At 45.7% G+C, this 143,018-nt stretch overlaps 4 protein-coding genes across 11 annotated transcripts; 3 read left to right on the forward strand and 1 right to left on the reverse strand.

The window, feature by feature from the left end:
• Window positions 1-4,938: 4,938 nt before the first annotated feature.
• Window positions 4,939-28,554, forward strand: LOC130116892 (vasodilator-stimulated phosphoprotein-like). Of its 3 annotated transcripts, none has more exons than XM_056284985.1 (13): window positions 4,939-5,175; window positions 8,371-8,542; window positions 11,166-11,343; window positions 11,872-11,938; window positions 12,128-12,482; window positions 12,628-12,737; window positions 12,949-12,997; window positions 13,254-13,296; window positions 14,215-14,257; window positions 14,662-14,739; window positions 16,009-16,078; window positions 25,421-25,478; window positions 27,273-28,554. In XM_056284985.1, exons 2-13 carry the CDS (start codon window positions 8,405-8,407, stop codon window positions 27,320-27,322), a joined length of 1,239 nt encoding a protein of 412 aa, XP_056140960.1. In that variant the 5' UTR covers window positions 4,939-5,175; window positions 8,371-8,404; the 3' UTR covers window positions 27,323-28,554. The 3 variants fall into 3 exon arrangements, with proteins under 3 accessions (XP_056140960.1, XP_056140959.1, XP_056140961.1); XM_056284984.1 differs by lacking the exon at window positions 4,939-5,175 and adding an exon at window positions 5,198-5,261; XM_056284986.1 differs by lacking the exon at window positions 4,939-5,175 and adding an exon at window positions 5,338-5,359.
• An 833-nt stretch (window positions 28,555-29,387) lies between these two features.
• On the forward strand, window positions 29,388-58,524 carry LOC130117070 (RAC-beta serine/threonine-protein kinase-like). Of its 6 annotated transcripts, none has more exons than XM_056285216.1 (14): window positions 29,388-29,539; window positions 30,747-30,902; window positions 31,286-31,414; window positions 31,622-31,733; window positions 37,258-37,408; window positions 38,790-38,921; window positions 39,228-39,293; window positions 46,547-46,615; window positions 46,740-46,862; window positions 47,240-47,368; window positions 55,522-55,736; window positions 55,824-55,911; window positions 56,036-56,138; window positions 56,312-58,524. In XM_056285216.1, the coding sequence occupies exons 2-14, from the start codon at window positions 30,857-30,859 to the stop codon at window positions 56,389-56,391; spliced, it is 1,443 nt and encodes a 480-aa protein (XP_056141191.1). In that variant the 5' UTR covers window positions 29,388-29,539; window positions 30,747-30,856; the 3' UTR covers window positions 56,392-58,524. The 6 variants fall into 6 exon arrangements, with proteins under 6 accessions (XP_056141191.1, XP_056141187.1, XP_056141188.1 ...); XM_056285212.1 differs by having other exon boundaries at window positions 29,388-29,528; XM_056285213.1 differs by having other exon boundaries at window positions 29,388-29,528; window positions 30,750-30,902.
• A 40,051-nt stretch (window positions 58,525-98,575) lies between these two features.
• On the forward strand, window positions 98,576-103,792 carry si:ch211-132b12.7 (uncharacterized protein LOC564531 homolog). Its single transcript, XM_056285273.1, has 4 exons — window positions 98,576-98,704; window positions 98,887-99,092; window positions 99,966-100,141; window positions 101,270-103,792. The coding sequence occupies exons 1-4, from the start codon at window positions 98,691-98,693 to the stop codon at window positions 102,653-102,655; spliced, it is 1,782 nt and encodes a 593-aa protein (XP_056141248.1). The 5' UTR covers window positions 98,576-98,690; the 3' UTR covers window positions 102,656-103,792.
• Window positions 103,793-123,513: 19,721 nt separating this feature from the next.
• LOC130116663 (trichohyalin-like) lies at window positions 123,514-128,258 on the reverse strand. Its single transcript, XM_056284647.1, has one exon. It carries the CDS (start codon window positions 128,189-128,191, stop codon window positions 124,388-124,390), a length of 3,804 nt encoding a protein of 1,267 aa, XP_056140622.1. The 5' UTR covers window positions 128,192-128,258; the 3' UTR covers window positions 123,514-124,387.
• Window positions 128,259-143,018: the final 14,760 nt, after the last annotated feature.

Raw genomic sequence — 143,018 nt, forward strand, 5'->3', positions numbered from 1 at the left:
CACTTTGCTCCTGCTATTTTATTACGTACTTCCAGTTTAGTACAAAGAAGTCGGTGACTTCCATTTGTGAATCTTACAGATTTAGCTCAAAATATACATATTAAACCCCTTTTCTTTTTTGCTCATCTGACCTACCGAGGAAGCACTCACGATGCGATGTACATCGTTGACCGTGATTTTAGGGAGGTCCTGCAAACAGCGAGTGTAAAACAAAGCCATCTCGACAAACCAGACCAGAGGTTCTTGTGCAAGTACTCGTACATCTGAAGTCGAACGATGCCATCTTACGCACCTAGGCTATTGTACCTGGCCAATCAACCTGCTTTCCCAGCTGTCCCGGTCGCTGCTCCACCCCCTCTGCCGATCCGGGGAGGGCTCCAGACTATCACATGCCTCCTTTTTATACATGTGGCGTCACCAGCCGCTTCTTTTCACCTGACAGTGACGAGTTTCACCAGGGGGCGTAGCGTGTGGGAGAATTACACTATTCCCCCCACCCCCCCCTCCCCGAACAGGCTGACCAGAGGAGGCGCTAGTGCAGCGACCAGGACACATACCCACATCCGGCTCCCCACCCGCAGACACGGCCAATTGTGTCTCTTGGGGACACCTGACCAAACTGGAGGTAACACGGGGATTCGAACAGGTGATCCCCGTGTTGGTAGGCAGCGGAATAGACCGCTACACTACCCGGACATCCCTGAGCAAATCAATCTAAGCAACAAAAAAATAATAATAATAATAATAAAAGATTAGACATATCACTAGCTTACTTTTATTTAAAATTGAGGTTCTAAATGATTTGCTGTAATGCTGTAGATGGGGTGTTACCACCTCCCTGAGAGGCTGGGCAATGCATTGATCTACTACTACTACTACTACTACTACTTTCGGCTGCTCCCATTAGGGGACGCCACAGTGAATCATCTGTTTCCATCTCTTCCTGTCCTCTGCATCTTCCTCTGTCACGCCATTCACCTGCATATCCTCCCTCACCACAAAGAGGAAGGCCAAACTTCCTCTTTGGCCTTCCTCTTCTCTTCCCTGGCAGCTCCATATTCAGCATCCTTCTCCCAGTATACCCAGCATCTCTCCTCCACACATGTCCAAACCATCTCCATCTTGCCTCTCTTGCTTTGTCTCCAAACCGTACAACCCTGAGCTGTCCCTCTAATATACTCGTTCCTAATCCTGTCCTTCTTCATCACTCCCAGTGAAAATCTTATCATCTTCATCTCTGCCACCTCCAGCTCCACCTCCTGTCTTTTCATCAGTGCCACTGTCTCCAATCCATACAACACAGCTGGTCTCACAACCATCTTGTAAACTTTCCCTTTAACTCTTGCTGGTACCCTTCTGTCGCAAATCACTCCTGACACTCTTCTCCACCCACTCCACCCTGCCTGCACTCTCTTCTTCACCTCTCTCCTGCACTCCCCGTTACTTTGGACAGTTGACCCCAAGTATTTAAACTCATCCACCTTCATCACCTCCACTCCTTGCATCCTCACCATTCTGCTATCCTCCCTCTCGTTCACGCATAGGTATCGCCATTATATTGATATCGTGATATGAGACTAGCTGTCGTCTGGAATTTTGGATATTGTAATATTGTGATATGGCATAAGTGCTGTTTTCCCCTGGTTTTATGTAATTTTCTTAACTTACCACACTGTTCTAGCTTTTCTGTTATTAGCCTTTTTTCATGTCGCCCAGCCCTACTTCTCCTCTTTCCTCTGAAGTCCTAAGCTCTTTTTTTTTTTTGCAAGTGATCACCCAGAATCATTGCATCAGATAATGTGTGTTAGCAAAGAACCAAATGTCTCTTTAGAACTTCTGTTATTTACACTGCAACCACACAGAGCACTGTCAACAGTCTGCATGGTGCTTTGTATAATACTTTAAAAATAAGTTCTGTGTAACCACAGAAGAAAACCCCCTGTCTCCGTTACACACTATGACTTACTTCAGTCTCAGAAATGTCACCTCATATCATTTGCTGTTGCAATGCATTCTGTTTCTCAATTTACATAATGTGCAAAGCGCTTTTCATTTTATTCTATGATAAATCGAGTTTTATTCCCCTACAGGTTGTCCATCATTTAAAAAATAACAACTCCTAGTACTCTCAAAAAACAGCTTTTAGATAACAAAATCACAAATGTATAGTTAGGTTTTTCTATTAATTAAACGTGGAATGGTGAGTTTTGTTGTTCTTTCCAGAAATTATCAAATATTTGATTTGCATTAGATCTCCATGTTGACATGCGTAACGTGCACGGATGGAGGAGCACTTGGAGCTGCAGACTGTGCAGGAGAGGCGGGGACATTAACGCCACATTGCGCTGTGGGCAGGGACCCGTGTGACTCGACGTGCCTTTGAAGAGTCCTTTGCAGGAAGACCAAAAAAAAACTGTCACTGCAACGCTCCGCAGACTCATACAGAAACTCGAATTTACACGCGCTCTGTCTGCCCAGCGGTGTGATAGGCGGCCAGATAGATGCCTGATGACGACTCTTCTCACCGCTCACTGGTGTGGGTGTGAGGGCCCAAAACTGTAAAACATATGTCAAACACTCACTTTCAAGCTCGTGATGGGACCCTTTTTAAGTTGTGTAAATTCTAAAAGTTAAGTTTACCTAAAATAATTAGGAAAAGTAAGTAAATGAACTTAATTGTGTCAAGTTCATTTCACATAAAATCCTTTCACATAAGATGACACAATTAAGTTCATTTACTTACTTTTCCCAAGTGTAATCGGTTTCCTAATTTTAAGCACACTTAACTTTTAAAATGTACAGTGTACTTATTTTGAGTACTTTGAGTTATTTGTTGCACGATTTTTTTTATTCTACTGATGTTTACGTATTATGTTGCTGTGTGTGAATGCTTTCTTAAGTATTTCAAAATGTATTGTTGTCTTGCAGGTGCACGCCAGACAGCAGATAGTTCATACAGGACATCTATGTGGAGCACTACAACAACACAGGTAAGAAACATGACTTATCTCCCCATCAGGTCAACACTGTCTATCTGCCTGAGAGATGGAGACGGCTGAGAGCCTCAGAGTGAAGTGAAAGTGATGTGGCATCAGCTGGTTTTCTAACTGGCAAGTGACGATGTTCTGAAGAGTGGCCAGAACAACGACAGAGATGGGGAGGACAGCCGGTGTGTGCATCGACTACCCATTGTACATACTTTCTATCACTGGTGTATTTACAATAATAGCTAATCCATGAGTAGCGAAATCATGGAAATATCTGGATTTGCTCATTTTTAAGTGTTACTGTTGGGTAGACTAAAAAACATGTGGTGCATAACGTTTTACTCCTTCACCATAGCATCAAAATGCCGAATAATAATGGCAGGTAGCTGCAAGTTTGAAGGAGAAAAGAATCTGATAGAAGGATCTGATGTCAAGAAGGATCTAATGTCAAGAGGATCTGATGTCAAGAAGGATCTAATGTCAAGAAGGATCTGATGTCAAGAAGGATCTGATGTCAAGAGGATCTGATGTCAAGAAGGATCTAATGTCAAGAGGATCTGATGTCAAGAAGGATCTAATGTCAAGAGGATCTGATGTCAAGAAGGATCTAATGTCAAGAGGATCTGATGTCAAGAAGGATCTGATGTCAAGAAGGATCTGATGTCAAGAGGATCTGATGTCAAGAGGATCTGATGTCAAGAGGATCTGATGTCAAGAAGGATCTGATGTCAAGAAGGATCTGATGTCAAGAAGGATCTGATGTAACCATTTTGGGCAATCCCTTGCAAAGCAATTAAGGCAGAACAAACTCACAGAAGGCCTTTTCCAACACCCAACATGACTTGTTGAACTCAAGTTCAACCATGTTTCTTTTTGTGCAAGGTACGAATACGACAGCACTGGCACCCATTTCATTTTTAAGTAAACGGGTCAGTTTGACCCTGAACAGAAGAGGCATCTCATCTCTATTTATCAACATCACCCCATGAAAAAAAAAGTTTAAAAATGTAAAACAAATGTACGAAAATTAATTGTTGTGTAAAACTAATGTATTGTATATCTAGGTTTTTCCAATGTACAGGGGAAAAAAGCATTCTGAACATGTATTTTTTATGAAAAACGAGTAAATCATCCTATTAGAACCATGATCTGTGAGAGCTGAATAACACCATTGCACTCAATATTGATGTAATTGTTAGTAATGGTGTTAGTAATAAGGTGCAAACAATGTTTATTAGGATTTTTTGATCTGACAGCTTTTGGGTGATTAAACATGCACCGGGTCAGATTGACCCAGGAATATTTTTGCTGTTCCTGACAAATGAACATAACAGGAGGGTGAATGGATCCAGGGATCGGGGGTGTGCCAACACCACTGCAACTGCAGCGTATCAGCCACCATAGGTGTCACCAAGTTTCAGTCACCAAAAAAGACCTTCAGGTTTGCAGCTTTAACTAAAGGCAAGATTACAAAACAAGTAAGGTATTTTTGTGTCAGTCTTACCCCATACTTCATCTGGTACTCATTAACCCAGCTGTTTAACAGCCTTATACATTACTAAAATCGTTCAAAACACTAATGTGCAGTGGTCTCTTACATAAGACCCTGGGCTCCAACTGAAACAGCAGCAGGCTGAACGGTTTTGTGTGGGCTCAGTTATTGGAAACCAAGGTATCTGTTCTGTTTTAAGTAGCCTATGATTGTCATATGGAGTTGATATCTAGGCTCAGCCCCCCCCCCCTTACACTGGCACAACACTAGCTAGCTTTATCTTACAAGTCCCATCGTACAACCACAGCAAAACAGGCACTGAAGAACTGTATTGTGGCGAGTCTAAACAATCCTGCAAAGGCTCATGGACAGTGTGCAACCACGCGCACACACACGGTGCAGACTGCACTCTGGCTCCACACACAGACATGTGTCTGCACATGCATGCAAATACACGGTGTGAGTGCAGAACGGGCACCCACTGTGCCGAAAACAATTCCTGCCCCACACAGACACAACTATTACAAAGAATGGAAGCATGAGATGGGAAAACCGAGAAGGACTGAGTAAAAGAAAATGACAACAGCATGGGAGGAAGGGGTGGTAGATGAGGCTGCTGTAGTTTGTCAGAGAAGAGTGGAGAAAGAGAGCTTAGATCGAGGGAGGAGGAACTAACGGAAGAGGAAGCGATTCAAGGTGATGAAAAGCAACAGATGTAGGTTAACTTTGTGTCGAACAAGTGTCAATTAATTTTAGCATTCAGGCTGCAGCTGGAATATGAGGTGAGTAGCTTGCTGATGAAGGTGGACTATGACTGTACATCCTTTTTGGTTTCACTATTGATAGTATAAACTACTGAGAGCATAAAATGGAGCTTCAGGTAAGAAAAACGTGATAAGGAGAAGGAAGATGTTCTCACACCTCGCATAATGCAGATAATGATAATTTAAACTCTTTCCAGTTACAATAGTGTTAATTTACTCATCAGTTATGCTGTTTAATTATAGTACCTGTATTAACATGTGCAGGACTGAATATATCATACTGAACAGAAATATATGTTTCTGTTCGGTGTATGTATGTATTCATAAATTCTATATTTATGAATACATTTCATGTATTGTCTAAAAAGCTTTGGTGTCTCATTTGAGTTTTCACACAGAGTGAGTAAACTGCTAACTGATTTTTAATACTCACGTAGGTCTAAAATAATGGATTATTTGACCCCATTAAATAGCCCGCACTGTACTAACTTTCATCATGCACATACAAGGCTGCCCTCTAATCTGTGAGCCAAAGATGAAGGATCAGTTTTTACCTGTAATCGACACTTGTAATATCAATCCTTCTAGAAAAGCTAATGATGCCATATTACCATTGCATTTGCATGTCTTACCTTCTCATGCAAAAATGCAAAATAATTTACCATTCGCTACATGCAAGCAATTCATTGTACAGTAGATGTGAAATGTCACCTCAGAAATCTAAAATCGTGAATCGTGTTTCTGCAATTGGTATGGCTGCCAGGTGCACCGAATCACCCCCGAGAGTACTTCCATATTAGGCAGTGTTGTGGCCAACATAGGAAGTGTGAAAATTCTGGAGGAGGAAGTAAAGATTTGACATAGATCTCACCTCAAGAAACATGCAACCATCTGAGGCCTTTTTTATCATCTGTGACTGGGTGTCAGGACAACAATAGTTTTCACTGTGTGATGTACAAATCACTGTCTTCCCAATGTGCAAATGTGCAAGATCATTGCATTCATATCATACATGTACAATTGAGGCCATTTTTGAAAACCTGTGGTACTCTTGCATAGATCTGGTTACATGTTAACCAGTTAAACTGCATAACTGTGTAAATGTTAGTCTGGGTGAATACAGGAAGTGGATTTCATACAAAAGGCGCAAAAAAACAACAACAAAGTTCTGTGGGGCTGGGTTCCTATATGTATATAGATGAAACGGAACTGTGTGTATCCTCTAATTTGCTGGATGGTAAATGGTCCATAGACTGCATTGCAACAGCACTTTTCTAGTCTACTGACCACTCGTCGTCGTTTTGGGCACGGTGACACACGACCCTGTTGTGTTTGTGGACATTACATCCCATCACCACTGGGTGGCACTGTGAAAAAATGGATTGCCGAGAAGGACTGCTATAATGGGACAGAAGAAGAACGAGAGCGAGGCGAGGAAGTTGGATGGGAGCTAACGCGTGATTTTTTTCGTACCCGTTTTCCGGGAACTCTGCCTCTGATTGATTAGTACTCGTTGAAAATGGGTACGAATACGGGTACGGAAAAAAATCACGCATGGGAGACACGGGTTCGCGTCCCGGTTGTGGCGACGGTTCCCAGACTGCCCCCCTAATTCGCTACATTGGTGTCAGAAGTGGGATGGTGAGACAGTGAGGTCACTGGAAGCGCGTGCGCCCAGATGCGTGAGGGAGTTGATAGGCTGAAGCTTCCCGAAGGAGGGGGGCAGAGCCCTAGAAAGAGAGAGTTGCGTCAGTGAGGGGTCAGAACGCGAGAGGGTCACGTGGTTCATGTAGCCGCCGAATAGTTCCAAACGAAGCTTGCAGGTCATTTAAATGAACTACTTAGCCGCGATTTCTGGTAACTACTGACCAATATTTTCAGATTGTTACATTTATATATAGATATAGATATATTCCAACGTGACACATATTCTATGCGCATGTGTAGGAACATTGACGAGCTGTCACGCTTTAAATTACATCGTTAATTTGATTCAAACGTGCTTGTAAAATGGTCATCATTAAAATGTCAACTGTAGCTGCTTACCTGTAAATTAACCTTAGATTAATGCGAGAAAAATACCTTCGCCATAGAAATCCTGTTGCCCCGGGTCGCACTGTTTGGAACTATCCGGGGCTCCCACGATCCGCCATTGCTGTTAAATAATTGGCCCATTGACGTCTACGGAGTTGACGTAACTCTCTCTTTCTAGGGCTCTGGATAAGCAGACACGTTGGTCTTTGACTGACGGGTCTGACCCTTTAATCGAGCGGTTAGCGATGTCTCCCGCAGTGGGGGCGATACGGGTTCGCGTCCCGGCTGTGGCGGTTCCCGGACTGCCCCCCGAATTCGCTACAATACTGTAACGTGCACGGATAAGTAGAAACGTTGGTCCTTGACTAACGGGTCGGACCCTTTAGTCGGCTGGTTAACGTTGTTGCTTGCGGCGTGGGAGACATGGGTTCGCGTCCCGACTGTGGCGGCGGTTCCCGGGCTGCCCCCCTAATTCGCTGCAATATAAATAACAAAGAACACATAGCACTGAGCAGGGAGCCGCTGTAGCCGCTGGGTCCAGCGCGCCGCCATGTGCACATGGTGGAACGACCGCGGATGACTGGACTCGCCAGCCCTTGGCTAACGGTTCGGACCGTTTAGTTGAGTGGTTCGCTTCCCGACTGTGACGATGGTTCCCAGCTGCCCCCTGAATTTGCTACAATAGAAATTGCCCTCGGATGTGGGACAAGACAAGTGGGCCGAGATCGCCAAGAAAGGGTGGTCTCGGCTTGCTTCCAAACGAACCCTGGAGCAGATTGTTTGCAATGAGAACGCATTCCGACCCAGTGGACAAAAACAAGTTTATCTGATGTGTTTCCGGAATAGAAATTGTTAGGTGTATGCATTATTTAAAGCACCCCATTCACTGAAGTGTCTCGACTGCGCCTCGTATAATCCGCATTCTCCGGAGTGCACTCTTCTAGTTTTTCCTGTTATTCTGCAGTACCATCTAACTTATCTCAGTCTTTCTTCATATCCTGCATATCACACTTCATCTCTGCCTCAAATATCCTCTTCCTCCTTCTCGTTCTCTTATCTACTTTTCTATTTCTCTTCTCCTGTTCTCCATCAGTGAGTCCAGCATCTGCCAGGTGCGGGCGACCATCATGGTGTATGATGACACAAAAAAACGTTGGGTGCCAGCGGGGTCTGAGAGTCCAGTCTACAGCCGCGTCCAAATCTTTCACAACTCTGTGGCCAACACCTTCCGGATAGTGGGCCGCAAGATGCAGGCGGACCAGCAGGTACACCACCAAGACGGCATTCACAAAAACAAAGATTCACACTTACACCCGATACACCTTTTCTGTCAGCCAGACCTAGACACTTTTCATGGGGCACAAATCATAATAATAATAATAATAGTAATAATAATAATTACATTTGTATACACTGACTTTTGCTGTCATGTGCATACAAGTATGCATACAGTTTTATTCATACACAGATACGGTGCCATTAAAAGCAAGTCTTCCTTCTGTACAAGAACGCTTCTGTCTTAATGACATTATAAGCCTTTATAAGACTTAATGACATTATAAGCCTTTATAAGACTTAATGACATTATAAGACTTTTTCTCAGCACCCAGTCGATTGAATGGGAAATATGCAAAAAAAAAATAAGTTTTTTCATATGCAGCATTCAAGCTACAATCTCTACCCAATACAAACGTGTCGCCTGACAGCCCGTGGATCCGCAGCCTCCTGGGTGGCCTCTTGCAAGAATGTAACAGGTCTAATATGAACGTGCACTTCCCGAAAACAAAAGGTTTGCTATGCGACCCTTTGGTCTGACCCTAACCCTGTCTTTATTTTCATAGTATTGTAGCGAATTCAGGGGACAGCCGGGAAGTGAACCCGGGTCCCGCGCCATTGCGCTAACCAGTCAACTAAAGGGTCCGACCCCACTATCCCCCCTCTTCAGCATATCAGCTCCTCATGCCTGTGGGCGCACGCGCTTCCAATGGCCTCGCCGTCTCACCATCCCACTTCTGACACCAATGTAGCGAATTCAGGGGCAGCCGGGAAGCGAACCCGGGTCTTCCGCACCAGTGGCGTAACCAGGAATATTTTTTTAGGTGGGCCTGAGTGAAAATGTGTGGACCAAAATTTTCCAGCAATAATCCTTCAAACAAGACGCAAATTCATCACATTACAGCAGTAATGTGTTGCGGGGAACACTAATTTAGGCTGCGAGGGTGGCTCATCCACAGCAGACACATCTGGCGGCGGTGGCATGGTCAAGGGAATCGTCTCGCCGTCGTCAGAGGGGGGAGGAGAAGCTGCCTGCAACGGAGAAGCTGTAGCCTCCTCTGTCCTTCTCTCCGGCGGTATCTCACTCTCATTGGGCGGCTCAGTCGGTGCTGGAGCAGGTGTGCTTTCTCCTCCTCCATCCGTGGCTTTTTAAAAAAGCGGAAGATTGAACTTTGTTTCGCCATTCCATAAGTTATGGCTAACTGTTGGCTATTGGCTAGCTAGCAGCAGTGGAAAATACAGGGCGTGATGGTATGCGCGCTCAGATTTTGCGGTTCTACGTATGTAAAAGGGGCCGGCCTACGTGCTTGTAAGCCAGCGTGATTGGGTGGGCCTGGGCTCGAAAAGGGTGGTCCTGTGACAGGCCAGGCCCACCCCTGGTTACGCCCCTGTTCCGCACCACGGGCGACTACGTTAACCAGTCGACGAAAGGGTCCGACTTGTTAGCCAATGGGCTAGCGAGTCTAGTCATTCGTGATCGTCACGCTATACTGATGCTGGGTAAATGCTCGTGCATGCACGACTAAACTCTACGGTTGACTCAGATGGGGCAGCTGCAAGAATATACAATTCCTGTTTTGACTGCAACCTAGATAACTGCATTCTTTTGATTATCAAAATTCTAATAATAATCTCTGATCACGTCGCTGCTTGATCCGAGTCAACCATAGATGTTAGTCGTGCATGCGCACGGTTGACTTAGCTCGGGCAAGCGACAGAGCAGCATTGGTGGAGCGAGCTAGAGAGTGAATGAGTTAGACTTAGGCAGCTTTATTTGTCATTGACTTGTGTGCATGCCTCACACATACAAGAATGAAGAGAGGGAGCGGCGGTAGCGACAGCAAACGTTTTGAATCACCACAAACCAAGAGAGTTTCTTCATCCCACAGTCGTAACTGCACAAAAAATGTTTTAGTTTAGGCTGGGGCGTCCAGGTAGTGTAGCGGGCTATTCCGTTGCCTACATACACGGGGATCACCGGTTTGAATCCCCGTGTTACCGACAGCTTGGTTGGACGTCCCGTGGGAACCCAGATGAGGGTATGTGTCCTGGTCACTGCACTAGCGCCTCCTCTGATCCTCCCACACGCTACGTCCCCCTGGTGAAACTCCTCACTGTCAGGTGAAAAGAAGCGGCTGGTGACTCCACATGTATGGGAGGAGGCATGTGGTAGTCTGCAGCCCTCCCCGGATCAGCAGAGGGGGTGGAGCAGAGACCGGGACGACTCAGAAGAGTGGGGTAATTGGTCAAGTACAGTTGGGGCAGAAATGTTTTTTATGGGCTGTTGATCCCCATGTAAGGGAAATGGGACAGGTATGGAAGATTAGCCATGGACACACACAGACGCGCACACACACGGACCCACGGACACATGTGCGACCAAACGTAATCCAGGTTATCCGCCTCGCGGGGATGATTAAGAGGGTGGAACAAATACCATTGACTATGCTCCTTTTGAGCAATGCAGTGTGGACACCACCTTGTGGACTTTAAGTGTCATTGTCAGCTGAGTCAAAAATAATGACAAGACTGGAAAAGTGAAGTTAATCCACAGCCTTCCTCCACAATCTAAATTCAGCAATTATTCCCTTTCTTCCTGTTTCCCCATATCAGGTGGTGATCAACTCCCCAATTTTCAAAGGGCTGAAGTACAACGAAGCCACACCAACGTTCCACCAGTGGCGGGATGCCAGGCAGGTGTGGGGGCTGAACTTTGGTAGTAAGGAGGATGCTTCCCTCTTCGCCAACACTTTGACGCATGCATTACAGGCGCTCACACAGGCTGACGCAGGTGAGTATGAGGCCTACCGGGTCCAGGTCACACTCTGTAAAGTGCTTTTATTCAGTTGATGGGGTCAGCTTTTTGCAATGATTTGCAACCACAAATAGTTTTCCTTAAGTCAAGTCAAGTCAATTGTATTTGTGTATCCCAGTATCACAAATTACAAATGTGCCTCAGTGGGCTTTACAACAACACAACATCCTGTCCTTAGACCCTCTCATCGGATAAGGAACAACCCCCTGCAAAACCTTTATGAGGGAGAAAACATAGGAAGAAACCTCAGGGAGAGCGGCAGAGGGCTCATGGGCTCATGCCTCGAGTATGCATTACTCTTGGCTGTGATTTTTCAAATTTGGATAGAATCTGTGTTGATTTTTTTTTCATTATTCTGATATCAGTAGATTTTGTGTTTTTCTGTTTTTAATGTGTAATTAATTAGCTGTATTCCTATTAATGTGTTGGAAAATGTTCCGACATTGTTTAAGTAATGTGGCCTGAAGTGAGTTTTATGAAACAGCACCTTTCCTCTCTCCTTAGGTCATCCGTCTCTGCCCAGTCCTGTTCAGAATGGACCCTCCTCAGAAGAGTTGGAACATCAGAGGAGGTACCATTCTCAGTTCTTTGGTATTGGTACTGTTTTCAGATTCCACACAAGTGTCATTGGGCCAGTCAGATGCTGAGATACAAAGAATGTCTCACCACCACCAGTATGCGTGTCTTCATTTGTGTAATTTATGCAACTATTTAACCTCAGCTCGCCCACCAACACACAATTTTCTCCTTATTCCTCCAGACTAGAGCAGCAGAGGCAGGAGCAACAGGAGAGAGAGCATCTGGAGAGAGAGAAACAGGCCAAAGCCGCACCAGCACCTCCTGGTGGTCCCCCACCACCCCCAGGCCCTCCCCCGGCTCCACTGCCGCCTCCAAGTCCAGCACCTTCCCCCTGTAGCTCTGGACCACCGGCTACACCACCGGCTGCACCCCCACCTCCCACTGGAGGCCCGGCTCCGCCTCCTCCTCCTCCACCCCCACCACCTCCTCCACCTAGCGGTGGAGGTGGTGAGGGTGGCGGAGATGGAGGAGGAGGAGGTGGGGCTGCAGGTCTGGCTTCTGCCCTAGCAGGAGCCAAACTGCGTAAAGTGGGCAAGGTAATAGTCTTCAGAGTGCTCAGAAGTCTGCGTTTCACAGGGTTTTAGAGTGATGATGTTTTGAAATGGCTTCTGAAGCATTGTGGCTTAGGGTGACCGCACAGTGTTCCTGTTTGTCTGTCTGTCTGTCTGTCTGTGAGTCCAGGATGAGGGTGGAGCATCAGCCCCAGCACCTAAACCAGCCTCATCATCGGGGGGTGGAGGTGGAGGAGGGGGAGGGTTAATGGGAGAGATGAGTGCTATCCTGGCTAGGCGGTAAGTTAACGGTTGTGGGTGAGGCCGGTCATGAGACCGTGATGATCTGTGGGCATACGAACTTAAAAATCTGTGTTAGCAAAGCAGGATGTGTCGTGTTTAGTCAGTAGGTACAGGATTTTGATCGTCTTTGTTTGTGATCATGGAAGTGGTTGCTGAGGCTAACCACAGGGTCTGAATACTTGCCTTGCAACTCTTCATCATCTTATAGGAGGAAAGCTGCAGACATCCCAGCAGCAAAAAAGCATGAACCTAGCAATGTGAGTATCTGAGTGTCCCATCAACGATCATTGATGGAGCTCAAATCAAATCTGTACAGTCCGATGACACCAGAAATAATACTTTCAATGTGTAAACCTCAGCATAAACGTGTTGTTTGTTCATCTGGTTTGTTTCTGTTCTGAAGCTCTAAATTCTCTCAGCTGTGTGTCTGCCTCATTGAAGTAAGTGTGCTATGTGTTAGTCCAAAGACGGGAGTTGAGACTGAATTGTAAGTGTTATGTCTTTCATTTGCAGGAGAATGCAGAGCTTTCAGGATCGAAGCCTTGTGGACTGGGAGGTGAGCGAGTCTCGTCTTCTGCCCCTTCTGCACGATCGTCATCCAACCCAAGAAATAATAGTGTTCCTCTTGTATAGGTCTAATTATTTATTCTTTGTCCAAGCAGTCATATAAAAATGTGACACTAGAGCGTCCAGGTGGCATAGCGGTCTATTCCGTTGCCTACCACCACGGGGATCGCCAGTTCGAATCCCTATGTTACCTCCGGCTTCGTTGGGAGTCCCCACAAACACACTTGGCCTTGTCTGTGGGTGGGAAGCCGGATGTGTGTATGTGTCCTGGTCGCTGCACTAGCGCCTCCTCTGGTTGGTCAGGGCACCTGTTTGGGGGGACGGGGAACTGGAGGGAATAGCGTGATCCTCCCACGTGCTACGTCCGCCTGGTGAAACTCCTCACTGTCAGGGGAAAAGAAGCGGCTGGTGACTCCACATGTATGGGAGGAGGCATGTGGTAGTCTGCAGCCCTCCCCGGATCAGCAGAGGGGGTGGAGCAGAGACCAGGATGGCTTGGAAGAGTGGGGTAATTGGCCAAGTACAATTGGGGAGAAAAAGGGGGGGAAAATCCAAAAAAGAAAAAGAATGTGGCATGTGTGAATGTGACATCAAAAAGAAACGGACATTTAATAGTGTGTATGATTCATTAATTGTGCAACTGAGTTAATTGGCTATAGAATCCATAGTGTAACGCTGTCATCACTACTGGTTACATTATCTCATTGCTGGAAAATTCCTCGATGTGGTGTATTACTGAGCACACAAGTCCTTACACCACAACATGGCAAGTTTGAATGAATTTTACATGCAGACACACAAACACACACATACAGAAAGAATATATGTACACACGATCCCCACCTTGGTAGAATTTCATTCTGTGACCATGTTCTCATATGGTACATTGTACTGCTTTGATCACCAGCAACCCTTGGAAAACCCACAGAAAAGTCAGCCACCATGCCGAGGTAGGAGCCCAGCACACAAACACAACTGCATCCTCGTGTTGCCAATAGTCATGATCAATAGTCAGGATCAGTAGTCATGATCAGTAGTCAGGATCAATAGTCAGGATCAGTAGTTATGATCAATAGTCATGATCAATATTCATGATCAGTAGTCATGATCAATAGTCATGATCAGTAGTTATGATCAATAGTCAGGATCAATAGTCATGATCAGTAGTCATGATCAATAGTCAGGATCAATAGTCATGATCAGTAGTCATGATCAATAGTCAGGATCAATAGTCATGATCAAGCCATTCTTCAGGCTAGATTTCCACAGTGCATTTGAATACCTAACCCATTAACATACAAACATGTCATAGTTCAAAGTAGCAGTCTCAAAGGATTCGTATGTTTTGAAACAGGCCCAAACCCACATCAAGCAGTCAAAGGCCTGTCAACCTCAGTCCCATAAGCTCTCCCACCTCCAGTCCAGCCTCCAGGTACCTCCGTTTCCACCATCCTCATCCATCCTGCCACAGCACTGCCTCTGTTAACCACACGTGTGCTTTTGTATGTGCTTCACAGTAACATGGAAAAGTCAGTATTTTATTACCGGTTCGAATCCCTGTGTTACCTGCGGCTTGGTCCGGTGTCCCTATAGACAATTGGCCGTGTCTGCGGGTGGGAAGCCGGATGTGGGTATGTGTCCTGGTCGCTGCACTAGCGCCTCCTCTGGTCGGTCGGGGCGCCTGTTCAGTGGGGAGGGGGAACTGGGGGGAATAGCGTGATCCTCCCACGCGGCACGTCCCCCTGGTGAAACTCCTCACTGTCAGGTGAAAAGAAGCGGCTGGTGACTCCACATGCATGGGAGGAGGCATGTGGTAGTCTGCAGCCCTCCCCGGATCAGCAGAGGGGGTGGAGCAGAGACCAGGGCGGCTCGGAAGAGTGGGGTAATTGGCCAGATACAATTGGGGAGAGAAAGTGGGAAAATATTTTGTCATTTTTGTGAGAGCGTAAGCGTAGCGAGGGTGGGGTTCCTTGATACTCAGCAGTTTGGTATACAGTGGTACGTGCCCCTGCTTCTCCCCATTTCCCTCATCTTTAGTCCGCAGGCTCCACGGTTTCTGCTGCTCGGCTCTTAACACTTGGAACAGGTGCAGTCTGAAGTTCGGAAGTTACTCCTACTACACAAAGTCGTTCTTAGATGATGAACGACACACCAAATGATGATTTGTCCTTGCTTCTGCTCTGGCTTCTGCCTGTGGAATGTTTTCTCCCTCTCACGTTCTCTTGTTGTGTAGTAGTTTTTATGAAATGTGTTCACTCTTGTCTCTGTCTTGTCTCATGACGATAATATATATATATATGTGTGTGTGTGTGTGTGTGTGTGTGTGTGTGTGTGTGTGTATCAAGATAGATGCAGGAAAACAACTTTTCTTCTTTGCTGAATCACATTGGAAGCTGATGAGTGTGTCACGACAAAACGAGCTTGTACTGCTATGTAGTAAAAAAAAATTCCCCTACATCTATGTTGATATTCCCCATTAGTTCAGCACTTTTATCAACACCATTGACGGTTTCCGGAAAAAAAACGCTATATATATATATATATATATATATATATATATATATATATATATATATATATATATATATATATATATATGCAGCTGCTGACAGGGCCAACTGTGCCTTCGAAAAGACTTTCATGATCTCAGATGCATTGGCCTAGTTAGTCAAAGGTTAAAGGTGAATCATTCTTTCCCCAGGATAAAGCAACAGAGGACAAACTCAGATGGTGCAACAAGTGAAGGACCAGATATGGAACGAATTAAACAGGTATTAAATGGGTATTAAACGGGTATTACACAGGTATTAAATGGGTATTAAACGGGTATTACACAGGTATTAAATGTGCATTAAAGAGGAATTAAACATGTATTAAAGGGTATTAAACAGGTATTAAACGGGTATTAAACAGCAATTAAACGGGTATTAAACAGAAATTAAACGGTATTAAACAGGTATTAAACAGAAATTAAACGGGTATTAAACAGGAATTAAACAGGTATTAAATGTGCATTAAACAGGAATTAAACAGATATTAAACGGGTAAAAAACTGGTACTAAACGGGTATTAAACAGGTATTAACAGGTACTAAACGGGTATTAAACAGAAATTAAACGGGTATTAAACAGGTATTAAACAGAAATTAAACGGGTATTAAACAGGTATTAAACGGGTATTAAACAGGTACTAAACGGGTATTAAACAGGTATTAAACGGGTATTAAACAGAAATTAAACGGGTATTAAACTGGTGTTAAACAGTTACTAAACGGGTATTAAACAGGTATTAAACGGGTATTAAACAGAAATTAAACAGGTATTAAACAGGTATTAAATGGGTAGTAAACAGGAATTAAACGGGTATTAAACAGGAATTAAACGGGTATTAAACAGGAATGAAACGGGTATTAAACAGAAATTAAACGGGTATTAAACAGAAATTAAACAGAAATTAACCGGGTATTAAACAGAAATTAAACGGTATTAAACAGGTATTAAACAGAAATTAAACGGGTATTAAACAGGAATTAAACATGTATTAAATGGGTAGTAAATAGGAATTAAACGGCTATTAAAAAGGAATTAAACGGGTATTAAACAGGAATTAACCGGGTATTAAACAGGAATTAAACAGGTATTAAACGGGTATTAAACAGAAATTAAACGGGTATTAAACGGGAATTAACCGGATATTAAACGGGAATTAAACAGGAATTAAACAGGTATTAAATATGCATTAAACAGGAATTAAACAGATATTAAACGGGTATTAAACTGGTATTAAACAGGTACTAAACGGGTATTAAACAGGTATTAACAGGTACTAAACCGGTATTAAACAGGTATTAACCGGGTATTAAACGGGCATTAAACAGGAATTAACCGGGTATTAAACGGGCATTAAACAGGAATTAAACAGGTACTAAACGGGTATTAAACAGGTATTAAGCGGATATTAAACAGGTATTAAACGGGCATTAACCAGGTTTTAAACGGGTATTAAACAGGAATTAAACAGGTATTAAACAGAAATTAAACGGGTATTAAACAGGAATTGAACAGGCATTAAACAGGTATTAAACAGGTATTAAACAGGTATTAAATGGGTATTAAACAGGGATTAAACGGGTATTAAACAGGGATTAAATGGGTATTAAACAGGTATTAAACAGGTATTAAACAGAAATTAAACGGATATTAAACAGGAATTAACCGGGTATTAAACAGGTATTAAACAGGAATTAAACAGGTATTAAACAGGTATTAAACAGGTATTAAACGGGTATTAAACAGGTATTAAACCGGTACTAACCAGGTATTAAATGGGTGTTAAACGGGTATTAAACTGGTATTAAACAGGTACTAAACGGGTATTAAACAGGTATTAAACGGGTATTAAACAGGTATTAAACGGGTACTAAATGGGTATTAAACAGGTATTAAACGGGCATTAAACAGGTATTAAACGGGTATTAAACAGGAATTAACCGGGTATTAAACGGGCATTAAACAGGTATTAAACTGGTATTAAATGGGTAGCAAACAGGAATTAAACGGGAATTAAACAGGGATTAAACATGTGTCAAACAGGTATTAAATGGGTATTAAACAGGTATTAACCAGGTATTAAACAGGTATTAAATAGGTATTAAACAGGGATTAAACGGGGATTAAATGGGTATTAAACAGGTATTAAACAGGTATTAAACGGGTATTAAACAGGTATTAAATGGGTATTAAACAGGGATTAAGCATGTGTCAAACAGGTATTAAATGGGTATTAACCAGGGATTAAATGGGTATTAAACGGGTATTAAACAGGTATTAAATGGGTATTAAACGGGTATTAAACAGGTATTAAACGGGTACTAACCAGGTATTAAATGGGTGTTAAACGAGTATTAAACAGGTATTAAACCGGTGTTAAACGGGTACTAACTGTTATGGCTCGCTCACCCCGCGCCGTGGCCCGCCCACCCCGCGCCGTGGCCCGCCCACCCCGCGCCGGCAGCCAATCGGCTCGTCAGGGCCGGGTTTAAGTTTGGTGGCCTCCCACGTGCCCGTTGTCAGTTCGTGTTGTAACCTCCCCGCACCCGCAGTAGCGGCGACTCTCCTCTCACGGTCCTTTTCTCTCCGAACTCATCCCAGCCCTTGGTTCATGTTTTTCCCTTGCAAGGTTTCCCCGTGGAAGTATCCTGCCATGTTCCCGTTTGGATTACCCGCGAGCCTTTTCCCCCTTGGACTTTCCGTTTTTTCCTTGTCGCTCATTGCCTTCCGATGTTTAACTATTTGTACGCGTAAGGAATAAAGTACGCCAGCTTTTGGCTAACCCCATCTCTGTCTGGTGTCGTGCGCTTGGGGTCTTCCACAAACCCTAACAATACGAACTGACCATGACGACCCCAGCCGACACGGAGAGCGTACCGGCCAGCACGCTTCGAGCGGCTCTCATCGAACAGATCCAACTGACTAACTCCCACACCCAGCAGCTAGAGGCGGCCTCCGCCGCGGGGAGAGATCTTCAGACTCGAGTCCCGCCCCTCCAGGCCTGTGTGGGTAACCTAACGAGCCAGCAGGCGGCGTTGGCGAGCCAACAAGCAGAGATCCTGCGGCAGTTGCAAACCATCGGCTCTCACCATCCAGCCGCCGGGCCAGCCTGCCCCTGGAGTCGTGGGTAACCCGCCCCCTTGGCCCGCGGCCCAGGTTAACCCTGTGGGGCTCAACCCAGTTCCCCGGGAGCCCTGCCTCTCCAGCCCACGACCGTTTGATGGCGACTTTGAGACCTGTGCCACGTTCATCATGCAGTGTGAGCTGGTCTTCCTGCACCAACCCAGCATGTTCACGTCTGATGCCGCCCGGGTCGCTTACGTGACCAACCTGCTCACAGGCCGAGCAGCTCAGTGGGCCACTGTTTCCTGGTCCATGAAGGCCGGTTTCTGCCTCACCTACGAGGCCTTTGAGGCGGAACTACGGAAGGTTTTCCACCATCCAGTCGGTGGCCAGGACCCTGGTGCTCGGCTGAGCAGTATCCAGCAGGGCAGTGGCAGTGTCACAGACTACTCGGTGGAGTTCAGGCTGGCCGCAGCTGAGAGCGGCTGGAACGACCGGTCACTTCGGGTCACCTTCCGGAGAGGTCTCAGCGAGGCTGTCAAGGACCAGCTAGCCACCCGGGAGGAGCCCACCTCCCTCGAGGACCTGATCAAGCTCGCCATCCGCATCGACGGATGCCTCCGGGAGAGGAGGCGCGAGCGAGCCCTGCGTGGATCCTCGTCCATTCCCCAGTTGTCCAGCACTCCTAACAGGATCCCTACTCCTGTTCGCCCCACTTTCCCTGTGGCCGTTTTTCCCCCCGCGCTCCAGACCACGACGGGGGAGGAACCTATGCAGCTGGGGCGCACGCGCCTTAGTCCAGCCGAACGGGAGGCCCAGTTCAAAGCGGGTCAATGCCTCTACTGTGGCCAGAAGGGACATCTGATCAGCGGCTGCCCCACTCGGCCAAAAGACTAGGCTCACTGGGGCCCCGGGAGATCCTAGTGAGGCGACTTTCCTGTTCCCGCCGTCCTGCCCCACAGAACCATCTAGTTAGTGTTACCCTGGCCTGGGCTGACCAGCGGCTCACGGTGGGTGCACTCCTCGACTCGGGGGCTGATGAGTGTTTCCTGGACTCGGAGTTTGCTGCCCAGGCTAACATCCCGCTAGAGACGCTGGAGAAGCCCATGGAGGCCTTCGCGCTGGACAAGCGCTGCCTGGCCAGCGTCACCCAACGCACCCACCCTGTCTCTCTCACCATAGCAGGTAACCATGCGGAGAGACTTCGGTTCTACATCATCCAGTCCCCGTTAGTCCCTGTGATCCTAGGGGGCCCCTGGTTCGTGCAGCATGAGCCACACATCGCCTGGGCCTCCGGTACCATCATGGAGTGGAGCTCCTCCTGTCATGCCCAATGTCTCCAGGCTGCTCCGGCCCCATCCCCCCGACGTGCCCCTAGTACCCCGCCTCCCGACCTCTCCTCTGTACCCCCTGAGTACCACGAGTTAGGTGAGGTTTTCAGCAAGACCCGGCCCAATCTCTTCCTCCTCATCGGCCTTATGGCTGTGCTATCGACCTCCACTCTGGGGCACCCCTTCCCAGCCGTCGTCTGTACAGTCTGACCATCCCTGAGAAAGCTGCGATGGACGAGTACATCTCCGAATCCTTGGCAGCGGGGCTAATTCGGCCCTCGTCCTCCCAGGTGGCAGCTGGATTCTTTTTCGTGAAGAAGAAGGACGGGGGCCTCCGACCCTGCATTGACTATCGCCAACTCAATGAGATAACCGTCAAAAACAAGTACCCCCTTCCTCTCGTGAACTCCACCCTTGAGCCCCTCACCCAGGCTACAGTCTTCACTAAGCTGGACCTCCGGTGTGCATATCATCTGGTCCGGATCCGGAAGGGGGACGAGTGGAAGACAGCCTTTAAGACGCCCTGGGGTCATTATGAGTACCTGATCATGCCGTTTGGCCTCACCAACGCCCCGGCGGTATTCCAGGCTCTCATGAATGACATTCTCCGCGACATGCTCGACGAGTTTGTGGTGGTGTACCTCGATGACATCCTCATCTTCTCCAGGACCCTCGAGGAACATGTCCAGCATGTCCGCCGGGTACTCGAACGTCTCCTCCGGAACCGGCTCTACGTCAAGGCAGAGAAGTGCCGGTTCCATTCCTCTTCCGTTGACTACCTGGGCTTCGTCGTTGAGAGGGGACAGACCCGGGCCGACCCCCGCAAGATCCAGGCTGTGGTGGACTGGCCCGATCCCACATCACGGAAGGAATTACAGAGCTTCCTCGGGTTTGCGAACTTCTATCGGAGGTTCATCCGGAACTACAGCCGCGTGGCAGAACCTCTCACCAGGCTGACCTCCCCCTCCCAGCCGTTCATCTGGTCCCCGGCTGCCCGCTCTGTGTTCCAGTCCCTCAAGGAGAGGTTCACCAGCGCCCCAGTCCTGCTCCAGCCCGACCCCAAGAGGCAGTTCATCGTAGAGGTGGACGCTTCGGACACCGGGTTGGGGGCTGTCCTCTCCCAGCGCTCAGCGTCTGACCAGAAGGTCCACCCATGCGCCTTCTTCTCTCGCCGGTTCCTCCCCGCCGAGGAGAACTACGATGTCGGGAACCGGGAGCTGCTGGCAGTGGTGGCTGCTCTGGAGGAGTGGCGCCATTGGCTGGAGGGGGCGGAACAGCCGTTCACCATCTGGACGGATCATAGGAACTTGACGTTCATCCGGGCAACCAAGCGCCTCAATGGTCGGCAGGCACGGTGGGCCAGCTTCCTCAGTCGGTTTGACTTCACGCTGACTTATCGCCCCGGGTCCCGCAAGACGAAGGCAGACTCCCTGTCCCGACAACACCCGAGGAGGGAGCCAGCTACAGAGGAGCGGACTCCCATCCTTCCTGAGGCCAGGGTGGTTGGCGTGGTTACCTGGGGCATCGAGACCGTGGTCAGGCAGGTGTTGCACTCCCATCCCGCCCCGAGCCACGTCCCTCCACGCCGCCTATTCGTCCCGGACGCAGCCCGGCCGCGGGTTCCTCAGTGGGGCCATGCCAGTCAGTTTGCTTGCCACCCGGGTGTCCACCGCACCTTCACCTTTCTGGCTCGGCGTTTCTGGTGGCCCACCATGAGGAACGACGTCAGGGACTTCGTAAGCACCTGCTCCGTCTGTGCTCGCAGCAAGGCCTCTCACCAGGCACCCACGGGTCTGCTGCAGCCCCTCCCAACTCCAAGCCGGCCCTGGTCCCATGTGGCGTTGGATTTTGTCTCGGGACTGCCTCCCTCCCAGGGTAACACTGTGATCCTGACAGTGGTGGACCGCTTCAGTAAGGGAGTGCACCTGGTGGCCCTCCCCAGACTCCCATCGGCTTCTGAGACGGCGGACCTCCTGACGAGCCACGTGTTCCGTCTCCACGGCCTTCCCCTGGACGTCGTCTCGGACCGAGGGCCCCAGTTCGTCTCCCAAGTATGGCGGGCCTTTTGTAAGGGGTTGGGTGCCTCTGTTAGTCTCTCCTCTGGCTATCACCCACAGACTAACGGACAGACAGAGAGGATGAACCAGAGCGTGGAGTCTGCCTTCCGATGCGTGGCCGCCAAGAAGCCCAGCTCCTGGAGCCGGTTCCTCCCCTGGGTCGAGTATGCCATCAACTCCCTGGTCAGCTCTGCCACCGGCCTCTCACCTTTTGAGGTGTCCCTGGGCTACCAGCCGCCTCTCTTTGCTGCGCAGGAGTCGGAAGTGGCGGTTCCCTCCGTGCAGGCCCATCTGAACCGGTGTCGTCGCGTCTGGGAGGTGACCAGAGCTGCTCTGCTCCGGGCAGCTGAGCGCGCCAGTCGGGGAGCCAACAGACGCCGGTCCCCAGCACCTACGTACCAACCAGGCCAAAGGGTGTGGCTGTCCTCGAAGGATCTCCCACTTCAGTCCACCGCGAAGAAGCTGAACCCCCGGTTTGTCGGGCCCTTTGAGATCAGGAAGGTTCTCAGCCCCGCGGCGGTGAGTCTGAAGCTTCCGGCTTCCTTGAAGACCCATCCCGTGTTTCATGTGTCTCGGGTTAAGCCTGTCTCCCACAGTCCTCTGATGCCTCCGGCCCCGGCTCCGCCTCCCCCTGAGATCGTGGATGGGCACCCCCAGTGGAAGGTCCGCCGGCTGCTGGACGTCCGGCGCCGAGGACGGGGATTCCAGTATTTGGTGGACTGGGAGGGCTACGGTCCGGAGGAACGTAGCTGGGTCTCCCGCCAGCTCATCCTGGACCCTGGGCTGCTCACTGAGTTCCATCATTCCCATCCCGACAAGCCGGGCAAGTCGCCTGGTGGCTCCCGTGGAGGGGGGGGTACTGTTATGGCTCGCCCACCCCGCGCCGTGGCCCGCTCACCCCGCGCCGTGGCCCGCCCACCCCGCGCCGGCAGCCAATCGGCTCGTCAGGGCCGGGCTTAGTCATCAGGGCTGGGCTTAAATTTGGTGGCCCCCCACGTGCCCATTGTCAGTTCGTGTTGTAACCTCCCCGCACCCGCAGTAGCGGCTACTCTCCTCTCACGGACCTTTTCTCTCCGAACTCATCCCAGCCCTTGGTTCATGTTTTTCCCTTGCAAGGTTTCCCTGTGGAAGTATCCTGCCGTGTTCCCGTTTGGATTACCCGCGAGTTTTTTTCCCCCTTGGACTTTCCGTTTTTTCCTTGTCGCTCATGGCCTTCCTATGTTTGACTATTTGTACGCGTAAGGAATAAAGTACGCCAGTTTTCGGCTAACCCCATCTCTGTCTGGTGTCGTGCGCTTGGGGTCTTCCACAAACCCTAACAGTAACCAGGTATTAAATGGGTGTTAAACGGTTATTAAACAGGTATTAAATAGGTATTAAACAGGTATTAAACAGGTATTAAACGGGTAGTAAATAGGTATTAAACAGGTATTAAACAGGAATTAACCGGGTATTAAACAGGTATTAAATAGGTATTAAACAGGAATTAAACGGGTATTAAACAGGGATTAAACAGGTATTAAATAGGTATTAAACAGGTATTAAACTGGTAGTAAACAGGTATTAAACAGAAATTAAACAGGAATTAAACGGGTATTAAATAGGTATTAAACAGGTATTAAACAGGAATTAACCGGGTATTAAACAGGTATTAAATAGGTATTAAACAGGAATTAAACGGGTATTAAACAGGGATTAAACAGGTATTAAATAGGTATTAAACAGGTATTAAACGGGTAGTAAACAGGTATTAAACAGGAATTAAACAGGAATTAAACGGGTATTAAATAGGTATTAAACAGGTATTAAACAGGTATTAAACAGGAATTAACCGGGTATTAAACAGGTATTAAATAGGTATTAAACAGGAATTAAACGGGTATTAAACAGGTATTAAACAGGTATTAAATAGGTATTAAACAGGTATTAGACGGGTAGTAAACAGGTATTAAACAGGAATTAAACAGGTATTAAACAGGTATTAAATAGGTATTAAACAGGGATTAACCGGGTATTAAACAGGTATTAAATAGGTATTAAACAGGTATTAAATAGGTATTAAACAGGGATTAACCGGGTATTAAATAGGTATTAAACAGGTATTAAACAGGTATTAAACGGGTATTAACCAGGTATTAAATTGGTGTTAGACAGGTATTAAATAGGTATTAAACGGGTATTAAACAGGTATTAAATAGGTATTAAACGGGTATTAAACAGGTATTAAATAGGTATTAAACGGGTATTAAACAGGTATTAAACAGGTATTAAACAGGTATTAAACGGGTATTAAACGGGTATTAAATGGGTGTTAAACAGGTATTAAATAGGTATTAAGCGGGTATTAAACAGGTACTAACCAGGTATTAAATGGGTGTTAAACAGGTATTAAATAGGTATTAAACAGGGATTAAACAGGTATTAAATAGGTATTAAACAGGTATTAAATAGGTATTAAACGGGTACTAACCAGGTATTAAATGGGTGTTAAACAGGTATTTGTATTTGGTTGAAGTTGAGTGATGCATCTGTATTTGTGTTTGGTTTAAATTCTCAGCTGATTTAGCGGGCATCCGGGTAGCGTGGCGGTCTATTCCGTTGCCTACCAACACAGTGATCACCAGTTAAAATCCCCGTGTTACCTCCGGCTTGGTCAGGCGTCCCTACAGACATAATTGGCCGTGTCTGCGGGTGGGAAGCCGGATGCGGGTATGTGTCCTGGTCGCTGCACTAGCGCCTCCTCTGGTCGGTCGGGTCGCCTGTTCGGGGGGGAGGGGGAACTGGGGGGAATAGCGTGATCCTCACATGCACTACGTCCCCCCTGGTGAAACTCCTCACTGTCAGGTGAAAAGAAGCGGCTGGTGACTCCACATGTATGGGAGGAGGCATGTGGTAGTCTGCAGCCCTCCCCGGATCAGCAGAGGGGCTGGAGCAGAGACCGGGACGGCTCGGAAGAGTGGGGTAATTGGCCGAATAGAATTGGGGAGAAAAAGGGAAAAAGAAAAAAAAACAAAAGAAAAAGAAAAAACAAAAGAAAAAACTTGTCAGCAGGTTTTAGCAGGCCAACAGCTCTCGGTACACCTGCATGTGACCTGGGCTTTGTGTGTTTACAGGACATCCTCGAAGAAGTCAGAAAAGAGCTTCATCAGGTCAAAGATGAGATCATAGCTGGTGAGTCTGAGTCTGTGTACTGTCATATTCTGGCTGAGTCTGAGGATGGACTGCTATCGGCACTATTTGATTGGTGGTGGGTTGCTTTGTTGCCCACACATGCTGAGGCTCAGCATGGCTCTTCAGGCAGAAAGGTTTTTCTGTTCACCTGGGCCACCTGAGAGGTTCACTACAGCAACTCCAGTAGTAGACTCTAGTAGTCTAACCCAGAATGCCATCCCATCTTTTGTTGTTGTATCCTAGATGCAGGCCCGCTGCTTTTTTATTTCCTGCTTTTCCCTTTATTGGATGGGACAGTAGATTTTCGTTGGGCGTGGCGAAGGACAGGGTTAGGAAGGAGCAGAGGGACAGCTCAGGTTGGACGGTTTGGAGACAAAGCAAGAGAGGCAAGATTGAGATGGTGTGGACATGTGTGGAGGAGAGATGCTGGGTATACTGGGAGAAGGATGCTGTATATGGAGCTGCCAGGGAAGAGGAGAAGAGGAAGGCCAAAGAGGAGGTTTATGGAGGTGGTGAGGGAGGATATGCAGGTGGCTGGTGTGACAGAGGAAGATGCAGAGGACAGGAAGAGATGATCCACTGATCCACGATGATCCACTGTGGTGCCCCCTAACGGGAGCAGCCGAAAGAAGAAGAAGACAAGACAGTAGAGGTGGCTGAAAAGAGATGACAAAGACATGCAGCGAAGGTCCCAGGGCCAGATTTGAACCCGGGAAGCTGCAGTCAGGCCTCAGCCTACATGCTTTACCCTTAACATCAGGAAACCCTGGGCCAGCTGCTTGTGTTGATGAAATTATATGAGCTCAGTTTGTACACAACATGCTCACTCAGCCATGCTTCTGCAGTGAGCTGGACAGCGCCACTGCAGGAAGCAGCATGCCAACACATTTCGCTGTCTTTTTTTCCTCTGATACTTGTCTTTGTAATGTAAATACATTTTGAAATATTCACTTTTAGTACTAAGAAATTAGGCCATGCTTATTAAGACTTGTGAAATAGTGATGCCATGATGCTCAAAAATCAACTGGTGTTCAGTACAGTTATAGTATAGCCAAGGCATTTATCTGACCTTCTGACTAGAGTGCCTTAAGATAAGATACTTGAGCTGGTGGAATAAGTTTATAATGCTTGATCAACAACATTCCCAGCAACCAGAGGATGCAAAGGTTCAAGCTACAGCATGCAGATAGAAAATGCAACGAGTATCCCTGTTTTCCAAGGATCTTTCTTTGTAATAGAAAAAGAAAAGAAAACATCTCCACATGACAGGTGTACATAACGGATTAAGGTAGTGGTGACGGATGTGTATTGAATTCATCTCATGCGGTTCACGCCAGTTTTGTTGACTGGCATCTGTGTCGTATCCCTTGAGTGGGTCCAGCGGACAGAGGGGTCCGGGTCAGGTGGGATGATGCGGGGTAGGGGTTGTAAAACGCCTGGCTGTCCCAGAGGACAGGGTAGGACTTGGACTGCACAGCTGATTTACGGCTCGGAGATGTTGCGCTGTAACTCACGGCTCTGGGTTTTGAATTCGGTAGGGATCAACAGGAGGGACTGCAAGAGGGGGATGTAGGCTACAAGAGAAATGTTCTTTTCCAAGTTGAACATAAAGTGTTCTTCATAACCACACCAAGTTGGTTTTACTTTGCAATTAGTTTTAGATGTGTTTATTAATAATTCAAGTTGTTTATTATCATAATGTATAAAATTACCATCATGCATAAAATGTTTACACTATCAATGCTGATTATATGACTTGTGATGCCTAAATTGCGCTCTTCTCTGTGTCCTCAGCTCTGATGGTGGCGTTACAAAGGGAAGATATAAAGACTGAAGATTCCTGAAGCACAAGAATGGATAAAGAGAAAAATGTGAATTTATTATCCTGCAATGGTCAGCCATGAATAATTATGAGCCTCTAGAAGTAGTCTTATTCTCACACACACAGATACACAGATTTTGTGATCTTTGTAAGAGCCCTCTCCTAAACATTTCACGTTTTTGTTTTTGTTTTTGTTTTGTTTCCCAATGTACATAGAACAACTCTGATTATGTTTTACTGTCTTTTTTATGAGACGGTACGCTGCATCAAACTGCAAGCTACAGTTTGCCAACTAAGCATTGCTTTTATAACTGCTTTGCTTTCATTATTCAGAATAAACCATGTCAGAAAGTGAAAATCCATGATAAATGTTGACAATGTATTAAAGCAAGGGGACTGGCTGCAGTATAGTAATCCCAGATTTGAACACAGGCCCTAGTGATTTGAAGAAGGTCCTGTTTCATGACGTACCAGATTTGCAAGACAAACATGTTGGCATGCAATTTGACATGGATTTTCCTTCCACAGAGAAAAAGAACAACGCGTCAGGGCTAATGGAACATTTTACTTCCTCCCTACCATTCTGTTTACATTTTACAGACAAAGGTTGTTTCGCATAACTGGTGCAAAGATTCAGGGAAAACCACCGTCCATATCAAACTGTGGTAGAACAATAGTGTACTCTTGATCCAAAACTCTTCATTAAAGACTGTAGGAACACATTGCAGGAATTTCCCTCATGGTTTATGCTTGTAATCTATTGTGCTTTTGTTTGCTCTGAGTCGATCAAATTAGATATGGAAATTAAGGTGAGGGATTCTGTTGAAATCTTTCCACACCTCACATTATGGCCATTACTTTAGGAACTACCAGAAGTAAAACATGCTCTTGCCAAGACTTTTATACCAGCCCAGCTGCTTCTTGTATTTGTGATTTTATTATGGTACAAATATGTCTGATATGGATGATCTATCATACCTCCAACCAACCACACCCAACCCCCAGGCTATAAAGCCTTTTCCTGTAGGCTGGGGGTTATTCTCTCTCCAGCAAAATAGCATAACCTTTTACTGAGCAACAATATAAGTCATTTTAAAGGTACTTGAATGTGCAGTATTTTCTTGACAGTTCATTAGCTTCAAATGTTTTATCCTGTGGAGGACAGCATTGGAGCGAGTTACATGAAGTCTCAGCACGAAGAAGCATGGGCACTGCTCAGGGTTTTGGGCGCCATGAAAAAATGTTACACTGATAAAATAAAAAGTTGGCCTATTAACCTCATATTCAAATACTGTTTTGGACTCGGCCGAACCCCATCACCACCACCGGGTCACTGTGAAGAGGACCCAATAGTACTGACCTGTGGTTTTGAAGATCCACCCCCCGGAGAGGAGACAAGACAGCTCGATTAAAATCAAAGCTTGGGTTTGAATATTAGCTTCCTGTGGGTACCAGCACATGTGGGTGCAAAATGAGATCAGTTAGCAGACAAGTTTTCAAAAAAGTCAAGTAAGAGGCGTGAATGAAAACTCATGTAGATTTAGATAAAAAATTGGCTAAAAAACAAAATGAAGAAAATCAGAAGTAGGCCACCGGTTATCAAATTCAAAGAGAAGTTGGTCGCATGAGACTTGCAGAGTGAAGCAGAAAGAAGAGACACTAATGAAGTCCTTCATTCTCAGCTGATGTGTGGACACAGGACTGAACATATTATTGCTTAGAACTGGAACACACAAGGAAAAAACATAATTTTTCAACCAGGCGGGTAGGTCATATAATGAGCCACTGCTCAAGATGCAATATTGAAAGACTTTTAATTTCGAGCCTCAATCACATTGAAAATATGAAAGTAATATCGAAGACATTTTTTGCAAAGAATCCGTGTTTTTACTTGTTATTGCATTATCTTCGAAGAACGGATATGATGGACAGAACTGACGTTTATAACAGCACGATTTAATTGTATTTTGAGTTTAGAAAAACACTAAATGCCGATCTACACTCCATACCAGCTGGTGGCGGCTCGTTGTCCACCGACCGATATTAAGCTACAAGAAGAAGAGTCCGCCTGTCTTACGTCACCAGACCTGCAGATGGCAGTGCGCCCTAGAAGCGCAATGGTGCTCAGATTTCAAGAAGAAGAGATTCTATGGTGTTTTCCTTGTCGGGTGGATGGCCTGCTCTGGATTTAGCCTGTCAAAACTGCCCTAAGACAAGAGCGACGTGGGGTAAAGAGAGAGTGCGCTGTGTTCATTTTGTAACGTGTGTTCTTTTCAAGCCCACGAGCCGCTGTGGCGCGAGCGCGTCACGCAGTCTAATCCGGCGAGTCGCGGGGCTGGCGTGAGCCGCTGCTAGCAGGTTACTCGTACAAGGCTTACGGTCGGGATTGCAAGCCAATCATTTTTTGTTTGTTTGTTTTGGGGTTGTGTTTTTTGGATAAACCATTTTTTAAACTTGTTTTAAAACGCCACGTTGGGACAGCAGCGTCCGCATCGTAGGGTATTTTAGTGAAGATGAGGAGGTAACGTTGGGGCGGTGCGAACATAAGCTACTGTTTTCCCTTTAAAAATGTAAATTCCAAGCGCTGCTCCGCTAGCTAGCAGATGCCGTCTTCTAATAACCGCAAGCTGGCCGCCGCGCCACGCAACTCCGTGGGACTGGCCGACTCACTGTGTTTTTAACCGGGTCGTGGCTTGATCGTTTAGCTGCTTTTCTATCCAGCAAACGAGTCGGAGTTTCCCGAAACGCTGTGAACGGGTTGGCGAAGGTAAATTACCTCTGATGGCTAACGTAGCTGTTAGCTAGCTGCTGTTAGCTAGCTGCTGCTGTTAGCTAGCAGCTGCTGTTAGCTAGCTGCTGTCAGTGTTGGGGAAAGGCAGCAGCAAGCCGATAACCGCTAGCATCTCTGCCATGGTGTTGCCAAACTTGGCGGTGGGTACGACGGGTTTTTGTCAATAATCCACTGAGTTGCCGTACTTGTGAGTTGGCTGCGGGTGCAGTTAGCAGTCGTTACCCAGCTAGCCGTAATTGAGCCCGGTGGCAAGCCAACGCGAGCCCTACTGCTTTCAGGTCCGGGCACGACCGCGTTGCTGGCATGAAGGCAGCGCTGCCTCGCTCCGTGCAGCTGGCGTTACAAACTTCAGTAAATAGCCGATTGTGTGTGGATTTTGTCAGCTTGGAAGACAATGCACCATGATTTGGCCTCTCTCAAGTCAAAGTAGCCGATCGGTACCTACTTTATATTACAACCCTGACACAGCACCCCAAATCTTAAAGTTGCATAATTACTACATTTCATTTTTGCAGTATCCAGGGCCTTGTTATTTAGTCCAGCTTTACAGACTCACTGTTTAATTGTTCTACTTGTTCTTTTTGCATCAGTTAAAGTACGTTTTCTTCTTCTTCTGTTTTTTTGTCCTTGTTTTTACATTATTTTGGTTATTCAGCAGGTGTTGTTAAGAATCATTAACCTGAACAGAACTAAGAGAAAGAAAACCAGCGTCCCCTTCCCTGACCTCCTGTTCCTCACCCTCTCTGAAACCTAACATCTTTCACCATGAATGAAATCAGTATAGTCAGAGAGGGCTGGCTCCACAAAAGAGGTAAGAGTGTCTTATCAGAGTTTTTCCTTGTGGTAGCTCATAATTGAAAATGGACAATGTTTTGCTCGTAACAACAGCAAAATACGTTTTTCCTGGGTTGAATAACATCTAGACTGTGGGATAGAGATCATTGTGAATGCAGGTTTTCATGGCAACGGGACACATCAGTTGTTTTCATTAATTAACCTGGCGCCTGTCTGGTTGAAGGTTTGCTAATCAATGAAAACAGCTGGTGTAGTGTTGGGTGGGGGAGAACCTGCTTACACAAACCCCTGCATGGCAGATGGTTGAATACTACTCAAATGTATGTGCAAATATACATAATGGGATTATTTCCCCATTGTACTCAAAGTTGTTTTGTTTTTTGTTTTGTTTTTGCCCAGGTGAGTACATAAAGACATGGAGGCCCAGATACTTCATCTTGAAGAGTGATGGTTCCTTCATCGGGTACAAGGAAAAGCCTGATCTAACTGACCAGAGCTTACCCCCACTCAACAACTTCTCAGTGGCAGGTGAGTCTTCCACATTGGTGGGGGAAAAAAAGTAGAGAAACTTAGCCAAAACCTTTTTCACCTTTGCTTCTGACTCTAGCTATACTGGGTATATTAGTGGAACATTTTGTCTATTGCATTCTGTTATAGCCCCTAAACACTGCTCTTGAATCTGGAATGTTTTTTGTTATGTTTTTTTAACCATTGATAACCTCTTCTGTTTTGCAGAGTGCCAGTTAATGAAGACTGAAAGACCTCGGCCCAACACGTTTGTTATCCGATGCCTACAGTGGACAACTGTTATTGAGCGGACCTTTCATGTGGACAGTAATGAGGAGCGGTAAGGGCTGTGTGATATAAACTTTGAAATTAAGCATGGAAGGTAACATGTTTTTTGCTAGTGTAACCCAGTCACACAATGGGTTATTAGTAATATCTGGTTAGATGTGATCCAGTTATCCCAGCAAAGGGTTAATATTATGTTTTGATTGATTTGTGTAGAGCTATGCTTTCTAGCCAATGAGAAGCGTCGGCCTATCTGGAAGTCCCGCCTGCATGCAGTAAGCTGCTGTGTGCGCGAAATTGTTAGAACGCGCCACAGAAAACACATGCGATCTCTCAAGCTAAAAGTGAGAGGAAAAAAGTGAACGAAAGAATGGAGGACTAGGGTGACTCAGAAGCTGAAAACCTTCACTGATGTCTTTGCCCATCATGACCTAGACTTTGGTCATGCAACGAAAGTAAAGCGTCACATCAAACTTCAAGATGAAACACCGTTCAAACAACGAGCACGCCCGATACACCCGCAAGACTACGAAGCCGTTCGAAAGCATCTCCAAACCCTTGTCGATGCAGGTGTCATCATAGAATCCGAGTCTCCATTTTCATCGCCCATCGTTGTAGTCAAAAAGAAAAATGGTGATGTAAGATTGTGTGTGGACTACAGAAAACTCAATACCCAAATGATCAAGGACAACTACGCACTTCCCAATATAGAGGAGTCATTTTCTGCACTCCATGGATCCCAGTGGTTTTCAGGTATGGATCTCAAGTCTGGTTATTATCAGATAGAAATGGAGGAGAGCGACAAAGCGAAAATGGCCTTCGTCTACCCATTAGGTTTTTGGGAATGGAATCGCATGCCGCAAGGTATCACGAACGCGCCGAGCACTTTTCAGCGCCTAATGGAAAAGTGCATGGGAGACATCAACTTAAAAGAAGTGCTGGTTTTCCTGGATGACCTTATCATGTTTTCCAACACCTTGGAAGAGCATGGGGAAAGGCTTTCACATGTTCTCGCATGTCTCCGAGAGCATGGTCTCAAGTTGTCTCCAGAGAAGTGTAGTTTCTACCAAACTTCAGTTAAGTATCTGGGACACATCATGTCAAGAGAAGGAGTTGAGACAGATCCAGCGAAAGTTCAAGCATTAAAGACCTGACCAAGACCCCAAACCTTGAAAGACCTCAAGTCTTTCCTTGGTTTCTCTGGTTATTATCGTAGGTTTGTGCAGAACTACTGAAGAATCGTGAAGCCTCTCACCGCTGGCTATCCACCATCTCGAAAAGGATTCAGGGCAACATCGAGTGATGGCTACTACAATCTCAAGGAGCCGTTTGCTGAGCGCTGGATGACCGCCTGTCAGCAAGCCTTCGAACTTATCATCGATAAGCTAACTTCACCTCCTGTTCTGGGATTTGCCAACCCAAAGTTACCTTACATTCTTCATACGGATGCCAGTAATACGGGCTTGGGAGCGGCGTTGTACAAAGAACAAGATGGACAAAGTCGCGTCATCGCCTACGCAAGTCGGGGATTGTCCCATAGTGAAGCTCGATACCCCGCTCACAAGTTAGAGTTTTTAGCTTTAAAATGGGCCGTAACAGAAAAATTCCACGACTACTTATACGGAAACACTTTCACAGCCGTGACCGACAACAATCCATTGAGATATGTCTTGACAACCGCAAAACTGGATGCCGCCAGCTATCGGTGGTTAGCTGCCCTTTCTACATTCAGTTTTGACATCAAGTACCGAGCTGGTAAACAAAACCAGGATGCAGACGGTCTTTCAAGACGACCCCATGGTGCCCTAGCAAATGACAGCGTCGCACAGGAGGAAGATGCTAGGATCCATCATTTCGCTTCTCATCACCCCATACCACCAGAAGACAGTCCTTTTACTACAGATGTAGTTAAAGCTACCTGTCAAAAGCACACTGTAAGTCAAGTGTCTGAGAAACTCCCTTCTTTCTGCTATGTTGAGTCTATAGCCATACATCCCGGGGCTATCCCTGCTGTATTTGAGGAAGAGGAGTATCAAGAAGGTCTCATCGCCGTCCCAAAGTATAGTGATGAAGATCTAGTCAACTTCCAGAGAACAGATCCTGTCATCAGTCGAGTCATTAACCTGTTAGAGTCAGGAGAAAAGCCAGATGCCAGTCTCAAGGCCAAGTCATATGAGCTAAGCTTAATGCTCAAGGAGTGGAGCCATCTAGAACTAACCGACCACCTGTTGTACAGGAAACATCAATGTGACAATCGAGCAGTGTGTCAGTTAGTCCTTCCCCAAGAACTGAGACAGCCCATTCCTCAAACTCTTCATAATAACATGGGGCATATGGGGATAGAACGCACCCTTGAGCTGGTCAGATCGAGGTTCTATTGGCCAAAGATGGCCGCAGACGTAGAAAACAAGGTGAAAACCTGTGGAAGATGTGTACGCCGAAAGAAGCAACCAGAGAAAGCAGCTCCTTTGGTTAACATCCAGACCAGCAGACCGAGGGAATTGGTCTGTATGGACTTCTTGTCTCTCGAGCCAGATAGCCATAACACAAAAGATATTCTAGTTATCACAGACCACTTTACAAAGTATGCCGTCGCTATACCAACGAAAGACCAGAAGGCAAAAACAGTAGCTAAATGCCTCTGGGACCTGTTCCTTATCTTTTATGGTTTCCCAGAGCGTCTCCATAGTGATCAGGGTAGGGATTTTGAATCTAAGACGATCAGAGAACTTTGCGCATTAGCTGGTATACATAAAGTCAGAACTAGTCCTATCACCCTAGGGGAAATCCGGTTGAGCGCTTTAATCGTACTTTGTTAGGTATGTTGGGCACTCTAAGCGACAAAGAGAAGTCAAAGTGGCGTGATCATGTCAAACCCCTCACACATGCCTATAACTGTACACGAAATGAAGTTACCAGGTTTTCGCCATATGAGCTTATGTTAGGCCGCCAGCCAAGGTTGCCCATTGATATTGCCTTTGGTTTACCTGTCAGGGGGGACTGTTCATCAACATCACACTCACAGTATGTAAAAAACCTGAGGTCTCACTTAGAAGAGAGCTATCAACTTGCTGTTGAAAATGCCAAGAAAGTCGCAAATAAGAACAAACAGCGGTTTGACAAGCATGTGAGAGAGTCTACTCTAGAAGTAGGTGACCGAGTCTTTGTGCGAAATCTCCGTCCCCGCGGCAAACACAAACTTGCTGATCAGTGGGAGTCTACGATCTATATCGTAAAGAAGAAAGCAGAGACCTACCCGTCTATGTAGTGTGTCCAGAAGGTCAAGAATCACCCACACGGACGCTGCACCGTGATCTCCTACTTCCCTGTGGTTTCTTGTCTGAGACAGAAGAGGAGGAAACAGTCAAACCAGTTCGCAAGCCTAGGACTAGGCAGGAGCCTATTCAAACAGAGGAGGAAACCGACGAGTTGGAAGATGAAGCTGACAACTCTCAGTGGTTCCACACTCCTGTAAATCCTGTGGAGGAGAGAAAATTTACTACAGAGTTCCATATCCCCAAGAGAATGGAAGAGACTACGGACGTAGCCAGTCCTATTGAAGAGATGGAGTACTCACCTATGAGTTCCACTACTGAGGTTGTCCAGTCTACTCAAGTCCTGCCGGAAACAGAACCTACCCGATGTGTCTTCTCAGGAGGCTGGAAAAGAAGAGCAACATGTTGAAAGGCTTTCTGACATATCCATGCCTGAGGAGTCTCCAACTGAGGAGGATGGAAATATTCCGAACTTCCCTGCAGAAGTGCCTACGGAAACTGTTGAAGATGATGATGATGTTCCGATGCTCAACTTGTCCAGTCCAGAAGACGAAGTTCCAATGGAAGGGATCACAACCAATGATATCCCTCCAGCAGAGATCGAAGCAACCAATCTTCAGTCCAGTGAAGGAACTGATGATGATCCTCGGAGAGCCGAGCGTTCTAGAAGAGCACCTGGACGCTTAACGTATCTAAAGCTTGGGAATCCACTTGTTTCCTTTGCTCATAATCTGTTAGAAGGGTTCAACAACGTGCTTGTTGATGTTTTTGAGAGTCATGAAAACCCTTATCTTGAGCTGATAGCAGTTGTTTAAAAACATGAAGGGACTCATGTTAATTTAGAAGGGGAGGATGTAACCCAGTCACACAATGGGTTATTAATAATATCTGGTTAGATGTGATCCAGTTATCCCAGCAAAGGGTTAATATTGTGTTTTGATTGATTTGTGTAGAGCTATGCTTTCTAGCCAATGAGAAGCGTCTGCCTATCTGGAAGTCCCGCCTCCATTGCAGTAAGCTGCTATGTGCGCGACATTGTTAGAACGCGCCACAGAAAACACACATGCGATCTCTCGAGCTAAAAGTGAGAGGAAAAAAGAGTGAACGAAAGAATTCGCCATTGTCCATCAGCGGGGAGACAATCGTCCTGTCTTCTCATGTCTTAAGTTGAGTTGATAAAAGTTAGAGACATCGCCAGCATTCCTGGTTTCCACCGGGGCTCCGGGGGAATTTCTGCATCGTTGCTGCGTGAGAAACGTTCGTCTTGGTTGGGTCTTTTGAGTGATTGATTGTTCCTGACGAGGAACTGGCGAGCCACCGCTCGGGACCAAGAGAAAGAGAAGATTCTCCACCTACTATCTTCCACACGTCTGGTGTGGTAGGACACTGAATCTAACCCCACAAATCTCCCACACGCCTGGTGTGGTAGGACTCTGAAAAACACACACACACACACACTTTTCTTTATTGAACCAAAAGCGCTTACTGTATTAGGACCCGGGTCATTGAGGGATTATTGTATATTGCATTGTATAATTTTATGTGTACCTTTGAGTGTTGAAACTACAACACTAAATATTTCTACTTACCATTTTATCCTGGTTGTCCGGCTCCTATCATTTCTCAGTCCAGTTAATCACAACTCCTACGAACCTAGTAAAGAGGTGTACTTACCCTATGGTTACTACTACTTACCTTAGATGGTTATTAATCATCCTTGCAGGTTATTCCTTATCCAAGTGGGTTACACTAGGATACTGTCACACTGTTTGGAAAAGGTTCACTAACCTTTGGAAGTGATTATTATCACCTGCATCCAACTGGGAAATCAGTGGACATTTCTTGCTACAAGCAAGTAAGGAATCAATCACCTACTTGCTTCTATCAACAACAAATTGGGCTTTTGCATTGAATGAGAAATGCAGAGGCTTTTTTTTTTTTTTGGATTGGTGCACCAGTATTGGCACGCCATTATAGAGACATTGTCATGGGAAGCCTGTAGAAAAATGATCTTCCTTTATGTTCTAAGATGGGTCTTTGGGAGTCACACCTTAAGTTTTTGTCAATTTTTCAATCCACATATGAAATTTGGATTAAGGCAAAATGGATACATAACATACAATACATTATGAAAAGTAATTAATTAGTAGTATCTGAAAATGAAGTTGGAGAAATTATTTGTCTCTATAGCAAATGCAATGAAAGACGTATGTGTGCATCTTAGCTTTCATTATACTATGTGAGTCGGATATGTTAATAACTCTTCCGTGTTGTCGAGATTTGTAACCTTGGTTTGTGTAACAGAGAGGAGTGGATGCGAGCAATCCAAACTGTGGCCAATGGCCTGAAGATGCGTGAACAGGAGGAGGAGGAGCCCATGGATGTGTTTGGCTCGCCCAGTGAGTGCAGCCTAGAGGAGATGGAGGTGGCTATGTCCAAGAGCCGTACCAAAGTGGTGAGAAGATTTGTAGTAGTAGTAGTAGTAGTGGTGGTGGTGATGATAATATTAAAAACAACTTCAAGAACACCTTTCAAAGTACCCAAGGTACTTAACGAAAAAGGGAAATTAACAAAAACCTAGGCAAAAAAGCTAGGCTAAACAGTTAAAAATGAAAGATGTTGTACCATTCCATGACCATATGTTTCACAGCTACATAGAATGGCCAGTGATTTAATTAGTATAACCTGTCAAATTAGTACATATATTTGCAAATAAATAAAAATGTAATAATTGCAAATAAAGATACCTGAAAATTTTTGTATTTTTATAAGTCACAACTGTCCTTTTTGTGTGTATATATATATATATATATATATATATATAATATACACACACACACACACACAAGCCTCTTTCAGTTGATTTTTGGATCTTTCACTTTGCTGTTTGTTTTCATTGTCATCTCTCCTGCAAAAGGTTTTTTTTTAAGAAAACAACTGTTATAACCTCTCAGTTGATTGAAATAGGATTTTCCCCCCCATGAAACAACCTTTTATTTTATTAAATAAGTGTACGATTATTGCTTTTAACTGTTGGCCATCAGTAGTCATCAAAAATGTAAACATACCAGGAAAATATTGTCTGTTCCAATCTTTATGTGCCATTTTGGCCAAGATGGATGCAAGTTGATTGGTGCATCCATTTTCAAATGACTGAGCACAGCACTAGAAAAGAACCAAGGCAAGACATTTCTAGCTGTCCACCCATCTTTGTGTTGTTTAGGTTGGGATATCTAGAATTGAAAATTGGTTGTTCCTGGTGCCCGTGCAACCAAATTGTCCTGCCCAACTGCAATATGAAGGTGTTTTTTAACAACCTATCACTGGGGGATGACTAGTTGATAAGAACTTGTTTAAGCTGAAGTCATTCATCTACCTACCAGCACTCCTACATCTCAGGGATGTTTTTCCTTGTCATATTGAAGTTTTATATTTTTGTTTGCCCTATAGAATTATTGCTTACAGTTACGTTAGTGCATTGGAGTGTGTGGTAGAACAACAAGGAATTCTGATTTTTCACCAAAGTGAAATTCAGTGATGCTGTATTGATAAGACAGCAGAGTATCCTTCCATGGCATCTGGAAAGCAGCTATCACAAAAAGCACTGGTTAGTCCTCAGGTCCTGCACTATGACTGCTGCTTCTCTTTCTTCTCGGGTAGTAAATTACTGTCACCGGTTATTACCAGGCTGTTTAAGCATCGTTGTTGTTTAGATCTTTTTTTAGTTCCATATAAGCTGCTTAAATGTCAGTCAACATTTGCAACCTTAATGAAATCCCATGCCTTAATGTGACTGATTGAGAAACCACCTCAGTTTAGCCATTTTCACCCCTCAGACCATGAGTGACTTTGAGTACCTGAAGCTTCTTGGCAAAGGAACGTTTGGGAAGGTGATCCTTGTTAAAGAGAAGTCCACTGGTGTGCACTATGCCATGAAGATCCTGCGCAAAGAAGTCATCATCGCAAAGGTGAGTCAGGTGTGTGTGAAGGTGAGTCAGGCGGCTGTCTGTGTGTGTGTGTGTGCGTGCATGTGTGTGTGCAATATAGCCAGTCTTTGCTTTTATATGTGTAGTTTACTATTGAAAGGTCATAGTTGTTTGTGATAGAGGCTGTCAATGTTGGCCTTTCAGTCAAGTAACCTTCTTTTCCACCTCCCCTTGTGTTGTGACTTTTGCATAGTGGATGGGCATATGAATTTTTTGCATTGTATGAAAAAAAAGTCAAGCCGTGATGAGCCACATTATCAGTTTACTCTAATCTGTGTGTGCAAACAGGATGAGGTGGCCCACACGGTTACAGAAAGTAGAGTGTTACAAAACACACGACACCCCTTTCTCACGGTGAGTACAGCGTCCTTTTCCCAGCATCACACATACTTGCCCAGACTTTCACAGGAACACTGCTGGTAACAACAAGAAACTTTATCCCAAACTCAACAGCTAGCTCTGAGCTACTTTACTTTTTATGTAAGAAAAATGGTCCACAGGCAAATGTATACTCCCCACAAGCTATGCCCCGTCGGATGGATCCCTCCGCTACTCAGCTGGCAACATCTTAGATTGATCAACTCTCAATGTTACTTTCTTAGTATGCTCGGTAGAATTTTGTTTAGTAACTGTGTGCAGTGTAGTTTTAGTGACACCTTGAAAGAAGTATTTGTCTCAATTCTCATTTTGTTTAAATGGAAAACAATGTACGGTGGCTTCAGAAAACAAGTTTTCATTAACCTTCTTAATGCGCAATTTGAAATTGAGAACTAAAAAACAAGTAATGGAAATGTGAATTTAAAAAAAAAAAATCGAATGTCATAAAAAAGTTTATACACTTGCATGAGCTGGTTTGTCAGATGATTCAACAAAGCAATGTTTGACAAAATTGAAATGGAAACATTTTTTGAATTTAAGACAAGGTAGCCAATTTATAAAGAGTGATGCTATGCACTTCTCAGTTGGAACCAGCTCCCTCGGGCATGATAAGGTAGGCGCCATGAGGGGTCCTATTGCGTTGCATAACTCATATGTTAGGCGGATCATTCTGAAGTTTTGGATCCACAGGACCTCTGTAAAATCATTGCGGACAATGACCTCCTATAAATCCTTGGTACGTGGCTGCTGCCAGGTATAAGGGGTTTGTTTGCCTTCCGTTACTGTGTGCGTCGCATGTCCTCGTCGCTTTCGATTTAACACTACCGTGGTGATTGTAGTACATGCAATCGAAATCACCATCCCAACACTTATCAGGTCTTGGAGATCCGTTGCCATATTGCAAGAGGAGAAAACCCAGCTCTAATCGTATATAATCACTCAGTGGAAACACAGATCATTTGCAATTGTGTTTTGTCGACTTCAAAAAACAATCGCTTCCATTTTGCACAAAACTGCAAAGGAAACCTGCCTAGAAAGTATTCAGACCCTTTCACTTTTGGTACACTTGTAGATTTAATTTTAAATGGATAAAATTGCCATTTTTGCCCATCAATTTACACTCAATAACCCATAATGACAAAATGAAAACATGTTTTTAGAAATTTTTGCAAAATTATTATAAATCATAACAAAATTGTAAGTATCCAGAATCTTAATTCAGTACTTTGTAGAGGCCTCTTTGGCAGCAATTACAGCTTCGAGTCTTGGGTAAGTCTCTACAAACTTTACACACCTGGATTTGGGCAGTTTATCCCCATTCTTCCTTGCAGATCGTCAAGCTCCGTCAGATTGGATTGGAAGGACTGATCTATACTGTTCAGCAATAATAAAAATGGTCAGAAAATTTGATTTTTTTTTTTTTTTAATGTCAGGGATTGATGTCCGGACCTTGTATAACCAAAGTGAGAGCTGTGTCTGCATTCTTGACACAAAGTCAAACACATTTTCAGTGGGTGTTGGACTCTGCCAAGGTTGTCCCTTGTCCCTGATTCTGTTTGTGATATTCATGGACAGGATCTCAAGGTGCAACCAAGGTAAGGCGTTTGTCTGTTTTGGGGACCTCAGAATTGCATCTCAGCTCCTCGCAGATGATGTGGTTTTGTTGACTTCATCCGAAGGCGATCTCCAGCATGCACTGGAGCAGTTTGCAGCTGAGTGTGAAATGGCCGGGATGAGAGTCAGCACCTCCAAGTCTGAGGCCATGGTTCTCTATCGGAAAATGGTGGATTGCTCCCTCCAGGTTAGGAATGAGTTGTTGCCTCAAGTGAAGGAGTTCAAGTGTCTCGGGTTCTTGTTCTTGAGTGATGGTAGGATGGAGCGGGAGATTGACAGGCGGATTGGTGCAGCATCAGTAGTAATGCGGACATTGTACCGGACCGTTGTGGTGAAGAAGGAGCTGAGTCAAAAGGCAATGTTCTCAATTTTCCAGTCAATCTCTGTTCCAACCCTCACCTGTGGTCATGAGCTTTGGGTAGTGACCGAAAGGGTGAGATCACAGATACAAGCGGCTGAAATGAGTTTCCCTGTAAGTTGTCAGGGCTCAGCCTTAGAGATAGGGTGATGAGCTCGGACATCCGGAGGGAGCTTGGAGTAGAGTTCCTGCTCCTTCGTGTTGAAAGGAGCCGGTTGAGGTGGTTCAGGCATCTGATTAGGATGCCTCCTGGGCGTCTTCCTTTTGAGGTTTTCGGGCACGTCCAACTCAGAGGAGACCCCCGGGGTAGACCCAGAACTTGCTGGAGAGACTACATGTCCACTCTGGCCTGGGAACACCTTGGGATCCCCCAGGAGGAGCTGGAGGGTGTTGCTGGGGAGAGGGACATCTGGAATGCCCTCCTTAGCTTGCTGCCACCATGAGCCAACCCCGGAGAAGCGGCTGATGATGAATGAATGAATGATGTTAGGGATTCCTTGAAATGTTGGTGCGCTGTAAGTATTAGTTATCATGATTGATTTACCTGTCTACCTCATGTTTCACGCAATTGTTAAGCACAGTTCTTCCGGGAGTTTTTTATTGCTGCAGAAAGGTCTGTTTATTTACATATATATATTTTTTTTGTCATGTAGGGTAACAAGCTGCAAAGTGTTAAAGCCGATGGGACACAGCTGCTCACCTGAGCCTTGTGATAATGTTTTGGATCCTAATTTCAAAATTGGATCCCAGGAATTGTTAGCCTTTTGAAATCACAGAACAGAGTTCCCTTAAATTAGCTTTTAAATGCTTGCATTTATTAGATCAAAGAGGTGGATTGTGGCAAAACAAGTAAATCTGAAAATAGAGCACTTTCTTAAACTTGACGTGCACGTTAATATGAGGGCATTTTTAATGTTTTCTTGGGGTTTTTTTGCACACATATATGGATATGAGCGTTAGTTCCATGTACAAATATGTATTGCTAGCTCCTCATTTGTGGGTGTGTCCTGTTATGTTACTGTTTCGTGCTGTTGAATGGAAGTGTAGTGTGTTGGTTGTATTGTTGTGTTGCTGCCTTTGAGTTTTTGCAATGCCCAAACTTACCACATGCCTTGAGAAGCATTAATAAATTGTTAAAATGTGGGGGGATGGATTGGAAGTATGTGTGAACTGCCATCTTCAGGTCTCTGCACAGATGTTCTATGGGTTTTAAGTCTGGGCTTTGGCTGGGCCACTCAAGGACAGTCAGATTTGTTCCGAAGCCACTCAAGCATTGTCTTGGCTGTATGCTTTGGGTCATTGTCATGCTAAACGGTGAACCATCGCTCCAGTCAAAGGTCACGTGGACTTGGGAGCAGGTTTTCTTCAAGGATTTCTCTGTATTTGGCTGCATTCATCCTTCCCTCAATTCTGACCAATCTTCTTATCCTTGCTGCTGAGAAGCACCTCCATTGCATGATGCTGCCACCACCATGCCTCACTGTAGGGATGGTATTAGCCAGGTGATAAGCAGTGCCTGGTATTTGCCAGACATACTGCTTGGAGTTCGGCCCAGAGAGTTTCATTTTTGTCTCATCAGACCAGAAAATCTTTTTCCTTATGCTCTGAGTCCTTTAAATGCCGTCTGGTAAACACCAAGTACGCTGTCATATGCCTTTCACTCAAGAGTGGCTTCAGTCTAGCCAAGGCCTGATTGATGGGGTGCTGCCGAGATGGTATTTCTGCTGGCAAGTTCTCCCATCTTTGCAGAGGACTTCCGAAGCTTTGTTAGTGACCGTTGGGTTCTTGGTCACCTTCCTGACCAAGACCCTTCTTGCATGGTTACTCAGTTTGGCTGGTTGGCCAACTAGGAAGAGTCCTGGTGGTTTCAAACATCTTCCATTTCACAGTTATGGAGGCCACTGTGCTCATAGGAACACTCAAAGCTTTAGAAATGGTGTTATACCCTTGACCTGATCTATACCTCAGTACAGTTTTGTCACAGAAGTCTACAGAGAGTTTCTTGGACTTAATGGCTTGGTTTTTGGCCTGACATGCAGTGTGAATTGTAGGACTACACCTTTCTAAACTATGTCCAATTAATTAAATTTGCCACAGGGACTCTAAGTGCTAGATGCATCTCAAGGATAATTAATTCAGTTCAATTCAATTTATAGACATTAAAAACAATGGGCAGGCTCGTGTTAAAAATGAAATAAGGAGTCCGCGGTGGCGTAGCGGTCTAAGCATCGGCTTGGTGTCGATGCAGTTGCCCACTGGGGACTGGGGTTCGCGCCCCGGTCTCGTCAGATCCGACTATGGCCGGACTCGATGAAGCAGCAATCATTGGCAACGCTGTCTTCGGGAGGGGGGTGGAGTCGGCTTGTGTTCGTCATGTGAATGCGTCTCTGTGTGTGTCGGAAAAACAGTGGTTCGGCTTGGATTCGCCTTGTCACGAAAGTGGGGAGGCGCTTTCCTTTGAGACTGCCGGCCGGAGAGATGCAGTTGGCGAACGCATGCAATACGAGGGTGGGTGTTTGAATTAAAATAGGGATCAATTGGCCACTAAATTGGGAGAAAAAATCAGAAATACATTTTTAAAAAAAATGAAATAAGGGCATATCCCAAAAAAAATGAAATTAAAGCAAACATGATGCACCTGACCACAATTTGGAGTGCCACAGCAAAGGGTCTGAATACTCATGTAAATAAGATTTCAGTTTTTGATTTTTAACAAATGTGCAAAAATTTCTAAAAAAAAAACAACATCTTTTCACTTTGTAATTATAGGTTATTGACTGTAGATTGATGGGCAAAAATGGCAATTTTATCCATTTAAAATTAAATCCACTACAATATAGGGCATTCGTGACTAGTGCATTTTAGTAGTCATCAACCACTCCCAAAAACTTTTCGAGTAATTGATTAATCACGCAACACTTTTTTTTTTTTTACCCAATAATGATTATTCTCATACAACCAAAAGGGTTAACTAATTTAGGCAGGACCAACGTGGGGGTAGATGAAATAGCAGAGTCCTCGATTGGCTCCGAGAGTCTACAAATGAGCTGAAATCTAATTGGACTAAACCTCCAGCAAGCCTTTCTGAGCTGGAGATTGACTGCAGTAACAACGCGCCTGCTTTCTTGCAGGTGTTTCAGTTTAACTAGTGACCGTCACTTTCAGACAAGTGCATCCGTGGTAACGGCAGCTGTTGAAAAGCCTAAAAACCTTAAATTGAATGTTCAATACAGTATACACTTATCAGCCAAAATATTAAAACCACTGACAGGTAGGTGAATAGCATTGATTATCTCGTTACAATGGCACCTGTCAAGGGGTGGGATATATTAGGCAGCAAGTGAACAGTCACTTCCTGAAGTTGATGTGTTGGAAACAGGAAAAATGGGCAAGCATAAGGATCTGAGCAACTTTGACAAGGGCCACATTGCGATGGCTAGACGACTGGGTCAGAACATCTCCAAAACGACAGGTCTTGTGGGGTGTTGCTGGTATGTAGTGATCAGTACCTACCAAAAGTGGTCCAAGGAATGACGATTGGTGAACCAGTGACAGGGTGGGCGCCCAAGGCTCATTGATACGCGTGGAGAGCGAAGGCTAGCCCATCTGGTCTGATTCCACAGAAGAGCTACTGTAGCTCACATTGCTGAAAATGGTTATGCTGGCTATGATAGACAGGTGTCAGAACACACAGTGAATTGCAGCTTTTTGTGTATGGGGCTGCATAGCCGCAGACTTGTCAGAGTACCCAAGCTGACCTCTGTCTAGCGCCAAAAGTGCCTATAATGGGCACGTGAGCATCAGAACTGGGCCATGGAGCAATGGGAGAAGGTGACCTGGTCTGGTAAATTACATTTTCTTTTACATCATGTGGACAGCCGGGTATGTGTGCATTGTTTGCCTGGGGAAGAGATGGCACCAGGATGCACTATGGGAAGAAGGCAAGCCTATGGAGGCAGTGTGATGCTCTGGGCAATGTCCTGCATGGAAAACCTGGGTCCTGGCATTAATGTGGATGTTACTGTGACACGTACCACCTACCTACACATCGTCATAGACCAGGTACACCCCTTCATGGCAACGGTATTCTCTGATGGCAGTGGCCTCTTTCAGCAAGATAATGCACCCTGCCAGTCTGCAAAAATTGTTCAGGATTGTTTGAGGAACATGACAAAGAGTTCAAGGTGTTGCCTTGGCCTCCAAAATCCCCAGATCTAAATCCGATCGAGCATCTGTGGGATGTGCTGGAAAAATAAGTACGATTCATGGAGGCCCCATCTGGCAATTTGCAGGACTTAAAGGATCTGTGGCTAATGTTTTGGTGCCTGATACCAGAGGACCCCTTCAGAAGTCTTGTGGAGTCCATGCCTTGACAGGTTGGAGCTGTTTTGGGGGACCTACACAATATTCGGCAGGAAGTTTTAATGTTTCGGCTGATCAGTGTATATTCATCTGGTCCTTTTTGTCCAACATTGTGTAAATTAAATGGTGTTGCCAACAAGCATTCACATTTCTTGAAGTTACTTTTGAATTTGACATTATAACATTACAGGTTAAATGATTGAATGTTAGTCACTTTCTGATCGAGGATAACGGTATAAAATACAGCTGCACTGCCAGCTGTGCTTTGTTTCCAACATTATAAGAAACATTACAAGAGTTGAATGAGACTTGCGGAGAAGTATTTAACTTGCGTTATTGGTTAGCATGTTCATAGCGTAAACACAGATGATTGTGTATTTAAAGTTGAAGTAAAATTAAAGGCTTTTAAGACACTACGTGTTATGTTCGTGTTTTCAACAGCTGCTGTCTCTAAAGCTACTAGTTCACACAGCCACTTGTGTGAATTGTGAACAGCCCAAACGCAGGGTCAGTGGCAGTCTTCCGTGAATGTATGTTAATTTATTTAAAATGACATAACGTAGAAAATGATTATTCCAACAAATCTGTTGGAACCACAGCGTCCCCAGCTGTATATCTGTTGTAGCTGCATTGCCACTGCTTTATTACTGCTCAGTGCTAAAAGCACAGATGAGTGGTCAGTCTACAACTGTGCAGTGTTTACTAGTGGTTGTGATAGTCGACTATTCTGTGAAAGTCCTACAACACGGAAGTGTTCTAAATACTTTCTGAAGCCACTGTAAATGCCAGTATTTGATCAGTTGTGTTTAGATGGTCCGTTTGTGTTTGGACCGTAGTATGTGTATGTTCTCATTTAATTTCATATCATTTATTAATCGATAATTTGTTTCTCTAGACACTGAAATATGCTTTTCAAACCCACGATCGGTTGTGCTTTGTCATGGAATATGCCAATGGAGGAGAGGTGGGTAAAAACAAACTCAGGTCACATGCATATATACAGATGTCACGTAGCATCAACAGGTTTGCATCCACATTCCAACAAATCGTCTCCAACCTTTTCTGCATATGTTCTTTGCCACCACCAGCTCTTCTTCCACCTGTCCAGGGAGCGAGTGTTCACAGAGGACAGAGCGCGATTCTATGGTGCTGAGATCGTGTCCGCACTGGAGTACCTCCATTCACGTGATGTAGTTTATCGAGATCTAAAGGTGAGAACGCTCCCACAACCCCCATTATGTTTCATTTCAGGCATATACATCCCTCGCATGCATATGCCTGAAATGTCATCTTCACATTATAAGGGCTGTGTTTTTTTCCCCCCTACACTGCCTCAACAGTGATCAGCATCAGAATACAGAAGTTCCTAGGTTGCCTTACATTTAGTTGAAAAATAACTAGGACCAGAGTCTCAAATAGTAACCTATTAAAAACTTTTCAGAGAACTGCATGTTAAGACAGTGCGCAGTTGGGAGTCATTGGGTTCACAGAGTGTTAAAGTATGGTAGGACCACAATGTTTCACATGTGGCTTTACATCCCTTATGGTAAGGCTCAAGTCTTTTGTGTTCCTGTGTGCTCTACTTCAGCTGGAGAATCTGATGCTAGACAAGGACGGCCATATCAAAATCACTGATTTTGGCCTTTGTAAGGAGGGTATCACTCCTGATGCCACAATGAAGACATTCTGTGGAACCCCTGAGTACCTGGCACCTGAGGTAAGTGTTGAGGCACCAGTGGTGACATGATGGAGGTGGCATGTGTTGAAGTGTTCATGCTCGCCCACTTGCCAGACTGACAGTCACAGATGCTTTAGCTGCTGTGTCTTGCTATTACATTACATTACAGTCATTTAGCCGACGCTTTTATCCAAAGCGACTTACAATAAGTGCATTTAATGTAGGAAATCAGGAGAACTACTAGTCATCAGAGGTCACAAGTGCATCTAAACAAGCATCTAAGAGCCAAACCAGTGCTAAAGTAAAAGTGCAAGAAAGATTTTTTTTTTTTATGAGTGAATACAATAAGTGCTAAGAACAAGTAACAGGATAGTAGTTCTTGAAGAGGTGAGTTTTCAACCTGCGCCGAAAGATGGGCAGGAATCCGCTGTCCTGACATCAGTGGGGAGTTCAGTCCACCACTGTGGGCCAGGACAGAACAGAACCGTGACCGGGTCGATCGGCAGCAGGGGCCTCTGGGCGACGGGGCAACCAGGCGTCCCGAGGCGGCAGAACGAAGTGTTGGGCGGGGGTGTAGGGCTTGACCATGGCCTGGAGATAGGAAGGAGCTGTTGCTTTCACTGCCCTGTAGGCTAGCACCAGAGTCTTAAACTGGATGCGAGCAGCTACTGGGAGCCAGTATAGGGACATGAGAAGGGGAGTTGTGTGGGAGAACTTAGGGTGGTTGAACACCAGTCGAGCTGCAGCTTTCTGAACAAGCTCCAGAGGTCTGATGGCTGACGCCGGGGCGCCAACAAGGAGGAAGTTGCCGTAGTCCAGCCGGGAGATGACCAGAGCCTGGATGAGCACCTGTGCCGTCTCGTTGGTGAGGAATGGACGAATCCTCCTGATGTTATAGAGGAGAAATGTGCAGGAGCGAGCAACCGATGCAACGTTTTCAGCAAACGACAGTTGGTCGTCCAGGATCACACCCAGATTCCTCACAGTCCGAGTTGGTGTCACCACGGTGTTGTCAATGGTGATGGCCATTCTATGCTATGTGTCTCCCGCTGTCATATTGAAACCAATGTGTTGCTGACATCAGTGGCTCGCCCACGTATCTATCATCAGCACACATTGGAGGCAGCAGTCATCAGAGGAAACGAGGTGGTCCTAATTACCATCAAATATATGGAAGGATATTTCCCAGTTATACATGAGGGTAAAATAGTTGCTGTGGGAACGATGGTTGATGGGTCATGATAAAACATTTAACCCATGGAAGATTAGATATTTCTTTGCATTTTCTCATTAAGCCTTTACACATTAGCCAAGGGTGACTACATACCTTAACACTGGTTTGTAAAGTTTCAGTAAAGTTATTAGTCTGTAGGCAGATTTCCATTAACCTGCTTAATGTGCAATTTGAAATTGCGACCTGAAAACAAGTAATGGAAACAAGAATTTCGAAAAAACTCAGATATCGCAAAAAAGTTTAAACGCTCACATGAGTTGGTTTATCAGACAATTCGTCAAAGCAATATTTTCCAAAATTCAAATGGAAACCCATTTTTCACTTTTAAGTCAAGGTAGCCAGTTCAGAAAGAGTGATGGCTATGCATTTCTCCGTTGGAACTGGCTCCCTCGGGCATGATATGGCAGGTGCCACGAGGGGTCCTATTGCGTTGTGTAACTCCTCAAAGGTTAAATGGGTCATTCTGAAATTTTGGATCCATGTGACTTCTGTAAAATCATTGCAGACAATGACCTCCCATAGCAGTAACCTCCCTACTACTACTGCTTGTAAAAGAGTGCTTTGGGTGGTCGGTAGACTAGAAAAGTGCCATATAAAATGCAGTCCATTTACCATAAATCCCTGATACTTGGCCACTGCCAGTTATAAGGGGTTTGCCTTTCTGTCACTGCATGCATCACATGTCCTTGTCGCCATGCCACCACTTATCAGGTTTTGGAGATCCGTTGCCATATCGCGAGAGGAGAAAACCCAGCTTTACTTACATAACACCACTCAGTGGAAACAGACCTTTTGCAGTTGTGTTTTGTTGACTTTTTTTTAAAAATCGCTTCAGGGCGTCCGGGTAGCGTAGCGGTCTATTCCGTTGCCTATCAACATGGGGATCGCCGGATCAAATCCCCGTGTGACCTCCAGCTTGGTCGGGCGTCCCTACAGACACAATTGGCCGTGTCTGCGGGTGGAAAGCCAGATGTGGGTATGTGTCCTGGTCGCTGCACTAGCGCCTCCTCTGGTCGGTGGGGGCACCTGTTCAGGTGGGGGGGACTGGGGGGAATAGCGTGATCCTCCCACGCGCTACGTCCCTCTGGTGAAACTCCTCACTGTCAGGTGAAAAGAAACGGCTGGCGACTCCATGTGCATCGGAGGAGGCATGTGGTAGTCTGCAGCCCTCCCCGGATCAGCAGAGGGGGTGGAGCAGCGACTTGGCATGATATAATTTGGAAGAAAAAAAAAGGGGGGGGGTCCTATTTTGCACAAAACTCTAACTGTAGTCTAAAGTTGCTATCCATATAATGAAATTGGAAGCTCTAGAGATGGATAAAAAAAATGTATGTTTTTGTGAAATATAGTTTTTCGTATACATAATCCACAAGACTTTGCAGTAATTGTGGCTATACTCCAGTAAATCAACTCCCCATTCATAGTTCAGGTGGTGGGTTGGTTGGTGGCATCATTAAAGATCAAATTAGATCAGCATGAATGCACAAGTAAACTAGACAACCATGCCTCTAAAAGAATTTATTGGGCAAGTAACAATTTGTGCTTGGACAAATTGAGAAATACAGCCCAAGTGATGACTCTGGTCTTTTATTTTCTTTGTCCCGAGAGTGGAGTGGATATCGGAGAGAATGAAACAAGTGGTCGCTGTCACAGATGAGGAAGTCAGGGCAGCTTCCAAAAAAGCCTTGAAATCCATTCAGTGCCATCTAGCTGTGGCAAGTGCTGACCAAAAATACCCCTTCCAATCATAATTTATCTCCTAGAGCTAAAATGAGTGTACCCAAGAAGGCCAAAATATTTCAGGTTTTATTGCGCAGAAGCTTTAGATGTGTAGAGGAACACAGTGCGTTGCAGTTTGCCTATACATGTACTGCAGGTGCCTGCTCTTATGGACTGAAGAGTCATGAAAGTGAATAAGTATCCTCGCTGTTGTCGCATCTTAAAACAATGTTTGCCCCACCAGAGACCCTTCTCATTTTGGAACACCACCACCATTTTACCAAAGACGAGGTTGAATTTAATTATTAGAAAATCAGGCAACATTACAAGAAAAGAAAAGGAAGTTGGAGGTCCCGGCCAAACAAAACAAAAGGATAGGAAACTGGGGCAGCCACGCAGTAGGCCTGTGAACTCGGCTCTTCCCCCTAAACTACCCAAACAAATTTAACACTAAAATAACCGAAACTAAATCCAATAACTGGACTGCCAGTGGCGTCCATCGCAACAAAAACAAATTAAAACAAAAAATTGAGTGGAGTATATACACACACACACATACATACACACACATATGCCCATCTTCTTCCTCAAGCTTCTTATGAAGTTGCTAAGTTAGGTGATACAGGTGCACCCCATCCACAAATCAGGATACCTGCTGAGTTAAGTAGAAAAAAGGAAAGCGAAAGGGAGAGCCAGAACGCTCCAGGAAAGGCCAACAGAGGGAATGTGTAACACCCCTACCCTAAAACGGAATAGTAGGAATGTGAGCATGGAGCACTATCGAACATTATTCAAAGAGAGGGAGGAAGAGGGAAAAAAAAGTCAAGGGCGTGACAATGTATCTGCAAGAACATTGTCCCTGCCCCTGACACACCTGACCTCCACATTGGAGGCTTGGAGGGCCCAAGGCATAAATCTCTGATTTGAATTCCACATTTGGCTGAAGACTAGAGGGTGGTAGTCAGTATTTGGCAAATTAGAGGAGCCAATATAAACTTCAAAATTTTAAGGCCCAATACCAAAGCAAGAACCTCTTTTTTTTTCTGTTGTGGAATACACCTTTTGGCGACTGTTAGATTTCTTTGGGAAGTATGAAACCGGATGTTCCGCACCATCAGGCCCATCTTGAAAAAGAACAGTTCCAGCTACTGCATCACCGGCATCAATGCACAACTTGAAATGGTGATCAAAACTACATGCTGCTGGTATTTTCGCATTGGTCAAGAGGCCTTAATGCACTCAAACACATGCAGACAGCTATGAGCCCAGTGAAACTCTCAGGCTCAGCAATTCAATGACAGTGTGAGAGAGAGAGGGGGAGATAAAGTGAGAGTGCACCAGGAAACATCAACCGAGGAGGCGCATAACACTTGGCCTTCTCCTCACCTGTGATAGCCACCCTGGGTATCTGTACACTTGTAAAGTACAAATTTAATCACTTCTAAGACCTTTTAAATATCTCTAAATGGAAAAAATAAAATTTCCACGGCAAAAAAAAAGAATCGACACACAAGACTGTATACACACTGAGTTTTATTTAACGTGAATATAAAAGCAATTTTCTTTGCAAATTAACTGACAACAGCCTTCTTGTTAATTAACAAAAATAAATCTATGGAGGTAGACTGGTCAAATGGAAAACAGTAGTATTAAATACACATAAGAGGGCACTACAGGGGCAGGTCAGAAGTTGACAATCTAAACCCAAACGTGTTTTTCCTTTTCAGACCCACTTTGGCACTAACAAGCTGAAGTTTCTTTGACCCTGTTTGTCAGTGGACGCTATGTCTGTCATGACGTGTCGCAGCTCATCAGCCAGCTGTCTTGTCAATTACACCATCTAGCACCAGCAACTCCATTCTCATTTGTTTATCTCCTCAGTGTGTTGGATTTTGTTATCAAGCATTTTATTTGGGTGGCACGGTGGTGCAGTGGTTAGTGCTGTCGCCTCTCAGCAAGAAGGTCCTGGGTTCGAACCACGGGGTTATCCAACCTTGGGATCATCCCAGGTCGTCCTCTGTGTGGAGTGTGCTTGTTCTCCCCGTGTCTGTGGTGGGTTTTCTTCGGCTGCTCCAGTTTCCCCCACCATCCAAAAGACATGCATGTTAGTAATACTGTCTGTGTCCCTGACCAAGGCATGGCAGGGTGACCTGGAGTTGGTCCCCGGGTACTGCACGGCGGCTGCCCACTGCTCCTAGCTAGACAGCTAGAATGGGTTAAATGCAGAAAAGAATTTCCCCACAGGAATCATTAAAGTATATCCAACAAAAAAAAAAGCAATGCTTTTTTTTTTTCTGCCAGCGGTATTCTCTGTTAGTGTTGTGAAGTTGTGTGCTTTCTTTTGGAGACTCAGTACCCACAGTATTTCTGCCTTCAATGTGGCTGGCAGTGAAAAACTGCTGAATGCTGTCTGTTGACCGCTCAGTTGAGCAATGGTAGTTACGGAGCCTGTAGCTCAGGCGGCTGCAGACAGTTTAGCTCTGACGTACCATGAGCAGCCAAGCTAGCAACAGTCTCAACATAACTCGATGGCCACAGTGCTTTCTCCAGTGCTAGCATAGCGCTTGTGCTTTTCGGATTTCATATGAGAATCTAGTGCTTTACAACCCATTGTCACCAGTCTGAATGATTTGCGACAAAGTTCACACCATGCCTGGTAAGAACTGCACTGCCATTCACCGAGGCATTGGCCTAAGAAGCCCAGTCTAGACATCTGGACGTAGCTGTATACAAGAAACCAAGTCTAGACATCTGGATGTATCTGTATACCAGAAGCCAGGTCTAGACATGTGGACGTATCTGTACACAAGAAGTCAGGTGTAGACATGTGGACGTATCTGGACACAAGAAGCCAGGTGTAGACATCTGGATGTATCTGTACACAAGAAGCCAGGTCTAGACATCTGGATGTATCTGTACACGAGAAGCCAAATCTAAACAACTGAACGTAGCTGTATACCAGAAGCCAGGTCTAGACATCTGGACGTATCTATATACCAGAAGCCAGGTCTAGACATCTGGACGTATCTGTATACATCACACTACTTTGTTATAATTTTATTGGCATGTCATCCTTTCTACCTCAAGCATGCGCACAACTCTTCTGTTATAGTTGGATTTTTTCCAATATTTTTTCATATTTTACATATTCCCACCTCACCTCAACATTTGCCTTGGTCCGTGGTGGTGTAGTGGTCTAAGCATCGGCTTTGTGTCGATGCAGTTGCCCACTGAGGACCGGGGTTCGCGCCTCGGTCTCGTCAGATCCGAGTTTGGCCAGTTTCGATGAAGCAGCAATAATTGGCAGCGCTGTCTTCGGGAGGGGGGCGGAGTCGGCTTGTGTTCATCACATGAATCTGTGTGTGTGTGTGTGGGGAAAAAGCAGTGGTTCGGCCTGGATTCGCTTTGTCATGGAAATGGCGAGGCGTCTCCTTCCAGACTGCCGGCTGGAGAGATGCAGTTGGCGAGTGCATGCGGTACGAGGGTGGGTGTTTGATCCAGAATAGGGAGTGATTGGCCACTAAATTGGGAGAAAAAGGGAAAAATCAGAAATAGATTTATAGAAAGAAAAAGCATTTGCATAGAAGTAGCATGATGAAATGCAGACAATGCAGAAGAGTGCAGCAGCTGTTTGACTTCAGAGCTTTACAGCAGAGAGGCTTCAGTGTCATCTCTCCTGCTGCTGGCCGTCAGTATGAATGGTGTTGTTAGTTGTTTTTCAGAATATTTTGGTAGCATTAATACTTGAAGGGAACTGCTGAAGGTTCTACATGTTGAAATGTGTTGCACCGTCAGCTCAGTCTCAGGTCAAGTGAGCCTCTAGATAGCGGCTACATTGACTTATTACATGATAATGTCCTGCTGTGGGGCGTGTGGTCCTATTCCCCGGACTCTTAAAGGTGACAAAGTTAACGCAATGAAAAACTTTAAATAGCACTTTGACTTCTAAACAAGACAGGCCTTGCTTATTTATTACCAGCTGAGCCAAAGTGAGTACACAGTGGTTGTGCTGCAATGTTGAGGGTTTGTGTTACGGTTGAGAATACCATGTATTCTCCCACGATGGACTGTCGGCAAATTTGTTTCACAAGTAAACTAATGAAATTGCAATGAAAGCAACAATACTACAAGTTGTACCACAACGAATGGGCTGAACAGAGACCCCAGAACCGGTTGTTCTGTGTAGCTAACAACCAGTAGTCCAGCGCAGATGGAGTCGCTGGCTGTGGTTGTAGAATGTGGCTGTTGGGCTCTTTTCTAACCAAACTGCGCTTGAAGTTGAACATATTAAGCACTAAAATGAGGACTGACAACCATTTTGTCAGCCTCTAGCTCTGTGCTAGACTTGACAGTCCAGTGGAGAATGGCACGCAAAGGCCCACTAGTGGTAACATGGTTTGTAGGACCACTGCTTCCAGACTAATTCACCCGGCCTGCTTCTGTCACAGATGTTCATTTTACCTGGCATCAAAAGTGCTTTCATTGAACTCCAGCATCTGTGTTTCCTTTGATGGGCGGTTTTATCTCTCTCGGCCATATAGCCCCCCCCCCCTTTTCTCTCCAATTGTATTCGGCCAATTACCCCACTCTTCTGAGCCATCCGGGTCACTGCTCCACCCCCTCTGCTGATCCGGGGAGGGCTGCAAACTACCACATGCCTCCTCCCATACATGTGGAGTCACCAGCCACTTTTCACCTGACAGTGAGGAGTTTCACCAGGGAGACATAGCGCGTGGGAGGATCACGCTGTTCCCCCCAGTCCCCCCCCCAACAGACACCCTGACCAACCAGAGGAGGCGCTAGTGCAGCGACCAGGACACATACCCACAACCGGCTTCCCATCTGCAGACACGGCCAATTGTGTCTGTCGGAACACCCAACCAAGCTGGAGGTAACACTGGGACTCAAACTGGCGATCCCCGTGTTGGTAGGCTACGGAATAGACCACTACGCTACCTGGACGCCCCTTGGCCATATAGCTTTCACTAAATAACGAGTTTCACTTAAAAAAAAAACACAGAATTCAGTATCTTATGATGTGGTTGCTACACGATTGACAGAGTGGTCCATGTGGAAACAGTAAGATGCATTTGAGGATGCATCCTATGCACTCCCTGTGAGACTGATTGGTAGGGGGAAATTCTCCATGTACAGAAACCTGGACCAGCTGGTCCATTTTAAAAAGTTCATCTATGTGTGAGTACTTTGGTTCACCCTCAATTCTCCACTCACTCCCCAGGTCTTAGAGGACAATGACTACGGGCGAGCAGTGGACTGGTGGGGCCTGGGTGTGGTCATGTATGAAATGATGTGCGGCCGGCTGCCCTTCTACAACCAAGATCACGAGCGCCTTTTTGAGCTCATTCTCATGGAGGAAATCCGCTTCCCCCGAAACCTGGCCCCCGAGGCCAAGTCATTGCTGGCTGGTCTGCTCAAGAAGGACCCCAAGCAGAGGTACATTGAGATGGATGGCCAGCTGGCCTGTGTTTGTGTAATGGAATTATGTCTTTTGATGTGACAGAGGTATGTCTTGATTCACAGGTTAGGGGGAGGTCCTAATGATGCCAAAGAAGTAATGAGCCACAAATTCTTTGTCTCCATCAACTGGCAGGATGTGGTACAAAAGAAGGTGAGAAGCTGTGGTAATTCTCAACGATATCTAGGAATCTGAATAGGCGACTCTGACAGCAGCTATAAATCACTTTTTTGCACTGACACTCAGTAAAGCTGTATTTGGTTCTTCCCCTCCTCAGCTTACACCGCTGTTCAAACCCCAAGTGACATCAGAGACTGATACCCGCTACTTTGATGACGAGTTCACAGCACAGACTATCACACTCACACCACCAGACAAGTGTAAGACTCCCCGTGTGTGTGTGTGTGTGTGTGTGTGTGTGTGTGTGTGATTCATGAAGTGTGGGTCTTAAGCTCAGATGTGTTGAACTCTGTTTCAGTGTTCTGGTTTGAAGCATGTTTGATTTATTGCAGCAAGCAAGCTGAATTAATTTCTCATCTCATTTGTTTTACAGATGACAGTCTGGATTGTGAGGACTCCAACCAGCAAGCACATTTCCCCCAGTTCTCCTATTCTGCTAGTATAAGAGAGTGATACTGATCCAAAACACACACACACACACACACACACACACACACACACACACACACACACACACACACACACACACACACACACACGAAGCATGAACACAGACAGGTCCCATGGCCACACCTAAATATCTATCAGTGACCAGAGTCTCCAAACACCATGATGGAATTTTGGTCCTGGCAAGATCTAAGTGCCTAGACTGGCGACCATATTCTATATAATCCCCTTGTCCACACTACGGACAGAGTCTGGCCACATTGGCTTTACTGTATCACCCTGGACTTCAGTACCTCTAGTTGTCATCAGTACCAATCAAAAACACAGTCAGGACTCCCATCTAGCACCTTTGGATGGCCTATACATAACTGCTGCTGCTTCTTTGGGCTGTAAAACCACCGTTCACTTCTGTTGCTGTTTCTCTTCCTTCTTCTTATGGTCTTATACAGTCAGAAGCCATACCGTTTCTTAGGTTTTTGTTTTCCAAGTGCTCTTCTCTGGAACCAGCTGTTACCAGTGGTGACAGACTGATTCTTAAATGAGGGAAGAAGAAGTGTTGCAATTTATAGGCCATTTTTCTGCCAGGTGTGTTTTTTGACAAAATGGGCATAGAATCCAAACTGAATGTCATGGTTTGCTCGGAGAGCGTGCGTGAGGTGGTGGTCGTGCATGTATTTACATGATGCTTGCCCGGTATGCATCAGGAACAACAGGTGAACCGCTAACGTTGCAAAACTCCGTGTCTCCGCCATGTAATGTCATTACGAAGCAAAAGGTGAGGTGTGGGAGACAGGGTGTCTTTTTAAACTGTATGCAATGACATTTTAACTTGTATTATTAGTTTGTTCTCGTCTCGGAATGTGATCTCTGTTAATAGGTCTGTGTCAAGTGCTACACAGCAATGGGTGGGTGGGCTTTGGGAATAGCTGAATGCACAAGGTGTATATGTTGTTTTTTTTAAACAAGGTTTTTAATTTTAACACGTTTGATCTTTGATCAGTGAACGACACACCAGCCATGTGATTTATTAAGACTTTCAATAAGCAGACCTCAAGTTCCTCAAATGGACCATGATCATATTGCTGCTCCCTTGTTTGGTTACTTTGATCACACCCATAAATAGGTCCACGTTGCTGGGGTTCACACCCACAGAAAGGGTCCATTCGCCAGATGTACTCACTAATTGGAATTGCAGCATCAGAGCTTACTCAGGCATATGTCTTTTAAATTCTCTACACTTTAAGAATGCCTGTCTGTTGAGTACCGTCCTTTGAATGAGCCGGGCTGTCTCCGGTCAAGAAGAGGCACGCGATCATAATATCCACATGCTTTACAATCCTGAATGATTGCATTAAGCCACTTGCTTCTGCACAAAATGAAAAGAACTGATGTTGTGGCTCATCTTTTGAATTAACAGCCAGAGGCCCAATGAGTGAAAGTGCGTGACTGACAGTTTTCAAATTTTCATGTCCCCCATTGTCTGGTTTTTTTAATCCATCATATCGCTTCAGTGTCCAGGCTGATCCTCGGTGTCTTTTGAGAGACGTTGGATTTCTGTGGATGTGTTGTTGCTGTGCAGTGTGCATGAGAGGACTCTGGCAGACTGAATAATGTCCAGGAGGCTGACATGCTTTATGAACATGGTCCATTGTAAGATTTGCGTTTCAGTGCAATTGTTATGACTTGCAAAGATGTCTTTATTTTCAATTCTCTTGCCTTGTCCAATTCTCAAAAGTAGCCGCACAAGTGGAACAGGGAGCACCGTTTCGTGGCCGTGCCAGGCGTGAGGAATGAACGTGTGCCCGCCATTGTATTTGGTGCCACGCTGCTGAGTCACTGCTGATGAATAAAGGGCAGGAGCAGGTGACGACGTTTAATTCCCTTCGTTTATAGAACCTTCTTCCCCTATGTGCTGTTCTGAACGGATTTGCTCCAGTTCTGTCTTTCAACTTGCTGTCTCCCCCGTCCCTCCTGTATCTTAAACTTTAAAGACATACTCTCCAATTAAGGAAATTGATGACGGTTTGAAAGAAGTGTATGTTTATGAATTACATTATCCTACTCAAGCAATCCATTTCTATTTGTCTATGAATGTAATTCCAAAAGACAATGATTGAATACACATTTTTATCTGTCTTAGTACTTGTTGGTGTCTTTATTTCATCATGGTGCTTTAATTTGGTCCTGGTACGGCCTTGCCTCCACAAAAAGGTCTTGCATGAAAACATCCACACACACAAAGGAGATGGATCCATTTAATGACATTTTCTAGCCTATTTGGGGGCAGAGTGGCCTGTTTGGGATAATTAGAAACAATTGGTGCATTTGTTTTGACTTGTACCTTTTACAGTCCAGTTCTTTGCAAATGCAAATAGTAAAAACGTTCAAGCTTTTTAGGTCAATATAAGAAAATAATGCAATTGAACATACAGTGTATAGCCAATGAAAAGGAAGTTGGGTAAAAGTGGGATGAATGTATAGTCTGCAGCTTTGTGGCCTCTTGTACCATTAGCCAGTGAAAAGGAAGTTGGGTAAAACTGGGATGAATGTATAGTCTGCAGCTTTGTAGCCTCTTGTACCATCAGTCAGTGAAAAGGAAGTGGGTAAAAGTGGGATGAATGTATAGTCTGCAGCTTTGTGGCCTCTTGTACCATCAGTTAGTGAAAAGGAAGTTGGGTAAAAGTGGGATGAATGTATAGTCTGCAGCTTTGTGGCCTCTTGTACCATCAGTCAGTGAAAAGGAAGTTGGATAAAAGTGGGATGAATGTATAGTCTGCAGCTTTGTGGCCTCTTGTACCATCAGTCAGTGAAAAGGAAGTTGGGTAAAAGTGGGATGAATGTATAGTCTGCAGCTTTGTGGCCTCTTGTACCATCAGTCAGTGAAAAGGAAGTGGGTAAAAGTGGGATGAATGTATAGTCTGCAGCTTTGTGGCCTCTTGTACCATCAGTCAGTGAAAAGGAAGTTGGGTAAAAGTGGGATGAATGTATAGTCTGCAGCTTTGTAGCCTCTTGTACCATTAGCCAATGAAAAGGAAGTTGGGTAAAACTGGGATGAATGTATAGTCTGCAGCTTTGTGGCCTCTTGTACCATCAGTCAGTGAAAAGGAAGTGGGTAAAAGTGGGATGAATGTATAGTCTGCAGCTTTGTAGCCTCTTGTACCATCAGTCAGTGAAAAGGAAGTGGATAAAAGTGGGATGAATGTATAGTCTGCAGCTTTGTAGCCTCTTGTACCATCAGTCAGTGAAAAGGAAGTTGGATAAAAGTGGGATGAATGTATAGTCTGCAGCTTTGTAGCCTCTTGTACCATCAGTTAGTGAAAAGGAAGTTGGGTAAAAGTGGGATGAATGTATAGTCTGCAGCTTTGTGGCCTCTTGTACCATCAGTCAGTGAAAAGGAAGTGGGTAAAAGTGGGATGAATGTATAGTCTGCAGCTTTGTGGCCTCTTGTACCATCAGTTAGTGAAAAGGAAGTTGGGTAAAACTGGGATGAATGTATAGTCTGCAGCTTTGTGGCCTCTTGTACCATCAGTTAGTGAAAAGGAAGTTGGATAAAAGTGGGATGAATGTATAGTCTGCAGCTTTGTAGCCTCTTGTACCATCAGTCAGTGAAAAGGAAGTGGGTAAAAGTGGGATGAATGTATAGTCTGCAGCTTTGTAGCCTCTTGTACCATCAGTCAGTGAAAAGGAAGTGGATAAAAGTGGGATGAATGTATAGTCTGCAGCTTTGTAGCCTCTTGTACCATCAGTCAGTGAAAAGGAAGTTGGATAAAAGTGGGATGAATGTATAGTCTGCAGCTTTGTAGCCTCTTGTACCATCAGTTAGTGAAAAGGAAGTTGGGTAAAAGTGGGATGAATGTATAGTCTGCAGCTTTGTAGCCTCTTGTACCATCAGTTAGTGAAAAGGAAGTGGGTAAAAGTGGGATGAATGTATAGTCTGCAGCTTTGTAGCCTCTTGTACCATCAGTTAGTGAAAAGGAAGTTGGGTAAAAGTGGGATGAATGTATAGTCTGCAGCTTTGTAGCCTCTTGTACCATCAGTTAGTGAAAAGGAAGTTGGGTAAAACTGGGATGAATGTATAGTCTGCAGCTTTGTAGCCTCTTGTACCATCAGTCAGTGAAAAGGAAGTTGGGTAAAAGTGGGATGAATGTATAGTCTGCAGCTTTGTAGCCTCTTGTACCATCAGTTAGTGAAAAGGAAGTGGGTAAAAGTGGGATGAATGTATAGTCTGCAGCTTTGTAGCCTCTTGTACCATCAGTTAGTGAAAAGGAAGTTGGGTAAAAGTGGGATGAATGTATAGTCTGCAGCTTTGTAGCCTCTTGTACCATCAGTTAGTGAAAAGGAAGTTGGGTAAAAGTGGGATGAATGTATAGTCTGCAGCTTTGTGGCCTCTTGTACCATCAGTCAGTGAAAAGGAAGTGGGTAAAAGTGGGATGAATGTATAGTCTGCAGCTTTGTGGCCTCTTGTACCATCAGTTAGTGAAAAGGAAGTTGGGTAAAAGTGGGATGAATGTATAGTCTGCAGCTTTGTAGCCTCTTGGACCATCAGTTAGTGAAAAGGAAGTGGGTAAAAGTGGGATGAATGTATAGTCTGCAGCTTTGTGGCCTCTTGTACCATCAGTCAGTGAAAAGGAAGTTGGATAAAAGTGGGATGAATGTATAGTCTGCAGCTTTGTGGCCTCTTGTACCATCAGTCAGTGAAAAGGAAGTTGGATAAAAGTGGGATGAATGTATAGTCTGCAGCTTTGTAGCCTCTTGTACCATTAGCCAATGAAAAGGAAGTTGGGTAAAACTGGGATGAATGTATAGTCTGCAGCTTTGTAGCCTCTTGTACCATCAGTTAGTGAAAAGGAAGTTGGGTAAAACTGGGATGAATGTATAGTCTGCAGCTTTGTAGCCTCTTGTACCATCAGTTAGTGAAAAGGAAGTTGGATAAAAGTGGGATGAATGTATAGTCTGCAGCTTTGTAGCCTCTTGGACCATCAGTTAGTGAAAAGGAAGTTGGGTAAAACTGGGATGAATGTATAGTCTGCAGCTTTGTGGCCTCTTGTACCAAAATTAACTGGACAGTGTGATGAGGACACGCAGTTACTCGTTTTGGAGTACAGTCGCTAAAGGACCCAGTAAGTGTGTACGTATGGAGAGGTCGGGAGTTAAAGACCGGGATGTGGTTATGTAATCAGGCAGCAGAATGTTGGGTCTCCTATTTCCCAGATAGTGTAGCTGCCGTGTGCCGACACGCGTCCCGGGCGGAGGTTTACGCAGTTTTCGTTTGGCACGTGACCTCCAGCGACCACGCCCCCGCGGGACGCTCACATGTTGGCGCACGGCGCGCACATCCACGCCGCTGCGGCGTGTCTGCCGGACCGTGGGGCGTGTCTGCCGGACCGTGGGGGGGGGGGGCTCCGGCGTGTCTGCCGGACCGTGGGGGGGGGGGCTCCGGCGTGTCTGCCGGACCTTGGGGGGGGGGGGCTCCGGCGTGTCTGCTGGACCGTCCGGCGTGTCTGCCGGACCGTGGGGCGTGTCTGCCGGACCGTGGGGGGGGCCTCCGGCGTGTCTGCCGGACCGTGGGGCGTGTCTGCCGGACCGTGGGGGGGGGCCCTCCGGCGTGTCTGCTGGACCGTGGGGCGTGTCTGCCGGACCGTGGGGGGGGGGCTCCGGCGTGTCTGCCGGACCGTGGGGGGGGGGCCTCCGGCGTGTCTGCCGGACCTTGGGGGGGGGGGCTCCGGCGTGTCTGCTGGACCGTCCGGCGTGTCTGCCGGACCGTGGGGCGTGTCTGCCGGACCGTGGGGGGGGGGCCTCCGGCGTGTCTGCCGGACCGTGGGGCGTGTCTGCCGGACCGTGGGGGGGGGGGCTCCGGCGTGTCTGCCGGACCGTGGGGCGTGTCTGCCGGACCGTGGGGGGGAGGCTCCGGCGTGTCTGCCGGACCGTGGGACGTGTCTGCCGGACCGTGGGGGGGGGGGGCCTCCGGCGTGTCTGCCGGACCGTGGGGCGTGTCTGCCGGACCGTGGGGGGTGCGGCTCCGGAGACCCGCTGTTGCCTGTTGTGGTCATGACAAACACACAGTGGACACACGTCCACTTCCGCGTCCCGCCACTTGCCTCTGCCGATACGGCTTGTTAGACATGAGCGGAAGCAGCACCAAGTGCTGACGGACAGTCGGACGGGTTGTTTGTCGTCACGCCGCCAGGCCCCGCGCCTTCATGCACTCTCGAGTTCAAGATGAGAAGAGGCCGCGCCCGCTGCCGCTCCGTGTGACGCCTCCTGGCGTCCGGCAGCGTACTCACAAGACGCTTCACGTTGTCACGTGTTGCAGCACACCTGGCTCACCACGTCCACCTCCAGCTCTACCGCACTGGGCTCACGTGGACTCCACAACGTCCCCGCCCACACACGTGTTTCCGCACGGGATTGGCCGGCGTGCCGTCTGACGTCTACGTCACTGCCGACCTGCCAAAGCCGCTCTGACATGACCGTCCCGTTCGACGGGCGTGTTCATGCGTAGTGACGTCATGCGTAATGGACATTATGCGTAATGGACACCATGGACGCTTGGTGTGCGTCCAGCAAGACGCCTTTCCGCGTCCAGGGCACACAGGTGCGCGGTAGCTCCGCCATGAGTCGTCAAGTGGGGAAAGCCGCAGCGTCTGTCGATAGCCGGGTTATCGCTCCTCACCGTTGTGTTTCTGAGTCTGTGGAGAGCCACTGAACGAGGGGGTACCGAACACTTTTCTGCAGCCATGTACCCCAAAACTTAATGCCGGAGGAAGGCTGCTGCTTCCAAACACCCGAATATGCTGTGGTGCTGTCGCCCTGCTGAAAGCCAGCTTCTCGTAGAGTCGTAGACAAACACGCTCAGGTAAGTTCTGCGCTGCAGTCGCAGATCTCAACTTCACCAGCTCGACTTTGCAAAACCTCCAAACTTCTGTCCTGTACTCCATGGTTTATGAATAGACTACGGTCATGCTTCCGACGCCGTTTCGTGTTGTTTTGTTTTTGCACACGCGGGGTGATGCGTTCCTAGTTCAAAAGGGTGTTTAGTAACTTTGTGCTGTGCTAGTGCTGAGCTTGCGGGGCTTACTTGCGTGGCTCGTGCGGTGTATTTTACGTTATACATGGTAATGGTTTGTTCACTGAGCTGCCTGGGTTGTTTCCACGGACGAGTGGCAGCAGGCTATTGCATAACAGGGGTGGGGGTGGGACCCTGTAGTCCTGCCACTGGCGATCTGATCAAGTTACTACTGCCTCATCCGTCTGTGCACGTTATTGTTTTACACAACAGTGTACACACCTTCCTCATATTGTTGTACACAACAGTGTGAAGACCTTCCTCATATTGTTTTACACAACAGTTTGAGGACCTTCCCGGTATTGTTTTACACAACAGTGTGAAGACCTTCCTCATATTGTTTTACACAACAGTGTGAAGACCTCCCTCATATTGTTTTACACAACAGTGTGAAGACCTTCCTCATATTGTTTTACACAAGTGTGAAGACCTCCCTCATATTGTTTTACACAACAGTGTGAAGACCTTCCTCATATTGTTTTACACAACAGTGTGAAGACCTCCATCATATTGTTTTACACAACAGTGTGAAGACCTTTCTCATATTGTTTTACACAACAGTGTGAAGACCTTCCTCATATTGTTTTACACAACAGTGTGAAGACCTCCCTCATATTGTTTTACACAACAGTGTGAAGACCTCCCTCATATTGTTTTACACAACAGTGTGAAGACCTTCCTCATATTGGTTTACACAACACTGTGAAGACCTTCCTCACATTGTTTTACACAACAGTGTACACACCTTCCTCATATTGTTTTACACAACAGTGTGAAGACCTTCCTCATTGTTTTACACAACGGTGTGATGACCTTCCTCATATTGTTTTACACAACGGTGTGAAGACCTTCCTCATATTGTTTTACACAACAGTGTGAAGACCTTCCTCATATTGTTTTACACAACAGTGTACACACCTTCCTCATATTGTTTTACACAACAGTGTGAAGACCACTCATATTGTTTTACACAACAGTGTGAAGACCTCCCTCATATTGTTTTACACAACAGTGTGAAGACCTTCCTCATATTGGTTTACACAACACTGTGAAGACCTTCCTCACATTGTTTTACACAACAGTGTACACACCTTCCTCATATTGTTTTACACAACAGTGTGAAGACCTTCCTCATTGTTTTACACAACGGTGTGATGACCTTCCTCATATTGTTTTACACAACGGCGTGATGACCTTCCTCATATTGTTTTACACAACGGTGTGAAGACCTTCCTCATATTGTGTTACACAACGGTGTGAGGACCTTCCTTATATTATTTTACACAACGGTGTACACACCTTCCTCATATTGTTTTACACAACAGTGCGAAGACCTTCCTCATATTGTTTTACACAACAGTGTGAAAACCTTCCTCATATTGTTTTACACAACAGTGTGAAAACCTTCCTCATATTGTTTTACACAACAGTGTGATGACCTTCCTCATATTGTTTTACACAACACTGTGAAGACCTTCCTCATATTGTTTTACACAACAGTGTGATGACCTTCCTCATATTGTTTTACACAACGGTGTGAGGACCTTCCTTATATTGTTTTACACAACGGTGTACACACCTTCCTCATATTGATTTACACAACAGTGCGAAGACCTTCCTCATATTGTTTTACACAACAGTGTGAAGACCTTCCTCATATTGGTTACACAACAGTGTGGAGACCTTCCTCATATTGTTTTACACAACAGTGCGAAGACCTTCCTCATATTGTTGTACACAACGGTGTAGACACCTTCCTCATATTGTTTTACACAACAGTGTACACACCTTCCTCATATTTTTTACACAACAGTGTGAAGACCTTCCTCATATTGGTTACACAACAGTGTGAAGACCTTCCTCATATTGTTTTACACAACAGTGTGAAGACCTTCCTCATATTGTTTTACACAACAGTGTGATGACTTTCCTCATATTATTTTACACAACAGTGTGAAGACCTTCCTCATATCATTTTACACAACAGTGTGAAGACCTTCCCCATATTGTAGTGTACACACCTTCCTCATATTGTTTTACACAACAGTGTGAAGACCTTCCTCATATTGTTTTACACAACAGTTTACCCACCTTCCTCATATCGTTTTACACAACAGTGTGAAGACCTTCCTCATATTGTTTTACACAACAGTTTGAGGACCTTCCTCATATTGTTTTACACAACAGTGTGAAGACCTTCCTCATGTTGGTTACACAACAGTGTGAAGAACGTCCTCATATTGTTTTACACAACAGTGTGAAGACCTTCCTCATATTGTTTTACACAACAGTGTGAAGACCTTCCTCATATTGTTTTACACAACAGTGTGATGACTTTCCTCATATTATTTTACACAACAGTGTGAAGACCTTCCTCATATCATTTTACACAACAGTGTGAAGACCTTCCCCATATTGTAGTGTACACACCTTCCTCATATTGTTTTACACAACAGTGTGAAGACCTTCCTCATATTGTTTTACACAACAGTGTACCCACCTTCCTCATATCGTTTTACACAACAATGTGAAGACCTTCCTCATATTGTTTTACACAACAGTTTGAGGACCTTCCTCATATTGTTTTACACAACAGTGTGAAGACCTTCCTCATGTTGGGTACACAACAGTGTGAAGAACTTCCTCATATTGTTTTACACAACAGTGTGAAGACCTTCCTCATATTGTTTTACACAACAGTGTGAAGACCTTCCTCATATTGTTTTACACAACAGTGTGATGACTTTCCTCATATTATTTTTCACAACAGTGTGAAGACCTTCCTCATATCATTTTACACAACAGTGTGAAGACCTTCCCCATATTGTAGTGTACACACCTTCCTCATATTGTTTTACACAACAGTGTGAAGACCTTCCTCATATTGTTTTACACAACAGTGTACCCACCTTCCTCATATCGTTTTACACAACAGTGTGAAGACCTTCCTCATATTGTTTTACACAACAGTTTGAGGACCTTCCTCATATTGTTTTACACAACAGTGTGAAGACCTTCCTCATGTTGGTTACACAACAGTGTGAAGACCTTCCTCATATTGTTTTACATAACAGTGTGAAGACGTTCCTCATATTGTTTTACACAACAGTGTACACACCTTCCTCATATTGGTTACACAACAGTGTGAAGACCTTCCTCATATTGATTTACACAACAGTGTGAAGACCTTCCTCATATTGGTTACACAACAGTGTGGAGACCTTCCTCATTTTGTTTTACACAACAGTGTGAAGACCTTCCTCATATTGTTTTACACAACAGTGTGCACACCTTCCTCATATTGTTTTACACAACAGTGTGAAGACCTTCCTCATACTGTTTTACACAACAGTGTGAAGACCTTCCTCATATTGTTTTACACAACAGTGCGAAGACGTCCCTCATATTGTTGTACACAATTGTGTACACACCTTCCTCATATTGTTTTACACAACAGTGTACCCACCTTCCTCATATTGGTTACACAACAGTGTGAAGACCTTCCTCATATTGTTTTACACAACGGTGTGAAGACCTTCCTCATATTGTTTTACACAACAGTGTGAAGACCTTCCTCATGTTGGTTACACAACAGTGTGAAGACCTTTCTCATATTGTTTTACACAACAGTGTGATGACCTTCCTCATATTGTTTTACACAACGGTGTGAAGACCTTTCTCATATTGTTTTACACAACAGTGTGATAACCTTCCTCATATTGTTTTACGCAACAGTGTGAAGACCTTCCTCATATTGTTTTACACAACGGTGTGAAGACCTCCTCATATTGTTTTACACAACAGTGTGAAGACCTTCCTCATATTGTTTTACACAACGGTGTGAAGACCTCCTCATATTGTTTTACACAACAGTGTACACACCTTCCTCATATTGTTTTACACAACAGTGCGAAGACCTTCCTCATATTGTTTTACACAACGGTGTACACACCTTCCTCATTTTGTTTTACACAACAGTGTGAAGACCTTCCTCATATTGTTTTACACAACAGTGTACACACCTTCCTCATATTGTTTTACGCAACAGTGTGAAGACCTTCCTCATATTGTTTTACACAACAGTGTGAAGACCTTCCTCATATTGTTTTACACAACAGTGTACACACCTCCCTCATATTGTTTTATACAACAGTGTACACACCTTCCTCATATTCTTTTACACAACAGTGTGAAGACCCTCCTCATATTGGTTACACAACAGTGTGGAGACCTTCCTCATTTTGTTTTACACAACGGTGTACACACATTCCTCATATTGTTTTACACAACGGTGTGAAGACCCTCCTCATATTGTTGTACACAACGGTGTACACACCTTCCTCATATTGTTTTACACAACAGTGTGAAGACCTTCCTCATATTGTTGTACACAACGGTGTACACACCTTCCTCATATTGTTTTACACAACGGTGTGAAGACCTTCCTCATATAGTTTTACACAACAGTTTGAAGACCTTCCTCATATCGTTTTACACAACAGTGTGAAGACCTTCCCCGTATTGTTTTACACAACAGTGTACACACCTTCCTCATATTGTTTTACACAACAGTGTGAAGACCTTCCTCATATTGCTTTACACAACAGTGTACACACCTTCCTCATATTGTTTTACACAACAGTGTGAAGACCTTCCTCATATTGTTTTACACAACAGTGTACACACCTTCCTCATATTGGTTACACAACAGTGTGAAGACCTTCCTCATATTGTTTTACACAACAGTGTGAAGACCTTCCCCGTATTGTTTTACACAACAGTGTACACACCTTCCTCATATTGTTTTACACAACAGTGTGAAGACCTTCCTCATATTGCTTTACACAACAGTGTACACACCTTCCTCATATTGTTTTACACAACAGTGCGAAGACCTTCCTCATATTGTTTTACACAACGGTGTACACACCTTCCTCATATTGTTTTACACAACAGTGTGAAGACCTTCCTCATATTGGTTACACAACAGTGCGGAGACCTTCCTCATTTTGTTTTACACAATAGTGTGAAGACCTTCCTCATATTGTTTTACACAACAGTGTACACACCTTCCTCATATTGTTTTACGCAACAGTGTGAAGACCTTCCTCATATTGTTTTACACAACAGTGTGAAGACCTTCCTCATATTGTTTTACACAACAGTGTACACACCTCCCTCATATTGTTTTATACAACAGTGTACACACCTTCCTCATATTCTTTTACACAACAGTGTGAAGACCCTCCTCATATTGGTTACACAACAGTGTGGAGACCTTCCTCATTTTGTTTTACACAACGGTGTACACACATTCCTCATATTGTTTTACACAACGGTGTGAAGACCTTCCTCATATTGTTGTACACAACGGTGTACACACCTTCCTCATATTGTTTTACACAACAGTGTGAAGACCTTCCTCATATTGTTGTACACAACGGTGTACACACCTTCCTCATATTGTTTTACACAACGGTGTGAAGACCTTCCTCATATCGTTTTACACAACAGTGTTTAGACCTTCCTCATATTGTTTTACACAACAGTGTACCCACCTTCCTCATATTGTTTTACACAACAGTGTTTAGACCTTCCTCATTTTGTTTTACACAACGGTGTACACACATTCCTCATATTGTTTTTCACAACAGTTTGAAGATCTTCCTCATATTGTTTTACACAACGGTGTGAAGACCTTCCTCATATTGTTTTACACAACAGTGTGAAGACCTTCCTGATATTGTTTTACACAACGGTGTGAAGACCTCCCTCATATTGTTTTACACAACAGTGTGAGGATCTTCCTCATATTGTTTTACACAACAGTGTGTAGACCTTCGCCATATTAGTTACACAACAGTGTGAAGACCTTCCTCATATTGTTTTACACAACAGTGTGAGGACCTTCCTCATATTGTTTTACACAACAGTGTGAAGACCTTCCTCATATTGTTTTACACAACGGTGTGAAGACCTTCCTCATATTGTTTTACACAACAGTCTGAAGACCTTCTCATATTGTTTTACACAACACTGTGAAGACCTCCCTCATATTGTTTTACACAACAGTGTGAAGACCTTCCTCATATTTTTTTACACAACAGTGTGAAGACCTTCCTGATATTGTTTTACACAACAGTGCGAGGACCTTCCTCATATTGTTTTACGCAACAGTGTGAAGACCTTCCTCATATTGTTTTACACAACAGTGTGAAGACCTTCCTCATATTGTTTTACATAACAGTGTGAAGACCTTCCTCATATTGTTTTACACAATTGTGTGAAGACCTTCCTCATTTTGTTTTACACAACAGTGTACACACTTTCCACTTATTGTTTTACACAACAGCGTACACACCTTCCTGTTATTGTTGTACACAACAGTGTGAGGACCTTCTTCACTGCGGCTGCATGGGAGCATGCGCTAACAGCAGGCCTGAACAGCGCCCTAAGAACGCCAGCGCAACCACAGCTGGTGTATGTTTGGGTAATCAGTCTGATCAACACAAACACTATGAAAAATCATGCAAATGCCGCTTTTTAACTTGCTCCTTTTCTTTTGGTCGTTATTAATGGTGAATTTGTTATTTGAATGTCAGTACACGTCCTGACTGAGCCAAACTGAAGTCAGTTGCTTTGGTCTGTCAACTCTTTACACGGTGACTCCGCCTGTGTTGTACAGTCACATACAGGAGACCACATTTACACGCAGCCCATCCGGTTCAGCAGCCAGGTGATATTCCTGTTGCCAAAAACTGCCTTCTGTTCTGTTTCACTTTTCATGTTTCCATTACAATCCTAGATAATTATTTGACAAGTAAGCATGTTTTCTCCTACTCACGTGAACTATGAGCCTACAGACGGATTGATTTTGAGTTGACAACAATGTTTACTACATTGTCATAAGCCCCAAGAGCATTACATTGTGCATCCAGCACAGAGAGCAGCGAGGTGTACTGAGGTCAAATTACTCGTGCCCCCCGTGGCACAAGGTCATTGTGCAACATCAGTACCCACACTTCTTCTTGATGGACTAATTCAGCCATGCGGTATTTTGTGTGAAAGGGGGAAACGTGTAAAGAAGGCTCTGGGTGGAAAAGCTGGCATATCCACTTGTGCAGAGCTGTGTAGATTAAAATACGGTGCGAGGATGTTCAGGATGAATATGGTCCAGCACTAACTGGACTGTAGGAGCTCTAAATATCCTCAGAATCAGGTTTATTGGCCACATAGGTTTGCACATACAGTGCATCCGGAAAGTATTCACACCCCTTCACTTTCCCCACATTTTGTTATGTTACAGCCTTATTCCAAAATGGATTAAATTCCTTTTTTTCTCATCAATCTACACACAATATCCCATAATGACAACGTGAAAAAGGTTTTGTAGAAATTTTTGCAAATTTATTAAAAGTAAAAAACGGAAATATTGCATGTACATAAGTATTCACACCCTTTGCTATGACACTCAAAATTGAGCTCAGGTTCATCCTGTTTCCACTGATCATCCTTGAGATGTTTCTACATCTTGATTGGAGTCCACCCATAATAAATTCAATTGATTGGACATGATTTGGAAAGGCACACGCCTGTCTATATAAGGTCCCACTGTTGACAGTGCATGTCAGAGCAGAAACCAAGCCATGAAGTCAAAGGAATTGTTTGTGGACCTCCGACACAGGAGTGTATCGAGGCACAGGGGAAGGGTACAAAAAAATTGGGGAAGGGTATAAAAAAAGGGTACAAAAAAATTTCTACAGTTTTGAAGGTCCCGAAGAGCACAGTGGTCTCCATCATTCGTAAATGGAAGAAGTTTGGATCCACCAGGAGTCTTCCTAGAGCTGGCCGCCAAGCCAAACTGAACAATTGGGGGAGAAGGGCCTTGGTCAGGGAGGTGACCAAGATCCCCATGGTCACTCTGACAGAGCTCCAGCGTTCCTCTGTGGAGATGGGAGAACCTTCCAGAAGGACAACCATCTCTGCAGCACTCTACCAATCAGGCCTTTATGGTAGAGTGGCCAGATGGAAGCCTCTGCTCAGTAAAAGGCATATGACAGCCCGCTTGGAGTTTGCCAGAAAGCACTTAAAGGACTCTCAGACCATGAGAAACAAGATTCTCTGGTCTGATGAAACCAAGATTGAACTCTTTGGCCTGAATGCCAAACGTCACGTCTGGAGGAAACCAGACACCTCTCATCACCTTGCTAATACCATCCCTACAGTGAAGCATGGTGGTCGCAGCATCATGCTGTAGGGATGTTCTTCAGCGGCAGGAACTGAGAGACTAGTCAGGATCGAGGGAAAGATGAATGGAGCAAAGTACAGAGAGATCCTTGATGAAGACTTGCTCCAGAGCGCTCAGGACCTCAGACTGGGGCGAAGGTTTACCTTTCAACACGACAACGACCCTAAGCACACAGCCAAGACAATGAAGGAGTGGCTTCGGGACAAGTCTGTGAATGTCCTTGAGTGGCCCAGCCAGAGCCCAGACTTGAACCCCATTGACCATCTCCGGAAAGACCTGAAAATAGCTGTGCAGCGACACTCCCCATCTAACCGTACAGAGCTCGAGAGGATCTGCAGAGAAGAATGGGAGAAATACCCCAAATACAGGTGTGCCAAGCTTGTAGCTTCATACCCAAGAAGACTTGAAGTTGAGGCTGTAATCGCTGCCAAGGGTGCCTCAACCAAGTACTGAGTAAAGGGTGTGAATACTTACGTACATGCAATATTTCAGTTTTTTAACTTTAATAAATTTGCAAAAATGTCTACAAAACCTTTTTCGCTTTGTCATTATGAAGTATTGTATGTAGATTGATGAGGACAAAAAAGGAATTTAATCCATTTTGGAATAAGGCTGTAAAATAACAAAATGTGGGGAAAATGAATGGGTGTGAATACTTTCCGGATGCACTGTACATGAATTTCACTCCACTTTCGTGGCTCTGTCCGTGTACTTTGACTGACAACACTACAACACAACAATCTTCAGACATATACACCAGGACTGACTTATACAGGTGAAATAAGAGGTGATAAAGTGCAGTGGTGCAGAGAATATTCATATAATATCCTTGCAGGTAAATATCTTTCAGGACCGTCCTCAGAAAGGACAGGATAGTGGAGGACAGGCTCAAAGAGGATAGTAGAGGACAGGCTCAGAGAGGATAGCATAGTGGAGGACAGGCTCAGAGAGAAGAGCATAGTGGAGGACAGGCTCAGAGAGGATAGTAGAGAAGAGGCTCAGAGAGGATAGTGGAGGACAGGCTAAGAGAGGATAGTAGAGGACAGGCTAAGAGAGGAGAGCATAGTGGAGCACAGGCTCAGAAAGGCAGTGGAGGACAGGCTCAGAGAGGATAGTGGAGGACAGGCTCAGAGGGGATAGTAGAGGACAGGCTAAGAGAGGAGAGCATAGTGGAGCACAGGCTCAGAAAGGGCAGTGGAGGACAGGCTCAGAGAGGATAGTAGAGGACAGGCTAAGACAGGAGAGCATAGTGGAGCATAGGCTCAGAAAGGGCAGTGGAGGACAGGCTCAGAGAGGATAGCAGAGGACAGGCTCAGAGAGGATAGTGGAGGACAGGCTCAGAGAGGATAGCAGAGGACAGGCTCAGAGAGGAGAGCATAGTGGAAGACAGGCTCAGAGAGGATAGTTGAGGACAGGCTCAGAGAGGATAGTAGAGGACAGGCTCAGAGAGGATAGTGGAGGACAGGCTCAGAGAAGATGGTAGAGGACGGGCTCAGGGGAGAGCATAGTCGAGGACAGGCTCAGAGAGGATAGTAGAGGACAATCTCAGAGAGGAGAGGATAGTGACGGACAGGCTCAGAGAGGAGAGAATAGTGGAGGACAGGCTCAGAGAGGATAGTGGAGGACAGGCTCAGAGAGGATAGTAGAGGACAGGCTCAGAGAGGAGAGCATAGTGGAGGACAGGCTCAGAGAGAAGGGCATAGTGGAGGACAGGCTCAGAGAGGATAGTGGAGAAGAGGCTCAGAGAGGATAGTGGAGGACAGGCTAAGAGAGCATAGTAGAGGACAGGCTAAGAGAGGAGAGCACAGTGGAGCACAGGATCAGAAAGGGCAGTGGAGGACAGGCTCAGAGAGGATAGTGGAGGACAGGCTCAGAGAGGATAGTAGAGGACAGGCTAAGAGTGGAGAGCATAGTGGAGCACAGGCTCAGAAAGGGCAGTGGAGGACAGGCTCAGAGAGGATAGTAGAGGACAGGCTAAGAGAGGAGAACATAGTGGAGCATAGGCTCAGAAAGGGCAGTGGAGGACAGGCTCAGAGGGGATAGTGGAGGACAGGCTCAGAGAGGATAGCAGAGGACAGGCTCAGAGAGGATAGCAGAGGACAGGCTCAGAGAGGATAGTGGAGGACAGGCTCAGAGAGGATAGCAGAGGACAGGCTCAGAGAGGAGAGCATAGTGGAAGACAGGCTCAGAGAGGATAGTTGAGGACAGGCTCAGAGAGGAGAGCATAGTGGAGCACAGGCTCAGAAAGGGCAGTGGAGGACAGGCTCAGAGAGGATAGTGGAGGACAGGCTCAGATAGGATAGTAGAGGACAGGCTCAGAGAGGATAGTGGATGACAGGCTCAGAAAGGGCAGTGGAGGACAGGCTCAGAGAGGATACCGGAGGACAGGCTCAGATAGGATAGTAGAGGACAGGCTCAGAGAGGAGAGCATAGTGGAGGACAGGCTCAGAGAGGATAGCCGAGGACAGGCTCAGAGAGGATAGTGGAGGACAGGTTCAGAGAGGATAGTAGAGGACAGGCTCAGAGAGGAGAGCATAGTGGATGACAGGCTCAGAGAGGATAGTGGAGGACAGGCTCAGAGAGGACAGTGGAGGACAGGTTCAGAGAGGATAGTAGAAGACAGGCTCGGAGAGAGGAGCATAGTGGATGACAGGCTCAGAGAGGATAGTGGAGGACACGTTCAGAGAGGATAGTGGAGGACAGGCTCAGAGAGGATAGTAGAGGACAGGCTCAGAGAGGATAGTGGATGACAGGCTCAGAGAGGATAGTGGAGGACAGGCTCAGAGAGGATAGTAGAGGACAGGCTCAGAGAGGATAGTAGAGGACAGGCTAAGAGAGGAGAGCATAGTGGAGCACAGGCTCAGAAAGGGCAGTGGAGGACTGGCTCAGAGATGATAGTGGAGGACAGGCTCAAAGAGGATAGTAGAGGACAGGCTCAGAGAGGAGAGCATAGTGGAGGACAGGCTCAGAGAGCATAGTGGAGGAAAGGCTCAGAGAGGATAGTGGAGAAGAGGCTCAGAGAGGATAGTGGATGACAGGCTCAGAGAGGATAGTGGAGGACAGGTTCAGAGAGGACAGTGGAGGACAGGCTCAGAGAGGAGAGCATAGTGGAAGACAGGCTCAGAGAGGATATTTGAGGACAGGCTCAGAGAGAATAGTGGAGGACAGGCTCAGAGAGGATAGTGGATGACAGGCTCAGAGAGGATAGTGGAGGACAGGTTCAGAGAGGATAGTGGAGGACAGGCTCAGAGAGGATAATGGAGGACAGGCTCAGAGAGGATAGTGGAGGACAGGTTCAGAGAGGATAGTGGAGGACAGGCTCAGAGAGGAGAGGATAGTGGAGGACAGGCTCAGAGAGGAGAGGATAGGGAAGGACAGGCTCAGAGAGGATAGTGGAGGACAGGTTCAGAGAGGATAGTGGAGGACAGGCTCAGAGAGGAGAGCATAGTGGAAGACAGGCTCAGAGAGGATAGCAGAGGACAGGCTCAGAGAGGATAGTAGAGAACAGGCTCAGAGAGGAGAGCAGAGGACAGGCTCAGAGAGGAGAGCATAGTGGATGACAGGCTCAGAGAGGATAGTGGAGGACAGGCTCAGAGAGGAGAGGATAGTGGATGACAGGCTCAGAGAGGATAGTGGAGGACAGGTTCAGAGAGGATAGTGGAGGAAAGGCTCAGAGAGGAGAGTGGAGGACAGGCTCAGAGAGGATAGTGGAGGACAGGTTCAGAGAGGATAGTGGAGGACAGGCTCAGAGAGGAGAGCATAGTGGATGACAGGCTCAGAGAGGATAGTGGATGACCGGCTCAGAGAGGATAGTGGAGGAGAGGTTCAGAGAGGATAGTGGAGCACAGGCTCAGAAAGGGCAGTGGAGGACAGGCTCAGAGAGGATAGTAGAGGACAGGCTAAGACAGGAGAGCATAGTGGAGCATAGGCTCAGAAAGGGCAGTGGAGGACAGGCTCAGAGAGGATAGCAGAGGACAGGCTCAGAGAGGATAGTGGAGGACAGGCTCAGAGAGGATAGCAGAGGACAGGCTCAGAGAGGAGAACATAGTGGAAGACAGGCTCAGAGAGGATAGTTGAGGACAGGCTCAGAGAGGATAGTTGAGGACAGGCTCAGAGAGGATAGTAGAGGACAGGCTCAGAGAGGATAGTGGAGGACAGGCTCAGAGAAGATGGTAGAGGACGGGCTCAGGGGAGAGCATAGTCGAGGACAGGCTCAGAGAGGATAATAGAGGACAATCTCAGAGAGGAGAGGATAGTGACGGACAGGCTCAGAGAGGATAGCAGAGGACAGGCTCAGAGAGGAGAGAATAGTGGAGGACAGGCTCAGAGAGGATAGTGGAGGACAGGCTCAGAGAGGATAGTAGAGGACAGGCTCAGAGAGGAGAGCATAGTGGAAGACAGGCTCAGAGAGGATAGTTGAGGACAGGCTCAGAGAGGATAGTAGAGGACAGGCTCAGAGAGGATAGTAGAGGACAGGCTCAGAGAGGATAGTAGAGGACAGGCTCAGAGAGGAGAGCAGAGGACAGGCTCAGAGAGGAGAGCATAGTGGATGACAGGCTCAGAGAGGATAGTGGAGGACAGGCTCAGAGAGGAGAGGATAGTGGATGACAGGCTCAGAGAGGATAGTGGAGGACAGGTTCAGAGAGGATAGTGGAGGACAGGCTAAGAGAGGATAGTAGAGGACAGGCTAAGACAGGAGAGCATAGTGGAGCATAGGCTCAGAAAGGGCAGTGGAGGACAGGCTCAGAGAGGATAGCAGAGGACAGGCTCAGAGAGGATAGTGGAGGACAGGCTCAGAGAGGATAGCAGAGGACAGGCTCAGAGAGGAGAGCATAGTGGAAGACAGGCTCAGAGAGGATAGTTGAGGACAGGCTCAGAGAGGATAGTAGAGGACAGGCTCAGAGAGGATAGTGGAGGACAGGCTCAGAGAAGATGGTAGAGGACGGGCTCAGGGGAGAGCATAGTCGAGGACAGGCTCAGAGAGGATAGTAGAGGACAATCTCAGAGAGGAGAGGATAGTGACGGACAGGCTCAGAGAGGATAGCAGAGGACAGGCTCAGAGAGGAGAGAATAGTGGAGGACAGGCTCAGAGAGGATAGTGGAGGACAGGCTCAGAGAGGATAGTAGAGGACAGGCTCAGAGAGGAGAGCATAGTGGAGGACAGGCTCAGAGAGAAGAGCATAGTGGAGTACAGGCTCAGAGAGGATAGTGGAGAAGAGGCTCAGAGAGGATAGTGGAGGACAGGCTAAGAGAGCATAGTAGAGGACAGGCTAAGAGAGGAGAGCACAGTGGAGCACAGGCTCAGAAAGGGCAGTGGAGGACAGGCTCAGAGAGGATAGTGGAGGACAGGCTCAGAGAGGATAGTAGAGGACAGGCTAAGAGTGGAGAGCATAGTGGAGCACAGGCTCAGAAAGGGCAGTGGAGGACAGGCTCAGAGAGGATAGTGGAGGACAGGCTCAGAGAGGATAGTAGAGGACAGGCTAAGAGAGGAGAACATAGTGGAGCATAGGCTCAGAAAGGGCAGTGGAGGACAGGCTCAGAGGGGATAGTGGAGGACAGGCTCAGAGAGGATAGCAGAGGACAGGCTCAGAGAGGATAGTGGAGGACAGGCTCAGAGAGGATAGCAGAGGACAGGCTCAGAGAGGAGAGCATAGTGGAAGACAGGCTCAGAGAGGATAGTTGAGGACAGGCTCAGAGAGGAGAGCATAGTGGAGCACAGGCTCAGAAAGGGCAGTGGAGGACAGGCTCAGAGAGGATAGTGGAGGACAGGCTCAGATAGGATAGTAGAGGACAGGCTCAGAGAGGATAGTGGATGACAGGCTCAGAAAGGGCAGTGGAGGACAGGCTCAGAGAGGATACCGGAGGACAGGCTCAGATAGGATAGTAGAGGACAGGCTCAGAGAGGAGAGCATAGTGGAGGACAGGCTCAGAGAGGATAGCCGAGGACAGGCTCAGAGAGGATAGTGGAGGACAGGTTCAGAGAGGATAGTAGAGGACAGGCTCAGAGAGGAGAGCATAGTGGATGACAGGCTCAGAGAGGATAGTGGAGGACAGGCTCAGAGAGGACAGTGGAGGACAGGTTCAGAGAGGATAGTAGAAGACAGGCTCGGAGAGAGGAGCATAGTGGATGACAGGCTCAGAGAGGATAGTGGAGGACACGTTCAGAGAGGATAGTGGAGGACAGGCTAAGAGAGGATAGTAGAGGACAGGCTCAGAGAGGATAGTAGAGGACAGGCTCAGAGAGGATAGTGGATGACAGGCTCAGAGAGGATAGTGGAGGACAGGCTCAGAGAGGATAGTAGAGGACAGGCTCAGAGAGGATAGTAGAGGACAGGCTAAGAGAGGAGAGCATAGTGGAGCACAGGCTCAGAAAGGGCAGTGGAGGACTGGCTCAGAGATGATAGTGGAGGACAGGCTCAAAGAGGATAGTAGAGGACAGGCTCAGAGAGGAGAGCATAGTGGAGGACAGGCTCAGAGAGCAAAGTGGAGGAAAGGCTCAGAGAGGATAGTGGAGAAGAGGCTCGGAGAGGATAGTGGATGACAGGCTCAGAGAGGATAGTGGAGGACAGGTTCAGAGAGGACAGTGGAGGACAGGCTCAGAGAGGAGAGCATAGTGGAAGACAGGCTCAGAGAGGATATTTGAGGACAGGCTCAGAGAGAATAGTGGAGGACAGGCTCAGAGAGGATAGTGGATGACAGGCTCAGAGAGGATAGTGGAGGACAGGTTCAGAGAGGATAGTGGAGGACAGGCTCAGAGAGGATAATGGAGGACAGGCTCAGAGAGGATAGTGGAGGACAGGTTCAGAGAGGATAGTGGAGGACAGGCTCAGAGAGGATAGTGGAGGACAGGCTCAGAGAGGAGAGGATAGTGGAGGACAGGCTCAGAGAGGAGAGGATAGGGAAGGACAGGCTCAGAGAGGATAGTGGAGGACAGGTTCAGAGAGGATAGTGGAGGACAGGCTCAGAGAGGAGAGCATAGTGGAAGACAGGCTCAGAGAGGATAGTGGAGGACAGGCTCAGAGAGGATAGCAGAGGACAGGCTCAGAGAGGAGAGCATAGTGGAAGACAGGCTCAGAGAGGATAGTTGAGGACAGGCTCAGAGAGGATAGTAGAGGACAGGCTCAGAGAGGATAGTAGAGGACAGGCTCAGAGAGGATAGTAGAGGACAGGCTCAGAGAGGAGAGCAGAGGACAGGCTCAGAGAGGAGAGCATAGTGGATGACAGGCTCAGAGAGGATAGTGGAGGACAGGCTCAGAGAGGAGAGGATAGTGGATGACAGGCTCAGAGAGGATAGTGGAGGACAGGTTCAGAGAGGATAGTGGAGGAAAGGCTCAGAGAGGAGAGTGGAGGACAGGCTCAGAGAGGATAGTGGAGGACAGGTTCAGAGAGGATAGTGGAGGACAGGCTCAGAGAGGAGAGCATAGTGGATGACAGGCTCAGAGAGGATAGTGGATGACCGGCTCAGAGAGGATAGTGGAGGAGAGGTTCAGAGAGGATAGTGGAGGACAGGCTCAGAGAGGATAGTGGAGGACAGGCTAAGAGAGGAGAGCATAGTGGAGGACACGTTCAGAGAGGATAGTGGAGGACAGGCTCAGAGAGGATAGTAGAGGACAGGCTCAGAGAGGATAGTAGAGGACAGGCACAGAGAGGATAGTGGATGACAGGCTCAGAGAGGATAGTGGAGGACAGGCTCAGAGAGGATAGTAGAGGACAGGCTCAGAGAGGATAGTAGAGGACAGGCTAAGAGAGGAGAGCATAGTGGAGCACAGGCTCAGAAAGGGCAGTGGAGGACTGGCTCAGAGAGGATAGTGGAGGACAGGCTCAAAGAGGATAGTAGAGGACAGGCTCAGAGAGGATAGTGGAGAAGAGGCTCAGAGAGGATAGTGGATGACAGGCTCAGAGAGGATAGTGGAGGACAGGCTCAGAGAGGATAGCAGAGGACAGGCTCAGAGAGGAGAGCATAGTGGAAGACAGGCTCAGAGAGGATAGTCGAGGACAGGCTCAGAGAGGAGAGCAGAGGACAGGCTCAGAGAGGAGAGCGGAGAAGAGGCTCAAAGAGGAAAGTGGAGGACAGGCTAAGAGAGGATAGTAGAGGACAGGCTCAGAGAGGAGAGCATAGTGGATGACAGGCTCAGAGAGGAGAGCACAGTGGAGGACAGGCTCAGAGAGGATAGTGGAGGACAGGCTCAGAGAGGATAGTGGAGGACAGGTTCAGAGAGGATAGTAGAGGACAGGCTCAGAGAGGATAGTGGAGGACAGGCTCAGAGAGGACAGTGGAGGACAGGTTCAGAGAGGATAGTAGAAGACAGGCTCGGAGAGGCGAGCATAGTGGATGACAGGCTCAGAGAGGATAGTGGAGGACACGTTCAGAGAGGATACTGGAGGACAGGCTCAGAGAGGATAGTAGAGGACAGGCTCAGAGAGGATAGTAGAGGACAGGCTCAGAGAGGATAGTGGATGACAGGCTCAGAGAGGATAGTGGAGGACAGGCTCAGAGAGGATAGTAGAGGACAGGCTCAGAGAGGATAGTAGAGGACAGGCTAAGAGAGGAGAGCATAGTGGAGCACAGGCTCAGAAAGGGCAGTGGAGGACTGGTTCAGAGAGGATAGTGGAGGACAGGCTCAGAGAGGAGAGCATAGTGGAGGACAGGCTCAGAGAGCATAGTGGAGGAAAGGCTCAGAGAGGATAGTGGAGAAGAGGCTCAGAGAGGATAGTGGATGACAGGCTCAGAGAGGAGAGCATAGTGGAGCACAGGCTCAGAAAGGGCAGTGGAGGACTGGCTCAGAGAGGATAGTGGAGGACAGGCTCAAAGAGGATAGTAGAGGACAGGCTCAGAGAGGATAGTGGAGAAGAGGCTCAGAGAGGATAGTGGATGACAGGCTCAGAGAGGATAGTGGAGGACAGGCTCAGAGAGGATAGCAGAGGACAGGCTCAGAGAGGAGAGCATAGTGGAAGACAGGCTCAGAGAGGATAGTCGAGGACAGGCTCAGAGAGGAGAGCAGAGGACAGGCTCAGAGAGGAGAGCGGAGAAGAGGCTCAAAGAGGAAAGTGGAGGACAGGCTAAGAGAGGATAGTAGAGGACAGGCTCAGAGAGGAGAGCATAGTGGATGACAGGCTCAGAGAGGAGAGCACAGTGGAGGACAGGCTCAGAGAGGATAGTGGAGGACAGGCTCAGAGAGGATAGTGGAGGACAGGTTCAGAGAGGATAGTAGAGGACAGGCTCAGAGAGGATAGTGGAGGACAGGCTCAGAGAGGACAGTGGAGGACAGGTTCAGAGAGGATAGTAGAAGACAGGCTCGGAGAGGCGAGCATAGTGGATGACAGGCTCAGAGAGGATAGTGGAGGACACGTTCAGAGAGGATACTGGAGGACAGGCTCAGAGAGGATAGTAGAGGACAGGCTCAGAGAGGATAGTAGAGGACAGGCTCAGAGAGGATAGTGGATGACAGGCTCAGAGAGGATAGTGGAGGACAGGCTCAGAGAGGATAGTAGAGGACAGGCTCAGAGAGGATAGTAGAGGACAGGCTAAGAGAGGAGAGCATAGTGGAGCACAGGCTCAGAAAGGGCAGTGGAGGACTGGTTCAGAGAGGATAGTGGAGGACAGGCTCAGAGAGGAGAGCATAGTGGAGGACAGGCTCAGAGAGCATAGTGGAGGAAAGGCTCAGAGAGGATAGTGGAGAAGAGGCTCAGAGAGGATAGTGGATGACAGGCTCAGAGAGGATAGTGGAGGACAGGTTCAGAGAGGACAGTGGAGGACAGGCTCAGAGAGGAGAGCATAGTGGAAGACAGGCTCAGAGAGGATATTTGAGGACAGGCTCAGAGAGAATAGTGGAGGACAGGCTCAGAGAGGATAGTAGATGACAGGCTCAGAGAGGATAGTGGAGGACAGGTTCAGAGAGGATAGTGGAGGACAGGCTCAGAGAGGATAATGGAGGACAGGCTCAGAGAGCATAGTGGAGGACAGGCTCAGAGAGGATAATGGAGGACAGGCTCAGAGAGGATAGTGGAGGACAGGTTCAGAGAGGATAGTGGAGGACAGGCTCAGAGAGGATAGTGGAGGACAGGCTCAGAGAGGAGAGGATAGTGGAGGACAGGCTCAGAGAGGAGAGGATAGGGAAGGACAGGCTCAGAGAGGATAGTGGAGGACAGGTTCAGAGAGGATAGTGGAGGACAGGCTCAGAGAGGAGAGCATAGTGGAAGACAGGCTCAGAGAGGATAGTGGAGGACAGGCTCAGAGAGGATAGCAGAGGACAGGCTCAGAGAGGAGAGCATAGTGGAAGACAGGCTCAGAGAGGATAGTTGAGGACAGGCTCAGAGAGGATAGTAGAGGACAGGCTCAGAGAGGATAGTAGAGGACAGGCTCAGAGAGGATAGTAGAGGACAGGCTCAGAGAGGAGAGCAGAGGACAGGCTCAGAGAGGAGAGCATAGTGGATGACAGGCTCAGAGAGGATAGTGGAGGACAGGCTCAGAGAGGAGAGGATAGTGGATGACAGGCTCAGAGAGGATAGTGGAGGACAGGTTCAGAGAGGATAGTGGAGGAAAGGCTCAGAGAGGAGAGTGGAGGACAGGCTCAGAGAGGATAGTGGAGGACAGGTTCAGAGAGGATAGTGGAGGACAGGCTCAGAGAGGAGAGCATAGTGGATGACAGGCTCAGAGAGGATAGTGGATGACCGGCTCAGAGAGGATAGTGGAGGAGAGGTTCAGAGAGGATAGTGGAGGACAGGCTCAGAGAGGATAGTGGAGGACAGGCTAAGAGAGGAGAGCATAGTGGAGGACACGTTCAGAGAGGATAGTGGAGGACAGGCTCAGAGAGGATAGTAGAGGACAGGCTCAGAGAGGATAGTAGAGGACAGGCACAGAGAGGATAGTGGATGACAGGCTCAGAGAGGATAGTGGAGGACAGGCTCAGAGAGGATAGTAGAGGACAGGCTCAGAGAGGATAGTAGAGGACAGGCTAAGAGAGGAGAGCATAGTGGAGCACAGGCTCAGAAAGGGCAGTGGAGGACTGGCTCAGAGAGGATAGTGGAGGACAGGCTCAAAGAGGATAGTAGAGGACAGGCTCAGAGAGGATAGTGGAGAAGAGGCTCAGAGAGGATAGTGGATGACAGGCTCAGAGAGGATAGTGGAGGACAGGCTCAGAGAGGATAGCAGAGGACAGGCTCAGAGAGGAGAGCATAGTGGAAGACAGGCTCAGAGAGGATAGTCGAGGACAGGCTCAGAGAGGAGAGCAGAGGACAGGCTCAGAGAGGAGAGCGGAGAAGAGGCTCAAAGAGGAAAGTGGAGGACAGGCTAAGAGAGGATAGTAGAGGACAGGCTCAAAGAGGAGAGCATAGTGGATGACAGGCTCAGAGAGGAGAGCACAGTGGAGGACAGGCTCAGAGAGGATAGTGGAGGACAGGCTCAGAGAGGATAGTGGAGGACAGGTTCAGAGAGGATAGTAGAGGACAGGCTCAGAGAGGATAGTGGAGGACAGGCTCAGAGAGGACAGTGGAGGACAGGTTCAGAGAGGATAGTAGAAGACAGGCTCGGAGAGGCGAGCATAGTGGATGACAGGCTCAGAGAGGATAGTGGAGGACACGTTCAGAGAGGATACTGGAGGACAGGCTCAGAGAGGATAGTAGAGGACAGGCTCAGAGAGGATAGTAGAGGACAGGCTCAGAGAGGATAGTGGATGACAGGCTCAGAGAGGATAGTGGAGGACAGGCTCAGAGAGGATAGTAGAGGACAGGCTCAGAGAGGATAGTAGAGGACAGGCTAAGAGAGGAGAGCATAGTGGAGCACAGGCTCAGAAAGGGCAGTGGAGGACTGGCTCAGAGAGGATAGTGGAGGACAGGCTCAGAGAGGAGAGCATAGTGGAGGACAGGCTCAGAGAGCATAGTGGAGGAAAGGCTCAGAGAGGATAGTGGAGAAGAGGCTCAGAGAGGATAGTGGATGACAGGCTCAGAGAGGATAGTGGAGGACAGGTTCAGAGAGGACAGTGGAGGACAGGCTCAGAGAGGAGAGCATAGTGGAAGACAGGCTCAGAGAGGATATTTGAGGACAGGCTCAGAGAGAATAGTGGAGGACAGGCTCAGAGAGGATAGTGGAGGACAGGTTCAAAGAGGATAGTGGAGGACAGGCTCAGAGAGGATAATGGAGGACAGGCTCAGAGAGCATAGTGGAGGACAGGCTCAGAGAGGATAATGGAGGACAGGCTCAGAGAGGATAGTGGAGGACAGGTTCAGAGAGGATAGTGGAGGACAGGCTCAGAGAGGAGAGGATAGTGGAGGACAGGCTCAGAGAGCATAGTGGAGGACAGGCTCAGAGAGGATAGTGGAGAAGAGGCTCAAAGAGGAAAGTGGAGGACAGGCTAAGAGAGGATAGTAGAGGACAGGCTCAGAGAGGAGAGCATAGTGGATGACAGGCTCAAAGAGGAGAGCACAGAGGAGGACAGGCTCAGAGAGGATAGTGGAGAAGAGGCTCAGAGAGGATAGTAGAGGACAGGCTAATAGAGGAGAGCATAGTGGAGCACAGGCTCAGAAAGGGCAGTGGAGGACAGGCTCAGAGAGGATAGTGGAGGACAGGCTCAGATAGGATAGTAGAGGACAGGCTCAGAGAGGAGAGCATAGTGGAGGACAGGCTCAGAGAGGATAGCGGAGGACAGGTTCAGAGAGGATAGTAGAAGACAGGCTCGGAGAGGCGAGCATAGTGGATGACAGGCTCAGAGAGGATAGTGGAGGACAGGCTCAGAGAGGATAGTGGAGGACAGGCTAAGAGAGGATAATGGAGGACAGGCTCAGAGAGGATAGTGGAGGACAGGTTCAGAGAGGATAGTAGAGGACAGGCTCAGAGAGGAGAGGATAGTGGATGACAGGCTCAAAGAGGATAGTAGAATACAGGCTCAGAGAGGAGAGCGTAGTGGATGACGGGTTCAGAGAGGATAGTGGATGACAGGCTCAGAGAGGACAGTGGAGGACAGGCTCAGAGAGGATAGTGGAGGACAGGCTCAGAGAGGAGAAGATAGTGGATGACAGGCTCAGAGAGGAGAGGATAGTGGATGACAGGCTCAGAGAGGATAGTGGAGGACAGGCTCGGAGAGGCGAGCATAGTGGATGACAGGCTCAGAGAGGATAGTGTAGGACAGGCTCAGAGAGGAGAGCATAGTGGATGACAGGCTCAGAGAGGATAGTGGAGGACAGGCTCAGAGAGGAGAGCATAGTGGATGATAGGCTCAGAGAGGATAGTAGAAGACAGGCTCAGAGAGGATAGTGGATGACAGGTTCAGAGAGGATAGTAGAGGACAGGCTCAGAGAGGACAGTGGATGACAGGCTCAGAGAGGATAGTGGAGGACAGGCTCAGAGAGGATAGTGGAGGACAGGCTCAGAGAGTAGAGGATAGTGGATGACAGGCTCAGAGAGGATAGTGGAGGACAGGCTCGGAGAGGCGAGCATAGTGGATGACAGGCTCGGAGAGGAGAGCATAGTGGATGACAGGCTCAGAGAGGATAGTAGAAGACAGGCTCATAGAGGATAGTAGAGGACAGTCTCAGAGAGGATAGTGGAGGACAGGCTCAGAGAGGAGAGGATAGGGGAGGACAGGCTCAGAGAGGATAGTGGAGGACAGGCTCAGAGAGGATAGTGGAGGACAGGTTCAGAGAGGATAGTGGAGGACAGGCTCAGAGAGGATAATGGAGGACAGGTTCAGAGAGGATAGTGGAGGACAGGCTCAGAGAGGATAGTGGAGGACAGGCTCAGAGAGGAGAGGATAGTGGAGGACAGGCTCAGAGAGGAGAGGATAGGGAAGGACAGGCTCAGAGAGGATAGTGGAGGACAGGTTCAGAGAGGATAGTGGAGGACAGGCTCAGAGAGGAGAGTGGAGGACAAGTTCAGAGAGGATAGTGGAGGACAGGCTCAGAGAGGATAGTGGAGGCAGGTTCAGAGAGGAGAGCATAGTGGAGGACAGGCTCAGAGAGGATAGTGGAGGACAGGCTCAGAGAGGATAGTGGAGGACAGGTTCAGAGAGGATAGTAGAGGACAGGCTCAGAGAGGATAGTGGAGGACAGGTTCAGAGAGGATAGTGGAGGACAGGCTCAGAGAGGAGAGCAGAGGACAGGCTCAGAGAGGAGAGCAGAGGACAGGCTCAGAGAGGAGAGCATAGTGGATGACAGGCTCAGAGAGGATAGTGGAGGACAGGCTCAGAGAGGAGAGGATAGTGGATGACAGGCTTCGAGAGGATAGTGGAGGACAGGTTCAGAGAGGATAGTGGAGGAAAGGCTCAGAGAGGAGAGTGGAGGACAGGCTCAGAGAGGATAGTGGAGGACAGGTTCAGAGAGGATAGTGGAGGACAGGCTCAGAGAGGAGAGCATAGTGGATGACAGGCTCAGAGAGGATAGTGGAGGACAGGTTCAGAGAGGAGAGTGGAGGACAGGCTCAGAGAGGAGAGCATAGTGGATGACAGGCTCAGAGAGGATAGTGGATGACCGGCTCAGAGAGGATAGTGGAGGAGAGGTTCAGAGAGGATAGTGGAGGACAGGCTCAGAGAGGATAGTGGAGGACAGGCTAAGAGAGGAGAGCATAGTGGAGGACACGTTCAGAGAGGATAGTGGAGGACAGGCTCAGAGAGGATAGTAGAGGACAGGCTCAGAGAGGATAGTGGATGACAGGCTCAGAGAGGATAGTGGAGGACAGGCTCAGAGAGGATAGTAGAGGACAGGCTAAGAGAGGAGAGCATAGTGGAGCACAGGCTCAGAAAGGGCAGTGGAGGACTGGCTCAGAGAGGATAGTGGAGGACAGGCTCAAAGAGGATAGTAGAGGACATGCTCAGAGAGGAGAGCATAGTGGAGGACAGGCTCAGAGAGCATAGTGGAGGAAAGGCTCAGAGAGGATAGTGGAGAAGAGGCTCAGAGAGGATAGTGGATGACAGGCTCAGAGAGGATAGTGGAGGACAGGTTCAGAGAGGATAGTGGAGGACAGGCTCAGAGAGGATAGCAGAGGACAGGCTCAGAGAGGAGAGCATAGTGGAAGACAGGCTCAGAGAGGAGAGCAGAGGACAGGCTCAGAGAGGAGAGCGGAGAAGAGGCTCAAAGAGGAAAGTGGAGGACAGGCTAAGAGAGGATAGTAGAGGACAGGCTCAGAGAGGAGAGCATAGTGGATGACAGGCTCAGAGAGGAGAGCACAGTGGAGGACAGGCTCAGAGAGGATAGTGGAGAAGAGGCTCAGAGAGGATAGTAGAGGACAGGCTAATAGAGGAGAGCATAGTGGAGCACAGGCTCAGAAAGGGCAGTGGAGGACAGGCTCAGAGAGGATAGTGGAGGACAGGCTCAGATAGGATAGTAGAGGACAGGCTCAGAGAGGAGAGCATAGTGGAGGACAGGCTCAGAGAGGATAGTGGAGGACAGGCTCAGAGAGGATAGTGGCGGACAGGTTCAGAGAGGATAGTAGAGGACAGGCTCAGAGAGGATAGTGGAGGACAGGCTCAGAGAGGACAGTGGAGGACAGGTTCAGAGAGGATAGTAGAAGACAGGCTCGGAGAGGCGAGCATAGTGGATGACAGGCTCAGAGAGGATAGTGGAGGACACGTTCAGAGAGGATAGTGGAGGACAGGCTCAGAGAGGATAGTAGAGGACAGGCTCAGAGAGGATAGTAGAGGACAGGCTCAGAGAGGATAGTGGATGACAGGCTCAGAGAGGATAGTGGAGGACAGGCTCAGAGAGGATAGTAGAGGACAGGCTCAGAGAGGATAGTAGAGGACAGGCTAAGAGAGGAGAGCATAGTGGAGCACAGGCTCAGAAAGGGCAGTGGAGGACTGGCTCAGAGAGGATAGTGGAGGACAGGCTCAGAGAGGAGAGCATAGTGGAGGACAGGCTCAGAGAGCATAGTGGAGGAAAGGCTCAGAGAGGATAGTGGAGAAGAGGCTCAGAGAGGATAGTGGATGACAGGCTCAGAGAGGATAGTGGAGGACAGGTTCAGAGAGGACAGTGGAGGACAGGCTCAGAGAGGAGAGCATAGTGGAAGACAGGCTCAGAGAGGATATTTGAGGACAGGCTCAGAGAGCATAGTGGAGGACAGGCTCAGAGAGGATAGTGGATGACAGGCTCAGAGAGGATAGTGGAGGACAGGTTCAGAGAGGATAGTGGAGGACAGGCTCAGAGAGGATAATGGAGGACAGGCTCAGAGAGCATAGTGGATGACAGGCTCAGAGAGGATAGTGGAGGACAGGTTCAGAGAGGATAGTGGAGGACAGGCTCAGAGAGGATAGTGGAGGACAGGCTCAGAGAGGAGAGGATAGTGGAGGACAGGCTCAGAGAGCATAGTGGAGGACAGGCTCAGAGAGGATAGTGGAGAAGAGGCTCAAAGAGGAAAGTGGAGGACAGGCTAAGAGAGGATAGTAGAGGACAGGCTCAGAGAGGAGAGCATAGTGGATGACAGGCTCAAAGAGGAGAGCACAGTGGAGGACAGGCTCAGAGAGGATAGTGGAGAAGAGGCTCAGAGAGGATAGTAGAGGACAGGCTAATAGAGGAGAGCATAGTGGAGCACAGGCTCAGAAAGGGCAGTGGAGGACAGGCTCAGAGAGGATAGTGGAGGACAGGCTCAGATAGGATAGTAGAGGACAGGCTCAGAGAGGAGAGCATAGTGGAGGACAGGCTCAGAGAGGATAGCGGAGGACAGGTTCAGAGAGGATAGTAGAAGACAGGCTCGGAGAGGCGAGCATAGTGGATGACAGGCTAAGAGAGGATAGTGGAGGACAGGCTCAGAGAGGATAGTGGAGGACAGGCTCAGAGAGGATAATGGAGGACAGGCTCAGAGAGGATAGTGGAGGACAGGTTCAGAGAGGATAGTAGAGGACAGGCTCAGAGAGGAGAGGATAGTGGATGACAGGCTCAAAGAGGATAGTAGAATACAGGCTCAGAGAGGAGAGCGTAGTGGATGACGGGTTCAGAGAGGATAGTGGAGGACAGGCTCAGAGAGGACAGTGGAGGACAGGCTCAGAGAGGATAGTGGAGGACAGGCTCAGAGAGGAGAAGATAGTGGATGACAGGCTCAGAGAGGAGAGGATAGTGGATGACAGGCTCAGAGAGGATAGTGGAGGACAGGCTCAGAGAGGAGAGCATAGTGGATGACAGGCTCAGAGAGGATAGTGGAGGACAGGCTCGGAGAGGAGAGCATAGTGGATGACAGGCTCAGAGAGGATAGTGGAGGACAGGCTCAGAGAGGAGAGCATAGTGGATGACAGGCTCAGAGAGGATAGTGGAGGACAGGCTCAGAGAGGAGAGCATAGTGGATGACAGGCTCAGAGAGGATAGTGGATGACAGGCTCGGAGAGGCGAGCATAGTGGATGACAGGCTCAGAGAGGATAGTGTAGGACAGGCTCAGAGAGGAGAGCATAGTGGATGACAGGCTCAGAGAGGATAGTGGAGGACAGGCTCAGAGAGGAGAGCATAGTGGATGACAGGCTCAGAGAGGATAGTAGAAGACAGGCTCAGAGAGGATAGTAGAAGACAGGCTCAGAGAGGATAGTGGATGACAGGTTCAGAGAGGATAGTAGAGGACAGGCTCAGAGAGGACAGTGGATGACAGGCTCAGAGAGGATAGTGGAGGACAGGCTCAGAGAGTAGAGGATAGTGGATGACAGGCTCAGAGAGGATAGTGGAGGACAGGCTCGGAGAGGCGAGCATAGTGGATGACAGGCTCGGAGAGGAGAGCATAGTGGATGACAGGCTCGGAGAGGAGAGCATAGTGGATGACAGGCTCAGAGAGGATAGTAGAAGACAGGCTCAGAGAGGATAATGGAGGACAGGCTCAGAGAGGATAGTGGAGGACAGGCTCAGAGAGGATAGTGGAGGACAGGCTCAGAGGGGATAGTGGAGGACAGGCTCAGAGAGGATAGTGGAGGACAGGCTCAGAGAGGAGAGGATAGGGGAGGACAGGCTCAGAGAGGATAGTGGAGGACAGGCTCAGAGAGGATAGTGGAGGACAGGTTCAGAGAGGATAGTGGAGGACAGGCTCAGAGAGGATAATGGAGGACAGGTTCAGAGAGGATAGTGGAGGACAGGCTCAGAGAGGATAGTGGAGGACAGGCTCAGAGAGGAGAGGATAGTGGAGGACAGGCTCAGTGAGGAGACGATAGGGAAGGACAGGCTCAGAGAGGATAGTGGAGGACAGGTTCAGAGAGGATAGTGGAGGACAGGCTCAGAGAGGAGAGTGGAGGACAGGTTCAGAGAGGATAGTGGAGGACAGGCTCAGAGAGGATAGTGGAGGCAGGTTCAGAGAGGAGAGCATAGTGGAGGACAGGCTCAGAGAGGATAGTGGAGGACAGGCTCAGAGAGGATAGTGGAGGACAGGTTCAGAGAGGATAGTAGAGGACAGGCTCAGAGAGGATAGTGGAGGACAGGTTCAGAGAGGATAGTGGAGGACAGGCTCAGAGAGGAGAGCAGAGGACAGGCTCAGAGAGGAGAGCAGAGGACAGGCTCAGAGAGGAGAGCAGAGGACAGGCTCAGAGAGGAGAGCATAGTGGATGACAGGCTCAGAGAGGATAGTGGAGGACAGGCTCAGAGAGGAGAGGATAGTGGATGACAGGCTCAGAGAGGATAGTGGAGGACAGGTTCAGAGAGGATAGTGGAGGAAAGGCTCAGAGAGGAGAGTGGAGGACAGGCTCAGAGAGGATAGTGGAGGACAGGTTAGGAGGGGATAGAGGAGGACAGGCTCAGAGAGGAGAGCATAGTGGATGACAGGCTCAGAGAGGATAGTGGAGGACAGGTTCAGAGAGGATAGTGGAGGACAGGCTCAGAGAGGAGAGCATAGTGGATGACAGGCTCAGAGAGGATAGTGGAGGACAGGTTCAGAGAGGATAGTGGAGGAAAGGCTCAGAGAGGAGAGTGGAGGAGAGGTTCAGAGAGGATAGTGGAGGACAGGCTCAGAGAGGATAGTGGAGGACAGGCTAAGAGAGGAGAGCATAGTGGAGGACACGTTCAGAGAGGATAGTGGAGGACAGGCTCAGAGAGGATAGTAGAGGACAGGCTCAGAGAGGATAGTAGAGGACAGGCTCAGAGAGGATAGTGGAGGACAGGCTCAGAGAGGATAGTGGAGGACAGGCTCAGAGAGGATAGTAGAGGACAGGCTCAGAGAGGATAGTAGAGGACAGGCTAAGAGAGGAGAGCATAGTGGAGCACAGGCTCAGAAAGGGCAGTGGAGGACTGGCTCAGAGAGGATAGTGGAGGACAGGCTCAAAGAGGATAGTAGAGGACAGGCTCAGAGAGGAGAGCATAGTGGAGGACAGGCTCAGAGAGCATAGTGGAGGAAAGGCTCAGAGAGGATAGTGGAGAAGAGGCTCAGAGAGGATAGTGGATGACAGGCTCAGAGAGGATAGTGGAGGACAGGTTCAGAGAGGATAGTGGAGGACAGGCTCAGAGAGGATAGCAGAGGACAGGCTCAGAGAGGAGAGCATAGTGGAAGACAGGCTCAGAGAGGATAGTTGAGGACAGGCTCAGAGAGGATAGTAGAGGACAGGCTCAGAGAGCATAGTAGAGGACAGGCTCAGAGAGGATAGTAGAGGACAGGCTCAGAGAGGAGAGCAGAGGACAGGCTCAGAGAGGAGAGCGGAGAAGAGGCTCAAAGAGGAAAGTGGAGGACAGGCTAAGAGAGGATAGTAGAGGACAGGCTCAGAGAGGAGAGCATAGTGGATGACAGGCTCAGAGAGGAGAGCACAGTGGAGGACAGGCTCAGAGAGGATAGTGGAGAAGAGGCTCAGAGAGGATAGTAGAGGACAGGCTAATAGAGGAGAGCATAGTGGAGCACAGGCTCAGAAAGGGCAGTGGAGGACAGGCTCAGAGAGGATAGTGGAGGACAGGCTCAGATAGGATAGTAGAGGACAGGCTCAGAGAGGAGAGCATAGTGGAGGACAGGCTCAGAGAGGATAGTGGAGGACAGGCTCAGAGAGGATAGTGGAGGACAGGTTCAGAGAGGATAGTAGAGGACAGGCTCAGAGAGGATGGTGGAGGACAGGCTCAGAGAGGACAGTGGAGGACAGGTTCAGAGAGGATAGTAGAAGACAGGCTCGTAGAGGCGAGCATAGTGGATGACAGGCTCAGAGAGGATAGTGGAGGACACGTTCAGAGAGGATAGTGGAGGACAGGCTCAGAGAGGATAGTAGAGGACAGGCTCAGAGAGGATAGTAGAGGACAGGCTCAGAGAGGATAGTGGATGACAGGCTCAGAGAGGATAGTGGAGGACAGGCTCAGAGAGGATAGTAGAGGACAGGCTCAGAGAGGATAGTAGAGGACAGGCTAAGAGAGGAGAGCATAGTGGAGCACAGGCTCAGAAAGGGCAGTGGAGGACTGGCTCAGAGAGGATAGTGGAGGACAGGCTCAGAGACGAGAGCATAGTGGAGGACAGGCTCAGAGAGCATAGTGGAGGAAAGGCTCAGAGAGGATAGTGGAGAAGAGGCTCAGAGAGGATAGTGGATGACAGGCTCAGAGAGGATAGTGGAGGACAGGTTCAGAGAGGACAGTGGAGGACAGGCTCAGAGAGGAGAGCATAGTGGAAGACAGGCTCAGAGAGGATATTTGAGGACAGGCTCAGAGAGCATAGTGGAGGACAGGCTCAGAGAGGATAGTGGATGACAGGCTCAGAGAGGATAGTGGAGGACAGGTTCAGAGAGGATAGTGGAGGACAGGCTCAGAGAGGATAATGGAGGACAGGCTCAGAGAGCATAGTGGATGACAGGCTCAGAGAGGATAGTGGAGGACAGGTTCAGAGAGGATAGTGGAGGACAGGCTCAGAGAGGATAGTGGAGGACAGGCTCAGAGAGGAGAGGATAGTGGAGGACAGGCTCAGAGAGGAGAGGATAGGGAAGGACAGGCTCAGAGAGGATAGTGGAGGACAGGTTCAGAGAGGATAGTGGAGGACAGGCTCAGAGAGGAGAGCATAGTGGAAGACAGGCTCAGAGAGGATAGTGGAGGACAGGCTCAGAGAGAATAGCAGAGGACAGGCTCAGAGAGGGGAGCATAGTGGAAGACAGGCTCAGAGAGGATAGTGGAGGACAGGTTCAGAGAGGATAGTGGAGGACAGGCTCAGAGAGGAGAGCAGAGGACAGGCTCAGAGAGGAGAGCAGAGGACAGGCTCAGAGAGGAGAGCATAGTGGATGACAGGCTCAGAGAGGATAGTGGAGCACAGGCTCAGAGAGGAGAGGATAGTGGATGACAGGCTCAGAGAGGATAGTGGAGGACAGGTTCAGAGAGGATAGTGGAGGAAAGGCTCAGAGAGGAGAGTGGAGGACAGGCTCAGAGAGGATAGTGGAGGACAGGTTCAGAGAGGATAGTGGAGGACAGGCTCAGAGAGGAGAGCATAGTGGATGACAGGCTCAGAGAGGATAGTGGAGGACAGGTTCAGAGAGGATAGTGGAGGACAGGCTCAGAGAGGAGAGCATAGTGGATGACAGGCTCAGAGAGGATAGTGGAGGACAGGCTCAGAGAGGATAGTGGAGGACAGGTTCAGAGAGGATAGTGGAGGAAAGGCTCAGAGAGGAGAGTGGAGGGTAGGTTCAGAGAGGATAGTGGAGGACAGGCTCAGAGAGGATAGTGGAGGACAGGCTAAGAGAGGAGAGCATAGTGGAGGACACGTTCAGAGAGGATAGTGGAGGACAGGCTCAGAGAGGATAGTAGAGGACAGGCTCAGAGAGGATAGTAGAGGACAGGCTCAGAGAGGATAGTGGATGACAGGCTCAGAGAGGATAGTGGAGGACAGGCTCAGAGAGGATAGTGGATGACAGGCTCAAAGAGGAAAGTGGAGGACAGGCTCAGAGAGGATAGTAGAGGACAGGCTAAGAGAGGAGAGCATAGTGGAGCACAGGCTCAGAAAGGGCAGTGGAGGACTGGCTCAGAGAGGATAGTGGAGGACAGGCTCAAAGAGGATAGTAGAGGACAGGCTCAGAGAGGAGAGCATAGTGGAGGACAGGCTCAGAGAGCATAGTGGAGGAAAGGCTCAGAGAGGATAGTGGAGAAGAGGCTCAGAGAGGATAGTGGATGACAGGCTCAGAGAGGATAGTGGAGGACAGGTTCAGAGAGGATAGTGGAGGACAGGCTCAGAGAGGATAGCAGAGGACAGGCTCAGAGAGGAGAGGATAGTTGAGGACAGGCTCAGAGAGGATAGTAGAGGACAGGCTCAGAGAGGATAGCAGAGGACAGGCTCAGAGAGGAGAGCGGAGAAGAGGCTCAAAGAGGAAAGTGGAGGACAGGCTAAGAGAGGATAGTAGAGGACAGGCTCAGAGAGGAGAGCATAGTGGATGACAGGCTCAGAGAGGAGAGCACAGTGGAGGACAGGCTCAGAGAGGAGAGCACAGTGGAGGACAGGCTCAGAGAGGATAGTGGAGAAGAGGCTCAGAGAGGATAGTAGAGGACAGGCTAATAGAGGAGAGCATAGTGGAGCACAGGCTCAGAAAGGGCAGTGGAGGACAGGCTCAGAGAGGATAGTGGAGGACAGGCTCAGATAGGATAGTAGAGGACAGGCTCAGAGAGGAGAGCATAGTGGAGGACAGGCTCAGAGAGGATAGTGGAGGACAGGCTCAGAGAGGATAGTGGAGGACAGGTTCAGAGAGGATAGTAGAGGACAGGCTCAGAGAGGATAGTGGAGGACAGGCTCAGAGAGGACAGTGGAGGACAGGTTCAGAGAGGATAGTAGAAGACAGGCTCGGAGAGGCGAGCATAGTGGATGACAGGCTCAGAGAGGATAGTGGAGGACACGTTCAGAGAGGATAGTGGAGGACAGGCTCAGAGAGGATAGTAGAGGACAGGCTCAGAGAGGATAGTAGAGGACAGGCTCAGAGAGGATAGTGGATGACAGGCTCAGAGAGGATAGTGGAGGACAGGCTCAGAGAGGATAGTAGAGGACAGGCTCAGAGAGGAGAGCATAGTGGAGCACAGGCTCAGAAAGGGCAGTGGAGGACTGGCTCAGAGAGGATAGTGGAGGACAGGCTCAGAGAGGAGAGCATAGTGGAGGACAGGCTCAGAGAGCATAGTGGAGGAAAGGCTCAGAGAGGATAGTGGAGAAGAGGCTCAGAGAGGATAGTGGATGACAGGCTCAGAGAGGATAGTGGAGGACAGGTTCAGAGAGGACAGTGGAGGACAGGCTCAGAGAGGAGAGCATAGTGGAAGACAGGCTCAGAGAGGATATTTGAGGACAGGCTCAGAGAGAATAGTGGAGGACAGGCTCAGAGAGGATAGTGGATGACAGGCTCAGAGAGGATAGTGGAGGACAGGTTCAGAGAGGATAGTGGAGGACAGGCTCAGAGAGGATAATGGAGGACAGGCTCAGAGAGCATAGTGGATGACAGGCTCAGAGAGGATAGTGGAGGACAGGTTCAGAGAGGATAGTGGAGGACAGGCTCAGAGAGGATAGTGGAGGACAGGCTCAGAGAGGAGAGGATAGTGGAGGACAGGCTCAGAGAGGAGAGGATAGGGAAGGACAGGCTCAGAGAGGATAGTGGAGGACAGGTTCAGAGAGGATAGTGGAGGACAGGCTCAGAGAGGAGAGCATAGTGGAAGACAGGCTCAGAGAGGATAGTGGAGGACAGGCTCAGAGAGGATAGCAGAGGACAGGCTCAGAGAGGGGAGCATAGTGGAAGACAGGCTCAGAGAGGATAGTTGAGGACAGGCTCAGAGAGGATAGTAGAGGACAGGCTCAGAGAGGATAGTAGAGGACAGGCTCAGAGAGGAGAGCAGAGGACAGGCTCAGAGAGGAGAGCATAGTGGAGGACAGGCTCAGAGAGGATAGTGGAGAAGAGGCTCAAAGAAGAAAGTGGAGGACAGGCTAAGAGAGGATAGTAGAGGACAGGCTCAGAGAGGAGAGCATAGTGGATGACAGGCTCAAAGAGGAGAGCACAGTGGAGGACAGGCTCAGAGAGGATAGTGGAGAAGAGGCTCAGAGAGGATAGTAGAGGACAGGCTAATAGAGGAGAGCATAGTGGAGCACAGGCTCAGAAAGGGCAGTGGAGGACAGGCTCAGAGAGGATAGTGGAGGACAGGCTCAGATAGGATAGTAGAGGACAGGCTCAGAGAGGAGAGCATAGTGGAGGACAGGCTCAGAGAGGATAGCGGAGGACAGGTTCAGAGAGGATAGTAGAAGACAGGCTCGGAGAGGCGAGCATAGTGGATGACAGGCTCAGAGAGGATAGTGGAGGACAGGCTCAGAGAGGATAGTGGAGGACAGGCTCAGAGAGGATAGTGGAGGACAGGTTCAGAGAGGATAGTGGAGGACAGGCTCAGAGAGGATAGCAGAGGACAGGCTCAGAGAGGAGAGGATAGTTGAGGACAGGCTCAGAGAGGATAGTAGAGGACAGGCTCAGAGAGGATAGTAGAGGACAGGCTCAGAGAGGAGAGCAGAGGACAGGCTCAGAGAGGAGAGCGGAGAAGAGGCTCAAAGAGGAAAGTGGAGGACAGGCTAAGAGAGGATAGTAGAGGACAGGCTCAGAGAGGAGAGCACAGTGGAGGACAGGCTCAGAGAGGATAGTGGAGAAGAGGCTCAGAGAGGATAGTAGAGGACAGGCTAATAGAGGAGAGCATAGTGGAGCACAGGCTCAGAAAGGGCAGTGGAGGACAGGCTCAGAGAGGATAGTGGAGGACAGGCTCAGATAGGATAGTAGAGGACAGGCTCAGAGAGGAGAGCATAGTGGAGGACAGGCTCAGAGAGGATAGTGGAGGACAGGCTCAGAGAGGATAGTGGAGGACAGGTTCAGAGAGGATAGTAGAGGACAGGCTCAGAGAGGATAGTGGAGGACAGGCTCAGAGAGGATAGTGGAGGACAGGCTCAGAGAGGATAGTGGAGGACAGGCTCAGAGAGGATAGTGGAGGACAGGCTCAGAGAGGAGAGGATAGTGGATGACAGGTTCAGAGAGGATAGTGGAGGACAGGCTCAGAGAGGAGAGGATAGTGGAGGACAGGCTCAGAGAGGATAGTGGAGGACAGGTTCAGAGAGGAGAGGATAGTAGAGGACAGGCTCAGAGAGGATAGTGGAGGACAGGTTCAGAGAGGATAGTGGAGGACAGGCTCAGAGAGGATAGTGGAGGACAGGCTCAGGGAGGATAGTGGAGGACAGGCTCAGAGAGGAGAGGATAGTGGATGACAGGCTCAGAGAGGAGAGGATAGTGGAGGACAGGCTCAGAGAGGAGAGGATAGTGGAGGACAGGCTCAGAGAGGAGAGGACAGTGGAGGACAGGCTCAGAGAGGAGAGGATAGTGGAAGACAGGCTCAGAGAGGATAGTGGAGGACAGGTTCAGAGAGGATAGTGGAGGACAGGCTCAGAGAGGAGAGGATAGTGGAGGACAGGCTCAGAGAGGAGAGGATAGTGGAGGACAGGCTCAGAGAGGAGAGGATAGTGGATGACAGGCTCAGAGAGGAGAGGATAGTGGAGGACAGGCTCAGAGAGGAGAGGATAGTGGATGACAGGTTCAGAGAGGATAGTGGAGGACAGGCTCAGAGAGGAGAGGATAGTGGAGGACAGGCTCAGAGAGGAGAGGATAGTGGATGACAGGTTCAGAGAGGATAGTGGAGGACAGGCTCAGAGAGCATAGTGGAGGACAGGCTCAGAGAGGAGAGCATAGTGGAGGACAGGCTCAGAGAGGAGAGGATAGTGGAGGACAGGCTCAGAGAGGAGAGGATAGTGGAGGACAGGCTCAGAGAGGAGAGGATAGTGGATGACAGGCTCAGAGAGGAGAGCATAGTGGAGAGGTGCAAAAGGACATATTTGACAATTTTCTTACTAATGAGGGTTATAAAGTGAACGGGGAAAAAATTTAACGTCTCACAATAGCATATATTTTTTTATATAATAACACGTTTTTTTGAGTGGGAACCCCCCACCCCACCCCCACCACACACACACACACACACACACACACACACTTCAACTCCATGCAGATGGTACAGCTAAACATCGGAATCGTCTTTATTGACCAAGTATGTTTGCACATCCAAGGAATTTGACTGCGGTTTAGTGGCTGTCAATGTAATTACGCAGAATAACAACAGAACAATCTCAGGAATATATACAAGGAATGACTACACAGAGGTGGAACCGTCTCTGTGAACTGTAAACGGGAAACAAATATTGCAAAGAAGTGAAGAGTGCAAGGAATGCTGGGATAAATATAGAACAGTTCAAAAAGGTTACTTTATGTACACGTAGTAGGTGGGTTTATGTTTTACATACAGTGTACAGCCTGTTCAGATGTGCAGTCCTGAGTGAAATATATTGCAGATTGATATTTTACGCTAAAATAAATACATATATGATTTGTAGAGACAGTGGGTGTAATAGTGTTCCAGTGTTGTTGCACAGTGAGTTAACTGTTCATAAGTGTGACGGCGAGGGGGGAGAAACTGTCAGTGTCTGGTGGTTTCGGGGTACAGTGCTCTAGCGCCTACCAGAGGGGAGAAGTTGGAAAGGTTGTGTTCAGGATGTGAGGCGTCTGCAGTGATTTACCCTGCCTGTTTCCTGACTCTGGAGGTGTACAGGTCCTGGATGGAGGGCAGGTCGGCACCGATAATCTTTTCTGCAGACCTGATTGTCCGCTGTAGTCTGTTCCTGTCCTGTTTGGTGGCTGATCCAAACCAGACAGTGATGGAAGTGCAGAGAACGGACTCAATGACTGCAGTGCAAAACTGGATCAGCAGCTCCTGAGGCTGGTTGTATTTCCTGAGCTGGCACAGGAAGCACATCCTCTGCTGGGCCTTTTTGATGACTGTGTTGATGTTAGACTCCCACTTCAGGTGCTGGGAGATTGTTGAACCCAGAAACCGGAAGGAATCCACAGCTGACACAGTGCTGTTGAGTATGTTGAGAGGGGGGCAGTGGTGGGGGGTCCCTCCTGAAGTCCACTGTCATCTCCACAGTTTTGAGCGTGTTCAGCACCAAGTTGTTATGACCATACCACAGGGCCAGCTGTTTGACCTCCCATCTGTATGCAGACTCATCTCTGTCGTGAATGAGGCCGATGACTCAAACATAAACATGCGACTGGATGTCAGTTTGCGAGTGAGTGAGTTCGAAACCACGTTCATGAGGTGCTTTGCATCCAAAAAAAAATCCATTCCTGACAAAGCTTGACCATCCACAACTTATGCAAAAAAAAGCAATGGTCTACATATTTTTTCTTGACTGTGTTGGTCGTAAAATAAACTAGTACACAATTTGACCCTGGTAATTCTCTTTTGAAGGTGTGGAATGCCAAAGGAACAGGGGCATTTAGGGGAGCGGGTTGCCCGCAGCACTTCAAAGAAGGCCAAAGATAAGAGTAACAGTGCTACTCTGCGGGCGTCCCAGGATGGCTGTCTCAGGGGCCCATGTGGGATGGGGGCCATCAACCACAGGATGTCACGCTGCGAGTCTGAGAGAGATTCAGAGAAAGACTCAGGATACTCAGGTAAGCAGATCCTGTCTTGGTATCTGAATGAACAAGATTATGAATACTTCGCTGAGCCGACGCCTGAGAAATCATTATATTTGTATAATTACTTTGTAGATATTTTTATATTCACTATACAGATTAAACAGTGAAATAACATCACACACTTACACACCTGAGTTAAAATACTTGAGAAGGGCGTCCGGATGGCATGGCGGTCTATTCCGTTGCCTGTCAACACAGGGATCGCCAGTTCGAATTCCTGTGTTGCCTCCGGCTTGGTCGGGCATCCCTACAGACACAGTTGGCCGTGTCTGCAGGTGAGAAGCTGGATGTGGGTATGTGTCCTGGTCGCTGCACTAGCGCCTCCTCTGGTCAGTTGGGGCGCCTGTTCGGGGGGGAGGGGGAACTGGGGGGAATAGCGTAATCCTCCTATGCGCTACGTCCCCCTGGGGAAACTCCTCACTGTCAGGTGAAAAGAAGCGGCTGGTGACTCCACATGTATGGGAGGAGACGTGGTAGTCTGCAGGCCTCCCCGGATCAGCAGAGGGGGTGGAGCAGAGACCGGGACGGCTCAGAAGAAAGGGGTAATTGGCTGGATACAATTGGGGTGAAAAAGGGGGACAAAAATCCCCCCCCAAAAAAAGAAAATACTTGAAGAGGTGCCTTGTGTACTGGTGAGCTCTTCGCCTCTTTCCCTTCGTGTTCCCTCTCCGAATTGCTTTTCTTTCTCTCCTTTCATTTCCCTGTTTTCCAATGTGTCTGTCTTTCCTTGCTTTTCCCCTTCCATGCTCTTTTATCCCGTAACCTGTTTCTCACCATACATCCATCCATCTCCCAAATTCTTTCCCCCCTGACCATCATGTGCTGATCCTTCTTGCTCTTCCTCAGAGGCCGGCTCAGACTGGGTGCACACAGATCAAGAAGACCAGAGCAGCAGTGTGAGCGAACCTCATAGGGACAGCAGCAAAAACTGTAACCAAAGTCTCCAAACTGCTGGCCATAACCTGCCTGCTTATGAGGAGCTCACCCCTGTCTATGTCATCAAAAACCTGGTGGTGAAGCCGGTGAGATGTTCAGTTGCAGATAACTGTTTGTTTTGGTTTTTTGGTTTTGCCTTTTGAGGAGAGGGGTTGTTTTCTAAGATTTCCCTTGAGCTTTAGCGAGGAGCTGCATCAGAGCATCAGCACATGTGCAGGATATGACAGCTGCAGATACGCTATGCAGCTGGTAGATAAGAGTGATCCAGTTGTCTTGATGTGTGAGTTCTTTGTTTGTGTTATAGAATATAATATTTTACAGTAAAAATGTGGTTCTCACTGTGTGCAAAGTAATTAGTTTTAATAATGTCAGGTAGTCAGGGGCATCCGAGTGGAGTGGCGGTCTATTCCATTGCCTACCAACATGGGGATCGCTGGTTCGAATCACTGTGTTACCTCCGGCTTGGTCGGGTGTCCCTACAGACACAATTGGCCGTGTCTGCAGGTGGAAAGCCGAATGTGGGTATGTGTCCTGGTCACTGCACTAGCACCTCCTCTGGTCGGTCGGGGCACCTGTTCTTGGGGGAGGGGGAACTGAGCGGAATAGCGTGATCCTCCCACGCGCTACGTCCCCCTGGTGAAACTCCTCACTGTCAGGTGAAAAGAAGCGGCTGGTGACTCAGCATGTATGGGAGGAGACATGTGGTAGTCTGCAGCCCTCCCCTGATCAGCAGATGGGATGGAGCAGAGACCAGGACGGCTCGGAAGGGTGGGGTAATTGGCCGGATACAATTGGGGAGAAAAAGGGGGAAATATCCAAAAAAAGATGATAATAATAATAATGTCAGGTAGTTAAATAGTGGAAAGGAAGGTCCTACTTAGTTGCCAACCATGTTTATTATATCATTTATGAAGTTTTTTGGGGGGTTTTTGTATTTATTCTGCCATAATTTGCTATGGGTTGTCACATAGCGGTACAAATGATAAGTCCCCCCCCCCCCGTCAGCAGACTACTGTCTTATCCATGGTAAATATAGTACAATGTCCTCACATCTTTTTTTTGGCCTTGGTTATTTTTCCGTTTTGTGTCAATATTTTCTTATAGCTTATCTTTTTGTGACTTTAACCTCCTCCACATGTTTTTGCTTTTTCTCTTGTTTTGGTTCACAATTGCTGCCTACAAAAACCCCTGCTCACAACCTCCCTGTGGTACAGTCCAGAACGGAGCAGCTTCTGCAAAGCCCCTTGACGTGGGACGGAGGTTGGCACAGCCTTACTGGTGCCAAGGCACCCACCCAGCTCTTATTTGTCCAACAGCCAGCAATACCTGCCCCTGCCACTTCTTCTTCCACCCTTGCTGGTTCTTCCAGTCAAGCTAAGCCACAAGGCCAACCTAATAAAGGAAGCAGTCGAAGCAACAAGAACCACAGCAGCAAGAGCTCTTACCTCCCCATCCTCAACTCCTACCCCCGCATTGCCCCCCACCCCAGGAAAGAGAGTCATGAGCAGGTTAAGCTTGCTGCCGGGGCAGGGGAGGTTAAGGAAAGCAGCAGTGAGGGCCAGAGCCAGAGCAAGAGGGTATGCACTGAAGATGAGAAGAGGGAAACCGTGTCCACGACCAGCCATCTGCTCAAACCCCAACACCACAGCCCAAAAGAGGGGAGGACTCATTGTCAGTATAAAGTCAAAAGTAGTCACAGCACCTTCCCCAACCTGCCTCACAGCTCTATGCCCAGCCATGCCTCCTCCAACACCCACCCTACATCCCATGACAACCGTCAGAGGACCCACTCTGATTGCATGGGCTCGCCCTGCATTTCCAGCTCCCAGATGCCCTCCCCACCATCCTCTTCCGACTCCCTCCTGTCATCCTCACCTTCCTCCTCCTCCTCCTCCTCCTCGTCTTCCTCCTCAGTTGCACATAGCCCCTATGCCCCCACTGCTAAGCCAGTCAGGGGTAGCCTTTCAGACTCCCAGTCAGAATGTTCATCTGTACGCCAGCGCCGTTTCCTCAACACAGCGGAGATCCTCAGTCAGTCAGGCCTGCTGGCCATCACGTTGCGTACCAAGGAGCTGCTTAGGCAGAATGCTGCCACTGATAAGGAAATCACTCAGTTACGTCAACACACCAATCTTTTGTGCCAGGCTGCCCAAGCCAGCCAGCAGTGTTCCAATGACGGCGCCAATAGCCTTGACAAACTCCTCCAGGCCATGACCCAGTCTGGCTCCTACCCAGACCTGGACTTGAACCAGCTGAAAGCCCTCAGTAACAGTCACCATCAGGGCAAGAAGAGAAATGAGAAAGCGAGAGAGAGCAGTGGAAAAAACAATAAGGCCCATTACAACCCATCTCGAAACCTTGTGGCGCTGCATAATGTAGATGATGGAACATCGCTGCCCTCACCTCTGTTTGCCCCCTCACCAGAGGCAGAGACAACAAGGCATGATGATAACCTATCTAGCCTCCTCTCCACCTCCCAGGCTTCTTGTCTTCCCAATCCTACTCTACATAATAGACATAGACAATCAGGCATGGATAAAGTCCTAGTTGATCTCACTATGTCGCCAGAGAGCTCTACTCTCAAGAATTTTCTATTCTAGCTCTTGTTTGAATGGCGTTGGAATGAAATGACTTCTACGGTATTAAGTGGGCCTTGCAGAAATAAGAGGCATGGACTTTTTTTTTTAATTATGCACAGTTACTTTGAAATTGAATTTGATTGATTGGTTTGATTGCTAGATTGGTCAAAACCATTGTTGCTTTACTTTTTTTTCTATCGCTGTTAATTTACAGTTGACTGACCAATGTATAAAGTTTTTGTAAGAGATTTTTAGAATTGCCAACAAATCGATTTCTCCATATTTTCCCTCTGTGAATAATGATAACAAATGGCCAGCCACACAGTTAGAGAAGAAATTCAGTATATAACAAAGCAAATATCTTTAGCTTCTTAACTGAAACACTGAGTGATATAGTGATGTAGGACAGAAGGTAGTCAGTGGATTATAAAAGTATTTACAGAGTTTAAAGAAGTTAACAAGCAGTGTAGTTTTCACTTATCAAGTTAGTTTTTATGCGGATTCCCACTTACATAGGTTGCAAGCTGTGCTTCTTCTTGTGCTATACTGTTAACCATTGATGGAAAAGATTCAGCTGAGAGATTAACAAGCTTACAATATGTAGAGTAGGATATCGGTTGCATGCTATCATTAGCAAACATTATTTGCCTCTCACCTAGTAGATGATAACAGATTTAGTCGAAGGGAACATTGTCGACGGGGACAGTGATCCCCTGATAAGGGAGTATCTCTAAATTAGCTCATCTGCACATAATTAGCAGCACTCCAAAAATGTCTTGTGGCCATGCAGGCTGATACAGGATCTACATACTAATGTTGCACACGCTTGTTACACTTCAGTGAATACTGGATAAAACTGCTTCATACAATGGATTTCTTTTGGAAGGATCTACTTGGTAGTGCAGTATTTAGTTGTATTTGAATATGTGGTGTGACTACGTGGACATTTGTGATAGTGAGTGTGCATAGATTTGTGTAAATATGCTGGCATCAACAGGCTCATTAGCCTCTAGGACATGAGCTTTTTTATTTAAAATGTGCATACCAGCACAGTGCAGGGAAGTGATTTAGATTGATTGTAGGTGTGGAGCACGGATTGTTACTTCAGATTTATATATAATGAAAGCAGAACTGATATTCAAACAATAAAATCACTTGTGAACTGATATGGTGCATGATGCTCTTTTTCATGAAACCCTTCTTTATCTGTTAGATGCAGTCAGCATTTTACTCTCAGGTAGCCCTTACAAACCTGATATGACAAAAATGTTTTTCCAGCTGTCTGTTAGGAGGACTCTGGGGTTTTTATAAGTGTGATTCAAAATCAAAACTTAATTTGTCAAAATTATTTTACAGTCCAAATCTCCATCAAATGGAAGTAGATCAGTGTTTTTGAAATGGGTAAAATTTTGTAACAAATTTAGTTTGTTTTGTCCTTACTTAATATTCTTCCTCCATGCTGTCAAAATGTTCTCTGGCAGGGGTGTCCAGGTAGTGTGGCGGTCTATTCCGTTGCCTGCCGACATGGTGATCCCGGTTCGAATCCCCGTCTTGCCTCCAGCTTGGTCGGGGGTCCCTACAGACACAATTGGCCGTGTCTGCGGGTGGGAAGCTGGATGTGGGTATGTGTCCTGGTTGCTGCACTAGCGCCTCCTCTAGTCAGTCGGGGCACCTGTTCAGGGGGGAGGGGGAACTGGGGGAATAGCATGATCCTCCTACGTACTATGTCCCCCCTGGTGAAACTCCTCACTGTCAGGTGAAAAGAAGTGCCTGGCGACTCCACATGTATCGGAGGCGGAGGCATGTGGTAGTCTGCAGCCCTCCCCGGATCGGCAGAGGGGGTGGAGCAGAGACCGGGACGGCTCGGAAGAGTTGGATAATTAACCGGATAAATTGGGAGAGAAAAAGGAGTAAAAAAAAAAAAAGTTCTCTGGTTTGCCAGCGGCTAGCTAACATACAGTTAGCCAACACTAGCTAGCTCTTGGTCCATAGACAACAAATGTCAGTGGGAGTATTGGTCATCAAAAAATATATATCTTTGATGTTTTTTGAGAAATAAACAATTTGGAAATTAATGTTGATATGAAATTTGGAGAATTAAGTAAACATTTTGGCAAAAGTACTCTTTTTGTAGTTACATTCTGTAAAGTGCAAACAACCATGCTGGTACATACAAAATAACCATATTTCTTGAAGAATTTAGACATTTCGACATAGCCTTAAGACTTCTTAACTACTACTTCTACTTTCGGCTGCTCCCGTCAGGGGTCACCACAGCACATCATCCGTTTCCATCTCTTCCTGTCTTCTGCATCGTCCTCTGTCATGCAAGTCATCTATCTGCATGTCCTCCCCATGGATGGTCCTCCCTCACCACATCCATAAACCTCCTCTTTGGCCTTCCTCTTCTCCTCTTCCCTGGCAGCTCCATCTTCAGCATCCTTCTCCCAATATACCCAGCATCTCTCCTCCACACATGTTCAAACCATCTCAATCTTGTCTCTCTTGTTTTGTCTCCAAACCGTCCAACCTGAGCTGTCCCTTTAATATAATTGTTCCTAATCCTGTCCTTCTTCATCACTCCCAACGAAAATTTTAGCGTCTTCAACTCTGCCACCTCCAGCTCCACCTCCTGTCTTTTCATCAGTGCCACTGTCTCCAAACCATACAACATAGCTGGTCTCACTACCATCTTGTAAACCTTCCCTTTAACTTTAACTCTTGCTGGCACCCTTCAATCACTCCTGACACGTTTCTTCACCCTGCCTGCGCTCTCTTCTTCACCTCTCTTCCGCACTCCCTGCTACTTTGAACATTTGGCCCCAAGTATTTAAACTCATTCACCTTCATCACCTCTACTCCTTGCATCCCCACCATTCTGCTGTCCTCCCTCTCATTCACGCATATGTATTCTGTCTTGCTGACTTTCATTCCTCTTCTCTCCAGTGCATACTGCCACTTCTCCAGGCTCTCCTCAACCTGCACCCTACTCTCACTACAAATTACAATGTCATCCACGAACATCATCGTCTTCGAAGACGCCTGCCTGATCTCGTCCGTCAACCTGTCCATCACCATTGTAAACAAGAAAGGGCTCAGAGCCGATCCTTGCTGTAATCCCACCTCCACCTAGAACCCATCTGTCATTCCAACCGCACACCTCACCACTGTTACACTTCCCTCATACATATCCTGCACCACTCCTACATACTTCTCTGCAACTCCCGACTTCCTCATACAATACCACACCTCCTCTCTCAGCACCCTGTCATAAGCTTTCTCTAAATCTACAAAGACACAATGTAACTCCTTCTGGCCTTCTCTATACTTCTCCATCAACATTCTCAAAGCAAACATCACATCTGTGGTGCTCTTTCATGGCATGAAACCATACTGCTGCTGCTGATCATCACCTCTCCTCCTCTTAACCTAGCTTCTATTACTCTTTCCCATATCTTCATGCTGTGGCTGATCATCACCTCTCCTCCTCTTAACCTAGCTTCTATTACTCTTTCCCATATCTTCATGCTGTGGCTGATCATCACCTCTCCTCTTAACCTAACTTCTATTACTCTTTCCCATATCTTCATGCTGTGGCTGATCATCACCTCTCCTCTTAACCTAGCTTCTATTACTCTTTCCCATATCTTCATGCTGTGGCTGATCATCACCTCTCCTCCTCTTAACCTAGCTTCTGTTACTCTTTCCCATATCTTCATGCTATGGCTGATCATCACCTCTCCTCCTCTTAACCTAGCTTCTATTACTCTTTCCCATATCTTCATGCTGCTGCTGATCATCACCTCTCCTCTTAACCTAGCTTCTATTACTCTTTCCCATATCTTCATGCTGTGGCTGATCATCACCTCTCCTCCTCTTAACCTAGCTTCTATTACTCTTTCCCATATCTTCATGCTGTGGCTGATCAACTTTATACCTCTGTAGTTGCTGCAGTTCTGCACATCGCACTTGTTCTTGAAAATCGGTACCAGTATGCTTCTTCTCCACTCCTCAGGCATCCTCTCACTTTCCAAGATTGTGTTAAACAATCTAGTTAAAACCCCACTGCCATCTCTCCTAAACACCTCCATGCCTCCACAGGTATGTCATCAGGACCAACTGCCTTTCCATTCTTCATCCTCTTCATAGCTGCCCTCACTTCCTCCTTGCTAATCTACTGCACTTCCTGATTCACTATCCCCACATCATCCAACCTTGTCTCTCCCATTTTCTTCATTCATCAGCCCCTCAGAATACTCCTTCCACCTTCTCAACACACTCTCTTCACATGTCTCACATTTCTCAATCCTTCGTCGCCCAAACCTGCTGCACATCCTTCCCAGCTCGGTCCCTTAAATTTTAGAACAAACTGTTTTACATTTTGGGGGAACCTATTGTTGAGTCTTATCTTTTGCAAAAGACTCACCCGGTTCTTTGATTCAGGTCGACATAGGTAAATAAGAAGTGAGACGACTTCTTGCTGGTTCGTGATGTTTTATTTGGCACACAACAAATAGTTCAAAGGTAGTGCTGCAGCGCTGGAGACGTACTCTCGGTGCAACCGGGAGTCGTCTGCCAAATAACAGAAACACATAGTGATATATACTAAAACAACAAGGCGTGGTGTTTTTCAGAGACAGGCGTGATCTTCTTCTTGGTTTCCCTTCGTCACTGTCGATCATGTTTTCCTCGTGTTGTTTTGCATGTGTAGCACGTGTCTTAATCAGGTTTATGTGCATGGCGATCCTGCTCCAAGCAAGGCCGTCCTAATGAGGTGGGTGCACATAGTGCTTCTGCTCCAAGGCCGTCCTAATGAGGTGGGTGCACATAGTGCTTCTACTCCAAGGCCGTCCTAATGAGGTGGGTGCACATAGTGCTTCTACTCCAAGGCCGTCCTAATGAGGTGGGTGCACATAGTGCTTCTGCTCCAAGGCCGTCCTAATGAGGTGGGTGCACATAGTGCTTCTGCTCCAAGGCCGTCCTAATGAGGTGGGTGCACATAGTGCTTCTGCTCCAAGGCCGTCCTAATGAGGTGGGTGCACATAGTGCTTCTACTCCAAGGCCGTCCTAATGAGGTGGGTGCACATAGTGTTTCTACTCCAAGGCCGTCCTAATGAGGTGGGTGCACATAGTGCTTCTGCTCCAAGGCCGTCCTAATGAGGTGGGTGCACATAGTGCTTCTACTCCAAGGCCGTCCTAATGAGGTGGGTGCACATAGTGCTTCTACTCCAAGGCCGTCCTAATGAGGTGGGTGCACATAGTGCTTCTACTCCAAGGCCGTCCTAATGAGGTGGGTGCACATAGTGTTTCTACTCCAAGGCCGTCCTAATGAGGTGGGTGCACATAGTGCTTCTACTCCAAGGCCGTCCTAATGAGGTGGGTGCACATAGTGTTTCTACTCCAAGGCCGTCCTAATGAGGTGGGTGCACATAGTGCTTCTACTCCAAGGCCGTCCTAATGAGGTGGGTGCACATAGTGCTTCTACTCCAAGGCCGTCCTAATGAGGTGGGTGCACATAGTGCTTCTGCTCCAAGGCCGTCCTAATGAAGTGGGTGCACATAGTGCTTCTGCTCCAAGGCCGTCCTAATGAGGTGGGTGCACATAGTGCTTCTACTCCAAGGCCGTCTCTATCAGGCCGGCGTACAATGTTCCTACTCTCAGGCCCAGCTCCTTTACTAGAGCAGCAACAGTACCAAACAGTCACAAGAAAAACACAGTGACAGGATATAGCTAAACGGGTTTACTTTTTATAGCCCAAACACAGTAGCATCCGCCTCCATTCATCTTCGTAGTAAGTGAATGACAGGTGTGGTGGCGCGCCCTCTTGATTTGCTGATCGTCTGGGCTGAAAGCCCGCTGACTTTTGACCAATCACAGCGGACGTACAGAGCAACCGTACGTACAGGGAGGCGGCCGTTAGCATGAACGTTAGCATGAGCGAGGTGGGTTATTTACTTTATCATCCATTTTCTTCGATGTCTTTGGACGAAACACTGGAAGTGAAGAGACTGGCGACACATCGTCCAAACGATGTTTAAACAACACAAAAAGACGACTGACAAAATCGTAAGTTTGTGTTCCGTGGTTTCAACGAAAGGGCTGGCTAACGGCAAGCCAAACATTAGCTAAGAATTCCCTTTTCTGTGTCATGCTAGCCTTTTGGAGGAGACACGGCTTGAACCCAACAAGGACTTGTGGATCTGAAACGTATTCAACAAAAGTGGGAAACGTGTGTGTGTGTGTGTGTGTGTGTGTGTGTGTGAGAGAGAGAGAGAGAGAGAGAGAGAGAGAGAGAGAGAGAGAGAGAGAGAGAGAGAGAGAGAGAGAGAGAGAATGAAAGTTTTTTGGCATCAGGCCGTTCTTGTGGGTACTTCCCTATAGTGTTGTTGTAGAGCACTTGCTATACATAACAAGGTACACCAATCAGCCAAAACGTTAAAACCGCCAGCAGGTAAGTGAAAAGCATTGATTATCTCATTACAACGGCACCTGTCAAGGGGTGGGATATATTAGGCAGCAAGTGAACAGTCGGTTCTTGAAGTTGTTGTGTTGGAAGCAGGAAAAATGGGCAAGTGTAAGGATTTGAGCGACTTTGACAAGGGGCAAATTGTGGTGGCTAGACGACTGGGTCAGAGCATCTCCAAAACAGCAGGTCTTGTGAGGTGTTCCGGTATGTGGTGGTCAGTACCTACCAAAAGCGGTCCAAGGATGGACAACCGGTGGACCGGCGACGGGGTCATGGGCACCCAAGGCTCATTGATGGGCATAAGGAGTGAAGACTAGCCCGCCTGGTCCGATCCCACAGAAAAGCTGCTGTTGCTCAAATTGCCGAAAAAGTTAATGCTGGCTATGATAGACAGGTGTCAGAACCCAGTGCATCACAGCTTGCTGCGCATGGGGCTGTATAGCTGCAGACTGGTCAGAGACCCCTGTCCACCGTCGAAAGTGCCTACAATGGGCATGTGAGAGTCAGAACTGGACCATGAAGCAATGGAAGAAGGTGGCTTGGTCTGATGAGTTACATTTTCTTTTACATCATGTGGACAGCCCGGTGCATGTGTGTCATTTACCAGGGGAAGAGATGGCACCAGGATGCACTATGGGAAGAAGGAAAGACGGCGGAGGCAGTTTGATATTCTGGGTAATGTTCTGCTGGTAAACCTTGGGTCCTGACACTCATATGGATGTTACTTTGACATGTTCCACCTACCTAAACATCATTGCAGACCAAGCACACCCCTTTATGGCAACGGTATTCCCTGGTATAAAACCTCACCCAAAAATGCCGGATTTCACTCAAAAAAAAAAAGTAGCTTTAGGAAAACCTGGATTTTGTTTGTGACAGATGAGAATAGACAGCATTCTCTGTACAAGCACGTGTGTATCATATGTTTTCCGTTTGTAAAGCAACTGAAAGTGCTTTGAGTGGCTGTTGCAGCTAGAAAAGCACTATAAAAAATGCAACTTGATTGATTGATTGATGGCAGTGGCCTCTTTCAGCAGGATAATACTCTCTGCCACACTGCAAAAATTGTTCAGGAATGGTTTGAGGAACATGACAAAGAGTTCAAGGTGTTACCTTGGCCTCCAAATTCTCCAGATCTCAATCCAATCGAGCATTTATGGGAAGGCCTGGAAAAACAAGTCCAATTCATGGAGGTCCCATCTCACAACTTACAGGAATTTAACGAGCTGCTGCTAACGTCTTGGTGCCAGATACCAGAGAACACCTTCAGAGGTCTTGTGGAGTCCATGCCTCAACGGGTCGGAGCTGTTTTGGCGGCACGAGGGGGATCTATGCAGTATTAGGCAGGTGGTTTTAATGTTTTGGCTGATCAGTATATACATAGTGTCGTTCTTGTAACTAGGCATCTCGGATGTGATGCTGCTGTTTCTGCAGCGTCAACTATTGATGGGTATATTGCGTTGTTAGCCACACCACCCAATATCACCACCAGCCATCGCTGCAAGCAGATAAGTGAGTATTCATTTTAAAAATTATAATTTCAGAAGTGAAGTGAGATGATCGTTTTGATAAGAAGCCAACCAGCTACTTGTCACCACTGTAGGGGGAAAAAATAACTGATTCGTGACACCCTTTTCTCTAATGCAATATTTCAGTATTTTCCTGCCATTGTTCACAAACTGAAAACCAGGATAGGAAGAAAAAGGCTCGTCAATCAAAGCTCATCTTTGGACCAAGTGAAAGGAGGGTTGGAGAGAGCTCAAGAAAAAGCAGGTACAGAAAAAAAGGCAGTGTTATTTTAGTATTCTGCTTTTTAGAGAATTATTTTTGCCTAGTGGTGTATCATTGAGCACACACACACTTGGTCGCCATTTCTATAACTGAACTTTATTTGCAGGTCTCTGCACATACATACAGGCAGTAGCTGTATAGCGCCCCTACAGGCCACTATCGGTACATCTCCCTTTTTCTAAAGATTAAGATAAAGTTGATCTTAAAGAATAACAGATGATTATCTTCAATCTGTAACAGTACAATTATTACACTTCTCTTTACCTCCCCCTTTTTTCCCCCACAAAATTAAACACTGCTTTGGAACCATACAGCATAAATTTACAAATAACATGAGTCCAGAACCCAACATGACCCCAAGAACAGAACTCCAAGGCTGCAATAAAACACAAAATTAAAAATAAAAAACCCACTCTGTGTGTGTTATTAGCACTCCTCTACAAGTCTCCTAGGTCTGACAATGGTTCTACTTGGCCTTTGATCCCGCTCCACCCCCGGGGATGGTGGCTGAACCCGCTCCCCCCCAGGTGAGGGTGACTCGATGACAGGAGGGCTGTCTGTGTCTGATTGAGTATGCCCCCCTTCTATTTGCTCTCCCGGAGCCTCCCTGTCATGGCCATTCTCTACAGGCTGTGGTTCAGAGCGTGGAATCTTCAGCAGGTGTCTCCAGTTCCTGCGGATCGTGTTGCCGCTCTTGGTAAGTACCTCATATGATCTTGGAGCAGTCTCTTTGAGGACTTGTGTGACTGGTCCCCATCTTCCATCGCATCTGACTCTCACTAGGTCCTCTCGTTCCAGAGGTCTTGAGGGCCGTGCTCTTTTGTCATAGGCATGTTTGGACCTGTGCTCTCTCTGTGTGCCGTGGTCAGCGCTCTGGAGCAGGTGCTCCGCTGACGGCAGCTTTGTCTTGAGCTTCCTGCTCATCAGCAACTCTGCTGGCGAGCGGCCACATTCCAGCGGTGAAGCTCTGTAGTTGAGGACGGCCAGGTACGGGTCCTCACCCGCTTCCGCTGCTTTCTTTAGCAGCCGTTTGATGATTTGCACTCCCTTTTCCGCTAGACCATTTGACTGCGGGTACAGTGGGCTGGAGGTTACATGCTTGAATCCATGCTGTTTAGCGAAGTCTGCGAACTCCTGACAACTAAACTGCGGCCCGTTATCACTTACTAAGGTTTCTGGAATACCATGCCTTGCCAAAATGGACTTAGAATGAGTGATCACTTGCTTTGCTGTAGTATCAGACAACAGCGCATATTCCGGATAGTTTGAATGGTAGTCAACTATGATTAAATGGTCTCTCCCTTTCAGCTGAAATAGGTCTGCACCTACTTTTCTCCATGGCTCGGTCGGTTTGCTATGAGGCAGAAGCGGCTCTCTAGGCTGCATATACCTATGCTGTTGGCATATCTCACATCGCTGTACTAGAGTCTCAATATCTCTGTTCATGTATGGCCAAAACAGTACATCATGAGCCCGCCTCTTGCTTTTCTCGATTCCTAAATGGCCCCCATGTGCTAACTTAGCCATCTCTGATCTCATGGAGCTGGGAACTACTATTTTTTTACCTTTTAGGAGTACCCCGTCGATCACTGACAGTTCATCTCTGGTGTGGCGATACGGACTTGGCAGTATCCTGGCCTCATCTCCGGGTGAGAGGATGGCTGCTATGACATCCTGCAACTCTCTGTCGCTTGCCGTTTCCTTCGCGAGCTGGGCCCATTTCTCGTTTGATGCAGGCAGCTGGCCTTTCACGCAGTCCACGTGGATTTGCACCTCCTGCTCGGTGCTGCTCGGGGCCGTGCCCCTCAAACTCGCTCTGCTGGGTGCGTCTGCCACTACTAAGTACTTTCCCGGAGTAAACTCGAATGTCATGTGGTACTTCTGTAGACGTAACATAAGACGCTGGATGCGCGGTGGTGCATCCCCCAGTGGCTTTCTGGAAATGGCAATAAGTGGCTTGTGATCAGTCTCTAGTATTATTTCCCTGCCATAGATATATTCGTGGAACTTTTCACATCCGAAAACTGCGCCTAATGTCTCTTTCTCAATTTGCGCATAGTTGCGCTCTGCAGGTGACATTGTTCGGGATGCGTAAGCAACAGGAGACCATTGTGTGCCGTGTAGTTGGAGCAGCACCGCTCCGAGACCCTCTTTGGATGCGTCAGTTGAGACTTTGACCGGTTTGTCAACATCATAGTATTTTAACACCGGCTCTTTGATCAGGTTGGCCTTTAACACCTCCCACTCATTTGCATGTTCGTGCTCCCACTGCCATTCATTTTGCTTTTCCAGTAGGCTACGGAGGGCCTTTGTGTTAGCAGACATATTTGGTATAAACTTCCCCATGTAGTTGACTAGCCCTAACGCTCTTTGCAGGTCTGTTTTGTCTTTTGGTGCTGGCATCTCTACTATCGCCCTTATCTTTTCTGGATCAGGCTGTATCCCTTCTGCGGACACCTTTTCACCTAGGTAAGTAACCTCTGTCATCCCAAACTCACATTTCGACTTGTTTAGTTTAAGCCCTGATCTACGTGCTTGTTCTAGCACCCCGCGTAATCTCTCGTCATGTTCTTCTTTTGTTTTGCCCCAGACCACTATGTCATCAATAAACACACCCACACCCTCCATACCATCAAACAGCTGCTGCACTGTTTTGTGGAACACCTCTGGAGCTGAGCATATCCCAAACGGTAAGCGAAGAAAGCAGTGCCTTCCAAAAGGCGTGTTAAAGGTACAGAGTTTGGAGCTGTCTTCGTCTAGAACAATCTGGTAGAACCCTGATGATGCGTCTAACTTGGAGAAGAAGCACGCGCCTGCCATAGCACTAGTGATGTCTGAGTTAGTTGGTAGTTTGTAGTGTTCTCTTTTAATCCACTTGTTCAGGTCTTTTGGGTCTATACAGAGCCTTAAGTCACCATTCTTTTTCTCAACTATTACCAGAGAACTGACCCACTCAGTTGGTTCCTCTATTTTCCTCACCATGCCCTTTTCTATAAGGGATTGCAGTTCTGCTTTCAGCCTAGCTTTACGGGTCACCGGCACCTTCCTTGCCACATGGACGACCGGTTCTGCATTGCTTTTAACTGGATTCCGTACTGCCCAGGTAGGCACCCTATACCCCTGAATACGTCCCTGTATTGCTCTCTTATCTCCCCTGTGTCAGCTACAGTCTCATGCTGTTTGTCAGCTGCACCACTAGATGTCACTACAGACCTGTCAATTACATGCGCTCTTTTGATAAGACCCAATCTCTCACAGGATTTCAGACCTAATATGGGCTGTCTATCGCCCTCAACCAACACAAACATAGCCTTAACAGAGCGCCCATCCCTTGACAGTGTGACTCTACATACCCCTTTTGTAGGAATCGGTTCATCATTGTACGTTCTCAGATTTACCTTTTTCACATGCACTTTTGGCTTCTTGTACAGTTTATTAAAGTCTTTCATCGTCAGTATGTTCACCTGAGCCCCTGTGTCCAGTTTTAGAGGCGTTGTCGTTCCGTTGATTTCCAGATTGGCTACCCACTCATCCTTTTTGTCCTCCTCGCTCTCCACAGTTCCCACAAACAACTTTTCGTCGTCCTCTTCTGTGTCGGTCGTGTCGGTGTCGCTGCCTTGCACCACCTGTACCGTCTTCTTTGACAGGCAGCACCGGGCGTAGTGATTCTTCTTTCTGCATTTGCGACAGTCCACACTTTGCTGTTCCTCTTGCTCGCGGCGGCCCTCTCCTGTACCGCATCCACCACCGCTACCGCCGCTGCTGCTGCTGCTGCTTCGGGCTCGAATGATTTGAGCTGCATCTTGGTGCTCTCTGACGCCTGGCAGATCCGTACTGCCTTCTCCAGGCTCAGATCGGACTCTTTGAGTCGTTGCATTCTCACTTTCTTGTCGAAAACGCCGATAACTATCTGATCCCTTATTAGCGAGTCACACAATGTGCCAAAGTTGCACGACTGGCTTTTCCAACGCAAGTCCGAGACCAACTGTTCAGTGGGTTCTGACTCGGCTTGTACTCTGTTGCGGAAAACATACCGTTCATATGTCCCGGTCTTTCTTTGGCGCGCAATATTCTTCAAACTTTGCTAGCACTGCATCCTACTTTTGGTCGTCGCCTCCTCAGGAAACTGACACGTGTTGAAAACGTTCCTCGCGGCTCTGCCTGCCACTGTGAGAAGCAATGCTAGCTTCCCACGTTCATGTCTCGCATCTTCCAGACCGACTGCACACACGTACAACTCAAAACTCTGCTTAAAAGCTTTCCAATTCTCGTGGACATTTCCACTTAACTTCAACTCCTCTGGCGATCGAATGTTGTTCATCTTTGTAGGCTAGTTTGAACTCACTCTGGTACCATGTATCATTGAGCACGCACACACTTGGTCGCCATTTCTATAACGGAACTTTATTTGCAGGTCTCTGCACATACATACAGGCAGTAGCTGTATAGCGCCCCTACAGGCCACTATCGGTACAAGTGGGATTTCAATACATATGAAGTCTGTTTTTATCTTATCTGAGAAATTTTGTTAAGAGCTGTGTGGACTGATAATGTTTTCAGTTTATCAAAAGATATGTTCTGGTGCAAACCAGACGCTTATGAGTGAGGGACTGGGTTGTTTGCCAAAAATCGGCAAATTCATTGACTGACTAAATGATCCAAAAATGTGGGAAGCTAGCAACTCACAAGATTATACTAAAACAACTAGAGATGCACCCGACCGATCGGCCACCGATCGAAATCGGCCGGTTTTCAGCTGATCGGCCATGACCGGTGACCGGCCCCGATCTTATACATATCCGATTTTTTGATCGCGAAAATTTACACACGTGCCGCACATAACCACACCATGGTTCATGATGCGCACACAGAGCCACAGAGACATCACAGCCATACACTTGCACACGACATGCACGTCGCACACACAGGGGCACAATAACATCACACACACACACACACACACACACACACACACACACACACACACACACACACACAACATGTACGTCGCGCATGCAGCAGCACAGAGAGTAACGTCACACACACAACACGTCATCGGTGTGGAAGTTCTTCAGCATGAGTGAAGACAATTCAAAGCTCGCAATGTGTAATACCTGTAAGTCCAAAACAAGCCGTGGAGGAACAACACTGAAAACATCTGGAACAGCTAATTTAATCAGACACTTAAAAAACCATCAGCCCGGTGAACATGCCCAATCTGAAGAAGCTAGCAAAGACAAAACAGCTAAAAAACCATCAACCAGGCGAACATGCCCAATCTCCAGAAGCTAGCAAAGACAAAACAGCTAAAAAACCATCAGCCCGGTGAACATGCCCAATCTGAAGAAGCTAGCAAAGACAAAACAGCTAAAAAACCATCAGCCCGGTGAACATGCCCAATCTGAAGAAGCTAGCAAAGACAAAACAGCTAAAAAACCATCAGCCCGGTGAACATGCCCAATGACAAAACAGCTAAAAAACAATCAACCAGGCGAACATGCCCAATCTCCAGAAGCTAGCAAAGACAAAACAGCTAAAAAAAACCATCAGCCCGGTGAACATGCCCAATCTGAAGAAGCTAGCAGAGACAAAACAGCTAAAAAAACCATCAGCCCGGTGAACATGCCCAATCTGAAGAAGCTAGCAAATACAAAACAGCTAAAAAAACAATCAGCCAGGTGAACATACCCAATCCGAAGAAGCTAGCAAAGACAAAACAGCTAAAATACCATCAGCCCGGCGAACATGCCCAATCTGAAGAAACTGGCCAAGACAAAACAGCTAAAAAACCATCAGCCAGGTGAACATGTCCAATCTGAAGAAACTGGCCAAGACAAAACAGCTAAAAAACCATCAGCCAGGTGAACATGTCCAATCTGAAGAAGCCAGCAAAGACAAAACAGCTAAAATACCATCAGCCCGATGAACATGCCCAATCTGAAGAAGCTAGCAAAGACAAAACAGCTAAAATACAGTCAGCCTGGTAAACATGCCCAATCTCCAGAAGCTAGCAAAGACAAAACAGCTAAAAAACCATCAGCCAGGTGAACATGTCCAATCTGAAGAAGCCAGCAAAGACAAAACAGCTAAAATACCATCAGCCCGATGAACATGCCCAATCTGAAGAAGCTAGCAAAGACAAAACAGCTAAAATACAGTCAGCCTGGTAAACATGCCCAATCTCCAGAAGCTAGCAAAGACAAAACAGCTAAAAAACAATCAGCCAGGCGAACATGCCCAATCTCCAGAAGCTAGCAAAGACAAAACAGCTAAAAAACAATCAGCCAGGCGAACATGCCCAATCTGAAGAAACTGGCCAAGACAAAACAGCTAAAAAACAATCAGCCAGGCGAACATGCCCAATCTGAAGAAACTGGCCAAGACAAAACAGCTAAAAAACCAACAAACCGGTGAACATGTCCAATCTGAAGAAGCTAGCAAAGACAAAACAGCTAAAATACCATCAGCCCGGTGAACATGCCCAATCTGAAGAAGCTAGCAAAGACAAAACAGCTAAAATACCATCAGCCCGGTGAACATGCCCAATCTGAAGAAGCTAGCAAAGACAAAACAGCTACAACAGCTAGCGAGAGCACAGAGCTACAAGTCAGCACCTCTGTTGTCTTTCACTGGTATCAGTGATGAAAAGACCAAAGCCATGATGAGGAACATCATGGAATTCATGGCGCTGGATGACCAGCCACTTTCCCTAGTCGAGGGCAGAGGTTTCAGAAATTTGATAAATTATCTTAGCCCAGAATACACAATACTAAGTAGGCGATACTTCTCGATGTGGTGTTACCAGAGTTGTTTAATGTTGTTTCACGCCACACACGCAGCCTGCTAGCCGACTGCAAAGGAGCATCAGTTTTACAACGGACATCTAGACATCTGACGTAAGTCAGTGTTGAGCCTGACTGCTCCTTGGGTGGCTGAAGATTTCCAGCAACACCAAGTCCTTCTACACTGTGGAGAAATGCCCAGGTCCCACACTGCTGCCAGTCTAACCGCTACATTTGACACAATGTTCCAACAGTGGGACAGAAGCAAGACCAGGGTTCATGTGGTGTTGTGAGACAATGCTTGAAATAGAACCAAAGCACTTGATGAGGGCAACTTGGCGAGTTTGCCCTGCATGGCGCACACACTACAGTTGGCAGTGAATGAGTGTCTGTTGTCCCAACGAAGCATCATTGACACCGCAACTGGAAGGAAGATGTCGGACATTTTAAACACGCTCCGCTCGCCTATTCACGACTTAATGACGTCCAGGGACAGTTGGGTCAGCCTGAGAAACGACTGCAGCAAGATGTTCCTACCAGAGGGAGTAGTGCATACTATATGCTGCAATCGCTGATGGAGCAGAGACGCCCTCTGGGGGCCTACGCTGCTGGCCTCACTCAACACGCATCAGTGGGGGCTAATGGATAACGTGTTGAGCCTCCTCGCACCTTTTGAGGAATTCACGAGACAAATCAGCTCCTCGATAGCAACAGCCGCAGACCTCATTCCAGCCATCACTGCACTGAAATGGCTTTTGAAGAGAAGGGCAGACACAGACCGTGGAGTGGGAACTGCAAAAACCACATTGTTGGAGGCGGTTCAGAGACGGTTTGGCAACATCGAAAAGGAGCTGCTGTACACTTTGGCCACTGTTCTTGATCCCAGGCAAGTTATTAGCCTACTGCTACTTTAGTAATGTAAGTATTATTATTATTATTATTATTATTATTATAATACAAATTTCCTTTAACTTCATGCCATAATACAGCATAATAACCGGGCCCATTCCTTAGGCCTAGGGTTAGAATGAGGTAGGAGTCTACTTGATGGATAGTGCCTTTCTTAGGATATGAGATGTTCCAAGTAGTGCCATCTTCTGTAGTTCTTGTATTCTGATGTTACCCGGGAGCCGTTGGGTGTATTTCTCCATCCCTTTTTTTACAAGTCCCAGGGCTCCTAGCACTACTGGTATTGTTGTGGTTTTCATCCACCACATTCGTTCAATCTGGATTTCAAGGTCTTTATATTTGGACAGTTTTTCAGTTACTTTTACTGAGGTGTTCCTTTCAGTCGGGATGGACATGTCAATGAGTAGGCAGCTTTTTTTGTATTTTTTGTTCTTGATGATATCTGGTCTGTTGGCCTTTATCTCACGATCTGTCTGTATTGGCATGCCCCATAAGATTGTGATTATTATTATTATTATTATTGCTATTATTATTATTATTATTATTAATCTATTACTATACTTTTAAAACGAATTTTAATGAACATAGCTATATAGCTATAGGCTAATAGCTAGGCTATGTGTTTGCCTGACTATATCTGGAACACAATCATTTGAACTTTCCTTCTTGTCTTTGTCCATTCATGCAAAAGGTACAAGAATCGCTATTTCTCAGCAGAAGTTAAGGATCAAGTAAAACGGCTGCTTCTGACTATGCTGGAGGGGGAGACCAGACACACACCTAAGGAACCTTTTGCAGAAGCATTTACTGCACCTGGACCTGTCACAGAAGCACCGGCAGCCAAAAAGCTATGTGGTCTCCTGCTTTCAGTACATGACGAAATACTGAAGGAGAATTCTGAGGTGAAGCAACTGTTGGCCAGCCCTTCGCCTGTGCAGGTACAGAGTTACTTGTCTTGAGTTGCCCATCAGTAGAAGTGAAAATGCATTTACCTTCTGGGGATCAATAAAGATCGTTTCCCTGCACTTGCTCCACTTGCCCAAGCCTACCTCTCTGCCCCATGTAGAAGCGTTGACAGTGAGCGCTTGTTTAGCTTTGCTGGACATGTGGTAGATGAGAGAAGAAACCAACTATGTGGTGACAAGGCAGAGATGCTTCTGTTTGTGATGGAAAACTTGCCATTAATGTTCAAGCGATTGCAGTAGGCCTATACATATGTTGACAAAAACCTAAAGGTGCCTTGTTCTATTCTTTTGTTTCTACTACCTGTTGCACCTGTTTTCATTTTTAGTTGGAGGTTTGTAAAAACTGTAACCTGGTTCACTTTTTTATTTTGAGATGTGTAAAAAGAGAAAAAGGTCAAGGTCCAATAATCTGGTGCATTTTTTAAAGGTAATGGAATTACAAGTTCCTTAAATACATAGACACTATTTCAGTCAGTCAAAACAAAAAGTCCTTTTTCTAACCACAAGATGACACTAATGACTCCTTAAATCTCCATTTACATTGGGCTGGGCTCCATGGATAACCTTTTTATGTAAATAAATAACATTAGGTGTGTTGTTATATAGCACCTGTTTTCTTTTGGGGATGTAAAACATGTCAGGTAAAGTGAGATATACTGCAATTCACTTGCAGTTGGGTTTTATTTGTTCAGTAACCTGGAGCACTTTTTTTTAAAAGTTTTTATTGAGTTTCTCTAAGGAACATAAATACAAATGATAAAGTACAAAAGACCAAAAAAGGAATAAAAAAAGAGACAAAAGAAAGAGAAAAAAACAAAACAAAAAAACAAACATAAACAAGAATTAAAACAGCAATGAATTAACAAAAGCACAGCATCATATGACTCTGCAGCATGTGTGACATTAGTGATTGTGCAGTCCGTCAGCACATCATCAGTCCTTGAAGGAGTCAGCAAGTGACCCATTCTGCAGCTCAGCTTTACCAGAAAGCTGTGCAGCGGGTCGTCAAGGCGGTCCAGCATATCACCGGTACCCAGCTCCCAGCCATAAATGACATTTATCACAAACGCTGCCTTCGAAGGGGTCTGAGCATCAGCAGAGATCCCACCCACCCCAACCACAGACTGTCCCCCCCCCCTGCGCTCTGGGAGGCGCTACAGGAGCCTCAGAGCCCGCACTACCAGGCTCAAAAACAGCTTCTTTCCACAAGCTGTTGCCCACCTGAACCTGGCTACCCACTGAATGTCTGTAGATATTGTTAAATATTTTGTACTCCAGCTTTCTTTTAACTTATTTTTAGCTTTGGTCTTCATGTGTGTATATCTTATACTGTGTTTGCTGTGTTTGTCTGTGTCTGTCTTGCACTGATTGGCAAAGCCACAGCCCTCATTTCATTTTTAACATGTGCCTGCACATTGTTTTTAATGACAATGAAATTGAATTGAATTGAAAACCTGCGAACCAGAGAGACGTCCCTAAAACCTGGAGCACTTTTATTTTGAAAGAGACGTCCCTAAAACCTGGATCACTTTTATTTTGAAAGAGACGTCCCTAAAACCTGGAGCACTTTTATTTTGAAAGAGACGTCCCTAAAACCTGAGCACTTTTATTTTGAAAGAGACGTCCCTAAAACCTGGAGCACTTTTATTTTGAAAGAGACGTCCCTAAAACCTGGAGCACTTTTATTTTGAAAGAGACGTCCCTAAAACCTGGAGCACCTTTATTTTGAGATTTGTTTGAGTGAGAGTAAGAAAAGTCCTGGAAGCTGGAGCAGTTTTGAAGAAAATTTAAGTAATTTAATAGTCTTTTATTATGAACATAACATATTTTCCATTAAAGGAGGGTTACAGAAATGTTTGTGTATGCTGTCAATTGTAGTTCTTAGAAAGAAAGAAAATCAGAATCAGCCAATCAGACTTTTAAAAAATCGAAAATCGGAATCGGCCAAGAAAATTGCAGTCAGTGCATCTCTAAAAACAACTATGCAGCAGTCCTTTTCATCCCATTCCTGCCATTCTTCATTAGCTTTTTTAAAAGTTCTCTGATGACATCATTATGTTTAGACGTAACTATGCTACTAAAGTGTTGTAATTGATGCCTGGTGTTAAATGGAGGTAAAGTACATTCTGTAATGCCAGGAATTGGCAAACTCTGCATCTTTTTAAATTTTGTTATATATTACTGTAGTGGTTTTTGCTGTTGTTGGATGTCGACGGGGTGGAGCTCCACCCCTCCTATCCCCCGATTCACCGCCTTTGGATAACTGCAATAGCATGCTTGCTGGAAGGTTATTTACTTGCACAGTAAAAACGTTGCGTGGTCGGCATCATCGCTGAATCCTTTTTCCAGTTTTTAGAGCGCTTCATCTTTCAAAATCATGGCCTGTATTTTGTTTTTTAAAAATAGTTGTCTCTTAAATTTCTGTGCTCCTGTTTTTGTTGAACAAAATATTCATTTAATAGGGCTCCAAGCAGGGTGTGTCTTGTAATGGTAATTTGAGATTAGTATGTCCAAGATTTACTGACATCATCACACTGCCATAAAATCTCAAAGCAAGCTGTGGAGTCTCACATGGGGAAATAGCGCTATCTAGTGGTGATGTAGTGAAATAATGTAATATCAGTTCCTCAGCTGATTCCATGAGCTGAACAGTGTTATTTTGGGGGGGGGGGGGGCTTAGGCTTTGGTGAGTCACATTTATTATGGCATACACAAAAACATGGCAAAATGGGGTGCCCCGGTAGCCGGTGCCCGGGTAGTCAAGGAACATTAGCATGAATCATTAGGAGTTATCATTTATTGATTGTGTATTTGATTTTTCCATAGCATGTTTGTAAAATCTCCTTTAAAGGAAGTCCGCATCACCTGGTGCCAGGTTCTGAAGTCCCCAGAGAGGAGAGGAGAGATAGAGGTCTCTGAAAGCCTCTATCTCATTTCTTGTAATCTTGTCGAACTGGCGATGACCGGATGTATAACCAGCCTATGACACAGTGTGTAGGGCAAATGTCTGGGTTTAAGCTGAACAATTAATAAGCATTTCTTTGTCTAAGGAAAAGCGAATATAAGGGAGACGACTCCTTGGTTCAGTGAGAATGCAGGGAGGTGTTCTAGTATGTAATACTATTTGTCTTGTCTTGTCTGGTATTGTGCAATGCTAAGTGTCTTTTATCATCAACCTTCATTGTTTGGTGTAATTATTTCTGAGTCTAGAGTGTTTGCAGGTACATTTCCATGATACTAACCTGGTAGAGCGCGTACTACTTATCAAGGCTGAATCTGTACTCCAGACCTTCACCCTGGGTTCGAATCCAGCCCGGGCCTTTTGCTGCATGATATCTGCTCTCTCTCGCTCTCACTCTCCCCCCCCCCCCACCAGCTTTCCCGTCTCTCTCTACCATCACTATCAAAGTGGGAATGCCAAAAAAAAAAGAACTCTTGAAAAAATGTTGGCAAAAAGAAACATGAATTGGAATTTGGGAAAAAAATAAGTCTGGCGTTACCATGCAAATAGATCCATACGTTACCAAACCCAACATGTGCTTGATACTATTTCAGTTCAGTGAAAAAAGGTTTTGATGACAGAAATCTAGCCATTTCACTTCAAATCAACCTAGTGTTTATAACATTTTAATCATTGCTCTCATTTTCAAGGTGCACATTTCAAAATAATTTCTTCAGACTTGACGATATTGTTTATCGAATAAAATGTTCACTAAATATAGCATAAATAGCAGCAGCACCAAACACTCATATAACTATAATTTTGCCCATTATCCTCTAATTATTTGTGATACTGCTGGTGTGAGTAAAATGTAATTCTTCCCAATATTGATGTTCTCAGGTTAACTGTTGCAAGGAAGCCAACAAAACAGGTACATTTATTCCCCACTACAAAACAGGGTTCACTTTTATCACCCGAAAAATACTTTTCATTTGAAAGAAAGAAAAAAAAACGCTGTCACCACATATGTTTGAATGAATATATATTTATTTTCTCAGCAAAAACAAACAAAAGGGTAAATTTCAACAGCAAAACTCAATTTACTTGCTACTTACTATATGACTACTTGCTTTTTTTCTGAAGCAGTTTCAGCCTCTTATATACCACTGACTTTAAATGCATTTTTTTTAATGCAGTGTATGCTTTTGAGTATCATTTCCAGCGGGTTCAAAAGAGTACAGGTACATGTAAAAGACAGCCCTTTGCAATAATTGATTGATTACTCTCACTCCTATAGTATTACCTTATTTGTGTACACAACTGCACCACTGTATAGATTTAAATACTGTATACATACTGTATATTCATATTTATTGACATTCCATATTACCTCTGTACATTCATATGTATTATACCTTGCACTTTACTATTTTGCACATTCTGGTTAGTTGCCAAACTGCATTTCATTGTCTCAGTACCTGTGCTCTATGCCGTGACAATAAATGTGACTCTAATCCAATTAGACAAAAGCTATCTCATCATTAATATGTTGTAATATGTTACAATGAATTCATGTAATAATATTTTCATCATAGTGTAACATTCCTATGAATGAATGGAAGAAAAAACTGAGAAGACTATAAAAGACTATCAAAGGACAAAAAACAGGAACACTCTCAATAATAGTATTTCTAACTGGACTGCTAAAGCAAAAAAAAAAAGAAAAGAAATCCCAGGAAATGTATTACTTATTTGTTAAAGTAAAAGATAAAATTTCTGTGTATTTTGTGTGTGTATTTTGCAGTTATAAGTTAAAGCATGACTAAAATACATATATAACAAAGCAAAACCAATGTCCTCTGAGCATGTGCTTCAACATGCAAGTTGGATATTGCTCAGTTAAACAGTCTCTGTCTCTTCTTGGCACACCTCTCTACAGCAGTCGCAGTAGCAGCAGCAGCAGCAACGGTAACAGTAGTGCCAAAGTTGAGACAGCACTCCGCTGGAGCTTTCTGGAGCTTCACCGGCTACTTGGACCCCCTGGGCAGTCTGTCCTTCACCTGGTTCTAGGAGCTCCTGTGTTGAGCTGCCAAATGATTCTGACAGCATCCAACTTGTTGTCTCTTCAGATGTTATTTGAAGTGCTGTGCCTTTCCACTCCTGTGACATCAAACCTGTTGTGGTTTCATCTAATGGGGTTGTTTGCATGGCTTTATCACTGGTTTTCACAGTCTTTGGCTCTTTTTCCATGAAACAGATTTTTTTAATCTCTGTGAGGAACTGCATTTTAAGTAATTCAAGATCTTTGTACTTGTCATGCAGCATCTTCCGGTTTCTTTCCTCTTCTCTTTGGGAGATTTGGCTTTCTTGTTCTAGCTCTGCAGTCATCTTCTCACTTGGTTCTCTTTCTCTCTGCAACAAAGTTTTCTTAACTACCTCACGAATCACAGTTAGTCTTTTCTCCAGGTTCTTTCTCATATCATAACCTCTGCGCTTCATTTGATCGATCTCCACTCTTTGCACTCTAGTCTTTTTCCAGATTTTTCGGAGCTGTTCCTTCTTCAGCATCTCCTCTGTGAAATCAGTCTTCTCAGCGGTTTCCATATGTTCAACATTAACAGTGTCAGTGTATTTTGAGGAGTCTTCATCTTGTCTCTGTGCTACTGTCTCCAGCTCAGTCTGTCTCCACTTGACAAAGTGTGGTTTTTGGCCTTGGTGCCTGATCTTTTCTTTGGTCAAATGAGCTTGGATTTGAAAAATCTTCTGTTTAGTATTTTCCGTCTCTTTCTTTACATCCAGCATGAGATGAGTTATATTTTCACAATGTGTTCGTAAAGCCATCTGTATTTTTTCAAGTTTATTTATCTTGGTATCAATATCAGTTTTAACAAGTTCTAAATCGTCGGTCTTTTTCTTGATATATTCTCTAAAACGTTCTGTTTCCACCTTCTTCCTCATGTTTTGGATTGCCAGTTTTTCAATCTTTTGCTTTTCCAATTTTGTCACCGCCACAAGATGATACAGGGTCTCAGATTGTCGTTGTAAATCAGTTTCAATCTGTTCTATAGAAGCCCTCTCGGTATTCATATTAATGATTTTGCTTTGGATTTCCTCCCTCTCTTTTTGGATTTCTTTTATTTGGCTGCTGATATTGTTAAGTAGCCTCTGTATCTTTTGTTTGTCTTGTCCATCTTCTGTATTTTGGTGTTGCAGTTCCTCCCATTGCCTTTTAATTGTGGTCAAAGTGATTTCTGTCTCTTTCTTTTTCACACTAAGCTCATACAGTTTTCCTTCAATGTCCTGCTTCTGCTCTTGCATTTCCACACACATCTGTTTAAGTTTGTGTTTGATCTTGTCAATGTTCTCTTCTACATCCATATCTAAATGTTCTGAAACTGTGACTTTTTTCTTTGCTTCAAATTTAATTTTTTCCATTTCATATTTTCCCCTCAGATCTAAGACAGTCTTCCTCTTGATTTTGTAAATTTCTTGAATCTGTCTTTCATTCTCAAGCTTCATTTGCTCTAAGGTGTATTGAATTTTTAGCATAGTGCCTATAAGTTGGACTTTTTCTTGTTTCTCCACCTTGATCTGATCTTTTAATCGATCTGTTATTTTCATAGCTTGTTCAAAAAGTGACCTGAACCTTTCACTCTCCAATTCCAATTCTTGTGTTCGTTTTATGATGTCATTTTCATTCTGAGCTTTCTTCATGATTTCAAATACTTCTCTTTCTTCTTGTAAGATACATCGACTGGCATCTAACTCTTGTGTTTGTTTTATAATGTCATTATCTTTGAGTTCTTGTTCTTTCTGTTTCAAGGTAATGATGGTGCTTGCATTCTCAAGGTCCTTCCTTTCCATATCAACCTGAACGGCCATTTCTGCCATATTCTTCTCTCCATCTATCTCTTCTAGGACAGCGTCAATGTTCTCTTGCTCATGTTTTGTTTTGATCTTTGACTTTTCAAGCCTTGTTTGTTCCTCCATCACATTATGTTTTTCTCTTTCCAATGTGTCAATTTGTGTCTGTGTGTCGGCCCTTAGGACCTCCAGGTCCAGTTTGTCTTTGGTTATGATCTCCATTACTTTGTTAATCTCTTCCCTCTCTCTCTGAATTTCTTCCTTGTGATTTTGTTTTTCCACAGCAAGTTTTTGTTTCCATTCATTTTGTGTTTCTTCTCTTTGATGAATCAGTTCTGACCTTGTTCTAATCAGATTCTCCCTTTCTTTCTGTATCAGTGCAGAATAAGCTTCCATCTTTTCTTTCTGTTCATCAACGTCATCATATTTTTCTTTCAAAATCTGGCTGAGTTTTTGTATATTCATATTTTTCTCTTCTAAGTTTTTGATTTTCCTCCTGATGTCTGCACGAGTCCTGCCATGTAGATCTTTGAGTGTGGTTATCTGATGTTCCACAGTTTCCATTGTTCTGATGAGCTCCTCATCTCTTATTCTAATCTCAGATACATCTGTTTTTATCTTCTCTCTCTGTACTAAAATACTTATATCCATGTCTATGTCGGACTTTAGTACGCTTAGTTCATCTTTTTCTTCTTCGATAGTATTAACCGTAGATTGAATTTCTTCTTGCTGCAGGTTTAATTCTTTCTTCATAATTTCCAATACTTCTCTTTCTTCTTGTAAGATACGCAGACTGATGGTCAACTCTTGTGTTTGTTTTATGATGTCATTTTCTTTGAGTTCTTGTTCTTTCCATTTTAAGGTAACGATGGTCCTTGCATTGTCAAGTTCTTTCCTTTCCTTTTCAAGGTGAATGGCCATTTCATCAATTTTCTTCTTCTCTCCATCTATTTCTTCCCAGACAGTATCAATGTTCTCTTGCTTGTGTTTTATTTCAATCTTTGCCTTATCAAGTCTTACTCGTTCCTCAATCAAATCATGTTTTTGTCTTTCCAATATGTCAGTTTGTTTCTGTGTTTCGCCTCTTAGGATCACCAGGTCGACTTTGTCTTTGGTTATCATCTCCTTTAATTTGTTGAGCTCGTCCCTCTTTCTCTGTATTTCTTCCTTGAGATTTTGATTTTCGGCAGAAAGCATTTCTTTCCATTCATTTTGTATTTCCTCTCTTTGATTAATCACGTCTGACCTTGTTCTACAAAAGTTCTCCCTTTCTTTCTGTATCAGTTCAGAATAAACGTCCATCCTTTCTTTTTGTTTATCAAGTTTATCATACTTTTCTCTAAAAATCTTGCTGAGTTTTTGTACATTCATATTTTTCTCTTCTAAGCTTTTCATTTTACTCCCGATGTCTGCACGACTCCTGTCATCTAGCTCTCTGAGTTTGGTTCTCTGATGTTCAATGGTTTTCATTGTTTTCATGAGCACCTCCTCTCTGATGGTGACCTCAGATACTTTTGTTTCCATCTTCTCTCTCTGTGCTAACAAAATACCTCTTTCTGTGTCTATGTCAGCCTTTAATACTTGTAGTTCATCTTTTTCTTCTTCGATAGTCTTAACTGTGGATTGAATTTCTTCTTGCTGCACATTTAGATCTTTCTTCATAATTTCCAATACTTCTCTTTCTTCTTGTAAGATACGATGACTGGCATCCAACTCTTGTGTTTGTTTTATGATGTCATTGTCTTTGAATTCTTGTTCTTTCTGTTTCAAGGTAATGATGGTCCTTGCATTCTCTAGTTCTTTTCTTTCTATATCAACCTGAATGGCCATTTCAGCCATATTCTTCTTCTCTTCATCTATCTCTTCCAGGATGGTGTCAACGTTCTCTTGCTCGTGGTTTGTTTTAATGTTTGCCTTTTCAAACCTTGCTTGTTCCTCCGTCACATCATGTTTTTCTATTTCCAATGTGTCAATTTCTTTGGTCATCATCTCCTTTACTTTGTTATGCTCTTCCATCTCTCTCTGAATTTCTTCCTTGAGATTTTGTTTTTCCACAGCAAGCTTTTGTTTCCATTCATTTTGTATTTCTTCTCTTTCATGAATCAGTTCTGACCTTGTTCTGATCAGATTCTCCCTTTCTCTCTGTATCCATTTAGAATAAGCCTCGAACTTCTCTTTGTGTCTATAAAGTTCATCATACTTTTCTTTCAAAATATGACTGAGATTTTGTACATTCGTGTTTTTCTCTTCTAAGTTTCTCATTTTCAACCTGATGTCGCCACGAGTACTGCTACATAGGTCTTTCAGTTTTGTTCTCTGATGTTCATCGGATTTCATTGTTCTAATGAGCTCCTCATCTCTTATTCTAATCTCAGATACATCTGTTTCCATCTTCTCTCTCTGTGCTACAATCCTTTTATCCATATCTATGTCAGACTTTATTTCTCTTTGTACATCTTTATCTTCTTCAATAGTCCTAACTGTGGATTGAATTTCTTCTTGCTGCAGGTTTACATCTTTCTTCATCATTTCGAATACTTCTCTTTCTTCTTGTAAGATATGACGATTGGCGCTCAACTCTTGTGTTTGTTTTATGATGTCATTGACTTTCAGTTCTTGTTCTCTCTGTTTCAAGGTAATGAGGGTCCTTGCATTGCCAAGTTCTTGCTTTTCCTTATCAACCTGAATGGCTGTTTCTTCAATTTTCTTCTTCTGTCCATCTATTTCTTCCCGAACAGTATCAATTTTTTCTTGCTCGTGTTTTATTTCAATCTTTGCCTTTTCAAGGCTTGCTCGTTCCTCCTTCAAATCATGTTTTTCTCTTTCCAGTGTGTTCATTTGTGTCCGTGTGTCAGACCTTAGCACCTCCAGGTCAACTTTTTCTTTTGTCATCATCCCCTTTACATAGTTGAGCTCTTCCCTCTCTCTCTGAATTTCTTTCTTTAGATTTTGTTTTTCCACAGCAAGCTTTTGTTGCCATTCGTTTTCTATTTCTTCTCTGTCATGGATCAGTTCTGACCTTGTTGTAATCAGAGTCTCCCTTTCTTCCTGTATCAGTTGAGAATAAGCCTCCAACTTCTCTTTGTGTTCATCAAGTTCATCATACTTTTCCTTTAAAATCTGGCTGAGTTTTTGTACATTCATATGTTTTTCCTCTAAGCTTTTCATTTTCATCCTGATGTCCCCACGAGTCCTGCCATGTAGGTCTTTGAGTTTGATTCTCTGTTGTTCCACGGTTTTCATTGTTCTCATGAGCTCCTCCTCTCTGATGGTTATCTCAGATACATCTGTTTCCATCTTCTCTCTTTGTGCTAACAAAATGCTTCTTTCCTTGTCAGTGTCAGCCCTTATTGCTCTTAGTTCATCTTTTTCTTCTTCGATAGTCTTAACTGTGGATTGAATTTCTTCTTGCTGCATGTTTAGATCTTCCTTCATAATTTCCAGCACTTCTCTTTCTTCTTGTAAGATGCAACGACTGGTGTCCAACTCCTGTGTTTGTTTTATAATGTCATTGTGTTTGAGTTCTTGTTCTTTCTGTTTCAAGGTAATGATGGTCCTTGCATTCTCTAGGTCTCTTCTTTCCATATCAACCTGAATGGCCATTTCTGCTATATTCTTCTTTTCTCCATGTATCTCTTCCAGGATGGTGTCAATGTTCTCTTGCTCGTGTTTTATTTTGATGTTTGCCTTTTCAAGCCTTGCTTGTTCCTCCGTCACATCATGTATTTCTCTTTCCAATGTGTCAATTTGTGTCCATTTGTCGACGCTTAGGACCTCCTGGTCCACTCTATCTTTGGTCATCATCTGCTTTATGTTGTTGAGCTCTTCTGTCTCCCTCTGAAGTTGTTCCTTGAGATTTTGTTTTTCCACAGCAAGCTTTTGTTTCCTTTCGTTTTCTATTTCTTCTCTTTGATGAATCAGTTCTGACCTTGTTCTTATGAGATTCTCCCTTTCTTTCTGTATCAGTTTAGAATAAGCCTTCAACTTCTCTTTTTGTTCATTGAGTTCATCATACTTTTCTTTCAAAATCTGGCTGAGATTTTGTACATTAATATTTTTCTCTTCTAAGCTTTTCATTTTCCTCTTGATGTCTGCATGAGGCCTTCCATCTAGGTCTTGAAGTTTGGTTTTCTGATGTTCAGTGGTTTTCATTATTCTCATGAACTCCTCCTCTCTGATGGTTATCTCAGATACATCTGTTTCCATCTTCTCTCTCTGTGCTAACAAAATGCTTCTTTCCCTGTCAGTGTCAGCCCTTATTGCTCTTAGTTCCTCTTTTTCTTCTTTGATGGTCTTAACTGTGGATTGAATTTCTTCTTGCTGCATGTTTAAATCTTTCTTCATAATTTCCAACACTTCCCTTTCTTCTTGTAAGATACGACGACTGGCGTCCAACTGTTGTGTTTGTTTTATAATGTCATTGTCTTTGAGTTCTTGTTCTTTCTGTTTCAAGGTAATGATGTTCCTTGCATTGTCAAGTTCTGTCCTTGCCTTATTAACCTGGAGAGCCATTTCGGCCATGTACTTCTTCTCTCCATGTATTTCTTCCAGGACAGTATCCATGTTCTGTTGCTTATGTTTTATTTCAGTCTTTGTCTTTTCAATCCTTTCTCGTTCCTCCTTCAAATCACGTTTTTCTTTTACCATTGTGTCAATTTGTGTCTGTGTGTCAGCCCTTAGCACCTCCAGGTCAACTTTTTCTTTTGTCATCATCCCCTTTACATTGTTGAGCTCTTCCCTCTCTCTCTGAATTTCTTTCTTTAGATTTTGTTTTTCCAAAGCAAGCTTTTGTTTCCATTTGTTTTCTATTCCTTCTCTTTCATGTATCAGTTCTGACCTTGTTGTAATCAGATTCTCCCTTTCTTCCTGTATCAGTTGAGAATAAGCCTCCATTTTCTCTTTGTGCTCATCAAGTTCATCATACGTTTCTTTTAAAAACTGGTTGAGTTTATGTACATTCATAAGTTTTTCTTCTAAGGTTTTAATTTTCCTCCTGATATCCACACGAGTCCTGCCATCTAGGTCTTTGAGTTTGGTTCTCTGTTGTTCCATGGTTTTCATTGTTCTCGTGAACTCCTCCTCTCTGATGGTTATCGCAGATACATCTGTTTCCATCTTCTCTCTCTGTGCTAACAAGATATTTCTTTCCTTGCCAATGTCAGCCCTTATTGCACTTAGTTCATCTTTTTCTTCTTCGATAGTCTTAAATGTGGATTGAATTTCTTCTTGCTTCATGTTTAGATCTTCCTTCATAATTTCCAACACTTCTCTTTCTTCTTGTAAGATACGACGACTGGTGTCCAGCTCTTGTGTTTGTTTTATGATGTCATTGTGTTTGAGTTCTTGTTCTCTCTGCTTCAAGGTCATGATTGTCCTTGCATTGTCAAGTTCTGTCCTTTCCTTATCAATCTGAGCAGACATTTCTGCCATGTTCTTCTTCTCTCCATCTATCACTTCCAGGTCCATATCTATGTTCTGTTTCTCTTGTTTTATTTCAATCTTTTGCTTTTCAAGCCTTTCTCGTTCCTCTGCCAAATCATGTTTTCCTCTTTCCAGTTCATCAGTTTGTTCCTTTGTGTCAGACTTTAGGACCTCCAGGTCCAGTTTGTGTTTGGTCATCATCTCCATTACTTTGTTGAGCTTTTCCGTCTCCCTCTGTATTCCTTCCTTGAGCTTTTTGTCCATTGCAAGCTTTTCTTTCCATTCATTTTTTATTTCCTCTCTTTGATTAATCATATCTGTTCTTGTTTTAATCAGATTCGTCCTTTCTTCCTTTATCAGTTCAGAATAAGCCTTCATCTTTTCTTTCTGTTCAACAAGTTCATCATACCTTTCTTTCAAAATCTGGCTGACTTCATGTACATTCATATGTTTCACTTCTAAGGTTTTCATTTTCCTCCTGATATCCACACGAGTCCTGTCATCTAGGTCTTTGAGTTTGGTTCTCTGTTGTTCCATGGTTTTCATTGTTCTCGTGAACTCCTCCTCTCTGATGGTTATCGCAGATACATCTGTTTCCATCTTCTCTCTCTGTGCTAACAAGATATTTCTTTCCTTGCCAATGTCAGCCCTTATTGCACTTAGTTCATCTTTTTCTTCTTCGATAGTCTTAAATGTGGATTGAATTTCTTCTTGCTTCATGTTTAGATCTTCCTTCATAATTTCCAACACTTCTCTTTCTTCTTGTAAGATACGACGACTGGTGTCCAGCTCTTGTGTTTGTTTTATGATGTCATTGTGTTTGAGTTGTTGTTCTCCCTGCTTCAAGGTCATGATGGTCCTTGCATTGTCAAGTTCTGTCCTTTCCTTATCAATCTTAGCAGACATTTCTGCCATGTTCTTCTTCTCTCCATCTATCACTTCCAGGTCCATATCTATGTTCTGTTTCTCTTGTTTTATTTCAGTCTTTTGCTTTTCAAGCCTTTCTCGTTCCTCTGCCAAATCATGTTTTCCTCTTTCCAGTTCATCAGTTTGTTCCTTTGTGTCAGACCTTAGGACCTCCAGGTCCAGTTTGTCTTTGGTCATCATCTCCATTACTTTGTTGAGCTTTTCCGTCTCCCTCTGTATTCCTTCCTTGAGATATTGATTGTCCATTGCAAGCTTTTCTTTCCATTCATTTTTTATTTCCTCTCTTTGATTAATCATATCTGACCTTGTTTTAATCAGATTCTTCCTTTCTTCCTGTATCAGTTCAGAATAAGCCTCAATTTTTTCTTTCTGTTGAACAAGTTCATCATACTTTTCTTTCAAAATCTGGCTGACTTCATGTACATTCATATGTTTCACTTCTAAGGTTTTAATTTTCCTCCTGATATCCACACGAGTCCTGCCATCTAGGTCTTTGAGTTTGGTTCTCTGTTGTTCCATGGTTTTCATTGTTCTTGTGAGCTCCTCCTCTCTGATGGTTATCTCAGATACATCTGTTTCCATCTTCTCTCTCTGTGCTAACAAGATATTTCTTTCCTTGCCAATGTCAGCCCTTATTGCTCTTAGTTCATCTTTTTCTTCTTCGATAGTCTTAACTGTGGATTGAATTTCTTCTTGCTGCATGTTTAGATCTTCCTTCATAATTTCCAACACTTCTCTTCCTTCTTGTAAGACACTACGACTGGTGTCCAGCTCTTGTGTTTGTTTTATGATGTCATTGTGTTTAAGTTCTTGTTCTTTCTGCTTCAAGGTAATGATGGTCCTTGCATTGTCAAGTTCTGTCCTTGCCTTATTAATCTGGAGAGCCATTTCGGCCATGTTCTTCTTCTCTCCATGTATTTCTTCCAGGACAGTATCAATGTTCTGTTGCTCGTGTTTTATTTTAGTCTTTGTCTTTTCAAGCCTTTCTCGTTCCTCCTTCAAATCACGTTTTTCTCTTACCAGTTCATCAGTTTGTTCCTTTGTGTCAGCCCTTAGGACCTCCAGGTCCAGTTTGTCTTTGGTCATCATCTCCATTATTTTGTTGAGCTCTTCCGTCTCCCTCTGTATTCCTTCCTTGAGATATTGATTGTCCATTGCAAGCTTTTCTTTCCATTCATTTTTTATTTCCTCTCTTTGATTAATCATATCTGACCTTGTTTTAATCAGATTCTTCCTGTGTTCCTGTATCAGTTCAGAATAAGCCTCAATTTTTTCTTTCTGTTGAACAAGTTCATCATACTTTTCTTTCAAAATCTGGTTGAGTTTATGTACATTCAGATGTTTTTCTTCTAAGGTTTTAATTTTCCTCCTGATATCCACACGAGTCCTGCCATCTAGGTCTTTGAGTTTAATTCTCTGTTGTTCCATGGTTTTCATTGTTCTCGTGAGCTCCTCCTCTCTGATGGTTATCTCAGATACATCTGTTTCCATCTTCTCTCTTTGTGCTAACAAGATGCTTCTTTCCCTGTCAATGTCAGCCCTTATTGCTCTTAGTTCATCTTTTTCTTCTTCGATAGTCTTAACTGTGGATTGAATTTCTTCTTGCTTCATGTTTAGATCTTCCTTCATAATTTCCAATACTTCTCTTTCTTCTTGTAAGATACGACGACTGGTGTCCAACTCCTGTGTTTGTTTTATGATGTCATTGTGTTTGAGTTCTTGTTCTTTCTGTTTCAAGGTAATGATGGTCCTTGCATTCTCTAGGTCTCTTCTTTCCATATCAACCTGAATGGCCATTTCTGCTATATTCTTCTTTTCTCCATCTATCTCTTCCATGATGGTGTCAATTTTCTCTTGCTCGTGTTTTATTTTGATGTTTGCCTTTTCAAGGCTTGCTTGTTCCTCCGTCATATCATGTATTTCTCTTTCCAATGTGTCCATTTGTGTCCATTTGTCGACGCTTAGGACCTCCTGGTCCACTCTATTTTTGGTCATCATCTGCTTTATTTTGTTGAGCTCTTCTGTCTCTCTCTGAAGTTGTTCCTCGAGATGTTGTTTTTCCACAGCAAGCTTTTGTTTCCTTTCGTTTTCTATTTCTTCTGTTTGATGAATTAGTTCTGACCTTGTTCTTATGAGATTCTCCCTTTCTTTCTGTATCAGTTTAGAATAAGCCTTCAACTTCCCTTTTTGTTCATTGAGTTCATCATACTTTTCTTTCAAAATCTGGCTGAGATTTTGTACATTAATATTTTTCTCTTCTAAGCTTTTCATTTTCCTCTTGATGTCTGCATGAGTTCTTCCATCTAGGTTTTTGAGTTTGGTTCTCTGTTGTTTCATGGTTTTCATTGTTCTCATGAGCTCCTCCTCTCTGATGGTTATCTCAGATACATCTATTTCTATCTTCTCTCTCTCTGTTAACAAAATGCTTCTTTCCATGTCAATGGCAGCCCTTATTGCTCTTAGTTCCTCTTTTTCTTCTTCGATGGTCTTAACTGTGGATTGAATTTCTTCTTGCTTCATGTTTAGATCTGTCTTCATAATTTCCAATACATCTCTTTGTTCTTCTAAGATACGATGACTGGCATCCAACTCTTGTGTTTGTTTTATATTGTCATTTTCTTTGAGTTCTTGTTCTTTCTGTTTTATGGTAATGATGTTCTTTGCATTGTCAAGTTTTTGCCTTTCCTTATCAACCTGAATGGCCATTTCTTCAATTTTCTTCTTCTTTCCCTCTATTTCTTCCCGGAGAGTATCGATGTTCTGTTGCTCGTGTTTTATTTCAGTCTCTGTCTTTTCAAGTCTTTCTCGTTCCTCCTTCAAATCACGTTTTTCTCTTTCCATTGTGTTCCTTTTTGTCCGTGTGTCAGCCTTTAGGACCTCCAGGTCGACATTGTCTTTGGTCATCATCTCCTTTACTTTGTTGAGCTCTTCCCTCTCTCGCTGAATTTCTTCCTTGAGATATTGTTTTTCTGCAGCAAGCTTTTGTTTCCATTCGCTTTCTATTTCTTCACTTTGATGAATGAGTTCTAACCTTGTTCTGATCATATTCTCCCTTTCTCTCTGTATCCGTTTAGAATAAACCTCCAACTTCCCTTTTTGTTCATCAAGTTCATCATACTTTTCTTTCAAAATCTGTCTGAGATTTTGTACATTCATGTTTTTCTCTTGTAAGCTTTTCAATTTCATCCTGATGTCCCCACGAGTCCTGCCATGTAGGTCTTTGAGTTTGATTCTCTGTTGTTCCACGGTTTTCATTGTTCTCATGAGCTCCTCCTCTCTGATGGTTATCTCAGATACATCTGTTTCCATCTTCTCTCTTTGTGCTAACAAAATGCTTCTTTCCTTGTCAGTGTCAGCCCTTATTGCTCTTAGTTCCGCATGAGTCCTGCCATCTAGGTCTTTCAATTCGGTTTTCTGATGTTTAGCAGTTTTCATTGTTCTCATGAGCTCGTCCTCTTTTAATCTGATCTCAGCTACATCTGTTTTCATCTTCTCTCTCTGTGCTAAAATACTGCTATCCATGTCTGTGTCAGTTATTACTGTTAGTTCTTTATCTTCTTTAATACACTTAAGTGTGGATTGAATTTCTTCTCGCTGCAGGTTTAGAGCTTTCTTCGTAATTTCCAATGCTACTCTTTCTTCTTGTAACATACGACGACCGGCATCCAACTCTTGTGTTTGTTTTATGATGTCGTATTTGAGTTCTTGTTCTTTCTGTTTTAAATTAATGAATGTACTTTCACTGTCAAGTTCTTTCCTTTCCTTATCAACCTGAATGGCAATTTCTTCCATGTTCTTCCTCTCTCCATCTATTTCTTCCCGGACAGTATAAATGTTCTCTTGCTTGTTTTTTAAGTCGATCTTTGTCTTTTCAAGCCTTGCTTGTTCCTCCGTCAAATCAAGTTTTTCTTTTTCCAATGTGTCAGTTTGTGTCCGTGCGTCAGCCTTTTGGACCTGCAGGTCCACTTTGTCTTTGGTCATCATCTCTTTTACTTTGTTGAGCTCCTCCCTCTCTCTCTGAAATTCTTCCTTGAGATTTTGATTTTCCGGTGCAAGCTTTTGTTTCCATTGGTTTTGTATTTCTTCACTTTGATTAATCACATATGACCTTGTTCTAATCAGATTCTCCCTTTCTTTCAATATCAGATAAGAATAAGCTTCCATCTTACCTTTGTGTTCATCATACTTTCCTTTCAAAAATTGGCTGAGTTTTTGTACATTCATGTTTTTCTCTTCTAATCTTTTCATTTTCCTCCCGATGTCTGCACGAGTCCTAACAGTTAGGTCTTTGAGTTTGATTCTCTGTTGTTCCACGGTTTTCATTGTTCTCATGAGCTCCTCCTCTCTGATGGTTATCTCAGATACATCTGTTTCCATCTTCACTCTTTGTGCTAACAAAATGCTTCTTTCCTTGTCAGTGTCAGCCCTTATTGCTCTTAGTTCATCTTTTTCTTCTTCGATAGTCTTAACTGTGGATTGAATTTCTTCTTGCTTCATGTTTAGATCTTCCTTCATAATTTCCAATACTTCTCTTTCTTCTTGTAAGATACGACGACCGGTGTCCAACTCTTGTGTTTGTTTAATAATGTCGTTGTCTTTGCGTTGTTGTTCTTTCTGTTTCAAGGTAATGAGGGTCCTTGCATTGCCAAGTTCTTTCCTTTCCCTATCAAACTGAACAGCCATTTTTGCCATGTTCCCCTTCTCGCCATCTATTTCTTCCAGGACAGTATCAATGTTCTGTTGCTCGTGTTTTATTTCAATCTTTGTCTTTTCAAGCCTTTGTCGTTCCTCCTTCAAATCACATGTGTCTCTTTCCAGTGTGTCAATTTGTGTCTGTGTGACAGCCCTTAGGACCTCCAGGTTGACTTTGTCTTTGGTCATCATCTCCTTTACTTTGTTGAGCTCTTCCCTCTCTCTCTGAATGTCATCCTTGAGATTTTGTTTTTCCACAGCAAGCTTTTGTTTCCATTCGTTTTGTATTTCTTCTCTTTCATGAATCAGTTCTGACCTTGTTGTAATCAGATTCTCCCTTTCTTCTTGTATCAGTTCAGAAAAAGCCTCCATCTTTTCTTTCTGATCAACAAGTTCATCATACTTTTCTTTCAAAACCTGGTTGAGTTTATGTACATTAATATTTTTCTCTTCTAAGCTTTTCATTTTCATCCTGATGTCCCCACGAGTCCTGCTATGTAGATCTTTGAGTGTGGTTATCTGATGTTCCACGGTTTTCATTGTTCTCATGAGCTCCTCCTCTCTGATGGTTATCTCAGATACATCTGTTTCCATCTTCACTCTTTGTGCTAACAAAATGCTTCTTTCCTTGTCAGTGTCAGCCCTTATTGCTCTTAGTTCATCTTTTTCTTCTTCGATAGTCTTAACTGTGGATTGAATTTCTTCTTGCTTCATGTTTAGATCTTCCTTCATAATTTCCAATACTTCTCTTTCTTCTTGTAAGATACGACGACCGGTGTCCAACTCTTGTGTTTGTTTAATAATGTCGTTGTCTTTGCGTTGTTGTTCTTTCTGTTTCAAGGTAATGAGGGTCCTTGCATTGCCAAGTTCTTTCCTTTCCCTATCAAACTGAACAGCCATTTTTGCCATGTTCCCCTTCTCGCCATCTATTTCTTCCAGGACAGTATCAATGTTCTGTTGCTCGTGTTTTATTTCAATCTTTGTCTTTTCAAGCCTTTGTCGTTCCTCCTTCAAATCAAATTTTTCTCTTTCCAGTGTGTCAATTTGTGTCTGTGTGACAGCCCTTAGGACCTCCAGGTTGACTTTGTCTTTGGTCATCATCTCCTTTACTTTGTTGAGCTCTTCCCTCTCTCTCTGAATTTCTTCCTTGAGACTTTGTTTTTCCACAGCAAGCTTTTGTTTCCATTCGTTTTGTATTTCTTCTCTTTCATGAATCAGTTCTGACCTTGTTGTAATCAGATTCTCCCTTTCTTCTTGTATCAGCCCCGAATAAGCCTCCATCTTTTCTTTCTGATCAACAAGTTCATCATACTTTTCTTTCAAAACCTGGTTGAGTTTATGTACATTAATATTTTTCTCTTCTAAGCTTTTCATTTTCATCCTGATGTCCCCACGAGTCCTGCTATGTAGATCTTTGAGTGTGGTTATCTGATGTTCCACGGTTTTCATTGTTCTCATGAGCTCCTCCTCTCTGATAGTTATCTCAGATACATCTGTTTCCATCTTCTCTCTTTGTGCTAACAAGATATTTCTTTCCTTGTCAGTGTCAGCCCTTATTGCTCTTAGTTCATCTTTTTCTTCTTCGATAGTCTTAACTGTGGATTGAATTTCTTCTTTCTTCATGTTTAGATCTTCCTTCATAATTTCCAATACTTCTCTTTCTTCTTGTAAGATACGACGACTGGTGTCCAACTCTTGTGTTTCTTTTATAATGTCATTGTCTTTGAGTTGTTGTTCTTTCTGTTTCAAGGTAATGATGTTCCTTGCTTTGTCAAGTTCTGTCCTTGCCTTATTAACCTGGAGAGCCATTTCGGCCATATTTTTCTTCTCTCCATGTATTTCTTCCAGGACAGTATCAATGTTCTGTTGCTCGTGATATATTTCAATCTTTGTCTTTTCAAGCCTTTCTTGTTCCTCCTTCAAATCAAGTTTTTCTCTTTCCAGTGTGTCAATTTGTGTCTGTGTGACAGCCCTTAGTACCTCCAGGTCGACTTTGTCTTTGGTCATCCTCTCCTTTACTTTGTTGAGCTCTTCCCTCTCTCTCTGAATTTCTTCTTGCTTCACGTTTAGATCTGTCTTCATAATTTCAAATACTTGTCTTTCTTCTTGTAAGATGCAACGACTGGTGTCCAACTCTTGTGTTTGTTTTATAATGTCGTTGTCTTTGCGTTGTTGTTCTTTCTGTTTCAAGGTAATGAGGGTCCTTGCATTGTCAAGTTCTTTCCTTTCCTTATCAAACTGAAGAACCATTTTTGCCATGTTGTCCTTCTCTCCATCTATTTCTTCCAGGACAGTATCAATGTTCTGTTGCTCGTGTTTTATTTCAATCTTTGTCTTTTCAAGCCTTTGTCGTTCCTCCTTCAAATCACATTTTTCTCTTTCCAGTGTGTCAATTTGTGTCTGTGTGACAACCCTTAGGACCTCCAGGTTGACTTTGTCTTTGGTCATCATCTCCTTTACTTTTTTGAGCTCTTCCCTCTCTCTCTGAATTTCTTCCTTGAGATTTTGTTTTTCCACAGCAAGCTTTTGTTTCCATTCGTTTTGTATTTCTTCTCTTTCATGAATCAGTTCTGACCTTGTTGTAATCAGATTCTCCCTTTCTTCTTGTATCAGCCCCGAATAAGCCTCCATCTTTTCTTTCTGATCAACAAGTTCATCATACTTTTCTTTCAAAACCTGGTTGAGTTTATGTACATTCATATTTTTCTCTTCTAAGCTTTTCATTTTCATCCTGATGTCCCCACGAGTCCTGCCATGTAGGTCTTTGAGTTTGATTCTCTGTTGTTCCACGGTTTTCATTGTTCTCATGAGCTCCTCCTCTCTGATGGTTATCTCAGATACATCTGTTTCCATCTTCTCTCTTTGTGCTAACAAAATGCTTCTTTCCTTGTCAGTGTCAGCCCTTATTGCTCTTAGTTCATCTTTTTCTTCTTCGATAGTCTTAACTGTGGATTGAATTTCTTCTTTCTTCATGTTTAGATCTTCCTTCATAATTTCCAATACTTCTCTTTCTTCTTGTAAGATACGACGACTGGTGTCCAACTCTTGTGTTTCTTTTATAATGTCATTGTCTTTGAGTTGTTGTTCTTTCTGTTTCAAGGTAATGATGTTCCTTGCTTTGTCAAGTTCTGCCCTTGCCTTATTAACCTGGAGAGCCATTTCGGCCATATTTTTCTTCTCTCCATGTATTTCTTCCAGGACAGTATCAATGTTCTGTTGCTCGTGATATATTTCAATCTTTGTCTTTTCAAGCCTTTCTTGTTCCTCCTTCAAATCAAGTTTTTCTCTTTCCAGTGTGTCAATTTGTGTCTGTGTGACAGCCCTTAGTACCTCCAGGTCGACTTTGTCTTTGGTCATCCTCTCCTTTACTTTGTTGAGCTCTTCCCTCTCTCTCTGAATTTCTTCTTGCTTCACGTTTAGATCTGTCTTCATAATTTCAAATACTTGTCTTTCTTCTTGTAAGATGCAACGACTGGTGTCCAACTCTTGTGTTTGTTTTATAATGTCGTTGTCTTTGCGTTGTTGTTCTTTCTGTTTCAAGGTAATGAGGGTCCTTGCATTGTCAAGTTCTTTCCTTTCCTTATCAAACTGAAGAACCATTTTTGCCATGTTGTCCTTCTCTCCATCTATTTCTTCCAGGACAGTATCAATGTTCTGTTGCTCGTGTTTTATTTCAATCTTTGTCTTTTCAAGCCTTTGTCGTTCCTCCTTCAAATCACATTTTTCTCTTTCCAGTGTGTCAATTTGTGTCTGTGTGACAACCCTTAGGACCTCCAGGTTGACTTTGTCTTTGGTCATCATCTCCTTTACTTTTTTGAGCTCTTCCCTCTCTCTCTGAATTTCTTCCTTGAGATTTTGTTTTTCCACAGCAAGCTTTTGTTTCCATTCGTTTTGTATTTCTTCTCTTTCATGAATCAGTTCTGACCTTGTTGTAATCAGATTCTCCCTTTCTTCTTGTATCAGCCCCGAATAAGCCTCCATCTTTTCTTTCTGATCAACAAGTTCATCATACTTTTCTTTCAAAACCTGGTTGAGTTTATGTACATTCATATTTTTCTCTTCTAAGCTTTTCATTTTCATCCTGATGTCCCCACGAGTCCTGCCATGTAGGTCTTTGAGTTTGATTCTCTGTTGTTCCACGGTTTTCATTGTTCTCATGAGCTCCTCCTCTCTGATGGTTATCTCAGATACATCTGTTTCCATCTTCTCTCTTTGTGCTAACAAAATGCTTCTTTCCTTGTCAGTGTCAGCCCTTATTGCTCTTAGTTCATCTTTTTCTTCTTCGATAGTCTTAACTGTGGATTGAATTTCTTCTTTCTTCATGTTTAGATCTTCCTTCATAATTTCCAATACTTCTCTTTCTTCTTGTAAGATACGACGACTGGTGTCCAACTCTTGTGTTTCTTTTATAATGTCATTGTCTTTGAGTTGTTGTTCTTTCTGTTTCAAGGTAATGATGTTCCTTGCTTTGTCAAGTTCTGCCCTTGCCTTATTAACCTGGAGAGCCATTTCGGCCATATTTTTCTTCTCTCCATGTATTTCTTCCAGGACAGTATCAATGTTCTGTTGCTCGTGATATATTTCAATCTTTGTCTTTTCAAGCCTTTCTTGTTCCTCCTTCAAATCAAGTTTTTCTCTTTCCAGTGTGTCAATTTGTGTCTGTGTGACAGCCCTTAGTACCTCCAGGTCGACTTTGTCTTTGGTCATCCTCTCCTTTACTTTGTTGAGCTCTTCCCTCTCTCTCTGAATTTCTTCTTGCTTCACGTTTAGATCTGTCTTCATAATTTCAAATACTTGTCTTTCTTCTTGTAAGATGCAACGACTGGTGTCCAACTCTTGTGTTTGTTTTATAATGTCGTTGTCTTTGCGTTGTTGTTCTTTCTGTTTCAAGGTAATGAGGGTCCTTGCATTGTCAAGTTCTTTCCTTTCCTTATCAAACTGAAGAACCATTTTTGCCATGTTGTCCTTCTCTCCATCTATTTCTTCCAGGACAGTATCAATGTTCTGTTGCTCGTGTTTTATTTCAATCTTTGTCTTTTCAAGCCTTTGTCGTTCCTCCTTCAAATCACATGTGTCTCTTTCCAGTGTGTCAATTTGTGTCTGTGTGACAGCCCTTAGGACCTCCAGGTTGACTTTGTCTTTGGTCATCATCTCCTTTACTTTGTTGAGCTCTTCCCTCTCTCTCTGAATTTCTTCCTTGAGATTTTGTTTTTCCACAGCAAGCTTTTGTTTCCATTCGTTTTGTATTTCTTCTCTTTCATGAATCAGTTCTGACCTTGTTGTAATCAGATTCTCCCTTTCTTCTTGTATCAGTTCAGAAAAAGCCTCCATCTTTTCTTTCTGATCAACAAGTTCATCATACTTTTCTTTCAAAACCTGGTTGAGTTTATGTACATTAATATTTTTCTCTTCTAAGCTTTTCATTTTCATCCTGATGTCCCCACGAGTCCTGCCATGTAGATCTTTGAGTGTAGTTATCTGATGTTCCACGGTTTTCATTGATCTCATGAGCTCCTCCTCTCTGATAGTTATCTCAGATACATCTGTTTCCATCTTCTCTCTTTGTGCTAACAAGATATTTCTTTCCTTGTCAGTGTCAGCCCTTATTGCTCTTAGTTCATCTTTT

Source organism: Lampris incognitus, chromosome 8, assembly GCF_029633865.1.
Source record: "Lampris incognitus isolate fLamInc1 chromosome 8, fLamInc1.hap2, whole genome shotgun sequence".
In the NCBI taxonomy this organism is placed as follows: domain Eukaryota; kingdom Metazoa; phylum Chordata; class Actinopteri; order Lampriformes; family Lampridae; genus Lampris; species Lampris incognitus.

What these genes read in the sequence shown, in the direction of transcription:
- LOC130116892 (XM_056284984.1), top strand. An exon ending in AGATGCAGGCGGACCAGCAG is followed by an intron (nt 8,543 to 11,165) that starts GTACACCACCAA and finishes TCCCCATATCAG; the next exon opens with GTGGTGATCAACTCCCCAAT. An exon ending in AAGTCAGCCACCATGCCGAG is followed by an intron (nt 14,258 to 14,661) that starts GTAGGAGCCCAG and finishes GTTTTGAAACAG; the next exon opens with GCCCAAACCCACATCAAGCA.
- LOC130117070 (XM_056285216.1), top strand. Translation starts at nt 30,857, where the DNA reads ATGAATGAAATCAGTATAGTCAGAGAGGGCTGGCTCCACAAAAGAG. An exon ending in GTGGACAGTAATGAGGAGCG is followed by an intron (nt 31,734 to 37,257) that starts GTAAGGGCTGTG and finishes TTTGTGTAACAG; the next exon opens with AGAGGAGTGGATGCGAGCAA. An exon ending in CCAAGAGCCGTACCAAAGTG is followed by an intron (nt 37,409 to 38,789) that starts GTGAGAAGATTT and finishes TTCACCCCTCAG; the next exon opens with ACCATGAGTGACTTTGAGTA.
- LOC130116663 (XM_056284647.1), bottom strand. Translation starts at nt 128,191, where the DNA reads ATGGCTGAAATGGCCATTCAGGTTGATATAGAAAGAAAAGAACTAGAG.
- si:ch211-132b12.7 (XM_056285273.1), top strand. An exon ending in GAAAGACTCAGGATACTCAG is followed by an intron (nt 99,093 to 99,965) that starts GTAAGCAGATCC and finishes GCTCTTCCTCAG; the next exon opens with AGGCCGGCTCAGACTGGGTG. An exon ending in AAAACCTGGTGGTGAAGCCG is followed by an intron (nt 100,142 to 101,269) that starts GTGAGATGTTCA and finishes CCTGTGGTACAG; the next exon opens with TCCAGAACGGAGCAGCTTCT.